A 120874-nucleotide genomic window follows, 5' to 3' on the forward strand; every position below is an offset into this window, starting at 1 on the left:
ACATTCCGCAGAAAACAACAGGATTTCTTGAAATATTTCAGGTAAATCTATGTAGTTTATGTTTTTAATGATTTCAAGAAGACCGGAAAATGACAACATAAAAACCTACTCAGCTTGAAAAAATTTTTGAAATAGGTTTTGAACCCGAAAGTTGGTACTTTATTCATGCAATAAAACATGTTCAGATAGGATGGTATTCTAATCAATCTATTAACATAAGAAATTGATTACTGGCTCTATCCATTTTGGTTATAAATCACTAAATAAAATTGGCCATAAAAATGACAGGTTTTCTTGTGACAGGAAAAAATTATTTTCAACAAAGTTTTTGTAAATAATACCCTCCGCATATATTCTAGAAATACTTACAACAGCTGGGATGAAAAAATTAGATATTGAAAAATTTATGGGATGTTTTGAAGTATTATTTAAATAATATGGTGACCTGATCAAAATTCCTAATCAAAAAAGGCAAACATCTATTTTGTAAGAAAACTATTCAAGATAGAATTATAATATTTGCTGGAAGTTTGAGGCTATACGAGATGAGTCCTAGGCTGCCTTGTTTTGTTTGAAAATCTAATTAGAATTTAAAATATTTTAAATTTTTAGTGATCAGGAATTACCCCTTCTCTTGATCCTTTCTGGGGTAATTCCTAATCACTTCTGGCGTAATTACTGATCACCAGTTTTAATCGTAAAGGGGCTGTTTAAAAATAATCATACAGTGGTAATTAATAAATAAAACATCAATATCAAACAAATAAACCAAAAATATATGTTTAAGCAGCTAATAAAACGATTTATTTAAAAAGCAAAAATAAAGGTTAGCACTATAAATTTTCCAAAAATCTTTGTATCGTGCCATACATTTTAGGCAAGCAACCAACTCATTTTCATGTTCTGCTGGAATATAAGAAAGAGTTCCCACATGGGTTACTTTTGCTGGATTTCGTAACTTCATTAAGGGAGAGTGTAAAGTTAAGTAAGGTATGTCAACAGCTCTGGCAGCAGCTCTCACACCGAAATTTTCATTTTCAATCATTAAACGAAATTTAGTAATTAAGAAATTTTAATTACTAGAACTAATTTTGCTTTCTAGAAGCTTAGTATCCTTTTTAGGCTTATAATTTTCCACCATATTTATATTACGCTAATTTATAAACTTAAAAATTATTCTAACAATGTACACACATAAAATTAAGATAGAAGCAAGGTAAGACAAATCGGAACACATTTGTCTAGCATATGGTTAAAAACAAATTTTGTGATTAAATTGAGTTAAAATATATTTTATAATCGTTCCACTTGATAAATATGAACTGTTACTTAAGAAAAGACAATTAGCTATTTATTAGCTTATTTTAATACTATTTATGAAAAGAAATGACAATGATCAGGAATTACCCCAGTAATCAATAATTACCCCATCTGTAGGGGGCAACATTTGATATAGTTTCCTATAATCAATTATAATGTTTACAGTAGATGTGAAACAATTAAGCAAGATCTTACACTATTTTCATATCAAAGAAAAAGAAAGTAACTCAAAATATTTATTATTAAGAGAAGGAGGGAGATCTTTTCAGAAATGTGCACTTTTTGAAACCCATCTTTGAAATGGAAAATACAGAAAGCAGTTTAAAACATACTTATTTTATTATATTAAACAAAAACTATTATTAAGTAAATGTAGTTATACCTTAGTAAAATGTACAAGCATTCTTGTCCATGTCTCAAATTTAGAAAAAAATTATTTTTTTTAAATAAAACTTAGGTGATCATTATTTACCCCAGAAACAGAGTGATCGTGAATTACTCCGGGTCACCCTACTTTCCAATAATAACAATATTTGTTAGTGGAAATATTGTTTGTAACATACCAGGAAAATGAGATTTTGAAATTCAATTAAATTTTTTAAATATGCAAATCAGCCAATGCTAGTACAAGGTCATTTTAAAATACTAACAATTGCAGCAATGCTATTTATTAAAACTTAAAAAAAAGTTCTTTTAGTAGTATAGGATTATATCTTGAAGCAAGAGACCGTAAATTGTCATATTTGGTGAGAATCACCCACCTACGTATTATCAGTAGCAGGTATTTAAATAACCAGAATCTGGCGTATTTCTCTATTGGCAAACGTGGCTTCGTGGTTTTTATAACCAATGTACGTTTTTGTACTGTCTAATTAGCCGGGTGTAAGTGAAAAACCGCAAAAAAATTTAGACCTCTACCAACTTTTTTTTTTTTTTTTTTTTTTTTTAAACACATAAAAATGAAATAAAATGTTAAAAAAATAGTTACATTTTCTTACGCCCTCCTAACCAAAAAGTACTATGAATTTTTTCAATTTTTTATTTTATAACCGTCGTTGAACAGCCGACCCGATTTCAGGTTTACAGCTACTAATGTTCAACTCCGTAGCCTTGTAATTTTGAACCCAATCCTGATGCCAAGGGAATTTCTGGATCAAGTATTGGGAAAAATTTGTCTTTGTGGAGGACTTTTTCCACTGTTCATCACAATATTTCCAAAAAATTTATGTTTTTCAGTTTTTATCACAATATTTGAGGAGGGAATACACATACAAGGGATAGAGCGTTCGCCTTCCAATGGGTGAACAGGATTCGAATCCTAACGATGGCTGGTCGATACGAATTCCACACCCAGCTAGGAACCAGGAGTTCCCTTGTCTTCTGGATTGGGTTCAAAATTACAAGGCTACGGAGTCGATTATTAGTAGTCGTAAACCCGAAATTGTCTCGGCTGCTCAACGGCGATTATAAAATAAAATATCTCAGAAAATTTTATGTTTTTCTCTTTTTATCACAATATCTGAAAAAAATTATAGTTTTTTGCTTTCCATCACAATACTTCTTGTTTATTAATATGTACAACTACCCAGGAATGCAGATGATGAAATAGTATTCATACTGTTTTTTTTTTTTTTTTTTTTTTTTTTTTTTTTTACTCTTTTTACTGTAGATTTTTTTAATATATTGGAATGCTAGACATCTGCTGAAGAAATTCTATAATTCATGCTCCTTGTCATTTTGTGATTTTGTTTGCTCTTTTCCTACACCATTGGAAATAAAATAAAAATAAAGTGCAATTCAGTAACTTAAGTAATAATTAATGTAAATTTATAATAATTTTAAACATTCAAATTCATTATTATCAGTTATTTTTAAATAAAAATTATTAATTAATGAAACTAATTAAAATTAGTATCCTAGTTAAGGTAAATAGCTATTCAAACTTTTTACCTAGAGAGCTAGAAGAGTCATTTGATAAGACAAAATGTCTGGGACAGTTTCCTCACTGTGCACTAGCAACGACACGATGTTTTATATACAAACTTGGAATGAAATTTATCCATGCAATTTTTCTACTTCTCAAACTGATTTTTTTAATTCATTTTCCCAATAAAACATTCTTTTACTATTACATTTTTTTAAAAAATAAATGTCATGAAATAAAAAATTAAAAAAATCAAACGAATATAAATATTTTTATTATTAAAATTGACTTATAATGACTAGTTCCAATGCGTCATTGCACTTATCTTACACTGTTTTAGATTTCATAACCTCATCTAATTCGATATATGGTTAACAAATGAGTATAATTTCAAATAAATATTTAGATAAATAATATATTTGTTTTAAATACATTGCAAAAAAAAATTATTGTCTAGATATACGATGAGCTGTTTCTTACCCTATAATTAAAAATCCCAATAAATATTTATAGTTATTGAAGTATAATAATATAATATAATAATTTTGTGCTTATGGTAGCCCGATTTTTAGAAAAATCATATGATTCGTTTGACCAATGAAAAAAATTGCAAAGTCACACCAATTGCTTTGACCAATCAAAATATTGGAAAGTCACCTCATGTGTCTTGCCGAATGAAAATGTTGGAAACTGATCACATGATTGAATTCTAATATTATAGATTCTTTCTTTTGAACTTGAGACACTGCCATTGAAACTTGACAAGTTTTATTGTGTGACTCAAAGTGATAAAAAAATCTGCTTTTTTCTATTCAAACTCTTTGTTTTCATATTTCAACGCTTTGTTTGATGGATTTCAAAGCTTTGTACTTTGTTTTCATGGTTTTTTACTCTCTTTTCAGTTTAATCTATTCATCCTTTTGGGTCGATGATTTATTCTGTCAGCTGAAATGCTTCTATGATCTCTTGTTTTGGATTCATGTTTTTACCAAGTACTCTTGGAAACTGAATGGTTTTAAAACTGAGATTGATTCATTTCAAAGGTTGAATTTGGTTTTTTACGAGTTGAAGGTTTTTTACTGGTTCCTTTACCTTGTTTACAGGGTCATCTCAGTTTCCAGTTTTTGGGACAGTTTAATGTCCTTTTATGAACTCTACACTGCTCTGGATTTTTATTCCTACTTTGTTCCTTAGATATTTTTGTTCATTGTTTAGTTGCACCATTAGTTCAATGTGAATTTATTACAATCAATTAATTTTTTGGTGGTTCGATATCATTTCTATTAATTCTTAAGAGATTCAGAATAGTATATTGGTTTTTGCCGATCTCAGATTTTCTTATTTGAAAGTTGGTAAACATTTAAGCAATTAAATTAATCGTAAATTTTTATTATCCTAATTTCTCCATCAGACATTTTCTTTCATTTAGTACAATACTATTCACAAATCATCGATTCAATTTTAATTCTTTTAAATCATAAATTCATTTCTCGCTAGGTGAATTTCATTATGTTTAAATTTTAAATTATTTGGAATCGCTTCTTGGTTTTGTCAATAAATTGGATTAGCTCATTTTAGCGCTGATAAACTTTCAAGCAATTAAATAAATCTTTCTTTTTCAAGATTTTGATAACTAGTGTTTTTTCTGACTATGTATGTTTAATAAGTATTTTTTTTCTAGGTAATAAACTAAAATGAGAATTATCACGAACTGGAATAGTAAAGTCACTCATATAGTAAAAATATTATTTATAAATTGGTACGTACCTTTAAAACTTTTCACTAATGGAATCATGAAACTTAAAACCAAACAAACTCAGAAAAAATAAATAATATTTGTAAGCAACTTTAATCTTAATTGAGGTAGATAAAATACGATTCCCTTTGATTTTCATTCTTATGCTAATATTAAAAATTTAGTTCTTATAATGAACTTATTAGAAAGATTAAATCTCAGTGTCTCGAGATTAATTTCACTCTAAACATGATTTCATATATTTGGAACAGCTAAATAGCAGTTAGATTAATTTTGATAGTGTTTTTCCTGTTGTAGTTTAATATTGTACATTTTTTAATTTTTACTATCCATTTCTTTAAAACTTTATACTTTATTTTATATTCCTTATTGTTGAAAAACGTATGGTAAGCCAATTCAGTTATCAAAAATTTCATAACCAAAAATAGTTATCGTTTCAAAACTTACTGAAAGTATTAAGTAGTAGTACCACATTAAAATTATTAATAGTGCATTTTAAGGCAAGCTTATTTAATAACCGAAAATTTATGTTTAGATTTGTCAAAAAGGATTTTATATCATAGTAGTACCACATTAAATTACAATCATTCAGTGTACCTTTTACGGCAATCTGATTTAGTACCCAAATATTTCACATCGTAGTTAAATTTGCCAAAAATATTGTATATCACATTAGTACCGCACATTTTCAATTAAAATCATTGCTAGCACACTTTACGTCAAGCGTTTTTGATACCAAATTGTTCATATTATCACTAAGCTCGCCAAAAAGTTCGTATTCCACAGTAGTACAACATTATTTTCAATAAAAAATATTGGCTTTTGTTGTTTGTACACTTTTCGGTAAGCCTATTTAGTAACCGAAATGTTCATATCTTAGCTAAAGTTGCCAAGAGTATTATATACTTAGTACCACATTATTTTCAATTAAAATTATTAACGGCACATTTTGTACTCTTATCTATCAACGCCTTATTAAAAGCTGGATAAAATATAATACCCCGTTTTAATTTTAGAGAGGTTTGTATTAGATGTTTACCTCACAAGCTTATGCCGTTTCTCAAAAAACAGACAAAAAATTTCGTCATCTTTTGAATTTATGCCTTCATCCTATTTTATGAGGAATTTATCGAATTTGTAAAGGAATTAAATGTTCAAGTCTTTTAATCAAATTCCACAAACATGTACATGGTTTTTATTTAAATTAAAGTGAAGTTAGAGATTTAATTCTTCGTAGATCAAATGTACATTCTGAAAAATAAATAAATAAGTTTAGAACAAATATTTAAATTAATAGGTATTAAATTAATATTTAGGTCAATTGCTTTACTATTCCACTTTTTCAAAAATATTTAGAGGAGTATGCGAAAAATTCGGCGATTCTGTCATTTCCATGTCTTTATGTCTCTTCGGAGTTTATTTATGCAATTCTTCCTTTTGGCACTCTTGAATTCAAAATTATTGTGAAGAACAACTTGCATACTTGCATGTGTAGTTTTAAGTATTCGATAAGTTTATCATTATAAGTTTAGTATGTAAGCAAAATTTACCCTGACATCATTTTGGCTTTTGTTTGATATTGTTTTGCATTAAATTATCTAAGTTTCATTTGGCATTCTGGTTATCAAAATTACTTGTTCAGTAGTTATTTATACTACTGTATTTATTTCGTTATTTTTATTTACATTGTTATTTGAATGTGGCAGAATTCATAGATCTACCCTGTAAGAATATATTTTCATGGAATGTACGGAATCAAAGATTCTTTTACTCCTCGGGGGGCTGTTGACTATGTTCTGGCTACTTATAAATATGTCTGACAGCCCTCTTGGGGAACTATTTTGATTGCTAAACACTAAAATAACAACTATTCTAAGACCCAGTGACTATGACAAAACTTCAAAAGTGGTAGATTTTACTGATAATGGTAGATGCTCATGATATAAAAAAAATCGACCTTTTGTACATCATCAAATATTGTTCCCGGTGTTTAAGCAGTTAGAATAAAATAACCTCGCCTCCTCGCTTGGCGTTCCCCGGGCAACATTGTGGTACAATAAAAGGAAGCAAAGATTCTTTTGTATCACAATGGCTAAGAGGTTACATGAAAAAGTGGACATTTGCTAAATTTAGTATTATTAAAACAATCCAAGAACCTAATAAGAATTTTTGTTGCAGCTGAAGCATTTTTAATAGAGTCATCACCATTTCAGAGTTATGTTTCTTCGGATCCCTGTGCCATCTATATGTAAGAAAAATTAGCAGATCGGCTGACTTATAACTGAAAAGACTGCTAACTATTGTTAGAAGAGCCATTTAAATGTATTAAGTCTCTTTAAAAGTACTGAAAAAGGTATCGGCAATGTATTTAAGAAAAAAGCAATTAACACTAAAGAATTGGCGATTATTTGAACTGGCATAAATCAAATATTAAAATTCTTTATTTATGAAACATCCAACTGTATTAATAACAGTTTTATTTTTATGTGCTAAGGGATTAAATTTGCTAGCCAATACTTATTTTAAATGAGCGGCTGGTTAAATATCTAGTGCCAATAACATTTGTACCCATTTGAATCCATTTCTCCTCTTTTTCAGTATTTGCAGGAAATCTAATTTTTTCTTTAAGCCATTGGATCAATTTTATTGCACAATATTTCAATCAGTTTTTTTTTTAGAGTTTGTTTAAGCAAATATACAAACCTTTGCCCTATGGGAACTTTTGCCTTATGGGAATAAAACTAACTCCATTTTGTTCAGAGGTTTTTTGTAATCGGTGGAAGTATGGTGCAAAATTGAATACAATAAATTTATTGAAATATCGAGAGAACGGTTTACGAACGGTTATATTTCGAGGTAAAAAAAGGTATGTATAATTTTGAATAGATTATTTTACATAGAAAAACAATGTAATAAAATATATTATTGAGATTGCTAATTTATTGATGGGGGGGTTGATTGCTTGTATGATTTTATTTTAATAATTCTAATTTAATTGTATTTAAAGCTTACGGTTAATCTCTCGCCAAGTGAAAGCAACACAAATCTAAGAGAAATGCACCAACGTAAATAAAATGGAAATGATTCGAACCTTGGGTGGCCCTGTAGCACTGTAGGAAACACTCACGCTTTAGGCACAGCTTGGCGCGGTAGAGAATAAACGCTTTGAAAACCGCAAATATGGTAATCCTATCTATTAATGCGTCACACCTTATCTTACAGCAGAGTGCAACCCTGTTTCGTTCGTCTTGGAAAAGAATGGTTGATGTGGATTGAGAAGCTATTTTATTTGTGTTAAACTTGTCCGAAAAGCAGTTAAAAATTTAATCGAACTTAAAATTTATCAGAATTCTAGATATAGAATCAGAAAACGTAGGTCGCCGAATTTTCTAGACTAGGACAAATTTTTTTACGATCGTAATGAATTTTTTATTTTGAAAGATGCAGAGCTGCTTATTGTGAAAGATGTATTAAAGACTTAGATATTTTTCTTTAATATCTGTACACGACTTCATAATAATACCAAAACAGTTTTGAAGATTTCTTAATTAATAAAGATTCTAGGTTAATTAAGTGATTAAATTTCCAAGATAGTATTTAATACGTCATTTATATATAAGAAAATATGAGAGAGTAAGAAACTAAAAATAAATCGTTTACTTCAGTGTTTCATGTAAAATAGCTAAGTAGAACTAATTTTTTTTTATATTTATGCAAAGAATTGCAAAAATATTGCTATTATATTTTACCGATACATTTAAATGGACAAATTACACATTAATCATAGTCTCAACTACAAAGGTCACATTACATTATATTCACAATGCATGTTACTTTTCAATTCTCTACTAAATACTTTTCAGTATGTATGTTCTAAGTAACTTTCAGGTAATATGGTGAAGATATTTCAAAATAAATATGTTTAATATAGATTTTATTTTTGCATACTATTTGTCAATTAACTTTATGAAGTGGACCTAAAAATTCACTAACTGCTGCACTTTTTTTCACTTATTACTGAGTCTTAATTTACAAGTTACAGTGTAATTATGAACAATTTAATAAATTGGTAAGCGGGGTTGGTTAATTACGAAACGATTGTGCGACTTATTTTTAGTTTCTTCCATTTCTGAAAGAAATACCTAGTAATTTTTGTGCTTTATGTATGTTTAATGTATGTTTTGTATGTAGAATGTATGTTCTACTCTCGTGTGCCCTTGCATAGGGCGGATCGAGATAAGAAAAAACAATAAGCAATAACTAGTGGGCTGCGCCCCCTGATCGCTAACGCTCACCAACCCCCAAAAATTGCTACGCGATCTTATATGGTTTGCTTCGCAAACCAAGCTCGCTACTAACTTAGGTACATTGCAAATGCACAAAATTCTAAAAATTCAAAACAATCATTCAAATCCTTATAACAACATTTTTTTTAAAAAAGTTACATCTTTTTAGTAAATACTAAGTCATTAAAATAAATTTGAATTCAAATAAATGACATGTAATTCGTTAAACCTATTAGAAATGTGCTACAGTATAAAATCTTAAGATAAAATTTTTAAAACTGATATCTCTTTAAAAAGGTTAAAATTTTGGCTATAATTAAGTCTATTAAAAATTGAAATAAGTGAATTGCAATGGAAAAACCTGCATAGACAAATAAATTCTAGTAAAACAAATAGATTCGTGATGCAAATCAAAAATCGTCAAATAAATTCGTAATATATAAATTCGTGAAAAAAAGCGCTTTCGACAAAATACTAAAATAGAGATCTATCGACAAAGACTACTCACTTTTGCCTAGCTTATGCTCTCTCTGGTTATTTCAGTTTCCGTTTTTAAAAGCGCTATATGTTGAGCTAGATTTGGCATGTGACATTTTTAGTGGCAATCATTGGTCGATTTTCTAGCGTTGCCCTTCGGGGAGTTGTAATGAGGCTTTTTTTTGTCGCCGTGTAAGAGAAATATATATATAGATGTATGCTTCAGCTTGTGATTTTTTTTTAATAATTTTTTAGCATAAAAATTTGTTTGAATATTTTCGCATCCCAGGTTCAACGAGATCCTTTATTATTTTTTTATATTACGTTTGACATTAATGCTTTGTCATAATTATAAATCATAAAATAATCTTAATATTCGATAATATTTATTACGTTAGACTACATTGTTTCTCGATGGAGTGTTATTTTAAGGTCTTAATGTTTCATCTTTCTCATTTCATATTTTAATCTAGAATTAGCACGAAATTGCTTACATCCATTTTTTGCTGCCTACAAAACACAAGTTATCTTTGTTGAGGAAGTTTAAGACCGGAACAGCTCGTCATTCGCGCCAAACATTTACGCGATAGTTGCTGATATTATGCATTCATTTTTTTAAGTAATTACTTAAGTTCTGAAGCTGAGTTCGTAATTAACATCATAAAATGACTCATATAAAATTTCATTCCTTCGGTTCAAGAACTTATAAATTATTTCTTAATTTAGATAGCTTATCTACATCTAATATTTCATGATAGTAAAATTATGAAATAAACAAACATTTCATGTGTATTTCATTACTTCTTGATAAGTTAAAAATAGTTGTTGAAATACTGGATGATTTTAATGTGAATAAATCAGGCACAGAAACTGTGAAATCCATTTAGGTATAGTTGTTTTTGCACTAAATTACTATCTATAAAATAATCAATAATAATTCTGAATAAAATCAGTTATGTATTTTTTAAAAACAGAATAATAATGTTGAATAAAAATAGACTTAATTAAGAAAGCTAAAATTTGAAAATACGACTTTTTTCAAAATATTATTACTCAAATGTTTCATTTGATTTTATTCGAATTTATACTTTGCCATTTAAATTTACATAGTTTTAAATTACTCAAAATTTTGAATATCCTATGATTCAAATTTATCTTGATTTTTATTAAAATATAGAATAATTATTAAAAACTACACTGGGACACTTTTTTCCGCTGCAAGGATATTTAAACGAACTCAGGATATTTTCATAATGCTGATTTGAAATCTGAAATCGGTATCTCTCTCAAAGCGACAGTTTTTTTTTCAAGTAATATTTTTAGTCTATTTTTTGTCGAAATGTAAAAGCTTAAAAACGTTATCTAAAACGAAGGATCATACAAACAAATAGGGAAATTAGGGCATGTTCTCGGGATTAAAACTACAAGGAAATCACGCGGAAATGTTGTCATACGCTGCTAGGAGCGTTTCCCTATTATAAATTGTTCCTTCGTTTGCTTCTGAACATGTCATAATAAGGAAGCTCCTCTAGCCGCACACAACGACATTTCCAGGTACGAGATCCTATGTAATTTTAATCCTGATGATGTGCCCTTATTCCCTAGAAGTTTGCCATAACATTTACGCGATTTCCTTTTATATATAATGTTTTTCAAATATGTACATTTTTACAAAAAAAATTTATTTTAAACAAAAAAAATCTGTAGCTTTATCAGTAAAACTAATTTTAGATTGGAAATCTCCACGTCCATATCAGGTAAGATCAAGTATTTTGTATTAATGCAATAAAAAAATTTTTCCCCAGTGTTATTGTAGTACCATTAGTCACAACTTTCCATAATAAACTATTGAGAGGAAAATAAAAAAAATAAATAAGGAATTTGCTAATTGTGGCCTATTTTGACAGTAAATAATTCGAAAGAAGATATGTTTATATTCATAGAAAATACGCTTTTATGCTGAGTTTCTTAAATTAATTAATAGTTAGCGTTGTAATTAATTAACATCTTTGACATCAAACACCTTCTAGATGGGCACTAGTACGAGGAAATCCGTCGATTAGAACAAAGGTTATTCAAGGGGATATCCTATTTTCTCCTCTCAGTTAACTGTACATGGAAATTTACCGTTCCTGTAAAAATAAAGCATAAATCTGGCAATAAAAATCGAAATATTTATTAACATTTAATTACTTAATATGAAAATAAACAATTCATTTGGTAATTTTTCCCTTCATGTGGTAACCGAAAACTCGAGTTTTCAAAATAATAGTTTTTATTTCCAAACATATAGTAAGAAATACAAAACAAAAAAAAAAATAAATTTAACCGATGATTTTTGTTTTCAAAAGAATAGTTCGTATTACCAAACATACCGTAAAAAATGCAAAACTAAAAGTATTTTTAAAAAAATTACATAAAATTCTGGTTTTCAAAGTAAAAGTTTGTATTACCAAACGTATAGTAAAAAATACAAAAGTAAAAAATAAATTTAACCGAAAAAAATGACTTATGCGCTATGCTCTAATATATCATCATACCCACTGCCCCACCACGGCTAAGCACCTAAGTCTTATTTTTAGGGCTCTATCCTTTAACAGCCTTGCCACGTAGTTTTGACACTGATCAGACGACGTGTACAGCATCTGAACTGGTACCAATTTCTACGTCACAGCCAATGAGTGGGCTTTCAGCTACAGCAGATTTTACCTACATCTTGCTGCGCATACATGCCGGTTGCTTTGTAGGCCCCCCTCCCTCTAAAGTATCATGATAAATATACCAAATTTTACCACGTTTACCAAATTTTATCACAGATTATAAAACCATATTTTATAGTTAATTTTACTAATATCATTACCAAACAGCTTCAGAAAAATTACTGAGGTTTTTCAAGGTTTGAGGTTTCTTAAGATCTTCTCACTTCTCATAGAGCCAGAAACATTGTAAATGTAACCATATTCTGGTAGTTTGAGATTACTTTTTTCTCAATATACTTGTACCAATTACAAAAAAATTCCACTTTCAAAAACTCCAAAACTTTTTTAACTGTGAAAGGATAAAAACAAGTATAAAATAATTATGCGAAATAATTTTGATTTTTAAGATATAGACACATAGTAAAAAACTCCGGATCATATTATGATATGAAGTACGGACATTTTTGCAGTTCCATCCGTTAAAATCCATTTTACCGTGAAATCCATTTTTACCGTAAATCTATTTTTATTGTAAAATATTAATGCATAATTTTTACAATTATATTTAATTAAGTGTTTAATTAGAGTGATGCAGTGATTACTGTAAAACTGACAGTACTGTAAAAATTACGGCGAATCTTTTTTTTTTTTTCGTTCCATAAGATGTCCCGATAAAAATAAATTTTACCAGAATTTGATCCAAAATTTTTGCAGTGCACAGAGAAAAATTACAATCAAAATTAAAAAGAATTTTGTAAAATTTACCGTCGTTTCTGTTTCTAAGGGAACACAAACAATCTCGGTAATTTTTACCGAAGTTCTGTGGTAATGAATGTTAAAGAAATTAGCAATAGAATATGATTTTGCAATGTGAGATAAAATTTGGTAATTTTATCACGATACTTAAGAGCAAGGCATAAAAGCCCCATTATTCAGTTAAATTTATTTTTCAGTTCTGTATTTTTTACTAAATGTGTGACAAGAATCATAAATTTGAAATCCAGAATTTCCGATAAACCGTTAACCATATTACAAGAACGGAAATATTACAATTGAATGGTTTGCTTTATATATATTTTGGATTTATAAACCAGAATTAGGTTTTCTTTTCTCTAAAAATGTCATTACAATTCAGTTTGATAATTATACCAAAAAAAATTTCTCTTAGCCGAAAGCTCACTCTCCTAAATGTTTATACAATGGATCATATCATTATTTCCATATTTTTACCTTGTAAGATTACTTGTGGGAACCATGCTCTAAGTTCGCTAGCCTGCCTCCTCATTTAACGGAAAAAATTTCTATGATATAATAAAAAATTCAAATTAGTTTAGCTAAACTAACCTTGAAATGGAATTATCTAAATCTGTTTCTGGATTCCTTATAATACAAAAATGCACACACATACAGATATTCATTTCCAAATTCAGTAAAAATGGTTTTTAAAAAAAACGATTTACCACTTACCCTTTTTCACTAGTTTATTTCTTATGGACGCAACAGAAAGCTGACAAGTTTGCTTTATTTTGCTAAAAAATATTGAGTTTAGAAATAAGTATATCGAAGAATCCTAAACAGTAAGATTTTAAAGAAAAATAAATGTGAGTTATATATATGAAACAAATGGAACATATCTGCGCGGAGACAGGCTTCCAAAACAAAAGACATATTCCACCTGCAAGTAAGAACTATAGTTAAAAAAATATTGGTGAAGCTTGCTGTTTCGGAATTTCGAAATACCTTCTTTTAAAAAAAGTTGGAACTATGTCTAGTTTTCCAAAAAGAGCTTTTTAAAAAAGTTGCTTTTAGTAAAAAGTTACCCATTTAAGATCTACAGAATAGTTCAAATAATATTTTCAAACTGTTAATTTAATATTCGCAAATTATTTCGCCTTTGCAAAACAGCAAACCATTAAAATATTTTACTAAAAATAATTTTATTTTTAAAATTCATCTTTAATATGAAAAGCATTTATACATATCATTACTTTTATAATTCAATAAATTATTTTTAAAAAAGTTTCACAAAAATTCATCAACATCTAAATTGAATAAATATGTAAGTTTAATAAACATCTGAGTTAAACAATCATTAAGTCTAATCAATACTTAATTGGTCAAATTTTCCATGTATCTGGCTATTTAATTTTGGTCGAATTTTCCATGTTTCTGCCTATATGAAAACACCAAAAAGCTCGGTAATTTAACCAAAACACTTTGGTACTGATTTTGGTAAAATTAAAAATATAATTTTGGAATACGTGATAAAATTTGGTAAATGTGGTAAAATTGGGTAATTTTTATCGTACACCATAGAGCACGGCATAAGAACAATTTGTTAGATTTAATATAAGTTTTGTATTTTTTACTAAATGTGTGGTAATAAGAACTATAACTCTGAAAACCATAATTTCTGATACACCATACTCTTTTGCATACGAACAGAAAAATTACCTTATGAATGGCTTAAACACAGTGTATATTGGCTTGATTAACCAGAATTATGGTTTCCTTTAACATAAATGTCATTACCATACAGTACGGTAATTTTAACGTAATTTTGTGGTAATAAGAACTATAACTCTGAAAACCATAATTTCTGGTACACCATACTCTTTTGCATATGAACGGAAAAATTGCCTTATGAATGGCTTAAACACAGTGTATATTGACTTGATTAACCAGAATTATAGTTTCCTTTAACATAAATGTCATTACCATACGGTACGGTAATTTTAACGTAATTTTCCTTCTCTGTGTAGTAAAATTTAAATCCCCTCATCTTGAAAAAACTTAGATAAATAAATTTAAATAGTTAAAAACTGTAAGAAAGAATTTTCAGACATTGACATACAGCAAAAACACATTCACTTAACAAAAGTGAATGTGAATAAATGAAAAGTGAATGTAATTTGGGACACATTTTTTTTCTGTCATCTGTTGAAAACTTTTTTTTTTTGTAGTCACAACCCACCTTTTTCAACTTGACATCAGACCTAGTAATTTTGAACCCATTTAAAAAGGAATTTCCATGTTCAACGATTTGACATATTAGCCTATTCGAGTGGGCTGAAAAAAGAATTTTTTTTTCTTTTACTATCACTATGATGTGGAAAAATTTATCTATGGAACACTGAGGAAGAAATTCCGATAAAATTACGAACTGTATTATAAATGCATTTCTGGTTTTAAAAAAAATCAAAATTCTAGTAATAAAACCAAAATACACGGCATTTAAAACATTCATATGGTAACGGTTTCAATTCGTTATGATGACGACTTATTGGTTAAATACACTCCATAACAAAAAAAATCGACGCACCAAGAAGGAGTTGTCCGATTGAAACGAAAATAGGTGGATAGGAAGACAATGTACAGAATAGTAAATGATTAAAATTTCAGAACAATTGAATAACTTATTGCAGAGTTACAGTAACAAGTTCAATAAGGTGTTGATCCGCCTCTAGCCTGGATACAAGCCATGCCACATGGCGTGGCATAGACCGATAAAGCTGCCGGATGGTCTCTTGCGGTATTTCCTGCCAAATTCGATCCAATTGTCGAACGAGGTCATCAACATTCTGTGCCAGATGGAATCGCCTTCCCATCATATCCCAGACATGCTTGATGGGAGAGAGATCTGGTGATCTGGCAGGCCAAGGAAGAGTTTGACAAGCTTGCAGACAGTTCATAGCAACAAGTGCCGTATGTGGTCTGGCATTGCCCTGCTAAAAAACCAGCCCAGGGCTCTGCAAAAGGAACGGTAGCAAAACAGGTCTTAGGATGTCGTCGACGTACCGCTGTGCAGTAAGTGTACCTCTAATGACGAGCAAAGGGGTCCGGCTGTCAAAGGAAATGGCACCCCAGACCATAATGCCTTGTTGAGGGCCGGTGTGGTGTGCAATAGTGAAGGCAGGATCCTCCCTCTGCCCTGTGCGTCTCCAAACACGTCTTCGATGATCGCCAGGACACAGTTGGAAGCGGGATTCGTCGCTAAAGACTATACGTCCCCAGTCGGCATCATTCCAGCCATATCTGCTCAAAACATTCATGCATACGAAATTTCAAAGCAATCGGATGATTGCTTCTTGGTGCGTCCATTTTTTTGTTATAGAGTGTAAGTTATATTAAAAAATACTTGCAATAAAAAGAATCAGTTGAATGAGTATACACTAACACACAAATTTAAAAAAAAAAAAAAAAAAAAAAAAAAAAAAGTTTTTGTTCATGCAATTTTTGTTCATTTTTGACAGAAACAATGTAATGTGGTACTGTGAGTGTCTTTCCTTTTTACCGGAATTTTTTTCAATATTATTCTCTGAAAAAAAATTCTTTAAAATATTATTTTCTCCTATATAATTCTTCTATATATTCTTATAAAAAACTTTTGCAATAATTTAAATATTCCTGTCAGTAGGCAGAATCATATTAAATTTACTCTAAAAAATTTTTTGTTTATGAATTTTAAACTCAATTTTAATCAGTTCTTAAAGTTTAGATCTGTGTAATGTCCTTACTTTTTGAGAACTGTCCACACGAAACATGATAAAATTGAATTTTTTTTGTGGCAAGTCGAAAGAACTAGTCACCGCTTAGTAAAGAGAACTAGTCACCATTTTGATTTTTCTCTTTTGCACTGTAAAAAAAAATCAGAAATGTTTCTGGATATATGGATCCGCTACGGTGCATGTCCTTTTCAAAAACGTGTCTTAATATTTCGGATTCCTCAAATGGGGCTAGGCTAAAAAAAATACCATTCGTCATCTATCAAAAGGTACCTTAGAATAAAATCAACATGCCTCATATACTAGTGAATTGGAATTTAATAGTTGTAGTGGTACCTACGCTGCATTATTCCCCCACCATAATTTTATCATCTGAATTCGTTGAATGTATACCACTAGTTGATTCACTACTGTTTTGCGAGAGGCCAGGAGAGTTGGATTAAGAACACCAAGATTTGAGTACTGGTCGTGAGAACTGTACTAGGATCACGGTTGTGGGCGTAGTCGCTCCAGTATTGCAATTAGTGGTCGAGTATGTACAAGCCCCCGTTGTGTGTCATCGAGACTGAATAGCAACAACGTGAGAAGGACAATGACGTAGTCACAAATAGCAAATAACCGTGAACCATCCCTTGAACTAGGCGGGTTTAAATCGAAGGAGGCGTTTCAGTTAAGGTAGGCATGTCAGTCGAGGCAGGCGCATTCACATCACATCCACAAGTCACCCATGTGAGGCTAGGCTACCGACAATGTCAGCAGTCAGAGCAGCGATGGCCCAGGGGATAGAGCGTACGCCTTCCAATGTGGCGAACCGGGTTCGAATCCCAGTCGATACGAATTCTGCATCCGGCTTGCACCGACCACAGTGCTGGCGTGAAATATCCTCAATGGTAGACGGATCGTGTTCTTCCTCTCCATGTAACGCAAATGCGGGTTAGCTCCATCAAAAAGTCCTCCACGAAGGCAAATTTCTCCCATTACTCGATACAGGAGTTCCCTTGTCTTCTGGATTTGGGTCAAAATTACAAGGCTAAGGAGTTGAACATTAGTAGTCGTAAACCCATGAAAATGGGTCGGCTGTACAACAACGGTTATAAAATATCAGCAGTCATCTATCAAAAGGTACCTTCTGATAAAATAGAGTTAACATGTCTTTTACATAGTTGCCATCTCTTCCCGTTTCCCCGGAAGATTATATTTTCATATTTAAAGTGGTAACGAAAATGTTATTCCATTAAGCTTTTTGAATTATAATAATAATTATAAATGAGTTTGACCATCACTGCATAAAAGTAATAACCATAAATATATAGAGCATATTGGTCTTTACAATAACGAATAACAACCTGGTCAAAATATAACTATATTTTTTAAGCAAAATTATTTTTCGGTATTTGTTTGACTTCCTCTTCGAAAATCTATTCACGGAAAGTGTGATAGTATCCTTCTATGCTGGTAAATGGGTTTTCATTACATGTAGCGATAGTTACATTGCATAACTTCGCCACAAGAATATTTGTGTAGACTATATTTGAGGGTGTCCCTTGATTCTCGCCAAGTTGTGATTGTGGTTGATCGCCAAGCTGGGCGATGTTGAAACCCAATTAGTTTAGATTTTAGCGTTATTTTTAAATGTTCAACATTATATATGTAATTTCAGAGATCCTTTAGTTCTACGTTGGATAATGGCTGGTAAGGTTACTTTTGCTTATTGACCGATACCACAGACGCCATTTTCGATTCGTATTTCGCCGAATTTATGTGGCGAGAGGTACATAGATTCTATTCATGATAAATTTAGACAGTATTTAACTGGCTATTAGAGAATTCTGTGCACCTAAATCTGAGGATATTCAAACTTAATGAAGAAGTGCGATGTTGTTTTTTTCTCCTTTTCTTTCCATGCTTACTCCATTAATTTTTGTTTCGATTCAAAATGCATTTTATTGGGTTTATTAATTTTACTTATATTGGGTTTATTAATTTTACTTATATTGGGTTCATTGCAATTTTATAAAGTTTTGGCCGATGTTTTGTTGAAATTTTCCAAAGTTTTATTGAAATATCATTATGATTTAGCCGCCATTCCTGCTACCACGGTATTCCGCGCAAACAGAAATGGCGCCAAACATAAGTCGCCAATTTCGCCAAGGGGTATCCTCAAGTATATTTTTACCGAATTAACATGATATTAAAAAAATTCTCTGAGATTTCCGAAAACATTTTTATCGATTCAAATTTAGTTTCTGAAATTTCTTACAGTGTATTTTGTAAGTTTTTTTTTTCGTTCTTGAAGACTAAACATTTAAAGAAATTAGATTTAAAAAATTTGAAAGCATACGATTTTAACAAAACAGTCGACATGCAATAAATTAATATCTCTTGACACTCCGAAGTAAACACAAACATTAATCTTTTGAACTCTTTACTAAAAAAAATGGTAAGAGTAGGTAGTAATGTATGAGTTCACTAAATAAATATTGAAGTTCTTTGAAGACTTACGCGAGCTTCACAATTTTTTTCAACCTAATAAAAAAAAGCTATAAAAACTGAACATTGAAAAATCTTTATTGCCTCATTAACCAGAAATCCTTTTTCGAACTTTCTTTATTTTATCTGTTTCTACAAATGAAAAAAAAATTATCTCAAGATTTAGCTTAAGCGAATTATCATTCTTTTTTTTCCCCTTTTTTTTAATAAAATGGAGGTGACTTTTCTAGCAACAATTTTTTAAAGGCACTACTGCAGTGACAAAATAAAATCATGGACTAACTAACATTATTAATTTTTAAAATGTAACTACATGCAATATAGAATTGATATCGTTATTATTTTTATTGGCCTACAAAAAAATACTATCTTGAACCTATAATTAAATTGTTTGGAATAGAATTGCAGAAACCGAAAACTATTGGTATAGTACAAGTATGTTGTGCTTACATACTGCAAAAAATTTCGGAACAAATTATGTTGTAAATTACCAGCACTCTAAGTGCATCATACGTAAAAACCATTTTACAGTAATAGCCATTTTTACCGTAAAATTTTACACCGTAATTTTCACAGTACTATTCATTTAATTTGAGTGATTCAGTTATTTTACCGTAATTATTACTGTAAAAATTAAGGTGTATCAAATTTTGTATTTGTTTTCCAAAATACCTATTGAATGCTTTAAAAAAGTAGTTATAAAATGCACAATGCAAATTGTTAGAATAGATAAGTGATTTGTAAAGAACACTTACTCGCCTATTGTGTAAGAACGGTTTGTAAATGCTGTAAATCCCCCTACTATGAGCTCTATTGCTTGTAAGCAGTATCCAAATGTGATTTTTTAAAAAGAAAAAAATGTCAAAAAAATAAGATTTTTTTTCTGTGTTAAAAATTAGCATTAAATCTATTACTATTCTACTTATTTATCTTCTGTTTTTCTGGAGTTAATTCTATTACTATTTCACTTATTAATTTTATATTTTACTTTACTAATTAAAATTATTACAAATTTAGCTAGAAATAATAAAATGGACATTATTTGTTCCTTTCGGTTTCTTCGCTCTTTTCTATCTTTCTTCTTTCAAAGCTTATTTTTCAGAAACACCTCCATCTTTATTGTTTACTAGAAAAATGAGATTCGAAAATAGAACAATTTCTCGAATGATACACTAAGCCAGATCATATATAAGTCTTATGTCGTAACCGAAAATTCTGGTTTTAAAAATAATAGTCCTCTTTATCAAGCATATAGTAAAAAATACAAAACTAAGAAATAAATTTAACAGATAATTTTTGTTTTCAAAATAATAGTTATTATTGCCAAACATATGATAAAAAATACAAAGCTAAAAAATAAATTTAACCGATAATTTTTGTTTTCAAAATAATAGTTCTTATTATCAAACACATTGTGAAAAATGCAAAACTAAAAAAACGTTTCCTTTCGGTTTCGTCGCTTTTTTTCTTTCTTTCTTCTTTGCAAGCTTATTTTTCAGAAACACCTCTCTCTTTATTGTTTATTCGAAAAATAAGATTCGGAAATAGCATTATAGCTCGAATAATGCATTATGCCAGATCACGTATAAGTCTTATGTGATAACCGAATATTATAGTTTTCAAAGTAATAGTTCTTATTACCAAACATACGGTAAAAATACAAAACTAAAAAATTAATTTAACCAATAACTTTTTTTCAAAATAATAGTTATTATTACCGAACATAAAGTAAAAAATACAAAACTGAAAAATAAATTTAACCGATAATTTTTGTTTTCAAAATAATAGATCTTATTACCAAAAATATGGTAAAAAATACAAAACTAAAGAAAAAACATTAAACCAATAATTTTTGCTTTCAAAATAATAGTTCTTATTACCAAACATATTGTGAAAAATGCAAAACTAAAAAAAAAATTCCTTTCGGTTTCTTCGCTTTTTTTCTCTCCTTCTTCTTTGCAAGCTTATTTTTCAGAAACACCTCTCTCTTTATTGTTTATTCGAAAAATAAGATTCGGAAATAGAACAATTTCTCGAATGATACATTATGCCAGATCACGTATAAGTCTTATCATTTATTTTCCATCAGTAAAAGCCTTGGAGTAAGGGCAAACGTTGGAAGCATCACCAAAGGAAACAGCGGGGTTTCGGTGACCTGACGTCATCCAATGCTTCCTTTCTTTTTTGTCCTACAACCAATAGCAACACCAACACAAATAGAGATCATAAGAGTAAAATATACAGGAAGCTTTAAAACTACTAGCTCAGTCAGGAAATTTGCTGTTCTCAAAACAGTTCAAAGAATTTATAGGGATGTGACAGCTATTAGCTGACTCGCGGTTTTTATTTTATCGTGTGGCGAGGTGTGATGTTTATTTGTTTGGGTCTTTTCCGCGAATTGTGTATTGAATAAAGTTTTTCAGCTCCCTGGATAATTTTATGCGGAATTTTTAGTGAATCAAATGTATTTATTGTGATATACTCGGCTCGAATTTATTACAAATATATATTGAAAAAAAATATGATAGGAATCGAATGCTATAATAAACTTCTACTATAACGTTAGAAGTATTTCATTAATTAAAATATTGTTATGAATCAATCATAAGAAAATTATTTTATCTACATTTGCTATATATTTTTTCTCTAATAAATACAGCAAACGATTTCGAAGATTTTAAGCGCGTACTTAGTGAATGCTGAAACAGAATATTTTGGTGATTATTATTAAGATAATTATTTTTACAATTACCTGCCCAAGAACTTGATCAAGAATATTAATGAGATAAATGGTTTCGTGGTATGAGCATATTTTCCATTAAGCTTTATTACGAAAAATAATTTCAAAATATCGTCCTTACATTATGGAAAAATTTGTCCCCAAAATTATTTATAAAACTTAATTCCAAAATATCGTCTGCACGTTATGAAAAAACTCGCCTGCAAAAAATATTGTTTAAACACTGATGATTAACATCATATTTTGTGATTTAATTAGAAAAAAATAATTTGACGAATTTTAATTTATTCTTATAAAAACAATATGTTGTGCTATAAAATCAATACATATCTACCAAACTAGTTTTGAATGAATCATAGTCGAATAAACAGGAAATAAATAGTTCGGTTTAGTATGTTGCACATTGCTTGTCAGTTTGAAAGCTTTACATGTTTTTGCACTTGAACTTTAAATCAGACGATCGTATTTAATTCCATTCACAATTTGGCAAACAATATTCTTTTGCGTACTTAATTTCAGCGTTTTTGTGGCAATATCTTGTTTGTGTTGGAATGAAATGAATTTTTGAGTAAACATCGGTTTGGAACACTTTCATGAGCCAAACGCAGAAGTGCCTCTGTGATAATAGAATGTTTAGATAAGGATTTTTCATTGTATTCTAAACGTAATCAAGAAGAATAGAAATATAATCGTCTTTTTTTAAAGATAGATACCGTGATAAATACGAAACTTGGAGAAAAAAAAGAATATTGCATTTATATTATTTCGAAAGGAATCACTGCGGGTGGATATCAATCACTGTTCAATGTTAAAGAAATAAACCAGTGTGAAAAACAAATGTTTTCAACGAAATGAATTCCTCTGGAATACAAATTACTGTTCTTCTGACAATTATTATGGTGAGTTCTTGTTCTTATTATTTTATTAATTATTTCAGAAACATCTTGTGCTGATTCTAGAATAGTCTTGCATACGTTTAATAAAATATTTTACAATTCTATAGGTTTTAAGTTTTTCTGAATAAATAAAATAAGAATAATGTAAACTGTATGCATACAGCTTATGTTCATTCTAATTTTCACATAAAATTAAATGTAATGTAAATTACAGGGAGTAAAAAAGCACTTTTTAACTTCACTATAAGGGGGAAAATAGTATATTCTAAGAAAACTGGCCGTCTTTGGTGACCAGTTTGGTCACTTCTCAAAATTATCTTACAACATATAAAATTTAATGATAACCAAGCCGAATACAGAGCACAAAAGTATTTAAATATTCTAACAATCTTTTCAAATCTTTTCTCCAATCCCAACACCTTAATTAGTTTCAAACAATTTATTAACCAAATTTTTCACAGCTATCGGTTGCCTACGGAAGTACTTCGAATTCAATTTTAACAAATTTCAAGAGATGCCCGCGATATTGTCAAAGTTCTTTGTGTATTAAATTTTAATAATAATTTAAAATCTGTCCAGCAGCCACTAAATCAATTAAACCACCATCTAAATATGTGTTGAACATTTCAGTATAGAAGGCAGCAGAAATATTAAAATTATTCTAACTCATCTAATTGCTCCATTACGTGATGTACTACTTCCTCACGCATGAGTATCGTATTATATTTGTATGTTATTGTTCGAAAAAGGCAAACTCTTTAACCAATATTTATGCCAATATGAGGTACCGTTTAAGTTTAAAATTTCTAGAGCCGTTTTAGAAAGGATCAAAAAATAAGCTAAATAATTACTTCCTAATTAAGTTTTTATTTCTCTAAAAATGCAAAATTATTATAAATAAATACTAAACGTATAACTAAGTATACTACTTAAATTATTACTTAAGACAACTTAACAAACTAAACTTAAATAAATGCTTAACCAGGGGTCTGTCCAGACATTTTGTGAAAGATCCTGTTTTTGTAAAATTGAGAAAAAACTTTATAATTTGTGAATATAAAATAAGCATTAAGTCACATTCTTTCAAACAGGATCCTACTTTTGTGAATTTGTGCAAATAGGGTCCTGTTATTTCAAAAATTGCTAAAAACCTTTTCACGAAGTCTTTAAATTGTAAATAGATACAAGATTCTGCTCAACAATTCCTGTTACTAAATTAGAAATGCAACATACAAATATTTGGTATTTAGCCTATGCTGCTCAACACAGAATATTCATTTCGGACGAATAATGGAAACAAAATCACTCACAATTTTTATAATTTTAATTGACGTATTTTAAGTAATACAACTTAGTAATGTATCGCTTTAAATGTGTTACGCATTAAATAAACTTAAACAATTCTTAAATTTATAATATTTCATTTAAAAATATGCCAGAAATTGATTTTTATTTACATAAAATTCTATTAATTAATTTTATGAATAAATATGAATTGATCAATTATTCATTTTCGAAAAAAAATTAGGATTTAATATTAATAAGAATGCGCGCACGATGTTCCTAAAAGTAGAAATATTTTCTTATTATACTGCATTTGGAATTTAAACTTAGGGAAACTTTGCCTCGAACCGTCTTTCTTCCCCCCCCCCCCCGAGAAGGGTTTATTCGATTAACAAAACAATAGTGAAGATCAGCAAATTTGTGAAAGGTCCGATTAAAAGATAAATTATTTTGTGAAGGGTCCGTTTTCACGAAAAAATATTTTGTGAAAGGTTCCTTAACGGACCCAAATTTCTTCTAAACAGACCCCTTGCTTAACATATATCATTTTTCACTCTACTCAAATTACTTGAGACAAAAAAATTATTAAACAAACTGACAAACATATGAACCTATAGAAATTATCAATAGAAACTGTTGCCAATCGATAGAAAAATACTCGATTTTATTTAACCACGTATTTAGAATACAAAAAAATATAAAAATGAAAAAGTGTTCATTTATCCACATTTTTTTGCCAAAAACTTAATGTCAATTTTTTTGTTTATCTAAGAATTGTATCAAATAATATCTTCCTTTCGAAACTGTTTTAAAATGAGTTCAAAACTCTTAAATACCATAAAACAAATTGAAAATTAATAACAGCGATATTTATAAGTCACGATGCTTTAAAACTTAATTTTAAAAAATCACTTATTTAATTTTTTTATATTTTTTCAACTCTGCAATATTTTATATTAGTTACTTATTATTTGTATAAATCGACACAATTGAAGAGTTCAGTGGGAGAACCAGGTAAGTGAAATTTATGGGATATTTGTGTAAGTGAAAATAACAGAAAGTTGCCTAACTATAAGTATATTTAATGTAGCAAAATTGTTTTTACTTTCACTTTAATCTTAAAGTAACTCATACACATAAGTTTTTAGTATGCATGCCTGATTTTATTATCAAATTAGATAGTGGTAAATAAAATAAGACAAAGAATTATTCCGCCTTTTAACAAATAGGTAATAAAATTTAGAGACCCACTTTCTTTTCCTCTCCATCTTACCTGATTATAGCTTTTCTGAAAATGTCACTTTACTGGTTTCTCTACGAAAATCATCAATTAATATAGCTAATATAAATTCATTTTCATCATTAATTTATTTTAATTTGTTGCCCTTCTCGGTGGCTTTACGCTATTATATTAAGCAAAACGTAGCTTCAAAATTTTTTGCATCATTTAATTTTCTCCAGTTCATATCCCTTTCAAGGGAACGTAAGACACTGGTTTCAACAGTATCGGTATTAAAACTGCTTAGTATTGGTGCAGTTTTAAGAAACACCAAATATATAGATATAATTCTTTATATAAGTATATTTGGTGCTTATTGCATAACCCTTCAACATTTGAGTTTTGTTCGAAATATATTTAGCAGTGGCAGCAAATTAAAGTCGAAATTTTAAAAACAAATAGATTTATTTGAAGACCTTGATAAGGAGGATGACCATGGAGTAGGACTTTGGAGGATGACCATTTATCTTACCTACATTCACTGTTTAAATACCTACATTCACAGCTTACCTACATTCACAGTTTAATTTGGAGGATGACCACAGTTAGAAGTGATGGATTCTAAATAATTCTTTTAATTCTAAATTATTAATACACTATCTTTGCGATCAATAGAAAAAAAAATTAAACTACGGAAAATCTGTTGTAGAATTCTTATTAAAATTGCACCAATAACCATAGTACCAGTAGTACATATTACCAAAATTAATTTAACACAATTTGCGTACGACGATTTTCTACGGTTTCCATTAACCTTTTAACCACGACCTTGGCTTTTTATCACGTAGCTTATTCTTTTATTTCAATTAATACAGATTAAAAATATTAATTAATCATAAATATCAGTAATAATATGGCGAATAATAATTTTCCTACGAATAAGTAACTTAACAATTAACTTAACTCCATTATCTTTGCTTTTAGATGGGTCATTTTTTTATTCGAATTACTACTTATTATCAACATTAATTTAGCATTGTAATCAATAATAGCATGGCAATTTTTTACGGTTCTTCTAAGCGAATAAATACACTTACTACTTTAAGTTTGCCTTTTAGTACATAGCTAATTACATCAATGTGCATATTTTAACTAAATTTGTTAAGAATAATTGGCGTCAATAATAGCATGGCGTTTTTTTACGTCTCTCCCAAGTAAATCAATACTACTTTCCTTTAAATGCATAACAATTTTTTTTTCATTTTAATACCGTTGATTTTATATTATTTACCCTTGATTTTATGTCGTTGATTTTACATTATTTACTTTTATAGAAACACGTTTTACAAGAATTACTATAAACAAAATAAACACGTGGTATTCGACAACTTTGAAAATATTAATCTGGTGACATAATATAAACGAATGTTACCACCTAAATGTTGATTAGACAATTTATCTGACATAAGCATTAAAATAAGTGCAATAATTTTTTAATTAAATAGAGCTCACTTGTCTTCTAGGTTAGGTTCAAAATTACAAGACTAAAGTGATGTACAGTCCGCAAAAAAAAAAAAGATATCACCCTGAATAACTTTCGTTCTAATGATCGGATTTTCACGAACTAAGTGTCAATCTTAATGGTTCCTGGGGGTGACCTCAAATATGCTAATTAATTAGTGCTAACAATTAATTAAGTTACGAAATCAGACACAAAAACGTACTTTCTCTGAATAAACATACATTTTTTTTTACATATTTGGATTTTTCATCTTCAAAATATAGGGGGTAGCCGCAATCTGGGAAATGTGGTCCCCATAGTTTGGTCAGGAGAGCGATTCAAAGTTCGGGCCCTTTAATGTTAATTTCGCTTTTTGCGTTTTCAGTCATATTTTAAAAACTAATGAAGCAATTCAAAAAAATTTGCACCCACTCATAAAACTCATTTACCCAAAGATAATTTCATGAAGAAAATAATTTTTAATAATTATTTATTATTTTTTATTATTTAATTAAAGTGAGGATGAAAAAAAGTTGAATTATAAGGTATGAATTTTTTTATACCATTTTAATCAACATATTTTTCAATTGAAAAATCTAAAGTTTCAACTGTTTTTATTTATTAGAAGATGAGAAAAATTAAAATTAATTATTTAAAAAAAAATAATTTGGCGACAATGAAGAAATGATTAAGTGGGGTGATAAATATTAAAATGTGATAAACTTACGAGGAACTTAACTTAGCGCGCGTAGCGAGAATTTCATTCATATTTTTTTCGCTAATAATCGTTTGCAAATCTTTTTATTTTTAAATCTATAATATAGGGTAAACCAACCAGTGAAGGAACACTACCCAGTGAAGGAACATTTCATATATATTGATTAAAAATAAGAATTTGAAAGTTTTTCTTTAGATTGATTGGTAACAATAGCTTACTGCCAAACAATAGGAAGTTATCTAGCAATATTTTGGATTACCTGGTCAAATAGATTTCTCTGAAAAAATTTTTGAATTTGTTATTATCTTTGCAACACCTTGTTTCGTTGAAAAAATTATAAGGTGAGTGTTTGTACTTATATGTTTGAAGTGGAATTAATTGCATGTAGTAGTCTTATTTTTCTCACTGTGAAAAAGAGAATTCAAAATATAGTTATTGAAGTTACGTTTTATTTTTTTTAAAGCACCATAGCATAATCAAGTACTGAGATAAGGGGGTGTTTATTCACTGGATCACCAAACGATGAAAAACCAGTGAAGGAACAAGTGTTCCTTTACTGGGTTTTTCTCCCAGTTAATGAAAATAAAAGAAATTTTTTAATTTTCTTGTACTTTTAGTCATATTATACATCAAAATTCTGTTTAAAAGACAAAAAACAACTTCCAACCAGTGAAGGAACAGGCATGTTCCTTCACTGGATCACCAAACGATGAAAAACCAGTGAAGGAACAAGTGTTTCTTTACTGGGTTCATTTCTCAGTTAATGAAAATAAAAGAAATTTCGTAATTTTCTTGTACTTTTAGTCATATTATGCATCAAAATTCTGTTTAAAAGACAAGAACCAGCTTCTAACCAGTGAAGAAATAGGCATATTCCTACACTGCGAATACTTCCAGTGAATGAACAGTAATGTGGGATATATGATTTTACATGACTCTAGGATAAGTAATTCTGCTATATAGAGGACAACCGAAATTTTGTTAAAAATTGTATGAATAATTCCTGAAATAATTTCAGTTCAAAATGTTAATTTAATAGCTTAATTTATGAAAAAATTATAATTTATATTTATTAACGGGGTGTGTAGTTACATCAAATGTTAGGCAACTTAATAAACTATGTTTAGAAATCGAAAACTAATTAAATATAATCATAAAAAGTTTAATTGAACATTTTTTCGCTGGCTTTTGCACCAAGCTATCATTATAGGATAGCAACGTGATTATATAATTTATAGAAACTACTTTACAATGTTAGAATTTAGAAGTAAGTTCCTCAACAAAAAACAAAGTTAAACAGAAACGATACTCAATTTCTTCAGAGGCTTGAGAGGGAAATCCCTCAAGATATGTTGTAAATTTTTAACACAGCATTGACGGAAGAGTCTAATATCGAAAATGTCCAAGAGCCTGTACTTTTTTCAATAAGGAAGAAGTGCGTATTAAAAGAAGCCCACTTGATTAAGTCAAACTTAGGAACTGAAGCTAGTATTGATAATGAATGCATATTAGATATCGAATTTGAAATGAGTCCTCATGCTGATTCTCTTAGTTGAAAAAAGAAATGATTCTGTAAGTAAAATCAGTACTTCTAAAGATCCTCTAGATATAAGTCAACAAGAGATGGATTCGCCTTAAACTTCAAGACACCTTTCCCCCGTCTATTTTCGAGAAAGGCATTCTAGAAATGTTGCTGAAAAATCAGAAGAAGTTTGGAAGAGCCACATTTACATTGGCCAAATATTGATGATAAAAAGAAAGGTCAAATAAGAAGAAAAGCGAATAAATTACCTTTTGCACTAACTTCAGAGAAATGGCAAAAATTTCAAGAGGCTGAAAGATCTAAAAAACATTAAAACAAGAGAACATGGAAAAGAAAAAGAAAGAAAAAATACTTAAAAAAGAAAAAAAGCTTCAAGAAATAAGAGAAAAAAGAGTGTACAAAAAGGTGATAAAATAATACTGATAATAAACAGCATCGGATGACACAATGATTTAGATTTGACTGTCAAATTATAAGAAAGAATGATTTATTTTTTATTTTTTTTGTATTTAACATCACTTTAATTTCTAGTTCATGATTACAGAAAAAAGTTAGCATTTTACAAATACTTGTATCTTATTATTTCACAAATAGTCTTGTTTTTAGTCGGACCTCTATTTAACAAAATCACTTAATACCAATAATAAGCTCGTTATATGGAAAATTCGTTAAATAGAAAATCACCTCTTAAAGTACTTAAACAACACAAAACAGGTTTTAAATTCTTAAACACTAGACATAATTAAAATAGCAATTGATACACTTTTATCTTGTAAACTAGTATCTACTATTTATCATATAAATCTTAACCGTAAAAGAAATCTGCATGGAAAGCAAGAATAGAGCAAAACATTATCCAGTGTTACACGATCATGCTATATACATTTTCAACTAAACAAAGTCTAAATTTATGTATAAAAATATAGTTGCATTTATTATAAAAGTAATTTTAAACATACATTACCACTTGCGTTAAGTTAAATTGCTACGGATGAAATCCGTTAATTTGAAGTGAGTTTTTCGTTTGAAGTGCAAACAAAAAGGGAAAGGGAATTTACTGCTTTCTCTAAGATAATTTTTAGACAAAACAGTAATACATTTCATAAAGCAGTGGCTTCGAAAATTAATTCAAGGTCATTTCCCCCATAAATTGCTTTAACAAGTTTAAAATGTTAAGAAATATTTTGGAAAATAGGGAAAGTGGATCTCAATGAAAAGTTCATTAAATAGAAAATTCACTTCGCTATATGGAAGTTATTTTACAGAAAAATTTCCAAAATGCTCATGGTTCCTCGAAAAAATTCGTAAAATAGGGAAATTCGTAGAATAGAAGTTAGTTAAATTGATGTCCGACTGTATTTGTATGGCTAAAAAATTCATAAAGAGCATTAAAAAATAACCAAAATTAAGTGTTCCTTCACTGGGCAATTTTGTGTTCCTTCACTGGTAAGAGCTGTTCCTTCACTGGGTCTTCTTACTACTTGTTATTTGATCCTCAAAAACTTTAAAACAATATTATGTAAGTTCTCGAATTTTTTTTTGCATAGTTTGCAATTAGTAACAAATATGTTGACACTGTCATTTAACTGAAATTATGAATTTTGAAATTAATATGATTTTTTAAAAGGCAAGCGAAGCTTAAGTGTTCCTTCACTGGTTAGTTTACCCTATAATGTTTCTTTTTTAATAGTCTAAAATTCTATTTGCAATTTAGTAAAGAAATTTGAATAAAACATCTTATTGAATAAAAAACATTTTATTCAACGAATGTCGAGTTTTATAAAAGCATGCTTCTGATAGAATATGATTATACACCAGATTGTGCTTATTTAATGTGATTATTTTTTAGTTTTTTCTTCTCAATAACTGATACAATTTCAATAATATACATACGTATGAATAGATTTGGAATAAAATATTTATCAATTTCTTGAATATATTTTTTATAAATATTAATAAAAATACGTAGTAAGCATATTTAAGCATACCTCACATCATCGCAAATTTCTCAACATTTTATATATCGTCTTAATGTTAGAAGTAATTTTTTAATCACCTGTCCGGAAGTGTTTCGCAGAACTATTTTACCAACTATTTAATTAAATTTTAACATTACAAAAATACGCAATTTTCTATCTTATTTTGATTAAAAATTAAAAAAAAAATTAAAATAAAAAAAACGTGGCAAGAAAGCTAACATACTTTTTTCAGAAATTGTGAAAAACAATTTTTCCTGTATTTCGTCAAAAGAGGATAAGAATGATATTGCTCCAAGGGACCTATTCAATAATTTCGCTATTTCCGGAATGAAATCTGTTTGATCGAAACATATTTCCTTGAAAATTAAAACGAGAAAACAATTAATTTTATTATTTATCTAAGCTTATTCCATTTATTTAATGATAGCGATATCAAGGTTAAGGATATGCGATGGAAGCCCCGTTTACTACTATACTATAAATGCATTAAATCAGGTAGCTTGAATATTTTATTTTAAGCAAATTATTTAATAATTTTAAGCAAATAAGGGTGCAAAAATAAACTCGATCAAAATACTCCGAAAATATACCCTAAAATATATGTAGAATAAACTTTGGAATCGATATATAAAAAATACCTTTACAAACAACTTCGAGTAGGACGGAAACGCAAACTTTTTTGAAATAGTTGTCCTTGAAACTATTTAATTTCAATTCCTAGTGCTAGGGGACATTCCATTTTCACATTCGACTTTTAAAATTTAAGGTTTGCAGCAAAAAAAGAAAAAAAAATGCATTGAATTTTTTTACAAAGTAGTGAATTATTATTTTTTTCAATCAAAGAATCTGTGCCTATAGCTTATGTTAAACTTATTTTAATATCGAGTGAAATAATTTAATATGTTGTGTAACTAAATAGATAATCCTAAGAAACTGAATCGAAAATATAAAAACTTCATTGATTTAAAAAATAATAGATGATAATAAAAATAGACATGTTTTGAGTGTCCAATAATAAAAGTCACAAGTTATTCAAGCTTGACAAGTTTTGAGAATGGGCGATTATATTTGAACGCTCGAAGCATGTCGACTTTTACTTCTCTTCATATTTTTTGAGCCAGGTGAGTTTTTATCATCAATTATACCGTTTTACATTTGAGTGTTGATCATTATTTTGATAAGGATTTTACACTCGTTAAAGTAAACATAAGCATTTCTATATTTTAACAGGATTTATGTGGTCTTTAAAAACGTAATAGCATCAATATTGTAAAAGTTATATTTAACTTAAAAATTAAAATTTTGAGACCAGATATTTTGAGTTAATGAAATTAAATATTTTATCTTTAAAATTTTTGTGCCCCCATTTCAGTATCTTAAGGATTTTACGAGCTCTGCTTAAAAAGAGAGTATCAGATATATATAAGAAAACAAAAATAATCATAGTGAGCAGTATTTGGGGGTAAATGTAGCTTATCGTAATTGAAGAATATGCTGTGCGACATTTTATGGTGAATTTGCGAACGTAAGTTTCAGAATGTATCGAAACATGAGGATGCTATTTGCTAATAATCTTTATCCAAAGAAAACTATGTAACCTAAATATCTAGCGGAATGAAGCGATTTTTTAAACAATGAATCATACAATATGCAACATATTATTTCAATATCTTATTCTTAAATATAACATGTTTCAACGTTTTTAAAATGCCACTAAACATTCAGAAATTCCTTGTTTTATAGAAAAACGAGATATCGTAAATTATAGAAAATCTTGTGAATGTGTATTAGAATTACTATACAATCTACATTTTATTTTTCAAGCATTTTTTGTTTATTCAAACTTTCTTGCCTTGAAGACTCGATTAAATCTGTAAAAATGATTATCCCTAAAATTTTGTATATAGCTATAATAAGTTATGTCAATTTGATTTTAGTAAGAAATCCTCGAATAAATATAGCAAAAACAACATATCTAAATAATATCAGATAAAAAGTTCATGTATTTAAATTCTAAAAACTTAAAAAATCATAAAAAATTTATAAATCAATTCAAATTTTCTTTTCAAAGGAGATTTTAAAAAAGTTTTTTTTTCTGCTTTTTGGACAGAAATCAGCTTAAAAATTGTCTATTGCCTAGAAACTTTGAGATATTTTCTATTAACAATTAATTAAAACTCTCCCAGCAATCACAGAACATTATTTCATTTTTTTTACATTCAAAGTTCCTTTACTATGTTGCCTAGCAACCTAGTAAAATTAAGCATTAAGTTTTTGAATTAGTCAATGGGTTATCTTAAAATATTTATTTGCGCAGGCGACTTTTTTTGGCGGTTTTCTGGACTATCGCCAAATATATAAACTTTTATTGCGGCCCAATTTACCACCCAATTTTTTAAAAATTTTGTCTACCCCCCCTAATTCAAGTGTCTAGATTCCAAATATGTAAAAAAAAATTTATGTTTATTCAGAGAAAGTACGTTTTTGTGTCTGATTTCGTAACTTAATTAATAGTTAGCACTAATTAATTAGCATATTTGAGGTCACCCCCGGGAACCATTAAGATTGACTTTTAGTTCGTGAAAATCCGATCATTAGAACGAAAGTTATTCAGGGTGATATCTTTTTTTTTTTTGCGGACTGTACATCGGTAGTTATAAAATATAAACACCTTCAGAAAAATCGATATACGGTTGAAAAATACTGTCAGTACTTTGAACCAATCTATCATGCAAGTTTTCTAGAATGCTTCGATGAACCTTGTTTTTTTTAAAGTTGAACTGTAGTAATGCCTCTTTAAAGTGTGGTATAACGTGTATTGAAAATTGGTTCAACTTAATATACCTTTATTGTAAAAGACTGTATCAATAAATTTGAGCAATGGGGTTTCAGTAATTACTATAATTCGGTAAAAATTTTGATCCGATTTTACTGAGATTATTAAACACACTGTAAAGAATTCAGAATTGAATTACGGTAAAAAGACCCGGCACTCAGGGTGGTAGTACTTTTTACAGTGAAATCCTTTTTCGCAGTAAAATTTTATGCAACAAAAAAACAGATGTACCGTAATTTTTACAGTAATATTAACTTTAAAATCGCAGATCAATTGTAGGTAAATAAATATTACTGTAATAATTACGATAAAAAAAGGATAAAATTTTAAGGTAAAAATGAAATTTACGGATGCTCCACGCAGGGTGCCAGTACTTTTTACCGGAAATTTAAAAGTGCATAATCGCATTTCCTCAAATCCATCATCCCAATTCATTCACGCTCTTTATTTGTTTTCAGGCTTTTCTGTGAGTCTTTGAATATAATCCAAACAATGAATAAAATATCATGCCCCACTGTTAACCATGTTATTACAGAAACGGAAAAAAATCTCTTTAGCTTTTTTAAAAGCATTAGAAGTGGAAAACGCAGCATCACGTGAACATTCCGTCATACTCTCAAATAAGGCGAAAATATTTGATTAACGAAAAGCCGAAAGAGTAATATAGCATAACTTGAAAGCCTATTTGTTGTATCATCCATTCAAGAAACAATTACCATGCGAAACTACTTATATTAAGATGTAATTATGATAATATTGAATATATTTTAATAGTGTAATCTTTTGCCGATGCAAAATTTTGCCCTTCTTTTTGTTTTAAAGAGATATTTCGAGCATGCAATATTTACCCATGTTACACTGAAAAAAATATCGAATCAAATTGTAGTAAAAAGTACCGGCAGTCAGAGTGCCAGTATTTTTTACCGTAAAATTCATGCTACGGAACGAAAAATCAAATAAACCGTAATTTTTACAGTTACTCTAAAATACTTAAAACATTGTAATTAAATATTTGACATACCGTAATTTTTACAGTCATATTTACCGTAAAATCACTGAATCACTCTAATTACATAGCTAATTACTGCAATAATTATGGTATAAATTTTTACTGCAAAAATGAATTTTACGAATGCTGAACTCACGGTGTCGGTAATTTACACCATAATTTGATCCGGAATTTTATACTGTGTACTTTACTATGTGAGGTAAGATGCAATGAAAGTTAAATTCTATCTTCATGCTCGATGAGTTATCCCTACAGCTCCGTTCCATTAAAATTCCATTTTAATAAATTTTCCTTTTTTATTCCAAATTCGATCCCTCGAACACTCCTACAATTAACTCAGGGTTTCCATGTAGTAGGTTATAATTGAAGTTGCTTTGCACAATAAAGAACTATAGTTATTGAACCTACCGAAGATAACCTAAGGTTTAGGTCACAATAAGCTAAAGAGCAACAATAAGATCGTGATTGATATATAAGGAGACAATGAGTCATACACAAATATAAAAACAAAAAGAAACCTAATCTATGTTTTCAGCTTTTTAATTTCTTTTAAATCTTGCAGTGGAAGCGATACTTATTGAAAGATCGAAAAATCGATGAAAATACCTGTCTTAAAAGAAAAGAAAAAAATTTGTTAAGTTGTCCAGTGATTAAAAATTGTGAAAATAATTCAGAAAACTGGGTTTATCTTGAAAAAATATCTTTATGGACTTTATTAAGCAAAGAAAATAGACGGGAAAATATGTTTCAAGATTATAAAAAAGTTAAATCTGAATTTATTTTGATGAACTGTTGTCAATTTGTCAGTTTTTAAACGAAAAAATTATTTACAGAGAATTTGAAGATATATAGAGGCGAGAAAAATATGATGATTTTAAAAATTAGAATAAGAACATTCCAGTATAAGAACATTCTAGAACAGATGCTCTGAAAAAAACGGGAAAAAGTGATGCTTCGAAAATGATGATCTCTAAAGTTCTTAACAAGCAATATATATACAGATACATTGAAATATGAATTTTAATAATTCAATTTCTCTTGTTATATTGTATACATTGCTTTCCTATTTTCTATAAAAAGAATATGATGGCATAAACTTTTGAGTTTCAAACATGCAACTTACAAATTTAATCAGGTATAGAATATTTTAGCACTAAAATTGCCTTAATACATATTATTTTATTCAATCACTAAATTTTAAAATTGAAAATTAGTAAACAAGTCAGGAAACTAGCAATTTGCAAAATCATTGAATTATACTAATTGTGCTTTTTACTAAAGTATTATTATTTAATGAAATAGAGAGCATAAAGACATCTTCTAGGTAATAAATTATGCTACTGCAATGAGTATAATTAATTATTCCACAATCATAGTTACCTGTAATCGAAATTACAATTATAATTAAAATTAGAAGCAACCGTTATGACATGTTATCAAAAATCATTATTACTCCTAATTATAGTTCAACATTATAGTAGTAATTGTGATTGTGGCTGTAATCGCAAATTATCTTCGATAATTGTCATTAAGAATGAAATAAAACTTAGCATCGAGCATGGAGTGATTTTCAAGCCCTTATTTTGGAACAAACCAAATTTCGGAACAGACTGTATAATCTCGATTGAAGTAGTAACATTTAATGATAATTATTTTCAGCCGCAGTTGCATATCATTGATTACTTATTTTCAAATACATTTTGTCTTAAATACATCTGTTTTTTACAGAAAACGTGAACGGAGAAAAAAATTCTTAAGAAATTACCCCTTACCGTATTATAATAGTATTTCTAGTTAAAAGAAATAGTAATTCTAGTTAATAAAACCAATAATACGGTATTTAAACCATTCATTTGGTAATTTGTCTGTTCATATGGTAACGCTTAACAGTAAATTTCATTTTCACAAACAGTTCTCATTACATCACATTTAGAAAAATATACAAAACTGAAAATTAAATTTGACTGAATAAATAGTTTTTATGCCATCCTCTAATCTATCATCACTACCCAACCATGGTCAAAAGCTCCTATTCCCATTTTTAGGGCTCTATCTTTTAACGAACAAGGTTTGGGACTTAGTTTTGACTATGGACAGACGACGTGGACAGCACTCGAGCTAGTACCCATCTCTCCAAATTTTCACACCACAACCGTGCTCTATGGTATCATGATAAAACTAACAAATTTTACCACATTTACCAAATTTTATCATGTATCCTAAAATCAGTTTTATTTATTAATTTCCCCAAAAATCATTTCCAAAGCGCTTCGGTAAAAATTATCAAGCTTTTTGGCCTTTCCGTAAAGCTTTAAATAAAGTAAATTTAACCATATTCTAATAGTGTTAACCATATTTTTGTTTTCTTAGTGGGAATGCAAAGTGCTTTTATTCATTGAAACTAGGCAAAACATTTAAAATACGCGTTCTTTAATAATGAAGTGGTCTCCCATTAAAGATGATTAGTAAATACCCCTACAATAATTGAAGATAGCCGATAATTGAAAGATAATTCCAGTTCACCATACGAATGAAGATCGTCAACAATTGAAAGATAAGGTTATCCATTATCCAACTGAAACATAATTGTGAAATACTATAATCTTGATCATAACTTTAAGGATGAGTCATTCGTGCCTACTCTTATCTTGTGTAACTTTTGAAGAGTAGTTTTACTCCCACACTGATGAAAATGCATTTAGCTTTCCAACTGTTATGAGTTTAATTAATATTTCCCTCTATCAGATAGAAGCTTTTATGAGTAAAATTTTCTTTATTGCTAAAGCGCTTGATTCTTAATCATTGCGTCGCAGTTGCATGGGATTGGAGTCATGAGAGAAAAAACTACAAAAAGATAAAATAGTAATAAAAAAAAGGGGGGAAGAAAAATAATAATAAAAAAAAATAATAACAAACAACTGGGACGAAAGAAGAAGAAAAAAGGATAAAAAAAAATTTAAAAATCTGGAAAATAAGAAATTAAATTTTTAACTTTTAATTCTTTTAAATTTTTTTATTTTAATTATATTTTAATTACTTTTTTCTTTTCATTAATCCTTAATTTTTGCATATTCTCTCCATGTAAATTCTATGAACTTGTAGCTTATGCGCAGTATATAGATAAATAGATAGATAGTTAGATAGATAGATAGATAGATAGATAAATATAGATATATAGATGTAGAAAATCAGTCTCTGGAAGTCAACTGCATCATCTCGCTTTGCCTCCCAATATCGATTGTAAAGGGTTTTTTTTCTTCAAAGAAGGACACTCTTCTAAATTATTTTTGTCCGTTTCAAAATTCTATTCGAAATTCGTCTCGCAGAAATTCAAAGTGCATGAGTGTCTAGTATAAATGTTAATGCGGTATAGTTGTTTGGCGAGAAAATCATGTCTGGTCTCCAGACGAAATGCAATAATTACGGAGGATCTAGGAAAATCTGTAATATCACGGATCGAATATCTAAACATTTTATTCTTAATCTCTAAAGTTAATTTGGCGTCAAATTTTTCTTAGTTTTATTTTCAATACTTCTCTTTTTTAATGTAAATAGTACGTTACTATTATTTAACTGTAAAATTTCTGCACCATTTGTATGAGCAAAATAGTACTCTCAAAGCGTTTTGTCGCTCCTGTATTTTGTTATCTCCTAAACAATTTTGTTGTTCGGAAATCTAGTGCCGATTTAGAGGGAAAATTGAAACGCATGAATTTAAATTTTTGTACAAATTTATTAAATATGTAAGGTTATCCTATGTAAGGTTATGAAACTATTTAAGGTTTTTAAACTATGTAAGGTACTGTTCATTCACTAAGTGGGAGAAACATTTCTACGTCTTTCATGCAACTTTTTTCTATGTGAGTTTTTTGTTCCGGCGAAAAAAGAGAAGTTTTTTTTCCGTAAAGAGAATTTTTTTGATGAAAGAATTGGAAGGATTAGTAATCAGATTAGTAATCTGATTAGTATCGCTTTGTGTTAATAGTGGATGTCTAAAAACATCCCAGTCCGAGCTGTAGCAACTTTAGTCGAGTTATCAAAACTACATACTAGATATCAATTACAAGACTCCTTCGACCTAGAATTTTTTTTTATTCAAAAGTTTTTAATTCGTATAGTTCAGAGCAAAACTTTTCAAACTCTCGTCTTTTACAGTGCCTTTCATTTATTACTAATCATTCTAATGCACTCAGCTTTTTTGTTCAGTTTTATTTATTTTTTTTTTGCTTCATTTTACAATGCTTTTTCAATGCATGCACATTATAGCTCGTAATATATTGCTGCAAAGTAGCACATAATAGAAAAATGTTTAAATTGAAAAAATCCCAAAACGTACGTGTATGAATCAATATTTTTCTTTTTAAAATTGTACTTAAACATAAAAATATTAAGTTGGCTGTAAAAAAATTTTATTTTTAAATACACTGGATCAAAATTCCGGATCAAATTATGATAAGAAGTACCTGCAGTCAGTGTGCCGGTAATTAATCCATTTACCGTAAAATTCCTTTTTGCCGGAACATTTTAAGGAGCAAAAATCTGATGTACCATAATTTTTACTGTAATAATTACAGTAAAATCGTAGATTCACTCTAATTAAATATTACGTCAAAATGGATTTTACGGATGATGCATCTAATGTTACGGTACTTTATACCGTAATTTGATCCGGAATTTTTCACAGTAAACGATATCAAGTGAGAAATTCTCAGTTAAATAAAAGCGTGTTGCTGATTCAATTATGTTAATTACTCTAATGAATTTATATTATTTATTTTCTATTTATTGGCAACTAGCTCAGAGGGAGAAAAACAGTATTTTGTCTAATTAAGCTGGTTAATTTATAATGCAGATCATTTGACAAATTTGCATGTATGTAAAGCAATTCGTTCTATGATGACTCATTAAAGTTATAATTTTTTTTAAAAAATTTGTACCAATATTAGGAATTTCGGTATTCAACGCTTCTATTTTTGAATCGAACTCTATGAAAAAGTAACTAGAATGCAAAAAAATATGCCGCAATTAAAGAAATGCATTTTTTTTTAATTTAGAATAATAATAACTCCCTTTACTTTATAATCTTGATGATTCAATCTCTTGACTTGAACAAGAAAAAAAAATTTCTCACTGTCCTGAAATCATTCTATTTCTAGTATGAGCTTCTGTAAAATATGACAACGATGACGGCCGTCGTTTCTTAACTAGAATATAAAAATAATCCAGTGGCTTGGCATCAGATATCTTAAAAACAAATGAATAAAAGGAAGCATGCAGTAACATTTTCAAGAAAATTTTAAATCTTAGATAAGATCGTTTAGACCTGGCACGCCCTTATTTTTTTTATTTTTAACCTTCTGCATGATTTTTTTAACACTGAGCAATTACATTTAAAAATTGGAGAATACAATAACTCTTATATATGTACACTGAAAAATATTCCGGATCAAATTACTGTATCAAATTACTAGAAAATCTGGATGTATCATATGTTAAATCTAAATTTACTTTAAAATATTATACCATAATTTTTAAAGTATTTATTTAATTAAAGTTATTCAAAAATTTTATGATAATTAATGTAAAATTTACGGTATATCCGTGATTTTATCAAGAATTTTTTACAGCGTAAACTATTTGGCAGAACTATATCTTATTTTAATATTTATAATCTATCAGCTTATTTATTATGATATATCTATTTTGTTTTAAAAATATTAAATGATGACAAATGTTAAGAAGATAACTAGATTAAATTAACAATACAATTAAGAAAATAGTTATGTTAAATTATCAAAATTATTAAAGAGATAATTAAATTATTAAGGTTATAAAAAGATTATTTAATAAAATTATAAAAATATTAGGAACATGAGAATTTAAATTATTAAAATTATTAACAAAATAAGTAGACTAAATTAAGACTAAATGGACTAGACTAAATAAAGATTAGTTAAAAAAGGTAATTCATCAAGATTGGGAACGAAATAATTGGATTAAATCATAAAAGTTATTAACAAGATCCTTTGATTAAAATTGCGAAATTATTAATTAAATAATTAGATTTAATACAAATGAATAAGATCGACAACAATGTAACTAGACAAAAACATCAAGATTAATGAAATTAAAAAAATATTAGTTATCAGTATTATTAACTTGACAATTGAATTAAATAATTGCTTAGATAAATGGATAAAACAATCAAAATTTTTAGGAAGATGCTTAGATTATTAACGAGATAATTACGTTAAATTATTCACCTCAATAGCTTTTTTCTTATACTTTGCTTTAAAGCGTATTCTTCGCTTTATTCACCTCACAACTTCTTTTTAATCGTATTTGCAATCTTCAGATTTACTTAATCTTATTTTCTGTTTTTACCTTCGGCGTGTTTTTAAGAGATTAAACCTGTTTTTCAATATACTACATTATTCAATACAGTACATTGTTTTCAACATGTGTATTTGGTTCAAAATGTACCAGTTTATTTCATTGGTTGCAATATTTGGATGTTCGTAAAAATATAATTCAAAAAATTTTTTTCGAAAATTTTTTATCATGTACTTAATACTGAGTTTAGATATTTACTGAAATGATATAATAATATGTAACGGATATCCTTTCGGTTATGGATTACGTTATTTCAGCATATATAAAAAATTTTATTCGTGCAGAAAAACAAGTAAAAAATTACTCATAATAGAATAATATTTTTATTATTGTACCTATTTTTTTCAAAGAAAAGCAAACCAGAAAACATCTAACAGTATTAAGAATTTTATGTTTTTCTATACATAAAACTCTTTTTAGATGGTTTTCCTCTTTTCATAAAGCTAAATACAACTTCACTCTTTTAAAGACATTATTAATATCAGTCACATGATTTTTGTAAAATATACACAGAGAAAAAAATTCTGGTAGAATTACCGCACTGAATGGTAGTGAGCTTATTGGTAAAAAAAATAATAATAATAATTCCAAAACTAAAATATACGGTATTTAAACAATTCGTATGGTAATTTTTCTATTTCTATGGTAACGGTTTACCGTAAATTCTTGTTAAAATGTTTATAGTTCCTATAACATTTCAAACCACTCTTTTAGTTACTTTAGTAACCACTCTTTAGTTTTAATGCACAACTGAAAAGTAAATTTAACCGAATAAATGGTTTTTATGTCATGCTCTAAAATGGTAAAATTATCAAATATTACCCTATTTTATTATTAATTTTACCAAAATCATTATCAAAGTGCTTTGTTGAAAATTACTGTGCTTCTTGACGTTCCTATAGAGTTAAAGTAAATTTTACCATATTCTAGTAGCTCCGACCAAACTTTTTTCTCGGTGCGATAAGTGCTAGATACAAAACTTATTTATTCCCTTATTAAAACGGGTAAAATTAAACTTGCAGAGCTAAGTTCTTCTATATATATTTAATAGTGCAATGATGATAATACTGATAAGAAAAAACTGCAACCTTGCTCTAATGCATCCAGTGAATAACTGTCACTTCTAAACCATTATTAAATACTAATTATTTCCTCTTCTCAGATTTGTCTCATCCTTTTGACTACTCAGCAAATCTAATTACAAAATAATGATAGTTGTGTGCAATATTTCCATTTTCGTCTTTTTCATCTTTGTTGTTTATGTTTCTTTTCTTCTTCTTTTCGTTTCTGTTTTGTTTTGTTTTTTTCCTTCTTTTTCTTTGAGATTTTTGCTTTATTTACTATTATTATAAGGTAACTCACTAGTCTATTTTTCCTTAATAAACTATGAAGAAGAACTTCGCTATAGTATAAGAATACGTATGCAAGGCATCATGCAACTTTTTTAATTGATTTTTAATAAATAATTTATACAAGCTACAGTTTTGTTAAAAATAATATGTAATCCAGATACAGTTCTAAGCTCAGCTCAGTATAATAATATTAAGCTGTTCTATCTTTTGAATGTTTTTTATTACTAGCGTTTTTATAGTTCGCTTTTGCTCAAAAATAGTATAATTATAATTTAGAATTTATCTTTGAATAATTTATTTCATTGCTTTTTATTAAAACGTGAATCATGTAGTTAGTTTTCAGCTTCTTGCCTGTTTTTGTTTAAAATATTATAATTATTATTTAAAATTATCTTTGCATAATTTATTTTACTGTTACGTGCATTACGTTGTCAGTTTATAGTTTGTTTTTGCTTAAAAATAATATGATTATAATTTAAAACTAATCTCAGAATAATTTAAAACTAATCTTAGTATAATTTATTTTATTGCAAGGTGAAAACAATTCTAGAAAAATTCTGGTAAAGAAATTTGTTTAATAAAACCATATTTAAACCATTCATTGAAACTTTTTCCTTTCATATGGTAGCAGTTTACCAGAAGTTCTGGTTTTCAAAATTATAGTTCTTATTACCACAAATTTAGTAAAAAATACAAGATTGAAAAGTCAACTTATCTGAATATGCCATTCAGCTAAGGTATCATAATAAAATTATTAAATTTTATTGCATATTATAATACCATATTTATTGTTAATTTTACCGAAATCATTACCAAAGTCCATCGGTAAAAATTACCAAGCTTTTTGGTGTTCCCATGGAGCCAGGAATATGTTTGACATATTCTGGTAGTTTTGACCATACTTTTTTCTCAGTGTGAAAAGTGCTAGAAACAAAATTTATTTATATCATTTTTAAAATGAGTAAAATTAAAACTGTATATCTAAAATCTTCTATTTATATTTAATAATGTAACAATGATAATATTAATAAGAAGATCTATAACCTTGCCCTATCACATCCAGTGAATAACTGTCACTTTTAAAGTATTATTAATTAACACTTTTAAAGTATTTTAAAGTATTATATCAGATTTTAAATTTTTCTCATCCTTTTGACCACCCAACTAGTCTAATTGCAAAATAATGATAGTTGAGAATAATATTTCTATTTTAGGGTTTTCTTTATCTTTGTAGTTTACATTTCTTTTCCTTTTTTTCTTTTTTGAGATTTTTCTTTTATTTACTACCACCGTAAGATAATGAGCTAGTCTATTTTTTTAAATAAACTATGAGAAAGATCTTTGTTATTGTATAAAAAATATGTATGAAAGGCATCTTGCTATTTTTAATTGTTTTTTAATAAATAATCTACACATTCAACAGTCTTTTTAGCAATAATATACAGATACAGTATAAAAGTTGCGCTTATTAAAATAATATTAAGCTGTTCTACATTTTGTTCTTTTTTGATTTCAAGCGTTTTCATAGTTCATTTTTGCTTAAAAATAGTGCAATTAAAATTTAAAGTTAATCTTTATACAATTTATTTTATAGTATTTTATTGTTACGTGCATCATGTTGTTAATTTACAGTTAATAGTTTGTTTAGCTTAAAAATATTATGATTATAATTTAAAATTAATCTTCGTATAGTTTATTTTATTGCTACGTGCATCATGTAGTAAATTTATACTTAGTTTTTGTTTTAAAATATTATGATTACAAATCAAAATAACATTATGTCATGAAGATTAAAAAACATGTTTTAAAACTTCATAAACTGATCTTTTTACGCAATGTGAGGATTTAAGGGCATGTTAATACGGTTCGCAAAGTTGAAGTCGTGGTCTGTAGATTTATTCCGAAATCCTAACAACTGTATATAACTGTGAAGGTATAGAACTTTCAAACGTTTTAACATCTATAGACTGAACACATATGCTTAATTTAAAAAAAACAGACAGTAGTATCATGTTTTCATAAAATTATTGCTTTGAAACATGAATAAACACTTATGCATAATTCAAAGAAATCGAACTATCATATCAGGTTCCAATAAGATTATCACTATTACAAATATTGTTAAATCAGAACCTCTAGATAACCTAACAGTCAATGAGGATTTAATTTTATTTACAAAAGATATTTTATCAAATAAACCATTTTTTATCAACGAGTATGAATGTTATCGCCTCAAAAAAATCAAAACTCTCAAAAAGAATTCTAGGTTCTTGACTTCTGGTCTTGTAAAGTAGATTTTTATGCTATTGAATTGTCGAATTCTAATGCTATATTTTATATCTATAAAAAGCTATCTTTTCAAGCATGAAAAATACATAAAATTAAGAAATATTTAATTTTAGTTAGCAATTAAATCAATCGATTATTAGAAATTTTAACATTATACATATTAATTTCTAAAATGTTACGGCAATCACGTTTTTGGATAAGTGTCATTAAAGCTACTAGCATAGTTTTATAAAGTTTAAGTATTTACAAATACTTACGGCACATTTCTTACAGGAAAAGTTTCAGATAAACTATTTTTTCCAACAATATTTTAATTTTAAATAATTCTTGGCATATATGTATGCATTTTCTAAAAAGTTTACGATCACTTTTTAACATAAACAAGTTTCAGATGACTTCCGAAATGCAAAGAATTAAATGAAAATAGCAAAATGTTCACAATATTGTACTGATATATGATATATACATTCGAAATTTAAACAGCTTTGGGCTGAAGTTTTTTAGAAAACTTTTCTATAAATATTTCGTGACGTATATGGATATTTTCTTACAAATTGACGCTTTTTAAATTTAAAACAAGTCTTATCTGATTTCTGCATTGCTAAAAATTGTAAAATATTTACAAAAGTATTCTTCCTTTTGTTAGCAGTATATCTAACAGTCAACGAGGATTTCAGTTCCTCTGAGCTTTTGAATATTCTGGACTATACTGTGAAAAATTCCGGATCAAATAACTGTAAAAGTCTGAGTGCAGGATCCGAAAAATCACTTTTACTGCAAAATTCATTTGAACCTTAAAATTTTATAATGTAATTTTTACAGTAATATTTAATAATTACAGTCATTCAGAGATTTTATTACAGAAAATACTGTAAAAACTACTGTATGATAGCCTTTTTTGTTTCATAAAATATTACAGCAAAACTGGATTTTATGGTAAAAAGTACTGGCACTCTGAGGGTCGGTACTTTTTACCTTAATTTTTTTACAGTGTAAAGAAGCTTTTTATAATTTTCCTATACATATTTCTTGACATATACGGATATTTTCTAACAAATTTAACTATTCTTTTTAATATAAAACAAAGATTAAATGAATAGTGCATTGCAAAAAATTATAAAAATTTGCAAAATGTCCTTCCGTAATATTACTGATATACACTGTAAGAAATTCCGGATCAAATAACGGTAAAACGTACTGGCACTCAGGGTGCCGGTGCATTTTACCATTAAATCTATTTTCACTGGAGTATGTTACGGAACTAAAAATTTGATATACCGTAATTTTTACAGTAATATTTACCGTAAAATCACTGAATCACTCTAATTAAATAAATATTACTGTAATAATTATAATATAAAATTTTACGGTAAAAATGAATTTTTAGAATGCTAAACTCAGGGTGCCAGTACTTTATACCACAATTTGATTCGGAATTTTATGCAGTATACTTTGCTAACGAGGTAAAATGCTATGAAAGTTAAATTCTATTTTCATACTCGATCCCTACATTTCCATTCCATTAGAATTCCATTTCGATGAATTTTCCTTTTTTATTCCAAATTCGATTCCTCAAACATATCTAAAATTAACTCAGGGTTTCCATGTAGTGTGTTATAATTGAAGTTGCTTTTCACAATAGAAAGCTATAGTTATTGAACACCGAAGATAACCTAAGTTTTAGACAACAATAAGCTAAAGAACAACAATAAGATTGTGATTGATACATAAGGAGACAATGAGTCATACCAAAATATAAGAACAAAAAGAAACCTTATCTATGTTTTTAGTTTTTTTAATTTCTTTTTAATCTTGCCGTGGAAGCGATGCTTATTGAAAGATCGAAAATTCGATGAAAATACCTGTCTTAAAAAAATATATTTGTTAAGTTGTTAAGTGATTAAAAATTGTGAACATAACTCAGAAAACTTGGTTTATCTTGAAAAAATATCTTTATAGACTTCATTGAACAACGTAAAAAGACGGGGAAATATGTTTCAAATTATAAAAAAGTTCAATCTGAATTTATTTTGATGAACTGTTGTCAATTTTTAAACTAAAAAATATATTCACTCCTACAATTTACTCAGGGTTTCCACGTTAGGTTTTTTAGGTTTAGAATCACTCTAAGTAAATATTACTCTAAAAATTGCGGTATAATATTTTACGGTAAAAATGGATTTTACGAAAATAGATGTTACGGATGATGCTCCCAAAATGCCAGTAATGCACACGGTAATTTTATACAGTGTATAAGTTTATAATTTGACATGCTTTAAACGAAACTTGCTAACTTCGAAAAAGTTTTATGTACATATAAGTATAAATATATAAGTATTCTCTAGCAAATTCTTGCTCTTTTGCAATTCCGCCTAGTGTTAACTCTATATAGTTCAGAGCCTTAGCATATTCTGATCGAAACAAGCTTTTTTTTTTAAAAAAAAAAATTCGGTTGATATTTTTAAAAGGTATGGACATTTTCTAATTAAATGTTATTGACTTTTTAATATAAAAGAAGTTTCAAATTATTTTTGAGTAATTAAATTATAAAAAATTCGCAAAATGCCCTCCGTTATGCTAGCAATATACCTGCTCTGAATTTAGTGTATTTCTGACTGTACAAGGTTCCTCTGAAAACTTTTTATAAATATTTCATTACGTATAAAGGTATTTTCTAAAAACTCCACTCACATTTTTAATACAATCCGAGTTTAAAACAATCTCTGCATTACAAAAGATTATAAAAGAATTGTCAATGTGTCCTCCTTGATGTTAGCCACCTAGGTGTTCTTAATTAAATGTTTTGGACTAAACAAGCCTTTTTCTTGACGTATTTTGACGCATATGGATAATTTCTAATAAATGGATGCACTCGTTTTTACATAAAATAAGTTTCAAATGAATTCTGCTAAGCAAAAATTATAAAAATTTCGCAATATATTCTTTTAATTTTATTGATATGTATGCTTTGAATTCAGGTATACGAGCTTTTAGCTATATAGTTTTGAACTGTACAAAGCTTATTTAAAAAAATTCTGAAAGTCTTCTTCTTTCAAATCCCCATTTCTAGCCTAGCTAGACAAGGTCCATGAGATTGTTCACCTTCAAAAAGTCTAAAACAAGTAAGGGTCTTTCAATTAGGTCTTGTTTTAAAAGACCGAGGCAGTGCAGTAGATGTTCAGGGGATGCCTGGGCCGAAGAGCACTTGGTACAGAGGGCAAAGCACTTTTCTCCTCCAGAGTACCTCAGTGATATCAGGTGTCCACAGCGGAGACGTGTGATGGCGGTTTGAGACTGACGGTCTTTGTCAGCTGTCAAACAGCTACCCGGTCTAGTACCCTGGTACCAATTGTGACTGGGTGGAGTGAGCCTTGCTGATTTATTTTTGGCTTTAGCAATGGAGAAGAGCTCTGAGGAGGTAAGAGACACTGAAGGTGCAGTGGCCTCAGCTGCACCTGCCTTGGCAAGACTATCTGCCATTTCATTGCCTGTTATATCTACGTGTGAGGGTATCCATTGTACATGAATTCGACAATATTTGACGAGGTGTAAAAGTTTACAAAGGATGTTCGTGCTAGTATTGTCCCTAACTCTGTGCCAGCTAGCCAAGTGCTGGACAGCGCGCCTACTGTCGGTAAGGATCCAAATCTCTTTCGGAATTGAAAGAGACAGTATTGAGGCAAGTCCATCATCGATGGCGATAAGCTCGCTCCTAAAAACGGAACAGTGGTCGGGATTCCTTTTCTGGATCTTAATTTCGCTCATCTGCGTTTTTATGAAGATCCCACTCCCGTTGTGATTGTCTTCGTCCTTGCTTCCATCCGTATATATTTGAGCAGCCTCCGTTGGGATAGTGTAGATTCTCTCAAGTGCTGCTTGTCTAAGAACTGCAGGGTGATCATTTTGCTGGTTGACAGCCACCGGGAGATCGGTGTTGAAAGACACCTCCGAAAGACCTTCCGCAGGGTCCATAATCTTTTTTTTTTTGAGAAAGTGCTGTTCCACGTTTCCAAAATTTATGTTGGACGAAAATACTTGGGCTGTAATATTTTACCATGCACGCCCTTCTTCGGAGGCTCAAAGGTTGCAGGTCAGCCTCAATCAGTACAATATCACCAGGACAGGAATTTCGAAGGCCAGTGATGATCCGCACAGCTCTGAGTTGGATTCTCTCTAGTTTTTGCAGATTTGTATGGAAGCACAACTGTAGATAGGGAATCCATATTCCAGAATAGGCCGTAAAAGAGTGATGTAGGTGCTTCTAAGGGTCGAGGCATCAGCACCCCAGTCTCTCCCTGATAAGACGTTTCCTTGCCTTTAGTACAAGATGGTCGATGTGTTTATTACTTAGAATCTCTGGATCTAAGACAAATCCTAGATATTTCGGGTGTTTTTCAACTGCAAGTGGTTGATGGTCCAACCTGATATGAGGTTGATAATTATAGAGTTTCCTGTTGGTAGTGAAAAACTCCATTGTGGACTCTGAAGGGCTAAAGCACATTTTGTGACTGGTGGCAAAAGCACTGATGTTAGTGAGTACTCTGTTAATAGTGTCCTCAATTTGTTGTAGGTCAGGGCCTGAATTCCAGAGGACAATATCGTCTCCAAAAATGCCAATGTCGTAGTCTTTAGGTATGATGCTCTCGATTCCTTTCAAAAAGAGTGAGAACAGGGTAGGACTTAACACTGACCCCTGAGGGACTCCTTGGTGTAGTTTAAAGCTTCTAGATTTAGTACCATTGAACTTGACTTTGATAACTCTATTCCTTAAAAAATCATAGATCCAATTCAGTGCTCTTCCGTTGATTCCGAAAACATCAAAAAGTTTGATAATTAATTTTTGATTCCACACTCTGTCGAAAGCCTTGGAGAGACCTAAGAAAGCTGCAATGGTATGGTGAGTGGGTTTCTGTTGTGGGCGTCCCTAATCTTTTGGCAGAAGTAGAGCACCTGGTCTGTGGTGCAATGTCCCTCTCTGAAACCGTATTGTTCAGGAGGTAAGAGGTTGCTCGCATCCAGATGGTAAGTAAGCCGTTTGAGGATCATTTTTTCTATGATTTTGCAAATAATACTGGTAAGAGCTATTGGCCTATAGCTCCCTGGAGAGGTACTTTCTTTGTTGGGGGTTTGTATTAAGTATATTATAAATATTTTTTGACATATATGGTTGTTTTCTAACGAATTGTCGTTTACTTTGTAATATAAAACATGTTCCAAATAATTCCCGCAAAGTTATAAAGAATGTGCAAAATGTTTCCTCGTATGTCATTGATTTTCACATTCTGAATTTAGAGCTTTCTTTAAAAGATCTTGTGAGTATATCTCTTGACATATGTGGAGAGAGACTTTCTAACAAATTTGCGTTCATTTTTTACCATAAAATAAATTTCAAAAGATTTTTACTTATCAAAAATATTATATGAAATTCTCAAACTTTCTACGCTCCGTTTTGGGAGACCGTAAAAAACATGTCACTACAGTACCGTCATATTAGGTTCCATAGTACTAAAATTAAATGTCTTTCTTAGTACATTTGGTACCTATTAAAACAGAACCTATAGCCACAATAGAAGTTATAATAATTAATTTTAGTAATACCTTTAAATAAAATTAATTATTCAATTGGGTCAATAATATTATGTGTTTTTCTTATAGTTAACAGAAACAATTAAGTATCTTTTCTCCATTAAATTTGCCTCTTCAAACCTAACTTGCAATTCAATTGCCCTTGATTTAAAATTACTTAGTTTCATAGAAACACGTTTCAAAAGCATAACTATAAATAAATTTATCACATGGTTTCAGATAACTATAGTAATGCTAATTTGGTGACTAAACCACGTCCACGTTAATTATTGAGCTTAGGTGATGAAATGAATAAAATTAAATTAAATATAAAACAACGTTCAATACACTCCTTTTTTGATTAAACATAGCTGCAAGTTAGCAAACATTACTAATTTTAGCGTAAAAAATTTTGAATAAACAGAATCGTCCGTAATTTAATTTAAAACAAAGGCTAATGATAAATCAGTAAAAAAAATTAAAGACATTTTCAGACCTGTCTCCCGAACGATCTTATTGAAATTTTTAAATTCGCTCTTTTATTTTCTATATTCTTAAAAACTTTTTCTTTTGTTAATATTGATGTAGTGTTTGTTATATGTAGAATATTAACAATTAACTATGTGTTAGTTTTTAAAGACATTCTTCATTTAAAATAAAAATATTTTACTAAAATTAATTTTTTTGTCTCTACGACGTAATAAAGAAATTACGTCTCTAGCAAATAGTTTTAACAAATGGTTTTAATAGTCCTACGTCACCATTTCCATTCAAGCATTTAGTTTCCCATTACTTCCTTTATTGACATTAGCTATTTTGAATTCAGTTCAAACTCTGCAAAATAATTTTAAAAAATATATTTGTTTTTATTTATGATGTTATCAGTAAAATAACAAACCTAAAAAGATAACAATGACAACAGTGTTATCTCTTACATTTTTTTAGTTTCACAGATATAGTTTTAGTAAAGTACGGTGTATTTTATTTAAACACAAACGTATGACACTAATGATAAAACTATTACAAAATTACTTTATTTAAATTTAATTACACAGGAAAATGCAAAATATACCATTTCTTACACTTTCAATTAGTTTTTAATGATTTTTTTATTTAAAAAAAAACAAGACTCACTTCCTGTGCATCAAACAATCATAAATATGCCTATTTAAAAGTAATTCTATCAAATGTTTGATTCAAAACATGAATATGTAGTTCAGTTATTTATTTTGAAAATTTAGACCTCTTAAAATGAGAATGGAAAATGAAAAGCTGAAAAATATTATTTACAACAGGCTTTCTATTGCAGATTTTTCTAATAAAATACGTGGAAAGCAGCCGAGGAAAAATGAGAAATCAGCATTTTTGTCGAGTGTCTGGCGGTACTTTATTAAATCCGGACAAATTCGCCCTATTTTCATGTGCAAGCTGTTATAGACACATGGATGAACTTCTTTTTGATAATGGGTAAGCATTTCTTTAACTATTTTAAACTGTTTGTCTTTATAACTTAAAAATATTTATGGTGGTTTTTAAAATAATTGAGTCAACAAAATACTCACTACACTCAATTACTTCATAGCATTGTATTATATTTTGTTACGGTTATTTTTTTTTTATATATTTTTATATAAATATTTACATTACGGTAAAATATTTCAAAATATTGTTTTATATGTTGTTTGTAATTATTATTTTTAAATTTCTAAATAAATATTTACATTATTGCAGGATAATTTAAGATATTGTATCTTTTTTTATATATATTCCAATATAAATATTTAGTTGATACATTTTTGTATATATCAATGTATGCTATAGAAATTCAAACAACACTGGGGAATATTTTTGTTTAATTTTATTTTTAATTGAAGTGGATTTTTTAACAGGTCTTAAATACTTTCGTAACATTGGTTTAAAAACTGCATCGGTTTCTCCTTCTAATCTGCAGTTTTTTAAACAACATTTTTAGTATGTTTTTAATCCAAATGAAAAACGTTATACATTGCAGGGGATTAACATAGTTAGGGCACATTACCAGGATTGAAATTGCATAGCAACCCATGTCCGGAAATGACGTCATACGCCGCTAGGGTCGCTTCCCTGATGTGAACTGTTTCATCTTGTACTTTTGAATAGATAATAAAGTGAGATAGGGAAGCACCCCCAGCCACGTACGAAGATATTCTCGGGCATAAGTTTGCATGTAATTTTAATGCTGATAATGTACTCTATAACTCCCCAAGAAGTTTGTATCAACGTTTACGTGACCCCTAATATATAAAACGTTCTTATACTGAAACATTTCGAAACTAAAAATTTAATCTTAAAAGAAATCCGTAGCTTTAGGAACAAAATTTCATATTTGAAATCTCCACACCTGATTTAGGCAAAGATCAAGTGTTTGTATAAATGCAACAAAAAATTTGTTCCCCATTGTATTCTATGTTGTGGACGTATAAATAAATGTGATTAATTGATTAATTTAATGAATAAAATTAAAAATCATTATTATTTTCTTTAAAAAAATTACTAGTTTTAAAATTGTGATAGTGTTTTGTTCTGCGTATTAAATTGCAAATATTTGTCGCTGAAGTATAACTTCTTAGAATCCGAGAAACTATGATCCAAAATTCCAAGTAGTTCTTTTTCTAAACTTAAAATGCAAAAAATCTACATTTTTGACAAAGTTAACTTCAAAATTTGTTTTTAATATAGTTTTGTGTTCAATAAAGTGTAAATAACGATTCTTCAGAGTAAAGCCTATTTTTTGAACACGTTCAAAAAACAGGCTTTTAGCTGAAAAATCGTTAAATTATTTCTTTATGAAAGTTGAAATCATAAAATTAGAAAGTTAATATCAAATATAATTTAAATTTCATTTATAAGTAGTGATTATTTTGCATTAAAACCACCCTTTTTTCCATAGTTCTTCCTTTCTTTTACAAACTCACATTTTTATAGTACCTTCCTAACACTTGGCTACTATTATATCATAGTTTCTGGTACAAACGTCTTCGAACATCTCATATTTTTAATCATTCCACATCTCTAAAATTTTAAAAATAGAAATGAAATGTCAGATTTTGTCTCAGGAAATGAAAATAGGTGCTTTGTTTCTTCAAAACGCCTACTCTTGGTGCAACCTTCTACTGATATTTGGTGCAACCTTCTACTGATATTTGATGCAACCTTCTTCGGATATTTAGTGCAACCTTCTTCTGATATTTGGTGCAACCTTCTACTGATATTTGATGCAACCTTCTTCTGATATTTGGTGCAACCTTCTAATGATATTTGGTGCAACCTTCTACTGATACTTGGTGCAACCTTCTACTGATATTTGGAGCTAGTGAAAATACCAAAATGTGGTAAAATTTAGCTCCATTCCTTGTAACCAGCAAATGAATACCAATTTTTGGTGCAATGTGGCTCAGAATTTTTAACAGTGTAGATGGCAGCACTATATAGCTGCTAAACTATCTCCATTGTCCAGTTAAATTTCATTTTTAAGGTTTTGAAACCATTTTAGTTAGAAATGGTTAAAAAAAAACAGTATAGTTTTACATTCAAAGTTTTTTAACCATACTAGTTATAATCAGTTTCAAAACCGTAAAGGTCAGAAAAGTGTTCTTTACCGTAAACTTTACGGTTAATTGGATGGACGGATTGCTGGCGGCTATTTTACATTAATTTTAGAATAAAAGTTCTAACAGTGATTTATAACCATTATTATCTTTTTTTCGTTCCGGTGAACATCTTACTTCCCTTATTATGTTTAACCTTGGGCACCTAAAATACTGACACTTTGTTTCTTCCCTCGCATGCTTACAAAAATAACGAGTAATTTTAAATTATTCTGAACATCCTTCCAATCTGTTCCAGAACAAAACTTGTGCTAGATGGCACGGGAACGGGTCTGAGAAACGTCAAAACAAACGAAGTTTATGAAGCCACCTACACAGACCCATCAAGTCCCATCTTCAAAACATTTAAAACGACAAAATTGAAAAATTTATGGATCAAATGCTGCAAAGCAGCGGTAGAATGCTGCGACATGATGACAAGCACCCCTCCCTCACAAGGTGAGAATTTCACTTAAACTGGTTTTATTACTTCTTGTTTCCTTTTTCTTTTTTTTTTATCAAAAGCATGCAAAGTATGGTACATTCATGCAGTTATTGCTTATAAAAGTGTTTTTATATTTTTGTACATATATTCTTTTATATTTTTAATAGGTCATTAAAAATAAATATCTCTTTTTAGAACATTGAAAAATTAGAATTTTAGTACAAAGTTCTGATCATTAAATCATATTATGCAAATTTCACACACATAATGTTTGGTTAACTCATGTGCACAAGTGTAGCATTCAGTACAATTAAAATAGCATTAAATTCAAAATTCCGGACCAAACTGATCAATAAAAGACCCGAATAAGTGAGACAATGAGTTACTGCACTGAGAAAAAAAAAGGTCAAACCTACCTACATGGTAAAATTTACCGCATTTCCGGTTCTATGGAAATACCAAAAAAGCTCGAGAATTTTTACCGCAGTGGTGATAATTTTAGTAAAATTAACAATAAAATATATTTTATTGAAATAAGATAAAATTTGATCAATATGGTAAATTTTTTTAATTTCATCATGATACTTTAGAACATGGCATGAAGTCCATTTATTCCCATTATTAACCATTCAGTTTTTCATTTTTGACTAAATGTCTAGTTATAAGAACTGTAATTTTGAGAATCAGATTTTCCGGTATCATTACCATACAAACACAAAAATTACGAAATGAATGGTTTAAATGCAGTATATTTTGTTCGTAATACCGAAATTTCGATTTTTTTTTAAAAGAAATTTCATTGCCGTCCAGTATGGTAATTTTACCAGAATTTTTTCCTCCGTGTGATATTTAGTAAAGATTTAAGAGAAAAACCTGTATTATTTACTGAATTGTTGTAAGCATTTTTTAATATGATAACTTATTTAAAGCTAGTAAGAAGCACTATCGATCTTATCGTTATCATCACTGTGCAACAAATTTAAACTTTTTTTTCTGTCCCCTGAATAAAGCTATGTTATTCTATATAAACAAATAATACTTGATTCATATGTCAAAACCCAAATAATCCATCACGTACTGCTTTTACAGGGGGAAAGTAGACCAGCGTTTATTATTTTATTTTATAACAGTCGATTTTTTTTACTCGTACCGTTATTTTATAACAATTTTTTTAACACTCGACCCAATTCTGAGATACTACTATCAATATTCAACTCCGTAGCCTTGTTATTTTAAACCAAAGAAAGAATAACAAGACCAAATATTCAGAATCAAGCATTGAAACAAACAAACCTTCGTAGAGAACATTTTGTAAGAACTAACCAGCATTTACGTTAGGAGGAGAGAAAAACCAGGTAAACCTCTCACGGTTAGCCCGATAGCAAGGGGGTACTCTAACTCATTATTCGTCTACCACTGAGGATATTTTACATCAGCTCTATGGTTGGTGCGAGCCGGGTTCAGAATTCGTATAAACTAGCTACCACTGGAATTCGAACCTGAGGTATCTCATTGGGAAGCGAACGTTCTATCCCCTCAGCCAGCGTTTTTTTTCCCTTAATAATTGGCGTTAAACCGCGGACCCAATTCTGAGTTTACGGATATCAATGTTCAACTCCGAAACCTTGTAATTTTGAACCCAACCCGGAAGACAAGGGAGCTTCTGTATTAAGTATTACGAGAAACTAACCATGTTGGAGGACGTTCTGATATTCTGACTAACAAGTATTTGCTTTACACGGGAAAAAAACCGCGAAAACTACCCCGGTGAGCCCAAAAGCAAAGAGACTCTAATCTATGATCCATCAACCACTGATTTTACGTCAGCACTGTGGTCGGTGCGAGCAGGGAGTATAATTTGTATCAACACGCCACCGCTGGAACTAGAACCTGGGGAACCTCATTGGGAGGCGAACGCTCTATCCCCAGAGCCACCGCGACTCCTTCACCAAGCATTTTGTGAATTCCTTGAGATCTCACACACACATTTCTTAATGCATCTAGGAGCTCAAAACTTCGAGAGGGTAGATGAAGTTATTGTCGCCAAGATCGCCAAGTTAGTGATGGTCCTACTGTTCATGAGGTCCCCTTCCCTTTTCCTTTACGGTGTTATTGTGTGCCATTGAAATACATAAAGTCACCAAACTAGGTAGAAAAGTATGTAATTGTTACACAAATTTCAGTGAATAGTAATTATTAAGGTGTTATTACGTGAATTACACAAATCATAATTACTGATTAAACAACTACTGTTAAAAATTTACTTGAAACGCATAATTTCATCGAAAAGGCATTGTTATAGACAAGAGAAGATATATTGATTAAAAAAAGTTATAAAATAGATGTATTAATTAAAAAATTAACCTTAAAATTTCTTTTTAAAAAATTATCCGGAAATCAGAATTATTTTTTTAATTATCTTATAGATCCATATGTTTGTCCTCGTACTTGGGATGGTTGGAAATGTTGGCGAGATTCTCCACCGGGCTCCGTCCAGATGGAAAGATGTCCATCTTACATTTACTTTCACAGTGATGAACCCCAATGCTCACGTAAGTTATTAAAAAAATTTATTATACTTTAATTAAAAAGTCTCAAATGTTGTCAAAAGTAGCATAGTCATTGAAAAGAAATCCATACGCATTTTCCATTTATGGTACGCATAAAAATTCACAATAACTTAGAAGTAGAGTTCTATTATAACATAATGTATAGCTTAAAGTGTAAGGCTTACACTTCCCTCTCTGAAAAATCATTTGATTCGAGATGAAAATTTTATTAGGTAAAGAGGCACTACACGAAAAGTTGTATAGTTTAATCTACTTCAAATAAAAAAAAATTATCTGTATTTAATGGTTAAATGTAAGTTTTAACGGATAAAAAGCTCCAAATTAATAGATTGCATAATTGCATCTTCTTCAAGTAATTGAATTGTATTTGATTTGATTTAAATAATTAAATCTAAATTTTAATGGATAAAAAACAGAAACTTGAAATGATTGCATCTTTAAGTATTTAAAAAATCAGATCTGAATTTTAAAAGATGAAAAGACCCCAACTTAAAAAATTTTGTTATTTAATCTATTTCAATTAAATTTACATTTGATTTGGTCTGAAATATCAAATTTAATTTTATTGTATAAAGAGCTACAATTCAAAAAAATCGCTTAATTAGTTGTATCCCCGTCAAATAAAATTATTCAACGAAAATAATGAATAATAATTTGAAAACGCATTCGTAATTAATAAACCCTTTTTAGCTTATATCTTAAGTAAACAAGTTTTCAACAAAAAAATTAAGATAAAAATTTGTTTTTATTTCTTCTATTTAATTGTGCCGATCACTAATTTAGTGGTTACAGTGTTGGACTACGGAGATCAGTGATTGTGGGTTCGAATCCCACCGTTGGCATGTATGTAACTTTCTCTCTCTCTCTCTCTCTCTCTCTCTCTGTTCTGTGTCCTTTCTTCTGTGCGAATGTAACTCGCCCTATAAACGGGTTTGAATGACGTGGCGACGCTACTCCACTGCCATGGCATAGCCACAAGTGCTCGCTGGGTAACGGTAAGAAAGTAGCAATTCTGGTATTTCTGAGGCCAATGGGTGTGTAGATCATTTAACTTTTAGCTCATTTGTGTTGCAGATTTTGGCTTACATAGCTCAAGGTGCTACATCAAATACTGGGAAACTACAACACAACATGATATATCAATACTTATTTTCGTAGTTACTTTTCCACCAATTACAAGAATACGATAATAAACTATTGTTATCCTACTAAGGTGGGCTACAATGATAATATGCAATATGAGATATTCAGTAAATTTTTTAATGTAATTAATTAAAATTTATAATTTTTAGCGCAATAAAAAAAAGTTCTGGATCAAATTACGGTAAAAAGTACCGGCATAATTTACCGTAAAATCCATTTTTAGCGGAACATATTACAGAACAAAATATCTGATATAGCGTAATTTTTACAGTAATAATTACCATAAAATCACTAAATCACTCTAATTGAAAAATATTTTTGTAAAAATTAAAAATTACGGTATAATATTTTACGATAAAAATTGATTTCACGGTAAAAATGACTTTTGCGGACTTTTATAATGACTTTTTATAATGGTATATATAATGTATAACGAATAATGTATAACGAATGTATATATATAATGGTATATATAATGTTATAATGTATAACAAAGTGCAGATACTTCATATCCTAATTTGATTCAAAATTTTTCACAGTGTACATGTATGAAGGCTATTGTGTTCTTTACTTGTTTAAATATAATTGCTGTGAGCAAAGAAAAATCATGCACACTCTCAGGCATAAAATTCTCCCTTTTGACGATTCAGCGATCTTCCGTTAATTTTGAGAATCATTTCATCACGAAGTCACGTAATTTGAGACGAAACTCGAACTCTCAAGTATATGACGAAAATGTTTTCGCATCATTTAAATGTGCGAGATAGTTAACTAGAATGAAGACTAGACGATTGAAAATATAGTGACAGAACAAGCCAATCGACTTGCATGGTGGTCATGTAGTTGAACTCGAACCAGGATGATCATGGGTTAGAATCCAGCTTCGGGCATGAGTCTATGTCTCTCTGTTCTATTTATATATTTTCTCTCTGTTCTATGTGACCTTCTTGTGAAGTATAGGCGATATTGTTCCACCTATACTGTGCCCACGAAATGATTATTAGAAAAGGGAGATACATAAGGCGCGACGATGCCCTTTTTAGAAGAAAAAAATAGAACGTCGAAATATTTCTTTAATTTTGAAGAAATTTATTTCCTTTTTGAAATGACGACAGTTATTTTGTCAAATTTTTGCTCGGAGCATAAATCAGGTAACGGTTTCGTTAGAGACGAAGAAAGTTTCGTGAAATTTAAGTATCCATTTTTCAACTTGTAGAGAAGGTTAAAATAAAAAAAAATGCGGGTGAGTTTGGTCTAAACGGAATTTTTTACAGTGAATTTCTATTTCTAATGTTATAAACGTTTACTAAAACAGTTGAAATGAACTCATTTATATTAAATCATTTACTCTCTCAAAAGTTGTAAACATTTCATTTAGTAGTGACTGCAATACCGATGGTACTCTATTTCAAAGCAAAATGTCTCTAATTTCAACAATCATACAACACATCGAAAATTTTAAATGCACCAGATTTTTCGACAATTCTGAATTTAAATTATTTTATATAAAATATTAAATCATTTTAAATCTTTTTTAAAATTAGTAAATTCCCAACATTATTTTTTCGCATGCGTAAATAGCAATCATTAGTTTCACTTTTTCTTACAATAACATATCGTAGCGTAGCAGTCATTTATTAAAATTGGCTGCAGTAAGTTTCCTTCAGCCAATAGTTCACAAGATCGATAGTTAAACCCTTTCATCTGTTGTCCGATTAAATTGAATCTATAGTATTGCAGACACAGGAATACGTAAACAATCCTTTATTGGAGAGCAAAGCACATTCCACAAATAACTGCCTAATCAATATCATATATATACGTTTATAACAGACCATGGATATTAAAAGATAAGATTAATCTCAACAAATTTATAACCTTTATACTACGAATTATTTTAGATTACGTTATATTTATTTAATACCTGCTGTTAATATGTTAAAACATAGATAAACTTTGAACCATTGTGTTTTTGTTTTTTTCGATTTTTCTAACATTTTAATAGAGTTTCAAGCATACAATCTACTGATCTAATCTACTGATATCTATCTATTGATATCTACTGAAGTTAATCTACTGATATCTATAAACTAAAATTTCTTTTATTTAATATTCTATATTTACGTATTATAAACAGAATATCTAACTGTTAAAAAAGCGGCTAATTTTTGAAACATAATATTGTTTAAAATTGCTGCAAATTTATTGCTGTTGTTGTTGTAGTTAATTTACGTCGCACTAGAGCTACACTATGTGCTATAGGCGACGATCTGGGAAACACCCCTGAGGATGATCCGAAGACATGCCATCACAATTTTGATCCTCTGCAGAGGGGATGGCACCCCCGCTTCGGTAGCCCGACGACCTGCACGCAAAGTCGAGCACTTTGCGGTAGAACAGTTTAACGAGGACCAATACCGCACACCCTCGATCTCTACTCAGACTGATCCAAGTGGTCACCCACCCGCACACTGACCGTAGCCAGTGATGCTTGACTTCGGATATCTGCTGGGAACCGTGTCTTAACGATCAGTCCACTGCGGGACGCTGCAAATTTATTAAAACGGAAAAATTGTAACGTATTTGCTATAGTTTTAATAAGGTTATGAATTGAGCCATAGTTTCAAATATCTTTACAAATATAGAAAGTAAATATGCATGAATTTTTGCAATAAAAGCTTCAAATAATAAATTCAGGATATGTCGATAATGCAAGATTTGGGCAATGTTGCCAAATAATAAACACAGATGCACATTTGCGCATTTATAATTAATATATGTGCACATTCTGCATGTGTTTTTCCTAGCTTTGTAGTGATTAAATATAAATTTCGAAATTCACACTAGGAATTACAATATTTAAGTAGTCAAAATTTGCATGGATTACGATTCAAACTTTTCCGATCATTATTAAAATATTAACAATAATAAGAGATAATTCCATGCAAAATACGAATTTTAGTAAATATTCAGTAAATATTTAGTAAATATTTAGTAAATATTTAGTAATTTATTCAAAAGTAGTCAAAAAAATTTAATTGAAACGTATACACTTTTACATAATTTTAAAGAATGTAGTTTTAAATGGCCAAATACAAAATTTGAGTGAAATTGGTCAAATAGTTCCTGAGAAATCAAATTTTGAAAAGGTCGTATGTCGTTCGTCGGGGGGGGGGATGCTTATTCAGAGATCTTACGTTTTTGTGTCTGATATCGTAACTTAAAATATCGTCTTCTCTAGTTAATTAACATAAAAATATATTTGAGATCATCACCTTCAGTGGGTCGATAAATGAGTACCAAGCATGCTTGGGAACTAAACCTGGGGGTTCCGCGTTCGGCTGACCACCTGACCGGAACATCTGCTTCTGCACCCCAGAGCCCAAGGTCAAGAAAACTGAGATGGGCACAGTAGGCCTTGGCCCTCTAGGGCTGTCGCGCCGCTGAGTTTAGTTTTTTGATTTTCAATATATTTTAAGGTGCCCGACTAATTTCGATACAATTTTGTTTAAAAAAAAGCTCAATTGAAATTTTAATTTTAATTTTGGTAAGCAGGGGTCCAAAAATTATAAATTTAAAGAAAAATTTAAAATGCATAAATTATTTTTTTAAAATAAGGGCAAATTTGAGCTCATAAACTATGATTTTTTTTCTGCTTAGATACAACTCTACCACAAAATGTAATGCATAAATTTCGAAATGTTTTTTTTTCGAGATAAATAATATTAACCTGTGTTTTAAACAAAATTCTTAAAAAAAATTTCGAGAAAACAGTAAAATATAACTAAAAGTATTGTTTAATACTTAATTTTTAAGGAAAAATTCTAAATATTCTCAGGTAAAGCTTAATAAAAGTAAAAAATTCATACTTAGTTCAAAAAGTCGCTAATATTATATAAAATCTAGATACAAAATATCAAAAAAAATTTATATTGAACTTTTATTGTAATGTGTGTTAGCATTAGGAAATTTTCTCAAAATCAACCTTCTGCATTTTAAATGCAAGATGCAATTAACCAATGCAATTTAAATGCAAGATGCATTTAACCAATGCATTTAAAATGCAAGATGCATTTAACCAGTGCATTTAAAATGCAGGAGAATTCTGAAATGTAGGAAAATTTTGAGAACAGAAAAATTAGCTTCTGAAAATGAATTCAATTTCTCTTAAAAATATAATTTATTCAAATAAAAAAAGGTTAAAATACTCAAAGCATAACAAAAAAATTTAATTTCGTTTTCGGAAGTTTACTCGGTGGCTATGGTTTACTTCCGTTATCGGCGTCGTCTACCAGCGTACGAAAATGACTTCATTTCTAAAAATCGGAGATTAAAATATAAAGGGTTCTGGGAAGCTAATGAAGTTCAAATGTAGATAGTAAAAAAATCGAAATTTTCGTCGAAATAGTCGATTTTCACCCAGACATCTGTCAGTCCCTCATAATGGGCCCCAAGCAAACACTTATTTCACTTCCTGGTACGACCACAGCTGACCCTTACTATGCCCTTCGAATACTAAATCGAATTGCAATGCTGTTTTCCCCTCAAGATGCAATCTTAATAAATGATGAATGCCACAGTTATTACATCATTGTATTTTTAAGAGAAAAAAGCCTGTCATTTATGGGGCCTTTTTGGGGCAAATTTTTTTGATGAAAACAGTTTTTGACCCTTTATTTGGTCATCAGATCCTTCTCTCATTAACAACGATCAAATTTGGGTCGTGTCTAAACTTCTAAGCATTCTACAATAAGTATATATAACACCAAACTGCATAACTTATACTATATATCTTTCCTAATTTTAAATTACCTCCTTAATTACAAATATCATTCGCAGCTGAGTTGAAATTGATAATTAAGAGATGACAGCTACTGCGGATTTTCCGCAATTCCTACAGATTTTAATTAAAATTACAGTATTGTACAAATAGAAATTTAGCAGTGTGCACGATATAAAAAAATAGCCTCTCAAAATTGGACAAAAATGTATCAAAATAGCTCCAACAGTCGAATTTGAAAGCTCCATGTATTCAAAATTAAAACAGCATAAGCCCATATTTTAACAAAATGCATAGTCTCAAAAGTGATGGAGAGGAAAAATGTGTGCGAAAAATGATCGTTGTCTGTAGGCAGGATTCGGACCAATGAACTACGGGTTTGCAGTATGATGCTCTGACCTAAAGGAGAAGTTCGGCTCGCCAAATACGTAACGAGGAACTTCTCGGTATGGCATGCTGTACCAGAAAAGTAACTTACAGGAAAAACAACCTACTCAGATTTCGAAGGGTATCATATGTACTAAGAATTAGCACATGCACATATGAAGTAAATTGACAGTCAAGATCTATGCTACCTAAACCGATTGTTTGTCGGGTGCGCTGCATTCTGGTTTCCGTTCCTGATTGATTCCTTCTTTTTACCTCAAAACGTGCTGGCAGATATTTATCGATATGGCTGATATAAATGAATTCTCAAACAAAGATCTTAATAAGTCGTGCAAAAATGCTGCAACAGTCAAACCATAAATAAAAAGAGAAAACGTATCCTCTCCTCCCCAACCCTAGCAGTGGTTGAAGGAGAGGTGGATGTAAACCTGTCTTAAGAAGAGCCTCTACTGCTATGCCCCTGAATGTTGCTTTTTACTTTATACTTAGGAACCGTACCAACCCTAGGAGACACGTTTACTATGTGTCTATGGAAGCTAACCTTCTTTTCCTCTACATATTCTTCGCTCTAACTACCATATACATCCCAATCTAGAGACATTTCGGAAACTCTATATTGTGGCCACCGCTATGATATGTCATAACATACTAATTTCTAATTTCAGTGGTACAAAGGGTTGCAATCTGTTAGATATGGTTCCAATAGCTTAGTCAGGAGATTAGTAATTTTAATTTCACAATTTTTTGCTTATTTCGCTAAATCTTTGAAACTTTTAAGCAAATTGAATGTATGTCATGAATGTATGCAGCTAAAGTAAATTTTTATTTTGTAGACTATGCAACTAAAACTTGTTGGGAAAATGCCACTTGGTTTAGAAACTACAAAGGAAATGAATACAGCGATTTCTCTACTTGTGGTCGAGGTGAGGTAAGAAAAGGTTAAAGAAACAAAATTCTGTCCACAATATGTTGTTGTAGTTGTCACTTATGCCACGTGCCAATACCAGTAAGCCTGTTTGAAATCAAGCGAACTTTAAGGCAGATGGTGCTTTTCTTGTTTTTTCAGTGACGTCATCTATGGCCAAAAATATCTCCTTGGCCATTTACACGTCACAGCCCATTTAACCTTAATCCATTAATTCATTCACAGATCGTAATTTTGATCTGCAACCAGAGAACGATCAATCTCCAATTTAATACCCCCAGAGGTATTGATTTGCAATGGAAATTTGGAGTACTTTGTGACCCCGACAGATTTAACGTGCACCAGTCACCATTTAACACAGAAGGTTCTTAGGTCGGTGGAATTTGAACTCACGTTCTCACGAACACGACCCCAACATCATACCAGTCAAGATATCTAGGCCTTATTCACAATATTGATAAAGCGTTTAAAATATTTTATTAAAAAGTAAATCAATGGTTTCAATTTAAATTACTTTGCAAAATTTTCAGTTTGTAAGAAGAAACTTGCAAAAAGTTTTGATTTAAAAAATGCTTCGAACTATGACAGAAACATTAATAGGTTTAGTGATAATGATATAAGTTCAGTAATATAGTTCAATGTTTATTGAAAGTATGCGTCTTTTAAAAAATCAATGCTGCTGATTAATTGGGTACTTGCAACTTGAGAAGAAATAAAGTAATTATTTCTAACCATGAAACTTAAATCAGATTTAATTGGATACTGAAAGCGACGTCACGCGCGTGCGTCGTACTTGATTGGCTTCTAAATCGACAAATGCCACGATTTACCCTATGATGACGTCACTTGTAGGTATCTAATAACAGTATTAAACAATTTTTTTAATTTCATTTTATAATAATACCTTACAAAATGTTACGGAAAGATTTAAAGTTCGAAAAGTTACAAAAGTAAGAGAATTTCCAACAATCTCAACCGTGATATTCATCTTCAAATAAAGTAAATAAACATTCAAACATTTGTTTCTAATTCCCGAATTCATAGAAACATAAGAAATTTTAACAAGCTAATTTACTTACAAATAAAATCGTAATGTTCATTTTTGTGTAAAATAAATATTCAATTCTACGTATTCAATATAATTTTTAAGAAAATAAAAGCGTTGCCACAAGTTTTAAGTATTACTATAATTTTATGGTTTACTTTTTTAAAACATGATAATTTTCAGAAATGCAAAACTTGTATTTAATCATATACTTTGTAGACTTTAAATAGATTCTGAGTCTTACAAAAAATTTTACAAAAAATCGTTTGAAACGGCTAAAAGAAAATTCTTTTATGGATAATTGATTTTCTAATGTAGAGACAACGCTACACTATTTTTCTTTTTTTTTACGCTATTTGTTATCGCTAAGAATTATTCTCCAATTTCATTCCGCTTGAACTTCTTGTTTTTGTAATGACTGGAGGCACTCTTCAAAGTGCTAGAGAAACCCCAATAGTTCTCGAGAACACCTTTGAAGAACATCTGTCTTTGAAAAAATAAAAGTTGTTTTATTTCGAGCTTATGCTTTAAAAATAGGCACTGAGTTAAAAAGTATCGTCAAGATGGTACCAGAATATGGAATATTTTACCGTGCTTCTGGCTCTATGGAAACACCAAAATCTCGGTAATTTTTACCGAGATGTTTTGATTATGTTTTTGGTAAAACTGACAATACAATATCTTTTTTATAATATATGTGATAAAATTTGGTAAATGTGGTAAAATTTGGTAATTTTATCATGAACCAATTTTTTTGGGTACGGAGCCCTAAATAATCCACCTTTTTTTAGCGAAACCCCATCTTTATAAAGATAGTTTAAGGCTCATTATGCTCATTATTATGCTCATTATTATCTATGAAAGACTATATTTAAAATACTTAATTAGAATAATGAATATTTTTCATTGTTTTATCATTAATGATCTTAAATTAAGTTTTATGCCTGAAGTGAAATTTGCAGTCCTTGTGCTATATTTAGTCTAGTTATAAATTTGTTTCTGGTGTATATACACCATAAACAACATAATATCTAGACTAGATGGTTAACTTTACATGGAACTTTTCAGATTTGTTCTACTAGATGTGAGGTAATAAGAACTATAATTTTAAAAACCAGAATTTTCGGTAAATCGTTAGCATATAAACGAAAAAATTACCAAATTAATGGTTTGAATACCATCTATTCAAATATCAACCAGAATTGCGTTTTCTTTACCAGAAATGTTTTTACCATACAATACGGTAATTTTACCAGATTTTCTGTCTCCGCGTGGGCTTATTTAAGATTAATTAATAAAATGAAATTTTTATTTATTACTATAATCATATTATGTATACATTTCATGTAAATAAGAAAATTTATAAAATAGACTGATAACAAGTTACAAAAAAAAAATACTTTGTAATTTGCATCTGTGAGAATCATTTCCTTGCTCGTATTGAAAACAATATTGCCAAAATCAACACCTTTTTTTTATTCATTTTAGGACATTAAAATATTATTGAAAACTCATGTTATTACTTTTGGAATATCTATAGTACTTTTGTTGCCTGCTTTAGGAATATTCTTTTACTACCGGTGAGTACTTTTTTCAACAGTTTTAAAAAATAGAATTTTGTTATTTTTGTCGAAATTATTCTAATTTTTGTGAATGAATAATTTGCATCAGGTTTTTTTCTTTTTTTTTCTTTTTACATTCATAAAGAGGCTACAAGAAGTAACACTTGCAAAACATTGTTATTTTTTCGTCAACAGGGTGTTCTGTATTTACCACCATTGATACTTATTTTAGAAATAAGTTCAGAAAGGAAACTCAAAGAACTACGCACAATAGGGGTCGCAAATTAGTATTTTGATGAGAAAGAATAGAAATGTATTCATACTTTGACTTATCATTACTGAGGTCAATAGGAACAAAGGAGGACTAAAATCATCTAAAACTAGTTCCTCTAGATATGAAGTTTAGGAGTTGTTTCCCCGCTGTAAGAAAACTAACTCAAATTGCAGTGGAAAGTACTGGAACCCAGAGTGCAGTATCCTTAAATTTATATATTCATCCATTAATATTTATTTAATTGATGTGATTCAGAGATTTTATAGTAAATATTACTGTACATAAAAATTGCGGTATATTAGATTTTTGTTCCGTAAAACTTTACTGTAAAAAGCTCCGGCCTCCTGAGTGCGGGTTCGTTTTACGGTAATTTGATCTATAATTTTTGGCAGTGTAGAAAGAGACGAATGCATTCCTGTCTTAGCAGATAAACAATTTGATTTTATTTGATTTAAATTACCTTATGAAATGAATATTATATGTTTTAAATATATAAGAGTTTAGGAACGTTTATTCTATTTTGATATTTTCAAAGCTTTTAGACATTATGAAATTGCTGTATCAATGCTTCTTAGCATAGAATATTGAATTGTAAAAATTTCATTATTGTGAAATTTTATCGATTTTGCTCTGAATTTCAAAATGTTTATATCTATAAACTCCCAACAGCTTTTGGTCTGATTTCTAGACAACTGCTCTGGTGTGATCCCTCTTCACCAATACACTGTAAAAAAATCCGGATAAAATTACGGTAAAAAGCACCAGCACTCAGAGTAAAAGTACTTTTTAATCTACAAAAATCTGATATACCGTGAGTTATATAATGAGTTTTATAGTAATATTTACGGCAAAATCTCTGAATCACTGTAAATAAATAAATATTACTGGAAAGTTGCGTTATAAAACTGCACAGTAAAAATCGATTCGTAAATTGGATTCTATAAATGCTGAACTCAAGGTTCCAGTACTTTCTGCCTTTATTTGATCCGAAATATTTTACAGTGTAAACAATATAGTGATTCCAATTATTAAAAAAAAACGCAATTTTTAATTGTAGAATTTACGTGCCAGCAATTACGTAATAATATATACCCTCAGCAGTTAGAGCTTAGGTGAGTGTTCGAAATCGTCTCCAACATAATGTAAATATTTTACAGTGTAGACAGATTTAGCACCGGTCTCCGCACCACACTTCCCAACCATAACATTACGTGGTGATGCGACTGTAGTATGTGACTATGAGGAATTTTTGATGATTTTTGTGCTTCTAACTATTTATTTTCATTCTTTTTTTTTCTTACTTCAGACAACTTCGCGTGTACCGAATATTCATGCACAAGAATCTCTTTATCTCCCTTCTACTTTCCTCCACATGTGTGGTAGTATTCGAAAGTTACTTTCTTGTCGACTCACTCCAGAGCCCAGATGACAGTATTCTCGAATCGAACGAGGTAAGAGCATTTATTTTTCATTTTCTAATATTAGTATAACCTCTGTTTAAACTTGATTATAGTTAAATATTTGCGTTAGTGATACGGTGGACAGCTCATCATATTTGTTTTTAGAATCATTGTCAAAAATGAAGTAAAAAGATCCATCCACATTAGGAGGTCTCAAATTAAGATTTGAGAAGAAGAAAAAGTAGCAAAAACGCTATCAAAACTTAACAAATAGCTTGTGAGATAGGTAGGACCGAAAACATTAAAAATCTATTCAATTTGCGGATGAAACAGATCGGACTTGAATATTAAAAACATCTCCCTGCTCCATCAGAAAATCAAACAGATTAATTTTATTTTTTTCATCCCACTTTCCTCATTAGTGATTCGATTGATTTGGATAGTGATTTTATTCCTTCTTCACTCTTATATTTGTTTAAGACAGCAATATGCATATTTTTTAACTAAATTTTTTCACAAGAACTCTTAAACTATAACTATACTATACAAATTAGAACATTGAATCCATTTGAGGCTAATAAATCGTGATTGATACTGTTTCTTTAATATATATATATATATATATATATATATAAATGAAAAAAACTTTAAGGACTAATCTCACATAAACAAAATACTTTTTCAATAAAATATTTTAGTGATGCAATTTTTTTATGATTAATAAATTCTTAGGTTACTAAATTAAAAAGATAGGATAAAATAATTTCTCATTTTTAGGTTGGATGTAAAATATTTTACACAGTGACAAAATATTTCAGATTAACGACTTATATGTGGATGTTTTGTGAAGGATTCTATCTTCACAAACTGATTGCAGCAGCTTTTGCCGAGCAAAAAAGCACACTAATTTTCCACGCTATTGGATGGGGTATGTATTTACTAATATTTGAATGTCTAATTATTTTAAGAATATTTAGTTCTTCTAAAAATTATCTGGTTCTTCCGAGAGAATGTAATTTTCAGATAATATATAGTCCTTCTAAAATTATATAGTTTTAAGAATACCCATTTATTAGTCTAGTTCTGTTAAAAATATTTAGTTATTTTCAGAAAAATATCTAATTTTTTTATGAGTATCAAGTTCTTCTGAGAATTCCCAGATCTTCAAAAAGAATATCTAGTCCTCCCAAAAATGTGTTGCTTAAAAATACATATTTATTAGCCTTTTCCTTTCTTTGTTCTTTTAGAGTTTTTGTTCTTTGTTCTTTTATCCAGTTTCTTTTTTCAAAAAAAAATAATAATAATAGTCGAATTTTTTAGAAAATTCTCATTCTTTTAAAGGAATATCTAGCTTTTTTTTAAATTATTTAATTTAAAAATTAAGTATTTTTTATGTTTTTATGTCTACAGTTCTTTAAAAATAATTAGTTTTTTTTAAATAAAATAAAAATAATCAGCTCTTTTTAGTATATTAAGTTTTAAGATACATTTACCCAGATAGCACCGTTACCAGATTGCAGCAAAAATGCGACAATCACAGAAACTCATTTGGAAAGTCACATGTGACCTCTGCGACGCCGATGCGTAAATTATCGAAGGTTACTATGTCCGCCTTTGGAGACGTCACATTTTGACGTCATTCAGACGTCAACACGAGACACAATGAGACATATTACTGTCGCCGTCTGACAAGAATATGACATGCTCATGTTTCAACGTAGTCCCACAGTGACTATTGAGACGTAATTATCACAATTTCTCCACATCGTGACTCTGTTGAGACGTGAATAAGTCTCATCTTTGACACATCGTGATCCAGCTGAAACGTGAATATGGCACACTTTCGTCCTTCGGTGATCCTGTTAAAACGTAAATATGACACAATCTCGTCACACTGTGACCATTTTGAGACGTAAATAGGTCACATCTACGTCTCATGGTGAGATAACGTCACGTATCGTCACATGTGAATTCAGTAATGAGTTTCCATGACTGTCGCAATAATTGTAACTTGTTAATATATATAGTTCAAAATGAAGATAAAACAAAGGAAAATTACAGACATAGGAAAAAGGAGTGGAGGGAAAGAAAAATAATAATAAAAAAAAATAACAAGCAACTGAGGGGAAAAAAAGGATGAAATTCTTTTAAAAAATCCGGAAAGTAAAACATTTAATCTTTTCATCAGCCCACACGATTATATCCGCAAAAAAGAGTGCTATCTGATATTGTATCAATATGGCCAAAGCAAAATATATTAATACAATAGTGTGAGGAGTACTCAAAAAAAAAATTTCAAAAATTACAACAAATAAAATAGAACACATTAAGTAAAAATAACACGTAAAAACAGAAAATAAAATAAAAGAAAAGGAAAAAACAGAATAACGAGTAGCGAATTCAAATGTACTTACATGAACGGGAAATTTTTCAGGAATGATTTAAAAATATATTTTCGTAACAAGTGTTACCAGATTGCAAAATATGAAAACAAAAGCGCAAATTGAGCGTAACAAGAGGATTTTTGTTTTAAAGTGCTGTTCTTACTGCATTGCTGAAGTGCGTTTGATTTGTTAGTTACCAAGGATGGGCCCGAAATGGATGTGCGCAAGGTAATATTATGCTGGATAATTTAAAGAAGTTGACTATAAACAATTTTAGAAAATGAATATTTATTTAAGAAAGAAATATGAAATAGAGAAAAGAAACATGAATTGCCTGTTTTGCACATAATTTTAGCCACGGATTTGCCCGAAATGGATTTGCACATGGAAAAATTGTATAAATTAATAAGGAAATTTTTAGTAAATAATTTTAGCCACGGATTGGTCCGAAATGGATTTGCGCATGGGAAAATTATATAAATTAACAAAGAAAATTTTTAGTAAATATATCCACAAAAATATACGATTAATTCAATGATTTTATATAAAATTTTATTACTTTAGTTGGATATCCATTGTTTTTTATCAAATTTTGAAAGAGTTTATCAATTTGTTTTTTGGATAAATAAATATTACTACATATTCTTTTAATTCTATTCATTTCATTAAAAGTGGTATTTAAATAGATGCTCCTAGAAACATTAGAATTCCAAGTAATTAGCTTATTTATATTAAATTAAAATCATTTCTTTTATCGTATAAATCAAAAAGACAGATATTTTCATCTTTTATAATACCCAAATCCAAAAAATTGGTAACGATAAAAGAAATGATAAAAGAAATACGATAAAAGAAATTATTTTATTTTTAATATTTTGTCAATATTTTACCGTGGTAGCTTGAATGCTCACATTTATTTAGAGCTCAGTGCCTAGTGACAATAAGAGTTCAAATCGCCTCCTTCACGATACAAGCTATAATAATTTATTGACAATCCATCTTTTCTGACGTTAATGAACTAACTTATACAAAACTGAAAAATAAATAAGTAAATAATAATATGAATAAAGCATTTTAAACAATTATCTCCTTTTTTACTATGTGTCATCAAGCTATTTTTTCTTGTTTAATATTCCTGAAAAACTTAGTTCATAAACTTTTTACTCTATTTCATTATTTTATTTAATTTACTACTTTTACTTACTCATTTAGGAAGTCCCATTATTCCTGTAATAATTTGGGCTGTCGTTCGACACTTAAAGGCAGATGAAATGTGAGTAACGCATTAATTTATAAGGATACACTGTAAAAAATTCCGGATCAAATTGTGGTATAAAGTACCTTCACTTTTTGCGGCGCATCATTTGTAAAATCCTTTTTTATAGTAAAATATTATTTTTGTAGTAATATTTATAGTATTACAGTATATTTATAGTAATATTTATAGTATTATAGTATAGTATTTATAGTATTATACTATAGTATTTATAGCATTATAGTATAGTATTTATAGTAATATTTATAGTATTATAGTATAGTATTTATAGTAATTTTATAGTACTATTTAATTAGAGTGATTCAGTGATTTTATGGTAATTATTACTATAAAAATTACGGTATATCAGATTTTCTGTTCCGATAAAAATGGATTTTACAGTAAAAAGCAAAAAATTTAAATAAAAAATAGGACCATGAGTGCCGGTACTCTTTACCGTTATTTTATTCGGAATTTTTTTACCATGTATTTGATTTCTTTTTTTTTAAGAAATAACTTATTTTACAGTTATGTTACAGGTGCTGGATTGTACCAACAGATCAGTATGAGTGGATTTTACTGACTCCGAAGCTGATAGCTTTAGTGGTATGCATTTTAATTTCAATCCGATAAATCACAACGAATAAATAGTCAATCAATTAAAATCTAAAAATGATTAATCAATTAAATAACTGTTTAATTAAATAAAACGGAAAGAGATAAAAATGCACGGCTAGCTGCATTCTGGTTGGGAAACCAAAGAATTTATTCTAGCAAAAATTCAAAATTAGTTACAAATTTCGCCAACATGTAGCGCTGCTGAGTAGAAAACTGTAAGATAATGCTTTCAAAGTCTTTCACTATCTTGCAACCATCCTGTCATTATCTATGTAACTACAACATGGTGTAGTCTGAGAACAGACGTGAGACTGCAGAATAATGACAAAGATTTTTAAACTCATAAATGTAATTAAAAAAAGTGAAAATTTTCAATTAATTCAACTAAGCTAATTTTTTTAGTTATTTTTATTATCACACAAAAAATAAATACATTTTATTTTTTCGCCCTCTTTAAATTTTACGCATTGTAGAACATTCATATAAGTGTATTTCTGTGAGCAAGATTTGCTGGAGACAAATAATAACAATTTAGATTCCATAACATTTTCTGAAAAGTAAGTGATACTTTTCTTAGGACTTTGTAAAGTTATGCAAACAGAGAAAAAATATATAAAAAATATTATTTTTTTAAGGGAGAAAATTATTGCTAATGCTATCCAATAGATCGGCCACTGTGTCTTAGGTTAAACAGACATCCCTGAAAATATTCAGTTGGAATCATCATAAAAGACAATGTTTTATAGTTTCTCTAGTCTGTAGCGCTACCTGTTGCAAACCTTTATAACTAATTTTAAAAATTTATGAGAATAAACTTTCCAGTTTCGTAAGCAATACGCAGTTCACGATACATTCTTATGTCTTTTCGTTTTACTCTAATTGATTTTTAACTGTTGGTTAACCTGTTGGTATTTCGGTAGGAATGACGAATGATCCATATAAATAATCAACCAAAAAATAAACATCTTTTTATTGAAAACTTTAAATCATATTTTCTTCATATTTTTTAAGCGATTTGCCAGCGATTTGTGTTTGCTTCAAACAAATTGTGTACGCTCATTTTTTTTTCTGATAATATTATGAAATGCAACGAAAAAATGCGTTATCTACCTTATAGTACACTAATTATTTCAGTTTTTTAAAAGCCAAAACCCGCTGAATCTCTTTTATTTCAAAATATATCTACATCATCGTTGCTGCCTAAAACATTGCATACTTTAACAGATCGGAGATTTTAAACTATTTTTAATTCTTATGTAAGTTAAAATTCATTTTTTAAATTTTTTCCATAAGATCCGGCATTTTTCGTAGAATATATGCCACTAATTTGGAGCAAAAGGTTCAAAAAAATAGAGGCTTAAAACTTGTATTTTTATACTCTATTCAGTCAGTCTGTATGGGAAAAGCAATAATATCACAAAATATACAACACGACCTCACTATTATAAGGAAGAAATTATAAGCGCTTTCAAAAACAAGCTTATTTATCATTTTAGCTGTTTTATAATTGCAATTTCCCTTAAAATGCGTGCCGTTGGCACTATATAAAAATTAATTCTTTTATCATTTAAAAAAAAACTTCTTTTAAAATATGTTGTTTTCGACTTTTTGTTTACAATTTTAAAAAGTCATTATATTAATGACTTTTTTAAATTGTAAACAAAAAGTTTCCTCCTTAAAAAAATTCAGAAATGAGAAGATATAACTGAAAAGGTTTTATTCTTGACTTCAATCAGGAGTCTAAAGAGACAAAACACTATTTTTTTTTCACTTTTTTTCATAGCTAAGATTGAAATGAGAAAACGAAAACATTGTGCTCAACAGTAAAACTTCATAAATTTCCAAAGTATGGGAAGAAATTTTAAAATAATTTTTCAACTTTTATTTATAGTTAAGTCGCTATTGTATGTTTCATATGATTTTCAACACGTTGTATCATGTCTTACTGAAGTACTCATTTCCATATCTTAAAATGCAGGATCAAATCGCCCAAAGTTGTATGAATATGTTTGCAAAAAGTGTATTTCAGTGTGCCATTTTTTATTCATTCTCAGAATAATCGTTCAAATGTTTAATTCTAATATCCACATATTAAACTTCAGTATCATGAGAGTTTGTTCCTTAATTTAAAAAGCACTAAATTGAACTATTAATGCGTAATGAAGCGTTGGAAAGTCGTCAGATTGAACTACTATTATGAAATGAAATGTAGGAGCGGCATAAAGTTGACGAATAATCATGTAATGAAATAAAAGAAAATCATTAGGTTGAACCCATATCATGTAATGAAATGTAGGATAGGCATTAAGTTGAAAAATAATCGTGCAATTAAACGTCAGAAAATTATTAGGTTGAACCACTATCATGTAATGAAATGACTATATTAATTCCTTGATTATGCATGACATTAAGAATCTATAAAATGAACTTTAAATCAAAATATATTTCATTGGAAAGTTTATTTACTCTTTTCTTAAGAATAAAACTGCTTGTTAGGCTTCCAATTATTTCCCTTTCCTACTTTTTAATAGGTACCATATTTCAACATATTTTATTTAAAATGCTCTAAAATTTTCTATTTTAGGTAAATTTTGGGTTTTTGGTTCACATTGTTCAAATAATAATTACAAAACTACGATCCAGTAAAGTTGATGAGCCTGCTCAGTTTAGGTAAAATGAATTTTTGTTTTAAATAAAATAAAGCCTAATTATAGTGTGTAAATATATGAAATATAAATATAAAAAAAAACTATATCCTGCACTAGACTTCATTATACTTTTCTTGTCCGTTGTCTCTCCTTAAACATTTATTTTTATTTATTTATTTATTTTTAATTTTACTGCAAATCACGCATTTGAAGTATATACCTAAATTCAGATTCAAATATTCCTCTTCTATATAATAATAATAAATAAACCACTCCTTTTTCCTAGTCATCATGTTTTTATCAAACTGTTACTATTTACTCTGACACTTAACTAGTTTCTAGAATTAACACAAGAGGGCAAGCATAATATATTAATACATCTTATTGTCTAAGTAAAAATCGTAGTGTGTTTCATCAAAAACTCTCTTTTGAGCAATTTTATAGATGTGGCATGTGATTATATTGTCTCAAATCTTTTCAATTGGAATTGAAAAAGCGTTGATATTTCAAAATAAAAAGAAATCGCATTGCAGTAATTTTTAACTAAATTATTTAATACAAACTAAAAAAAAGTGTATTACGCATTGAAGCGATTTAAAAGCCACACATTTTTATTTTAATATTCTTCGCAGTCAATCATCGTTAAGTCAAACCTCAGTCTTGCGAAGTTTTCAACAAAAAAAATTCTATTTCGAATCTTCTTTGCATACAATGTAAAAAAAATCTATTTTTATTTATTTATTTTTTTATATATTTATTATTTATCGGTTGTTGCTTTTTTCGATAACTTTAATTTTTTGCACAAATAGAATTAAAAAATTTTTAAAAAAAATAGTTCATGCAAATAGAAAAGTTATTTTAAGATTTACTGTGATATTTACTTCACTTTAAATTCATTTGCTTTTTTCCCTTTCTTCTTTCATTTTAAAATACAAAGACATGTACCTTAAAATGAAGGGGTGTAATGAAAACACATTGACAACAAAGTCTCGATTTATAACCGATAATTTTATAACCGATGATTATCCTGTAACGGTATGCATTCAGTAATACGCTTTATCCTAGCGTTTCAACGGCAGATGACAAACATTTTCTTGTACAAAAGAAAACAGATCCGTAATGTTGGGCATATCGCCTTTTCACCCGATCTACTTAAAAGTAATTCTATCGCTGTGCAATAAGCTGCATACCAGAGAGCGGTTCGTAAAAATAATGAGCCTAATTATTTGACAGTAAATGAGCTCATTAACTGCTTTCTTCATTTCTCATCAAATTTGATGAATATGAAAGAAGCATTTCAGACTCTCCGTAGGGAAAATGAGGAAATAACGCCATTCATATTCATGAACTTTATTTTTTAATAAAAACAAATGAAGAAAGCAGACTTCACAGCGAAAAATTCCAGATCAAATTATGGTGAAAAGTATTGGCACCCTGAGTCCCGAAAATCAATTTTTACCGTAAAATTTTTACCAGAAATTTTACAATAATATTTATATAATTTCGGTAATTTTATTGTGAATATTTCTATAAAAAATGACGGTATATCAGATTTTATGTTTCTAAAATTTTACGGTAAAAAGTTCCTCCACCCTGAGTGCGGGTACTTTTTACCGTATTTTACGGTCTTGTTTTACTCGTGTAAAATTGAAAAATATTTTTTTTTAATCATTATTAAGGTATCTGGCAAAAAATAATTAATAATATCGTTAATAATATTTTTTCTCAAATTCAGTTGTAATTGTAGTACATTTACGTCGCACTAGAGCTGCAAAATGGGCTATTGGCGATGGTTTGGGAAACATCCCTGAGGATGATCCGAAGACATGCCATCACAATTTTGATCCTCTGCAGAGGGGATGCCAACCCCGCTTCGGTAGCCCGACGACCTGCACACGAAGTCGAGCACTTTACGGTAGAACAGTTTAATAAGGACCAATACCGCACTCCCTCGGTCCATACGCAAACTGATCCAAGTGGTCACCCTCCCGCACACTGACCGCAGCCAGTGATGCTTAACTTCGGTGATCTGCTGGGAATCGTGTCCTAACCATCAGTCCACTGCGGGACAAAATGGTATAGCCTTCTCAAATTCAGACAAATGCTTGAATATATCCCCATCTCCCCAAAATCGAATCTTTTTTTATCTGGTGTCTTCTTGAGATACTTAACCATTTCCTCATTTTTCAGACACCCTGTGTAATTAATAAATTAATTAATAATTTAGTAGTAATTATCCACTATCCATTACCACTAGAAATAAATTGGTAATTTTTTGGAATTGTTAAAAAAATGCGAATTGTTCCATTTCCGTTCCATCCTAATCGCATTGTTCTATTTTTTTAATCGATCCAGAAAATTAATTTTGTTTTAAATTTAAAAACCTTCTAAGCACTGTGAGGGAGATATTGTTTAATATTCACTAACATAATAATATACAGAAATAAGTAAACCCCCTACTTTTTTTTAATTCTATTACAGAAGAGCGGTTAAGGCAACAATGGTTCTCATACCTCTGTTCGGTTTGCATTTCCTTTTCCTCAGTTACCACCCAATCAAAGGTGATTGCCACATATTGTTAATTTACAGTATAGCTCTTTACTCGTTAGATGGTCTACAGGTAACAGTTATTATCCATTTCTCTCATTATAACTCATCCTATTTAGTTTCTCTCTTACACTGAATTTTTCCCTTCCATTTCAGGGGGGCATTGTGTCTCTCTTATTTTGCTATCTAAACAACGAGGTAAGTCAAACATCTTATTTTCAGTCATAAATTCTTAATTAACTCTTACTGGAAATTCTTAACTTAAATTGATTCTCAATTCACACCTTAGCTGATTTCATTAGCCCTTTGACGCAGAATTTTTAATAAAAATATTTTTCATACTTTTTTTTCTCATTATTTTGTATTGATTAAGGTCAAAATAAGTAAAAAAAATATTGCACTTAGTATTTTTATAATTTATAGTTATGAAATACAGCATAAAACACCAGTGTCTTTTTTTTCTTCCTTTTTTTTTTTTTTTTTTTTTTTTTTGCATTTAGGGCAAAATCTCCTAAACACGGCTCATTTTCAAACAATAATTTCTTAAATTTGCACCGATTTAGATCTAAAAGAAACATTTTTTCATCATTGAAATTTCATTGATTTACTAAATCAATTATTGATAAATTTTTGAATATTAATGAAAAAGATTTTTTTAAACTACTTTTTTTTTATTTTAGTACATAATTTCCATATTTTAGCGGATTCTTCTTAAATTACTATTAGACTGATTTTTTATGAATTAAAAAAATATCAAAATATATTTTTGCTTGTAATTAGAGCGTCAGAAAAAGAAATATATATAAACGAAACATTAGTGTCCCATCTGCGTCAAAGGGTTAAACCGTGCCAATTTGCGTACTTAAAACAACTTTTAAGGTTTCGATGATACCAATTCTTGAAAAATGTCTGAGCGAACCTTTTATCAAATTGAGGAAATTGCTATCTTTACTTAATTGAGGATGCGAGTTTCGCATTAGGCTTTGTGCAACTTATCAATGAATACAACTGTTAGGAATATCAACATAAAGTAAAAAGAGTATGAACTTAGAGACAGCCAAGAAATAAACCCAGGAAGCCTTCTTACCAAATGAGTGCGCAAAGCCCTTTACCATCCCGCCATACAAAGTGATTTTAAAAGAATGTTTGTAACTTGCCTGATTATGTCACCACGAGTATACGTTGTCCTCGTTTAATTTTTTATCCAACTTACTTTATTGAAGTGATATTTTGTGAAAGCAAGACTATGTCCTCACTCCTCGACAGGTTTTGTTGCTGAGAGATACCCCTGTCTAATTTTACCACCACTAGATTATGTCCCGGCCTATTTATATCAATACGAGTATAAGTTGTCCCCTATTAATTTTCTATCTATGATATTTTGCTAAAGCGATAATTTATTAACGCAAGATTATGTTCTCGCTCTTGGACAAATTTTGCTGATAATATTCCTATCAAACTTTGGCTCCACGAGATTATGTCTCAACCTGATTATGTCACTACGAGTATTTGTCGTTCCCCATTCATTTTGGCACCTCAATTATGGATGGTGTTTTCTACACTAGGGAACGCTGCAAGCTCGGGACTGCCTAAATTTACGGGTTACTGTTCCAGTTGCATTTTAAAGCCATTTGGCATCATTGTGTTTTGAGATTCTTGCAAACAATGTGTTTGATTACTTGTTACTTATGTTTACAATGCTAACAATACTTGTGTTTACAATACTAAAAGCGTTAACACTAACGTAAGATGGTGCACAGCTTGCAACACGAACAAACAGTAATAAACAAATGGAAAGAGGCGAAATCAAGACTGCCAAAAAAGCGAGTTATTCAAAATCTAGCAACCATGTCACTTTTTTCAATAATAAATAACAAAATAACTAAAACAAATTTTCACTCCCAACTCCCCAGAATTACATATTAACATTAATATCTTATAAAATACGGCAGATTTGAGCTCAGAAATTATCTAATTTATCTCTTTTATTGAAAACAAAATTATCCGTTTAAAAACATCGCCCATCAGAATAACATGTAGTAAGCAGCTGCAAACTTTTTAACCGGAACAAGAGTAGGTGCCGAGCTCGAGATTGTTATTGCTTACATTTCTATTGAAAATACCATCCATACAGGGTTATTCATAATTCCCTCCGGGGTTTCGAAGCGTAACTCCGGGGTTTCGAAGTAAAAAAACAAAGACGAATATGGCAAAAAAGAACATATGAAATTATTCCGAAAGTATTCAAGTCTTAATTTAAGCAGTTGCCGGTAGATGGCAGTTACATGTACCACTGTAGCCAGTTGTATTTTTAAAAAAATGGCGTTTACAAGCGGAGGGAATTATGAATAACCTTGTACATCAAAGCGATATTTTGTCAGAATGAGATAATTTCTCATCGGCATTTTGAAATCAAATACATGAAAATTATTTCTCTTTTTTTTTCTATTCTAGGTTATATATTTAATAAAGCGCTCTTACAGACAAAAGAAACTGGAGAGAGACATAGCAAATAACGCGAACAGTCGCAGAACACGTGAATCTCGGACTTCTCTGTCAACAAACATCGTATCTGTTCATCAGGAGGGACCTCTGTCAAAATCACTGAGGAAGAAATGACAAAAACTGAGAAGGTGCGAAGAGCACCTTCGACGAAAATACAAGCCTGTACTCGTCACAGCTCTTTGATCGATTTTTGCTCGGACTTCGCATATTGTGATTGAACTAAACGAGGGCAAAAACTGCATTATAAACGAGATATATGACTTGATATGTCTGATATATTTGCCAACAGAGTAATAGGATGACCTCAAATAAATACGTCGTATTAATTATTTAACACCGTCTAATTGAAATGTGATGATGCCATCCCATTGAAGACATCTTCATATGAATTAAGATTACTTCATATATATGTCTGATATATGTATTTACCAACAGAATAATAGGATGACCTCAAATAAATACGTTTTAATTATTTAAAACTCTCTAATTGAAATGTGATGACGACATCTTCATGTGAATTAAGATATATATGACTTCATATACATGACTTGATATGTCTGATATACTTACCAACAGAATAATAGGATGACCTCAAATAAATACGCATTAATTATTTAACAGCGTCTAATTGAAATGTGATGATGCCATCTCATTGAAGACATCTTCATATGAATTAAGATTACTTCATATATGTGACTTCATATATATATATATATATATATATATATATATATATATATATATATATATATATATATATATATATATATATATATGACTTGATATGTCTGATATACTTACCACAGCCCATTGACCACATCTTCATATGAATTAAGATATATATATGACTTGATATGTCTGATATACTTATTAACAGAGTAATAGGATGACCTCAAATAAATACGTATTAATTATTTAACGCCGTCTAATTGAAATGTGATGCCATCCCATTGAAGACATCTTCATATGAATTAAGATTACTTCATACGAAAGTAGCAGTAACTTTGCTCTTATACTTCGACTGATTACCATGGTGTCGTCGAAAATACGAACACTTGTCACACGTCTTTGATCTTGATTGAATCTTTTTCGGACAACGCACATTGTGATTGTTTAACTCCCTGGACTGAACAGAGGCTAAAAAAAATCAGCACAAACAAAATACATGACTTGATATGTATTCTTATACAATTATCAACAGCGAAACAGGACGACCTCAAATTGAATACGTATTAATCATTTAACATTGTCTTATTACTACGACACATAATTAAAATGTTGTTATTATACCATCCTATTGATATAGCATAATGACTTCTGTACATCATCTCATCTGTACTTTGCTCTTCTGTACATCATCTAATTATAGTGGTATCGTCGAAAAAACAAACCTGTAATCGTAACGATTCTTTTTCGAACTAAACACATTGTAATGTTTTAACTCTCTGAATCAGACAGAAGGAAAAACAACATTACAGACAAGAAGTGCCAAAATACATGACTTATTTATATATATGTTTATTTTGTTAGAATCATTAACACTATAATAGGATGACCTCAAACAAATACGTATTTATTATTTAACATGGTCTTAATACGATATTTCAGTGAATTCATCTTATTTAAAATTATAATGATGTTATACCACTGATGTTACCATAATATAGAAAGATTACTTAAACTAATAATCATCTAAATACATTAAGGTAATGTGATTTCATTAAGGCATACTAGTACATACTAATAAAGTAATCACACAATTTAAAAGTATTGCTCATCATACAAATTACAAACTGGCACATCTGCCGAGTTCACTGTGTTTTATTTTTATCAAACAACATTTAAGAATGAATTTTCAGCTAAAAATTGCAACATTTCAGTAAATTTCAAAATTCTCCCATTTTTCTTCCTTCTAGCAGGAAAAAATTACTCTTTTCTCAAATATAATAGTCTCTAATAAAAAGAGTTTGCAATCAGAATAGTCACAAATTAGTAAAAACTTACTTGAATTTTGGCCAATATGCTTATTTGGTATTTAAAATCTAATGCAAATAGAAGATTTTTGTTAATTTGTGCTCAGGTTTCAGAAAAATTCTAATGGCTTTTACATACTAATAATAAAAAATTATAAGTTTTGATTTGAACGGTGTTCCTTAAAAGCTGCCCTTTAATAAGTATTTTTATATTCAAAATCTGATCGATCAGTATAGATCTCACATATGATAGATGGTATAAAAATCAAAACCGAGTTTATCAATTATTGGTTCGTTAGATGGTTCTTTCACTTAAATATAAGTTTCTTTTTGTCTTTAAAAAAGCAAACAAACAAATAGGAGAAAAATGTTAAGACTTTTTTAATACATCACTGAATTGATAGAACACTGCAAAGAACAAAAAATAATAATTTTTTTTTTCATTTCTTAATTACAGGCTTAACTGAATTATAATTATTTGTTCCATTTTTTTTGCATCGTTGTATAAAATTTAAATAACTTAAAAGTTTTTATGTATTCGTACCTTGTATTTGCAAATTCTGCAACATGCATGATCGATTAAACAGAATTTTTTTCTGTCTTCACCTATAAATTTGGATTTATGAGAATAGCTCTGCAGATTCACAGTGTAAATTCTACTATCGAGTAAATGTGAATTTCAAATGCCTTAATTTTTGATGGAAAATCTAAAAAAGTATGTCATAGTCAGAATCTAATGAAGAAACACATGTATGGTTGTATGGTTTTTTTGTTATTTAACTGCATTCCATAACTTTTAAATTAAGTGTATGGTTTTTTTGTTTTTTAACTGCATTCCATAACTTTTAAATTAAACTATATAGGCAGCACATACGTAATTAATATAAATGTTTAATATCTTGCATGCTAAAAAACCATACAATGTTTTATGCATGCTTCGATATTGATCAATATTGCCAAATATGTAAATACCACAGAAAATTGTAAATAAGTAATGTTTTTGTATAAACGTTGACAATTTGTACAAATGTAAAATATATTTGACGCATTGTATAGTAAAATTTTATTTTCAATAAATAAAATTGATTTATATGTTTTTTTACAGTTGTTCTTTTAATATCAGTTTCAACAATGTGAATGCCTATCATCTTTCTTTCTATCTTTTTCTTTTAGCCTGTAATAGTATATCACTATTTTTATTTATTTATTTATTTTTTATAGAGTAACAAAAATCTAATGCTCTTTTATTATTTTTCCATTTAATAAAACATAAATCTTACTCCCTTGAAATGTTTTATGCTGATATTTAATACATCAATCTTTTTTACTAAAATGGTGCAACTAAAGATTTAAAAAATTGTACCTATTGTATATTTTTTATTATTATTATTTTCTATAAAGCCATAAAGTTTCACTTTGTAGCGACACATTTAAAAATAGTTATTAATAACAAAAAACAACCCATCTTTATGCATGCTAATAAATTTATTTTAAATTTTTTTTGTAATACATCAGCTAAATTCGATTAACTCCTTTGAATCTTTTCTTTCTTAATGATAGGATATTTTTTAAAATGAACGTTTTGTTATAGCGATACTTATTATACATTAAAAAATTATTATTTTGTTAGCATGATGTAATATTTATATTTCATAGTGTCATTTACATAGGGAAGAGTTTAGTGTTTTTTATTAAACAGATGTTAAAAAAAAATTTAAAACTCACTTCCAAATTCACCACTAAATAGCACAGATTACATAAAAAAAGTTTATTGAAAACTCACTTGAAAATTGACTGCTAAAGAGCACAGAATACATGAATTTTTTTTTATGAAAAACTTGCTTCGAAATTAACCGCTAAAGAGAACAAAATACATTTTTAAAAAATTATTAAAAAGGCACTACTGTGGTTGTCTAGAAAGAAGATTGTTTTAAGTGTTAATAACATTAAAAAAAAGAGTTCTATAATGCATCTAAAAATGAACGAGTCATTCTATTAGAAATAACAGAAAAATTGGAAATCCCATTTAAATGTTAAGATAGTGCCTGAAATATATATTTAATACTAAAAAAAGGCTTATTCTATGATGGTTTAAATTAAAAATTTAAACAATGGTCAAAGGCATAGCATGAAATTTTTAAAAAAGCATGTGTTATCTCCTTAAACTGTAAATCTTCTAATATCACAATTCTTCATACAATGAAACAAAAACATAAATAAATATTATTTTATTTAGCCTAGCCCTCTACTAATTAAACACAAACATATGTACAAAATGATGAAATTTTAATACATAATAAATGATGATTACATTAGCTAAATGGAGAACCCTTTTTATCGTCCTCCATAACAGGAGGCTTAGATAATACAGCATCAATAAGTCCAAATTCTTTAGCTTCTTCAGGATTCATGAAACTATCTCTCTCCATGCTTTTTTCTGTAATAAAAATAGCAGAAATAATATGACTTTAAGGACATTATAAGCGAAAGTAAAATATGTTATTTTTACTAGGTTGATTTTTCTTTGGTTATTGAGGTTGATTCTTTTGTTTATCTCAAAGCTCCTGTTAATAAACAGAAGAGAAGAAGCAATGATATTTCTCAAAGTATCACAAAAGCTAAATCATGCTATACAGTTTTTAGAAAGTCTCAAAGATGTAAATTGATGCAAAACATGACAAAGGAGCATAAAGAAAGATCTTAACCCTTCGAAGCAGATGGGACACCGGTATCCGTTTTTCATATTTTTTTACACTCTAATTACAAGTAAAAATATTTTTTAGTATATTTTTATCATAAAAAAATCTAATAATTACTAAAAAATTCTGTTAGATTATTGGAATAATATTTGTATTAAAATATAAAATCCAAAAAAAGTAGTTTGAATTTTTTTTTTCATTCAGATTAAAATATTTCTCAATAATTGAGTTTACAAATTAGCTAAATTTCAATGATGAATAACAGTTTTTCTTAGATCAACATAACTGCAAATTTGAAAAATCGTTGTTTGAAAGCGAGTTATGTTTGGAAGATTTTACTTTTAACATGGAAAAAGACACCAGAAGCATTTGATGTAGTATTTCATTACTATAATTATTAAAGTGCTAAATATAAAATTTTTCACTTATTTTAACCAAGGTGCGTAACCAAATCTTTCAACAAAAAATAAGCAACTTTTAAGTACTTTTTAAACACTCATAATATATTTTTAAGCACTATATATATTAACAAAATACACAATAACTTTCTAAGACTTTACATGATCATGATAAAATGACTAGTATCTGACAAAGAATTCTTTGCTTAATTATATTAACCACCATAAAAAGATCAAGAGACTTTTCGGTTTGATTTTAGAGGGTGGAAAATGAAGCCTGAAATTGAGAATATCTTGCAAAATGCAGCAGAGTTGCTCATGAGAGTGCTAGAATTTCACCAAACTCAGCTCAGTAGACGCACATGCGGACTCGCAAGTATTTCATCAAATATGGAAAATTATTAGCGTCTTTATACGCTGTGGATCAACGGTAGGCCGAAAAGGATTGTGGTTGAATGAATTATGAAAACGTTGAATAGAACAATGTGAAAAACACGCTTTTGCATGCTGGTGAAAATCGACAAGGTAAAGAAAAAAAATCTCGTTTTCGAAAAGGGAAAATAAAGTATTTTTTAAAAAGACCCAATGAAAAAAGCATCTTTAAGGGCTTTTAAAAAACGAAAAGCGAAAGCAAGCACCTTAAAGCACGTTTTAAAAACGCTACGCACCATGTTAACTTAAATTAAAACAAAATAATGAAATGAAGATAATGTTTAATAAAAATTCCGCATCAACAGAACCATAATAGACAGAATGGGACAAAGTAAGTTTCCTGACGAAAAATAAAAGTGACTAGTGAAAAATAAAACAATGGAACAAGGATTATGTAACAAGGAAATTTTCTTCTAATAATTTCTTTGCATTTTAATATTTTGAAGTATTTTCACAGCAATTAAAACTTCATGATTTACTCTAGGTTTGCCTAAACTTACTTTTTCTTTCTTTTAAAATTTAAATTAGTTATGAAGGAGAGAAAGTTTACAAAGGAAATTTTCTTCCGCGATATGGCGTCCTCTTAACTTCTCTAGCACCTGAGTTCATATTAGTAAAGCAAATTTAACTTCAATTCTGTTTACTCTGACAATACTGCATTCACTTTTCATTAAAGAAATTTGAGTTTAATTGCATGAATAGTTTCTTTATATCATCTACCTATAATTTTATCCTTGGGAGGAAAATTCAAGGCATCAAAAACATGCAGAGGTGCTAAAACATCTGATGAGATGGATTTCAGTTTTTTTTAAGACGTATATCTTTGCACACATTTTATTTAAATCCTAATTAAAGAGCCGTGATGGCTCAGGGGATAAAGCGTTCGCCTTAGAATTAGGCAAACCAGGTTCGAATCCCAGTCGATACGAATTCCGCATCCAGCTTGCACTGACCACAATGTTCTTGTGATCTTCTTCTCCATGTAACGCAAATGCGGGTTAGCTCCATCAGAAAGTCCTCCGTGAAGACAAATTTCTCCCAATACTTGATCCAGGAATTTCCTTGTCTTCTGGATTGGGTTCAAAATTACAAGGCTACAGAGTTGAACATTAGTAGTCGTAAACCCATAAAATTGGGTTGGCTGCTCAACGACGATTATAAAAAATCCTAATTAATGACTAAAATTCTTGCTTACCAATTTTAATATTTGTTTACAGCAAACTGTGGGGTAGTATGGTAGTTTGATGCACAATATTTTTCAAGTATAAACTTACTTGCCAACCCTAAATATAAGCTTGCTAATAGCAAGAGAGTGGAAATTTCATGTCCTGATTTAAAATATTATAAGTTTTTTCATCAAACTTTTCCTGGGAAGAGAAAATTTCAATTAATACTTACCAATAACTTCTAATGGCTGTTTTGTATGGTCGGCGTACAATTGATTGAGTCGTTTCTTCAATAATACAATTTCTTTTGCCTGTATCTGAATGTCAGTTGCTTGACCCTATAAAGAGTAATTGGCTATTTAAAAAAAAAAAAGCAATTTTCAAAACATTTCAATTTTTGTGTTTTAATTATGAAAATTAAATATTTAATAAAAATAGGGAGAAATCTTGAGTTTTATAATATATTTGATAAGGATCTATCATATTATAAACGAGAGCAAAACTAAATATTTGCCCTGTACTAAAACAAGCTTCAATAACACTCATTGAAAAATATAAATGTGAGGTTGTTGACAATATCGTTTACTTGGTTTCTGTAATCAACAACAGGAACAATATTACAATGGAAATACAAAGAAGAATTACTATAGCCAATAAATGTTTTAATGGAATTCGAAAATACATAAAATCTAATGTAATTCATAGAAAAACAAAGTTTTATCATATAAATCTCTTTTAAGATCAATTTTAACATATGCTTGTGAAACCTGGACCATATCTTGTACAGATGAGGCTATGTTAGGTACCTTTGTGAGAAAGGTCTTAAGAAGTATTTTTGGAGGAATTCAAAAAAATAGTGTGTGGCTTAGAAGATCAAATCTAGTGTTTTATCACTTATATGTTATCAATTTTTTATGGATAATGGTAGTTCTGGAAGAAGTTTCTCCAGTTATTCCCTAGCTTTCCAGTGAATAGCATTAAAAAAAAGCACATTTTTGAGAATAAAAAGCTTAGAGAGAAACTAAAACTAGAAAGTTAAAAAAAACTAAAAGTTAAAGCAAAAAATAAAACAACTAAAACCAATGCAAAGTATTAATTTAAAAAAAAAATTTGCTTCTAATAGCAGAAAGATAGACCATATGAAGAACAAATTAAAAAAGAATGAAGTAAAATACGTTAAAAACTTATTTTAATGATAATTACCAAACCGACACAAAAAAATGACAAATAAATAACTCAATTTATGTTATTCATTTAATTGAAGTTAAGCAGAATTATAATAAACTAAATAAAAACCAAATAATAATAAACTGAAGATTTTTTTTTTAAATCACCAAACTAACTAATATAAAACCATACCGAATTATAAAGAAAAAAAGAAAATGATAAAATACACGGAAAACTTATTCATCAAATTAAATAAAAATTATTAAAAATTACCGAACAAAAATGATGGTTAAAAGAAGTTCTAACACAAATATTAAAACCCTGGACTAGGCAAGATAAAATGAGAACAACTAAATTAAAAAAAAAAAGTCTTTATCTTAAACCTCATGAATAAGAAGAACTAATTTATTAATAGGAAATTCATTGCAAACAAAGAAGAAAGAAAACTCACAATGTAGTGAAATCAGAAGTGCATCACTTGTAAAAACAAAAAGCTGTAATCTGATTCATAAAATGCATTGCCTTTGAAGTTTATGCCCATAAATAAAATTTTTAAAAAAATTATATTCTATCCTCATCTTAAACTGTGTAACATGTACTTTTAATTATATGGGAGACAGGGTATCTGCTACATTTTAGATTTTCAAATGCATGACTTTTCATGACTTTCCACGACTAATTCCAAGAATTTTTCACGACTTATCGAAGTTGCTATTGCCTCCAACAAAAACGCAACAATAAATTAAAAAATGCATTATAATAACATTATTTGAAATAGGTATAACCAAAACTATTATACTCTTCATATTTATAGATTTTAAACTTAAAAAACAGAGTAAGGAAAGAAATACTCCTGATTTTTCCGTTCATTTCGGAATTAAAAAAAATCGGCAATAACTGGCTTGCTTCAACTAGAATTTTAAATTGATAAAATTAAAAAAATAATAATAATAAAAATTCTTAAATCACAGAAGAGAGTTTAAAGGATAATTCGCTCTAGAAATTAAATTTTTTCTTTCATTTTTTGAAAGAACAACATAATTTTCAAAGAACATGATAAAATCATTTTATATTCAAATAAAATATGACTGGGTGGTGATTTTGTTAGAAATTCAGATATTTGGAACAGGATGAAATTGGGTGACTTTCCATGGTTTTCATTGGGTCCTAAATCCATGACTTTCCATGATTTTTTTTAAAAAATAGTAAAAATCATGACATTTTATGACAAATTTTGCTCAATACCGAAATTCATGACTTTCCATGATTTTTCATGACTTTCCAGGTGCAGGATACCCTGGGGAGAGTAGGTAGGAAGTACAGCTTTGTCCTATGCAGCTATTTTTTTTTTTTTTGTTATCCAATCCAGCCTACCCTTCCACCACATTTGACTAGATAGTCCAGAACTTACTACAGTGAACTCTCAGTACCACAATATCCGAAACAACAATAACTCCTCTATTACGATAATGTTTCTTGGTCCAGACAAACTTTCATATGAATTAATGTTATCCTCCTCTCAATATTATGATATAATAGTCGTTTTACACCTGTAAAACGACTTTTTTCCCAAATTTCAACCTTATTTTCTCCATTTATTATTGGTTTTCAAATAATGTAAAAAAAATCGTATTTTATCATCTTTTGCGATTTTTCCATTTTTTTTTCTGACAAGACTCACTGCTGACCACCCCAAGAGCTTCCATTCTTAGAATTGCCTCCCTTATCTCTTAAGAAGTCATAGATGTAACATTTCTATCTGATTTCATTTCCTTCATGTTAAAAACTGATCATGAGTCACAAATGATCACAAGCATCACATCAACACCTGAAAGATAATTTTTTCTGTAGAGGGTGGATGGAGCACCATTCACAAACGAAAATCATTTTTGTACTCAAAACTCAATGCATACTTTGTTGGTTGACTTAACAGTCAGAAAAATGAAAAAACAAACAAAAATATCGGATTATTTTCAATAAAAACGGTTTTCAGGCATGCTTGAGTTCTTATTTTAATTGTTTTTAATATTTAACCATAATTAACACTCTGCAAATTAATTTTTTATATAATACCGTCAAACAATAGTGAACATGGTTTATAATGAACTCCCGAAAATAGTGAGCGAAATGTTCGTTCTCGTGCCTTGATATACACATATAACCAAGGATATAGTGAAGGGATATGGATATAGTGAACCAAACGAAAAGAGGAAATTGGTTATTGTGAACTTTTTTCTGTCTTGGACTGATTTTTTTTTCTTCATTTTTTACAATTTTGAAATTTCTACATAAAATACATCCCATGCCTTGATATACACATATAACCAAGGATATAGTGAAGGGATATGGATATAGTGAACCAAACGAAAAGAGGAAATTGGTTATTGTGAACTTTTTTCTGTCTTGGACTGATTTTTTTTTCTTCATTTTTTACAATTTTGAAATTTCTACATAAAATACATCCCATGCCTTGATATACACATATAACCAAGAATATAGTGAAAGGATATGGATATAGTGAACCAAACGAAAAGAGGAAATTGGTTATTGTGAACTTTTTTCTGTCTTCGACTGATTTTTTTTTTCTTCATTTTTTACAATTTCGAAATTTCTACATAAAATACATCCCGTGCCTTGATATACACATATAACCAAGAATATAGTGAACCAAACGAAAAGAGGAAATAGGTTATTGTGAACTTTTTTCTGTCTTCGACTGATTTTTTTTTTTTCATTTTTTACAATTTCGAAATTTCTACATAAAATACATCCCGTGCCTTGATATACACATATAACCAAGAATATAGTGAAAGGATATGAATATGGATATAGTGAACCAAGGGAAAAGAGGAAATTGGTTATTGTGAACTTTTTTCTGTCTTGGACTGATTTTTTTTTCTTCATTTTTTACAATTTTGAAATTTCTACATAAAATACATCCCATGCCTTGATATACACATATAACCAAGGATATAGTGAAGGGATATGGATATAGTGAACCAAACGAAAAGAGGAAATTGGTTATTGTGAACTTTTTTCTGTCTTGGACTGATTTTTTTTTCTTCATTTTTTACAATTTTGAAATTTCTACATAAAATACATCCCATGCCTTGATATACACATATAACCAAGAATATAGTGAAAGGATATGGATATAGTGAACCAAACGAAAAGAGGAAATTGGTTATTGTGAACTTTTTTCTGTCTTCGACTGATTTTTTTTTTTCTTCATTTTTTACAATTTCGAAATTTCTACATAAAATACATCCCGTGCCTTGATATACACATATAACCAAGAATATAGTGAAAGGATATGGATATAGTGAACCAAACGAAAAGAGGAAATAGGTTATTGTGAACTTTTTTCTGTCTTCGACTGATTTTTTTTTTTTCATTTTTTACAATTTCGAAATTTCTACATAAAATACATCCCGTGCCTTGATATACACATATAACCAAGAATATAGTGAAAGGATATGAATATGGATATAGTGAACCAAGGGAAAAGAGGAAATTGGTTATTGTGAACTTTTTTCTGTCTTTGACTGATTTTTTTTCCTTCATTTTTTACAATTTTGAAATTTCTACATAAAATACATCCCGTGCCTTGATATACACATATAACCAAGAATATAGTGAAGGGATATGAATATGGATATAGTGAACCAAGGGAAGAGAGGAAATTGGTCATTGTGAACTTTTTTCTGTCTTCGACTGATTTTTTTTTCATTTTTTGCTATTTTTAAATTTCTACATAAAATACATATACAGTAGAGAACCAATTATCCGGGATGCTTGGGACCATCGCTATCCCGGATATCTGAATTTCCCGGTTTTCTGGATCGACCAAAAAGTGTCGTTAATCGATGTTTTATCGAACCCGAAGTACAAGGAAAAAGTGTAATGCATAAAGTAAGAGAAAAAAGAAAGGTACTACTAACTTTAAAAAGAAAAAAAAAATGGTAGAAGTATAACATTTAAAAGAATAAAAAAAATTGCAAGTTTAGACAAGAAAATCAAGTTTAAAAAATACAAAATTCTCATATTTATTTTTTAAAAATAATTACAATTCCTAAATTAAATAATATAAACAAAACCAATGATTAAATAACGCAATATATTTCATACCTAATTATACGGGGCGAAACGATAAAATAAAAGGAAAACTTATTAATCTAAATAAAAACACTTGAAAATTATCGAACCGAAACGATAGTTAAAAAAGGCACTAGAATAAATATTAAAACCCAGAACAAGGCAAGATCAACGGAATTCAAAAAAAAAAAAAAAAAAAAACCTAATGATAAAATTTATGAATAAAAAGAATTAATTTATTGAGTGTGAAATTTATCGCGAAAAGAAAAAAAATCAAACGTAGTAGAATCAGAAAAACACAACTGTAATCTGCTTCATAAAATAATCCTATGTTTAAATTAATAAACAATTCTCTTTTTATTTTATTTTTTTTTTGTTGATAAAAACAAGATTTTTAATTACAGCAGATGTGATTCCACACCAAGAAAAACTTGCAATTGATACCGCACTTCCAAAGAATGAGAATTTATTCAAAAGAAAATTATTTTTATTAGTCGATGTCAAATAAATATATTTTTCTCTTTTCTTTTTCTGTTCACTGATATGCTTGCAATGCATTTTTCCCACCCCCCTCGTAAATCAGGCAGAAAACGAAATCAGCATGCCACACCCTTGAGTTTGATTGACGGCCTAAAGAAAAAAATAAAACATTCCTCCCTTCCCTGCCTTCAAGGTCATGGAGGAAATGACGTTTCTCTGGGAAAACGGGGGGGAAAATTTCCCCTTCCTTACATTTTTCCTCTACTCAACTTCAAGGATGAGTCCAATTTCCGCTTTTTTCGTTCTAGATTAAAATGGCGGGAAAATCGAGCAAAATTTTTCCCGGTTTTCTGGTTTCTCGGTTATCTGGATACCGGATAAATGGTTCTTTACTGTACCGATTTTTAAAACCATCTACGTAAAATGTAGCCATAAGCATTTTTTGCATATTCTATATCAGTTTCCCATCCCTAAATTTTTGTACGCAAGGTAATAAAAAATAAAAGTTAACACATATTTTGTTACAACATATTGTTTCATCATTTTTGTATTTCTTTGCATTGGTCATTCATTTTAATAATGTGTAATAAAAGAGAGAAATTCGGAGAAATTAGTTAAAACTGTTTGAAGTAAGGATATAGTGAACTCCTGGTTATAGGGAACTGAAATTTCGGTCCCTTGACGGTTCACTATATATAATTCGACTGTATATACATTTATAGTTAATACATATATAACATTAAAATTTTTTAAAAAAGTATATAAGCCCTCGATATAACGACAATACAACGATATAACAACAATCTTAATTCCTCTACAACAATATATTTACTTGGTCCCAAAAATATCGTCGTAGCCAGGTTATACTGTATATTTAAAATGTGCATGCTTACAGCTGCTTGACCAGAAGGCTGGTGAATCATAATTCTTGAGTTTGGTAAGGAATGCCTCATTCCAGGCTCTCCAGCACAAAGCAAAAGGCTGGCCATGCTACATGCTTGACCAACACACCAAGTTGAAATAGGAGGCAAAATGTACTGCATTGTATCATAAATTCCCATGCCAGCAGAGACTATCCCACCTAAAAATGTGAATGAAAAATTTCAGTAAAAATCCGAAATGAAATCAACATTTATACTAAACTCATAAAATAAAATGTTTTGCAATTCATAAGACAAATATCAGGAACTGAAAAAATATATAATCAAGGGAACCCACAAAGAAGATCAAGACAGAGCAGTTGCAACCTCCATACCAGAAATCCAATAAATAAAAAATTCCATTTTGTTTTTGTATGTTATCATTTTTTATTTTAAATAGTTAAAAATGATACATATAATATTGATTATAATATGATTCATAAACAAAACTTAAAGGTTATATTTTCATTTACTACTGCAATTACTTATAAAACAACTGTACTTAATTGGCTAATTTGAAAATACGTGAAGAAAAAAAAAATTTAACAGAAAATTAAAATTTCAAGAATTCACATTTTTATGCATTCATAACATATTTAAATTAAAGAATATAAATAAAGCATGATTTTCGTTAGTTTTTGTTTTAAAAATTAAATAACATTAAAAAATTTAAATTTTTGTAAAATTTAGTTGGTTTAAGTGTTAATTAAATTTATCATAAATTAGGGAAAATTTTTAAAAAGAGTTTTAATTAAATTATCAAAATTGCTAAAATGTCTAATGTGCACATGTAAAGATATTAATTATGAATAAAATATATAAATAATAATATATAAATAAAAATATATAAATATATATTTATAAGGTTTTTTTAAAGATTACAATGAATATTTTCCCTGATTACACTCTTGAGAAAATTTCTATAGGTGCCCTTGCGCATAATACATATTTCTTGTCCTAGAATTCAAAGCTAAAACTTAATCAGAAACCTGCTAAGCCAAAATTTCTAATTTAATGTAAAGAAATAATTTCCTTAAAATTACCAGTTACATTTCTTTTTCTGCAAATTAAACAAAAGAGTTTACTTATTAAGAAAGCTAGCAAGAAAAATATAGCAAGATTTAATTTCTTCATTCTGCGGTCCTCGCCACTCTCACCGCCAGCTTGGCGATTTAAGATCTTCAGATAAAAGCAACCCAGTTATCCTAGTGATATATATTCTGTCCTTCAGAGGAAGAACAGCCACTTACATTTTAAACTTCTTCACTAGCTAGCTTGGTCGCAGGACGACCCATAATGTTTAATTTAGTTTATGTTATATTAATGTTTGTGTTTATGAAATAAATATGTTTTAAGAGAAACTCGCATTTCGTACTCACTTCAATTCATTTAATTTCTATGTTAATCAATGTCTTATTTTTTGCTCCTGATAACATCTAGCAAAGCACTTCACATTTCCGATCAATAAAATACTATTTTTAAATAAAAATAAAAAAATTTACAAGATATTACACAATAGTTATGAATGCTTCAATATTTACTCTAAGTAAATCCTTATATTTCAATATTGAAAGAAAATATTTTAATATTAATAAAAGATATATTAAAAATTTTATGGCTTTACAATAAATGTTGGTTTTAAAAGCAAAGTTAAACATATTTTAAGTATTGTATCCTAGAGTAACTTAAAAAATTACCAGGACTGTTGATATACATATGAATCGGCTTTTTGCTGCTTTCAGATTGAAGAAACAAACATATATTAAGTATAACATATATATATTAAACATAATATATATATATATATATATATATATATATATATATATATATATATATATATATATATATATATATATATATATATATATATATATATATATATATATTAAACATATATATGTATATTAAACATAAACATATATACATATTAAACATATTTTAAGTATTGTATCCTAGAGTAACTTAAAAAATTATCAGGATTGTTGATATACATATGAATCGGCTTTTTGCTGCTTTCAGATAGAAGAAAGAAACATATATTAAGTATAACATATATATATATATTAAACATAATATATATATATTAAACATATATATGTATATTAAACATAAACATATATATATATTAAACATATTTTAAGTATTGTATCCTAGAGTAACTTAAAAAATTACCAGGACTGTTGATATACATATGAATCGGCTTTTTGCTGCTCTCAGATTGAAGAAACAAAAGTTGAGCAACTACTAAACTAGACATCTCATCTGTGACCTTTAAATAAGGAAATAAATATGCAAACATACACTTAAAGAGTAACTATCAATAACTTAAATATAAATGTTTAATATAAAATAAAATGAGATTATTTAATTAAAATATTAACAAAAAAAGATAAATTTCTAAATATTAGAGATACATTTTTAGGGTCAACACTTGATGACACTTAAAGAAAGTGGTTAAAATACTGCCCTGCTAAAATATTTTTGTAGATAGCATGAAATATATATTTTAATTTACAACCGTCGTAGAACTGTCAACCCAATTTTGGGCTTATGACAACTAATGTTCAATTTCATAGCATTGTAATTTTACCCCATTCCAGAAAACAAAGGAGAACTCTTAGAACAAGTATTGGAAGAAATTTGCCTTAGTGCAGGACTTTTTGATGTAACTTACCAACTACATGGAGAAGTACAACAGCATTACATGAAGAAGAAAACCATGAAAACATGCCACAGCAAGGGGACTCTAACCCATGATCCGTCTACCACTGAGGATATTTTACGTCAGCACTGTGGTTGGTGCAAGGAGGGTACGGAATTCGTAACGACCAGCCGCGACTGGGATTTGAATCCGGAAATTAAATAGCGAATGCTCTATCCCCTGGGCCACCACAGCTCCATGAAATCTATAGGTGGTAAGCTAGTTATAAATATCAATTTGCAATGCACCTACAAGGCTCCCTGTTAAATAATGTTGGCAGCTTGAAAAAAAAGCATAGCACAATTTTCAATAAGCATACCACAGGGACAGCAGAACTGTGAGGTAAAGTATGATAAATGAAGGGACACAAAAATTTTAAACTAAGAGGGGGCTTTTAAAATTGCAATTTTTCACTCAATATTTGAGTGGTTAAATTTACAATTTAAAGAAAAATAGATAATTTGCTTGCGTCTGAATTCTAAAAAGAAAGTTTCAAGAGAGCTTTAACAATATCTGTGGTCAAAATTATTACTAGATCATCCCTTACTCATTCTCCGCAGAGGAAATATACGCCTCTTTTGCTAACCGAAGGGGAAAATTTTGATTTCAAATGTCGTTGAGAACAGAATAAAAATGGTAGCGAAACAGAACAAAAAGAAAATACTGTTAAATGAAAAATAACTAATTTACAGGTACACAATTTCTGTTATAAATTTTATTTTAATTTCAAAACAATTTGAAACATTAAGTTAAAATTGCAAGCTTGAATTCTTGATAGCCATCTTCTGAAGTTAAGATCATACGGACACTGTTCATATATATATATAAGGCCAGACTTACTCACACAAGGAGGAAAAGAGCCCACCCCTACTCATGAAATACTTCTGTGGTCACTGGCATATCACGTATTTTTTTTAATTCACATATTTTTTTTAATTTTCAACTAAATAATTCTACATTAAAAAGTTGAACAGGCGAAAATTTCTAAATTTCAATTGTGTAGTTACACAGACACTTCATAGCCTTGTTAAGAAGTAGTTAAAATACTAAAAAGTTAAGCACTATTAGCAGATATTTAAACAATATGTATACCTTTCACATAGGCAAGTATAGTTGCTAATTAACGTAACTGTTATGAAGAAAAAAAGTGTCTTAAATGTGAGAGTAAAAAACTTTACATCAGAATTAATGTTTGAAAAATACTTAAACCTAATATTTTTCTTTACCTAAAATGTTTAAAAAAATTATTCAAAATCATACTTACTGGACCCATTAAACAAATAATTCTTTCTTTTAGAAGCCTAGAATAAATATCATATGCTCTTTCTCCTCTTCCTGTTTGTTCTATTACCATGGGAATCAATGGTAAAAAATTTTGAGAACTTCTGTGGAAGCATCTTGGAACATTTTCAATAACTGGAGCAGGTATTCTTGAAAACTTAAAATTAATATCATAATCAACAAATTATAGATACAACAAAAAGTTAAAACGAGAGAGGATTTCTGTATCGTGATCTGTGACAGAATAATCACAAAGTCTTGGCAATTTCCGGGTGTTGGAACATCACAGAAAGGGATCAACTTGCAATTGGTTACAACTCATAGTCACCTCTGGGCAAACCTTTACATGATAGTTTTTTAAAACATTTCCCGCTTAAAATCAATTTGTTATCTTGACGATTGTAGTTGGTGCGGCAGATCACGATACCAAAATATCTAACTAAACAAACAACAACTAAAAAACTAAACTAAATAAACAATAAAAGTTTCGTACATTGATACAAAACTAAAACTAAGCAAACAACAAAAACATTGTAAACACATATAGTAAACAAAAGTTTAAAACAAATTTTATAAAATAATTCAAATTAGATTGTTTAACAAATACATTTTACACAAAGTTAACATTTATTATTTGTTCTGAAAATCAAATCAAAGGACTACATTCTTAGAGCATTAGAAGTCAACACTTTAAAAAAATTACACTTTTCTAGCTCATTCAAACTCTTATATAAACTCTTAAGATATTTTCAAATATCAACAAACATTGAATGATAAAATAACAAAGAAGAAGAAATATTTTAAACAAACATTACTTTTTTTGCAATCGTTTTAAGAGATGCGAGCATGTTTAATTATAGCACTTGCTTTATAGGAAAATTAGAAACGTTTTCTAAGCGGCAGGTCCAGGTCATAGGTTAAAAAAGCCAGACGAAAAAACGAGAAAAGCTAAATAATTTGCATTAAATGAAGTGATTGATAAAATCATTGATTGATTGTTTGAAAACACTTTAAACTGTCTATTTCTGTAACATTTTAGATTCAATTAGGGTTAGGCTCAGCTTTATCTACATGCGTAATTGACTCATGCATAAGGTTAAGAGTAATTTTCACTGGAGAAAAAATCGCCTGCAAAAGAGATCCTAAGTGGTAAATATTTTCCACCAATCTAATTTTCATTCGCGTGCGATTTTTTGCGTGTGTAAAAACCTCAGGTAAAATGAATAGTCCCTTAGGATATTATAAATCGGATATAATCGGTTTGTTTGTTTGTTTTGTTTGTTTTATTCATTTACGTCGCACTAGAGCTGCGCTATTACGTATGGGCTATTGGCGACGGTCTGGGAAACATCCTTGAGGATGATCCGAAGACATGCCATCACAATGGATATAATCGGTAGAGTGGTATGTACTTTATTTACATCGCTCTAGAACTGCACATTAAGTTATTGACGACAATCTGGGAAACATCCCTGAGGATGATTAGAAGACATAGCATCGCAATTTTGATCCTCCGCAGAGGGGATAGCTCCCCTGCTCTGGTTCCCCGATGACCTGAGCGTTATGGTAGAACAGTGTAATGAGGACTGATACCGCGCACCCTCGGTTCCTACGTAGGCTGATCAAAGTGATCACCCACCCGCTTACTGATCGCAACCAGTGATGAAAATATTTACCCCGACCTGCCCCAATTGAGGGCATACGGGTAAATGTTTATTAAAAACCAAGTAAAAAAACATTAAGGAACATAAAATACAAAAAATGCATAAAATACATAAGATGCAAAAGTCAAATGGCAACAGCCCGTAAACTTTGCGGGCGAACAATACTCTTGAACAAAATTAGTTATCTACAATTAGTCAGAATATTAAAGGCACAAAATTTAAAAACTAATCATAGGGCAAATTGCCTATTAAGGAAACAATTAATCGAGTTACAAATAGTAAAATCAAAATAGTGTTGAAATAGTAAAAGTGGATTAAAATGGTATGAATGACGAGGACAGTTCAAATCCAACCTAAGAACACCATGAGATTTAAAAAAAAAATTTTTAAAGTCACTAAAAGTCCAGTTTCAAGGATAGTCATCCCGGCTAAAAATCAAAATCGCCGAACCAGAGTCTCCAGTGATGAGGTAATTAAAGCGAGAGAATTAGAGTTGACTCAGGGGATATGGAAACGCTGATCCATACGGTAGTTGGACGGCTAGAGTTAGTAAAAATTTACAGTGGGTTTAATGTATCTTCCAAAGTTGTTTTGATAATGTCTTTGATGATTGATCTGCAGGTCAGGTTAGAGTAAATCTGGTGTTCTGTTTTGTTGTGAAAATTGTTGCCTCGTCGTGTTTGAAATTTAGGACATTGAAAAATTAGGTGATGGATGTCTTGTTGTGAGTTGCAATAAGTACATGGGGAAGATTTCCCGAAAAATCTTGCTTGGTGTGTGCCAAACACGCCGTGGCCGGTTAAGAACTGATTAATATAAAAGTTTGCCTTTATTCTTGTAGTTTTTGGATCCTTAAAAAATTTGTAAGTCTGCCGTCCTTTTGTACTGTTGGTCCAGTCCAATTTCCACTGAGCCATAATATGGTTGTTGATTATAGATTTGATCTGAATGGGGGTCAGCCAGATAGTATTTTCTATGGTGTCAAGTCTGATGGCTTCTTTGGCTAGTTTGTCCACCTCCTCATTGCCGGCATGCCCCGCGTGTGCTTTAATCCAATTCAGTGAGATACTCTGTCTCCAAGCATGTTTTATGTCATGAACAATCGTATTTTTATGTGTGGGGTCAGCCAGTGCATGCAATGAGGAGAGTGAATCTGTATAAATTGTAGTTTGTTCTTCCTATCGCAACCAGTGATGCTTGACTTCAGTGTGCAGCTGGGAACCACGTATTTATTATCAGCTCACTGCGGGACTGGTATCCACAGGAAATCACAAGCCAAGCTATATAAGGGAAAAACCACAAGCCACAAGTTATCTTTTATTTCCTCTAAAAATCTGACTCTATTTACAAAAACCGATTTTAAGTGAAGTGTAACGTAAAGACCTTCTAATTAAATGGAATTCACGCAAAGCGACCTCCAAGGTATTCTAGTCCCCTCCTGGTAAAAAAATAAATAAATAATAATAATAATAGTAAATTTGAGTAATGCTAGAGATTGTTGATCAAATAATATAAAATTCAAGTATCAATAAAAAAGAGTGAGTTCGCATACTGATTAAATGATAGCGAGTTCGAACACCGATAAAAAGATAGTGGGCTCGAGTAAGTATAAAAAAAGTGAGTTCGTAAAATTTTCAAATGATAGCGTGTTGGAGTACCGATAAAAAGATTGTGGGTCGAGTATTGGTCAAAAGAGAGTGAATTACAGGAGTACCGGCGTGTCGATGATATTGGGTTCGAGTACCTATAAAAAGAGAATGGTATCAAATGATTATTGAATTATATTAAATTCGAGAACTGATCAAATGAAAGTGTGTTCGAGGAGGACCGATAAAAGATGGTGAATTCGATTATTATTCAAATGACAGTAGGTTTGAGTACTCTGAAAAGAAGAGAGTCGGATTCGAATACTGAAAAAAAGATAGTGATTTTAAGAAATGATTAAATGATAGTAGTCTCGAATATCAATCAAGTGACAATGCGTTCCAGTACCGATAAAAAATAGCGAGATCTAACTGACAATTGATTGAAGTGCAGATAAAAAAGATTTATTTTTTATCCATATCCATTTCATTTTATCATTCCGAATATAATGCAATGGATAGCAGGTTTTATTAGCATTGATCAAAAGAGAGTGGGTTGGGAAACTGATTGAACGGTAGTAGATTTTAATACTGATCAAATGAAATCGGGTTTGAGTACTAATAAAAAATAGTGGATTCAAGTGCCTCTTAGAAGAGGGTGGGTTCGGATACTGATCAAATGTTTGCGAGTGCGAGCACCGAATAAAAAAATAGTGGGGACGAGCATTGGTCAAAAAAGAATGTAATCGAGTATTTATCAAATCATAATAGATTTAAAAACTTAACGAATGAAGCCAGTTCAAGTACCCAAAAAATAATTGATTTGAGCACTGATCAAAAGAGAGTTTGAGTCCCGATAAAAAAGAGAGTGGGTTTGAATTTCGAACAAAAAAAAAAGTTTTTTGGAAATTGATTAAATGATAGTGGATTCGAGTACCGATTACAAGGTAATGGGTTCGAGTAATGATCAAATAATAGTAGATTCGAGTACCGATAAAAAGGCAAGTGGCTCCGAGTACAAGGGCGCCGGCAGCGGGGTGCAAGGGGGTGCACTTGCAACCCCTGGCTTTTTTTAAACAATTAAAGAGTATAAAATTTTTTTTATTAAAAATACTTTTATTCAAAAGCAAATAGTTAAGCAATTATTTATACATAACACTTAAAAATTGTTTAATCAAACAAGAATTGTAATAGTCTTGTTAGCTGTCCAAATCTGTTTATAACATTTTCAATGAATTCTGAGTCATCTTTGATTCTTTTCTTATGCACACTGAGCATGCACAAACTACTTAATCTCTAACTACTTAATTGTAGTACCGATCCCATGTTTTCATGCGTCGCATTGTACTAAAAGTGCGTTCAATAGTGCACGTAGTAGCTTGAAGAGTTAGGCCAATTTTGATTGCCTCCGCTACAGCTGGATAAAAAGGTGTGGCTTCAATATCTAAATCGATGTATTCGAGGGATTCATAAGAATTTTCTCTATTCTAACACATTTCGGATCACGTAAATTCGTAATTTTTTAAAAATATCTTGTTAACAATGAAGAAATGTACAGGCATAGGAAAACATAATAGGAACATCTTCTGTGAAAGAATGGAGTCGTTCTCGACCGTCCAATAAGCGGTGGGCACGTGTCGCAAGAATGTGCCACCTAGTGGTGATGAAAGGCAAGGTATCTGTCTAGCATTTGGCAGTGTGAGATTTGCAAGAGAAAAACCTATTTCTAGCAAAACGAGATTATGTCTGACCTCTCTGGCTTTAAAAGAGGCATGATAATCGGAGCTCGCCTGACAGGAGCGTCCGTGTCCAGAACAGCGAACCTTGTAGGTGTTTCAATGACCACTGAATCAAGGAGTCTGTCGGCATACACAAAGTTCTGTAAGGTGTCTTCGGTGAGGCACAACAGCGGCAAGAAGTCGAAGTTGTCAGACCGTGATAGACGGGTGTTGAAGAGGATAGTCGCTCGAAAACGCAAGACAACACTGCCGGTGATAACATCCGAGATGAATACCCACCTTCAGAACCCTGTATCCATGAAAACTATTCAACAGGAGTTGCATGCTGCTAACATCCATGGCAGAGTAGCTATTCAAAAACCGTTAGTTTCAGCGCGGAATGCTTTGAAGAGACTACGGTGGGGCCATTCTTGCAGATCATCTTCACCCTATGCTTCATACTCTCTTTCCAGGAGAGCGTCCTGTGTTCCAAGATGACAATGCCCCTGTTCACACGTCTCACTGTGTTCAAACATGGTTAAATGAGCATAATTATGAAGTGGACCATCTAACGTGGTGTCCTCAGTCCCCTGATCTCAATATCATTGAGCCTTTGTGGGGTTTTTTGGAGAAAAAAGTCCGTGCTCGGTTTCCTCCTCCACGCACACTCTCTCAACTCGAGACAGCCCTGCGAGGAATGGCTGCAAATTCCAATGAACTTTTGTTCAAGACCTTTATTTGTCAATCCCACGTCGAATGCAAGCTGTCATTCAGGCCAAAGGTGGCCAAACTCCTTATTAATAAAATATTTTCATTTTTTCACAGGTGTTCCTATTATTTTGTTCTATACCTGAATCTTGAAAAAAATTAATAGATGAAAGTATATATAATAACAAAAAAAAAAACGTAATAACAGAATATTTAAAAAAAAGAAAAATTGGGGGGGGGGGTTAGTTTGTTAGACGGTTGCACCCCCTTTTATATTATTCTGCCGGCGCCCTTGTCCGAGTACCTACAAAAAGATAGTGGATTTGAGAACTGAACAATGATAGTAAGCACGAGTACGGATAAAAACATCGTTAGTTCTAGTATGGATCAAAAAAGTATATGGTTTCGAAATTGGTCAAATAATACTGGGTTCGAGTACCGAGGAAAAGACAGTGGGTTTTAGAACTTATAGTAAATGATAGCGGGTTTGAGTGCCCATGAAATGATTGGACAATAAGCTTCCAAGTCATTTCCACGGATTAGCATAGGGTGCATAATGAGACCTAATCATGCCGAAATACGTGGCCCTTAATTCGTCGATAATTTTGTGGTTTGGAGAGGCAGTGTAATTCGTTTTAAGAATACGTATATCTCACAAAGTAGCAATTTGAATTGAATTGAACGTGAGGTTTAATGTCACCAAGTTGCAAACTAAGAAGTTGATATCAAGAAAAAATATGGGACATTATGTATATTTAGAGCATGAGTTATCTTGACTATTATGCCCAACTGTGACAATTACAATTATGCCCAACTGTGCTCAACTATTCCTTCGATAATTTCTCGACTTGTTTTCATGGTCAAGCATATTGTAATAATAAATAAGGACAAATTTGAAATTTGTTGGGTAATATTTAGGGAAAATATAGGCTTTCATGTCTATGCAAAGAATACAAAAAGAAAAACAAACTTTAACAGAATATAATAATTTTATAATAAAAAGAAAGAATGAGGTTCCATCCCAGCGGTGGCTGGTTGATGCGAATTCTGCTCCAGGCTCGCACCAACCACATCGCTAACATGAAATATTCTATCCTCATTGGTGGATGGATCATGGATTAGAATCTCTTTGCAGTCGGGCTAACCGCTAGAAGCTTTCGCGGTTTTCCTCCCCACGTAACGGGGGTTAGTTCCAGCAAAAAGCCTCAATTCTTGATCCACTTTCGTTTTTCTAATTCTACGCAGTATAAAGACAGAATTCTTGTTTTTTCCTAGCTTAAATATTAATTTCAGGCCAATTGTTTGTCCATTTTATAACTTTATTATTTTTTTACAAGTATTCTATAAGTGTTGTGGGCGGTAATTACGGAACACCTTGCATTTGTACAGTCATCTTTCGTTATATCATGTTTGTCGAGAAAGGATAAGAAAAGCGCGGTACACACGGATTCGAAAATAAAAATGCTCCCAAAAAACTATTGAAACTATTACCGTTAAATATCACATCAAGAGATAATAAAAAAATTAAAATCCATTTGCTAATAAAATTCGAACCAAAATTCGAACAGAATCGATGGAATATTTCCTGAGAAATCGAATTTTAAAGAAGTCGTACATTTAAAATTCGATTTCTCAGGAACTATTAGATAGATTTCCTTCAAATTTTATATTCTAGCATGTAAAATTACATTCTTTAAAAATTAATGTAAAAAAAAATTGTGCACTTTTGCTGCTCAAAACTTTTTTTGACGGTTATAAAATAAAACAGTGAAAAATGATGAATAATTATAAAAAAAAGTTTTAGAATGGAATTAGTTATGGAAAAACGAATTTTATAATTGTGTGCGAACATTCCTCGAAATACTTTTCATTTCAATCTAATTTATTTTGTTCATTCAATAAAACTTTTAAACGCTTTGAACTAAAGAATTTCTTAAAAACATGTTAACATTCTTCTTTATTTGTATTTTTTTATAAGTGTTTGAGATAAAAACAGATGTCAAATATCACAAACTTTATAGCTGAACAAAAAAAAAGAAAAAAAAAAGAAAAAAAAAGAAGTAACAAAGAAGGAAATTTAATGACAACATAAATCACCTGCGTCGCAGCGATAATCAAATCAATATTACATAACTATTGTTTTATTTTCGAAATAAAAAGGTGTTCATGAAGACATATGTATAAATATTTCTAGAAATCGCGTGGCCAGCCGCGTTTCCTGTAATATTTATACCCGCAAGCGTTATTACAAACTGTTAGCAAAACAATCGAGGTCTGAAACTAGCTTAGTCCACTTTTAGTCAAAATGGTCGTTTAGATTTTTTTTCAGAACTTCTATAGATATACTTTTTAACCTCATAGGAAGTTTTTATGAAGTAAAATCAGAATTTTTTAAACAATAATTCAAAAACCAAATAAATATAAATATTAAAAACAAGAGCTTAAATTTTTGTTACTATTTTTTTTTTAAATTTCTTTTCTTAATTTCCTTTTTTTTCTTTAAATAAATAAACCTCAGAAAGAATCAGTGCAATTGGTTTTCTTCCAACCAAAATATAAATAAAAAAACGTTCTTAAAAATAATTCAAAAGAACTGAGACGTTATTTAATGAATACAGTTTTAAAATAATTATGCACATGTGTTTTTCTTAACACTAAAACCATTTCCCCCCTATTCTTATTGTCATGAAGTATTTTTCTGTTAAGTTAATGTTAAAATTAATTGAACCTACGTTTTAATATCACGTGAATTAAATGGAATATTGAAAAAAAAATATTTTAAAAAAAGAAAGAAACAATTGAAGCGGGAAAAAAGAACTAAAATGTTTTTCAGGATGAAGAAATAATCATGGAATCCCGAAATCCCGATTTTTCCGGAAACAAAAACATTAACCCAAATTTTAATAACCTGGAAAAGATGTGTTTTTTTCCTTCTGTGAAAATTCGAAAATTATTTGAACTAGCTTTGAGACATAAGAATTTATAACTTAATTAAAAAAAACTTGCTAATGCAACTAGACATTTACTGCATTTACAATTATACATTTACTAATTAAGATACAATGTCCATAATAAAATACATTAATAAGAACAATGTGAGAAATATAGTAATTGAGACATAATTCTTTAGCATTTAATGCAAGGTTGTTTATTCTTGGCTCTATTTTATGGAATTCATAAAAAATTAAATCTAATATGTAATCAGCTGGAAGAAGAAGAAAAAAAATTATGGGGATATTAAGAGCTTTGTTCAAAGGATTAGCATCTACCTTTTATATCGCAATAAATCTAAAGTATTTGAACAGATGATATTACTAGCATTATTTTAAAAACAATAAAAGTGCCAATAATAGAGCATACGAAGAACTGGAACAATGTCAGTCGGAAGTTTCAATTTTCAGATAGATGATTTAATATCATAGGTTTTTCGGGTTTCGAAGTTCTTAAAATAGTCTTGCCTTTTTACACTAAGAACGATACTTTACAAAATCTAAAAAATCGTTTTCGTTAATTTGAATGAAAAAAATAAAAGAATACATATTTTGAAAGCAAAAAGGTTTGCACTATTAAGATACCTTTCTAAAAATAATACCTTTATTATTATTTTTTTCAATCATGTAAGGGAAATTAAGTAAATTAATCTAAAATCGACTTTCTATTAACATCAAAAAAAAATCTCGTTTTTTTTTTTTTTTTTTTTTTTTTTTTTCTTAAAGCTTTATAATGTGTCGAGTACATAAATGTTATTTTTTGAAAATATTTATTTTAAGAGTTCACATACAGTTATAAGTATATGAAGAGGACAAATCGCATTCACATTTCTAGCGAATATAGAATGTTATAAAAATATGGTTTTCAAGTAAACCATATTTTTTTAAATACCATTAAAACCTCAGAAACTATACATCCGATTTTATTTTTATATTTTCGTCTAATAGTTGAGACTAGAGAATTCAGTATATTATAATAATTCTGACCTTCATTCTAAAGAATTCGAATGAATTATTTCTTATCTCAAAAGTCTGATATGGATATCAGATTAATAGTTTTTAAGACACCGATGGAACAAGAAAAGTTAAAAAAATTTAAAACTATAATTATTTATAGCTCCATTTATGAATGAAGCTATAAATCGTGTAATAATTGAGACTAGAGAACTCATTATATTATAATAATTCTGAGCTTCATTCTAAAGAATTCGAATGAATTATTTCTTATCTCAAAAGTCTGAAATGGATATCAGATTAATAGTTTTTAAGACACCGATGGAACAAGAAAAGTTAAAAAATTTTAAAACTATAATTATTTATAGCTCCATTTATAAATGGAGCTATAAATCGTGTAATATATTATTACACGAAAATATAATAAATGGAGCTATAATTATTTATAGCTTCATTTATGATATTTTCGTGTAATAATTGAGACTTGAGAAATCAGTATATTATAATAATTCTGAGCTTCATTCTAAAGAATTCGAATGAATTATTTCTTATCTCAAAAGTCTGAAATGGATTTTAGATTAATAGTTTTTAAGGCACGGATGGAACAAGGAAAAATAAAAATTTTTAAAACTTTTCGCTTAATAAGTAAATAAATAAAACATAGAATTGGAAATTTTAAGAGGATTCTCCCCAACCTTCAAGCAAACGGCTCTCTCAACTATTCACATAATATTTACGGCTTAAATTTAAACATAATAAGTATTATATAGCTTAAAAATTACGATTAAATTTAGATTTCATTTCAATTATTGTGATTGACCCATGTGATCTCTTGGACACCTATATTGCATCACAATTTTAAGATCTAAAGAATTTGGCGTAGGTTTCAAACAATCATTTACAGATTAAAATCGTTATTTTCCAAAAAATTTTCATTTAGAGGCATTTTAAAATTATTTGAAGAAATGATTAATACATTTATGACAAATTTAACAAAGCGTAGATTTCAGATTACGCGAGTTCTTAAATAAATTTAAATCTGTCGAAATAATTTCATTCGTTTTCCCTGTCTTTCCGTGAATTTATTCCATTTATCACTATGATTGCGCGTTAATCCTTTTGTTCTTTTTCATCCTAAACGATTAGATAATGATCTCGTATTACATTTAGCGACCTTGACATGCTCAGTAGGAGGGGGGGGGGGACAATGTTTAAATTGTCGTTCTCGCTGTCATGTCTATTTTCAACCGGATTCATACTTAATCCAAATTAACCGCCTCATTTTTTTTTTTTTTACAAATAGGGTATTTATGCAGATATTTATTACAATGCTTTGTATTTATCAATTAGAACGCTTTGCTCTCTTTTTTTTTAAATGTTTCTTTTTATTTCACCGATTTGTTCCTTTTCAGTTACATGCGTCGTCTTTTATAAATAACGTCTGCATCTGCACATACATATCACTACTAAGTTTGAAAGTAAGTAGTGCGTAAACTATAGTTAAAGGTGTTGATCAACTGAGTCATTGCCAATCAGTTAACTGGCGAAAATTGCTTCATTCTCATTTCAGTCATTTAATATGCAAATAAGTTTAATAATGCTTTGTTAGGTCATGTGTTTTGAGCTATTTATTTGCAGATGGTAGGCTTTTATTTTATTTGAGGGAAAATTCTTAAAAAGAATTTTTGGAGGAATAAAATGTGGTGAAATTCAATGTAGAAAAAGGATATGCATGGAACTTTATACATGATTTGAAGATCCCAACATAATAAAGTGCTATGTTATTCTAAGGATAAAATGAACGAGACATTTGACAAAAATGAATTTATTCGAGCCACTAAAAGGAATAGCTAATCGCCACTAGAAAAACAGTAAGACCAAGACTTTATTGGTTTGAAAGCATAGAAAATGACTTTAAAACTCTTTATTACTTCAGTAATAAATAGTTTTAAAGTCATTTCAGTCTTTTATTACTTCAGTAACAAATTGGAAATCTTCGCCAAAAACTGGACGGTTTGGGATAAAATTCTGCAAAAGGCCAGGACCCACCCGGGGCTGTCGCACTAGTGAAAAGGAAAGGAAGGCATTTACTTTAGATTTCAAGGAAAACCGAGAAATCTCGGACTTTTTTAAAGCAATTTTTTATAAATATTTATTGACATATATGGGTATTTTCGGAAAGTAAGATACCCATATTTCAAAATGAAACCAATTACAAATGAATCTCGTCTTGTAAAAAAAAAAAATTTAAAAAATGCTCCCCCTAAAGTTAAAATTTGGTATGCTCTGGACTCTGCATGCTTTGGACTAAATAAGAAATTTTTAAAAAACTTTCGCAATGCTTAAATAAATTTGTGGATGCGGTTACAATGGTGAAAGGAGCAAAATGTCTAGGTTCAGATTTCATCCTAATAGAATAGGATTGGAAAGTTAACACGTGGAACCATCTTGCATTAACTCAATAAAAAATTTGACATCTTTTAATCGAATATAACTTTGAGGTAACACTCAGCTTATCGATAGTAAACAAACATTATTGAGTAGCAATTATGAGGATCGGAGGACGAAACGAACAGGGTGACAACGTTAGAAATTTCTCGGAAAAAATGGTTAAATAGCCAACTTATTTAATTGTTATTTTACTATATTCAAACAAAACAGTCAAATAACCGTAAAAAAGAATTTATTCGAACTGTCAACTGTGAGAAAAACCGTTTATTAACTGCTTTCACCTAATACGGCTAAATAACTAGAATTTTATCACAACAACTAGGTCTACGTAAAGAAACCTTTTCGCTCTCTGCAGCTGAGTACGTATTGCAGTTGAGAGGGCAAATCTGTCAATCTCATAACCAACAGAACGGGGGTTCGAATGCCGACTTTGACACCTCAGTATTTCCTCCATTCCCTTCACCTGAAGAGTTTCCAGTGCCCTGCACTTCCCTTTTTGTGACCCTGTTTTATTAGAATAAGATAACCTGATACACGTATAGATAGCAGCACCAAAAAGCTGCTTAACACAAAAAAGTGCAGTATTTCTCATTTACTTAAAATCAGGCCCGGACTGGGATCTAAAATCGGCCCGGGCATTTCAGAGATATCGGCCCTCTACTTCACATTCGCTCACGCGGCTCCTAATGTATCATTTTTAGGCATTTTTTACTTAGAAATTCTCATGAACGTAAGTTACTTTATCGAAGTAAGAAAGTAGATAAAAATTGCTGAATAATCCTTTATAAAATAATTTCAGTTTAAAATACATGATTCTTATGAGGAAACATAGGTTGATAAAATCAAAAAGAAGGTGAAAGATGAAGAGTAAATAAAAATATTTATTATACTACACATACATGAATGAGTTATATAAACATTTTTTTAAAAATATATTTAATGCTTCTTCAAAAGTCATTAAATTAAAATTTAATTTAACTTTTGAAGAGGCTCACTATTTTCTGCCACTTTATCGATTATGTCGTCGCTATCTAATTTCATTAATAGATCTTTTTCTATTGCCATTACCATGAGAGCATTCAAATTATTCGAAGATAAAGTACTCCTCATTCGATTTTTAATTACTTTTAATGTGGAGAATGATCTTTCACAAGCCACCTGACTTTTTGACAATGTTAGTAAAAATTTTAATGCTAGACTAATTAAATTGTGAGAATTGGTCAATAAATTGAATCTGTTTAACATCTTGTAGCAACAAATAACACAATTTTTGCAATCACTGCGTGTCTCACATTTTAGAGTTACTTCTTCTTTTGTTTCTAAAGTAAAGTCGTTATTATCTTCATTTGAATGATCTTCTGTGATTATTTTATAATCTTCTAAGTCTGAACTTTTCAGTTTTTCCCAACGTAAAGCTAAATTTCTTAGTTCAATCCGCAAATTTTCACCTATAGCTGTTTCGTCAAATTTTAGCAAGTGTTTGCTTAACTCATTTAGTTCGCCAGATTGAAGCTTGTTAAGACGTTTTTCAGGGAAACGTTTCGCATCTAGATAGGAAAAATCGGCGTACAATTTTCCATTTGCCGGAAATCGGCGTTCTATTGACGCTACAACTGTGCTGAAAATAATGTTATGGACGTTTATCTTAAATGCAGTGGTTTCATCATCAAAAACTGTTTCATTCTACGCTGTCTCACCCGGCATCAATTTTCTTTTCTTCAATCTTTTTTATGGAAACTTGGGTTTGAATTTCAGTTTCTTCAAGTTCCTTATTTGCGCGAATAAGGAAATCATCTGTAACTTTTTGTACACCTTCAAAATCTCTCACTATTTTTTTTAGTTCTGAACACGTGTGTAATACCATTCCAAAAGCTTTTAAGAGGTCTAAACCAGAGGTTTGCAAAGATCGGTGTAGTTATTTCAACTATTCTTGAGAATATTTTGGCGGTGATTACTGTTTCATATTTGCAAAATGATTCTAAGAATATTTTTGCCTTTGCACGGATATCTGGTTTGAAATTTGAATTTTGTTGTATGCAAGGAGTGATCAAGTGAAAAGGTACGAAACGACGTAAAATCGTAACATTTAAATATTTGCATATTCCGCCATGGGAGAACGTAGCGAGACATCTCGGGATGCGATTGGAGTCTCTGACTGAGATCGGAGCATGCCCGGGAGCCAGCATGCACAGGAGCAGAGGCTCTTATCAAAAGCGGCGTCCAAATGATGCAGCAGTCCGTATGAGGAAAGGATGCCGTTCGCGTTGCAAAATTCGACGACGTTGCAAAATTCGAGGAACAGCGAGGTGTTATCCGATTTCTGATAGCGGAACACTCCAACACCTACGCAGGTCCATGAAGAGCAAAAGACGGAGACTGCTCACGGAAGGTGTGGTTCTGCTCCATGATAACGCTCGTCCACACGTCTCCAGAGTCACACGCATGGAACTGGTCAAGTTCAAGTGGGAGACGTTGGACCATCCTCCCTACAGTCCGGACATGTCGCATTGCGATTTCCATGTGTTTGCTCCACTGATGAAACACCTGAAAGGGAAACGCTTCAACTCGGACGACGTACTCAAGGACGCTGTGAAGGACTGGTTCTCGTCACGGTCACAGGAATTTTGGGAACAAGGAATCCTGCGGCTTGTTCATCAGTTCGATCGTTGTGTTTAGGCCTATGGTGAATATTTTGAATAAAGTCTACATTTGTACCCACCCTGTCGTTTTGTACCTCTTCATTTGATCACCCCTTGTAGTTTCTAAACTTGTAATCAATGTGACGTATAACGGTTTAGTAGTTGAATCTGAGTTTGAAAATTAACCAAAATTTTTCTTTAATGCAGAATCTTTGGACCACCAACGTGTTTCTCCAATAGTTGCGATCCCTTTTTTATTTCCGTGCTCGTTACTTTGTTCCCAGATGTTCATGCGTTGGTATGATTCACGAAAAAATATTGCGACGCTATTTAGTAGGCTGAAAAACGATGCTCTTTCAATTAGTGCCTTCGTGGTATCTCCTAAAACTAAATTTAAGACATGTGCATAACACCAAACATGAATTTGACCAGGGGACTCTTTGGAAAGCCATGACGAAAATCCTTTATATTCACCTTGCATATTTGTAGCCCCGTCAGTTGAATTACCGATGCACTTTGTTATATCTATATTACAAGACTTTAAAACTGAATCCACTAAGGAAAACACATTCTGTCCGGTTGAAGATTTACACTCTACAACAGCGAGAAGTCTTTCATAGACACGATATTTCATATCTTTTTTAAATAGAAACCTATATCTTATTTGGCATTGTTGGAGAGTTTTTGAAAAGAAATAACTTTTACTTAAAATAATTTTTAATATCTCCTACTATTTTTAAGATAATAGATGAGAAAAAATACATATTAAATAGATTATGACATATTCACTAAAAAAATTTTTTCCCGTCATAATGTCTTTTACTTTCATTAGAACACATTTGTGCTTTTCTTTCCATGTTTTATAAGAAATGAAGCGATTTTGACAATTTAAGTGAATTATTTTTGATAAAAATGATAAATTGGAGTAATTAATCAGAATTTTTTCGTATCTATTATCTTGAGAACAGTAAGAGATATAAAAAAAAATTCAAGTAAAAGTTACTTTTTTTCGAAAACCCTTTCCAATGATGCAAAATAAGATATAGGTTTCCATTTAAAAAATCAAAACTGTGTTCAAATTCCGGTACTTCCGGCTACTTCTGGGAATTAACAATATCACTATTGAATTCCTTGGGATCGATTTAGTTATTAGATTTTTTATTTCAAATCGACTTATACTTCAATATTTCAAATCGACTAATACTTCAAATTTGCTCCATTCTCGAAAAAAATGGGTGGCACGCATGATCTGTATATTAAAACATTATTATTACTACAAATATCATATATATGTTATTGAATATTATTATTTGCGCAATATTATTTGAAATTCATGCAATGTATAAAAAAAAATTTGCACTGCTAGATCGGTCCAACCGGCCCTCAGGCCAGACCGGCCCACCGGGCATTTGCCCGGTCTGCCTACTGGCCAGTCCGGGCCTGCTTAAAATAGGTGAAACAACTAGATAAATTAATTAAATCACACTCCACGATTCATTTGATAAAACACAACCTAACTCCGATGCCCATTACCTAACTAAGAGCTTATCTCCAGTGTCCGGTTAAATGTCTTTTCTACGGTTTTGAAACCATATGTTAATGGTTAAAATTCTGTAAAATTTTGTATTCATGGTTTTTGTCCACACTAGTTTAAAATGGTTTCAGAACCGTAAAGATAAAAAATGTTCTTAACCTTTTTTAATTGGGTTGGGCGGACAGCTGCCGGTTATTTTATTGCTATTTTATAATGAAAATTCTAACAGTGTATAAAATGATAGTAAAACGCGTGTTTCAGTTGGTGACTTTTGCGTTTTATACAATACAGAGATTTGTATTAAGGAGCTTAAAGTACAAATAAAACGTGTTCTCAATAAAGGTTAAATTATTTATTTGCACTTTTAAAAATTATGAATCAAGAACTTTTTTAATAAAATTTTGATTATTAATTTTTAGTAACACATATTTTTATAAGGATCCGACTTCTTTAAAAATAGTCACATCAATCATTATGGTTCGCTATTTTTCCAGACAGTTTTATAATTTTAACAGTCAGAAACAAAAACATCCCCTTCCTTTTCTTCCTTTTTTGCCTTTCTTTTTCTTCTATTTATCTTTTCGTCTTCTTCTCTTTTCCTCTCTCACTGAAAGTAAGATCAGGGGCCGTTCTTAAATGATGTAACATTTTTTTTCCCTCACTATTTTTGACCCCCTGACCCTTTCACACAGAATGTTGCACTTCCCCCGAGCCGCTACCCCTTTGTTACTTGTCACGGTATTACATAAACACATACCAGCAGTTCAGAAACAAAGCACATGTTGTTATAGATTACATTTCAACTTTTATTTTTGAAGTTCAATGTTTTAAAGACATTTGTAAGTAACGGCATTAAAGGTTAGATGCGTATTTATTTTAATAAAAAATATAAAACAAATAGAAAACTAAATTTATAAGACTATTTAATCTATCACCCCCTTGTCACAAACTATCCTTAATCAAACTATGTATCAAACTATCCTAACAGTAATTTCATTTATGGACGGCCCCTAAAATTATTCATTCGTGTCTTAAGCATCGTACTACACGTTCCAAATTCCACGTCACAATGTATTTCGTTTCGGTGATATAATTCAGTCTTCCGATCGATGACGAAAAGGATAAATCAGATAGCAAAGTCCAGAAAATATTTATACCAGGAAAAAAAATAATGATTAATGAAAAAATATAAAAAAGAAAATAAAGTAAAAATGTAAAAAGACATTTGATGGGCACGTTTGAAAATGAGTCAGAAGTAAACAAAGTATATTTTAAAATCGAATTATACATTCATTAGTATTCATTATCATAAATGTATTCGCAATGATAAACTACTAAAGAAATAGAGGAAAATTATGTTTTTGTTGCATATTAGTTCATTGAATACCTCACTTGACTGCATAAAACAGAGTACAGAAACAATGAAACAATATCTAATAAATATTTGCTTCTGAAAAAAAAAATGCTTATTCAATCGCTTGAAAAAATAAATAGTCATTCGATAGTTATTTCTGAGTGTTTTGAAATTATGTAGCAAGAAGTGTATCATAATTCCTTTGACGCTAAAATCTAAAGAAAAAAAAAATCGCAGAAAGTGGATTCAGTTGATTTCTAAGTGAAACATTAATTTAAGTCTAAATATTATAAAAAGTAATTAGTCACAAGTTGAAGTGTAGAACACTAGGCGTGGAATCTTAATAAAAAAAGAGAGAAAAAGAAAAGAATAAGCAAGTTAATATAAATTGAATAGTTTTCTAAGGGCACAATTTCAATTTTTTGAAGTAATTGTGCCAAAACTCTCAAACGCTACAAACTTCACTATTCATACATAAAACAATGTATATATTTGTATAAGAGCTATGTGAATAATAGATAAAAATTAAAAAATCGTTTTCATTTTTTAAAGAATAAATAAGTTATGCATAAAACACTGACAAAAAACAACTTTTTCTACGATTTTAATTTTCAAATAATCAATATTCATTGATATTCATTTCCTTTTTTTTTTCAGAAAAAAAAATAGAAATTCGTATTAATAATATATACATTAATTCAATTTGGAAATTGTGGAGGAGTTTAAATTCAGGGATATCAAAAAATTAAAATGAAAACGATTCTTGTCAGTGCAAGTTAACTTGGAAAACAATAAAATATTTTCAATGATTAAATTTCTAAAGTTTTCAACAAAACAACAGCCGGAAACAAATTATTATGCGAGTAATTCTTAACGACAATGATAAAAATGCAATTATTTTATTGTTCATCCAAGGTTTAACGTCATCGATTGTAAATAAAAGTATATAAGACTTGGAATTCATACTGATATCTACAATTAATGTAATTTTTGTAAAAATTTTAAAGGCCTGCTAATGGATTGCTAATTTCTGTTCTTTACTTTCTTCTCTTTTTAAAATTTTCATTGTTCATGGGACTTTTAAAGACAAATTAAAAAATAGTTTCATTATTTGATATACCTTCAGCATTTAATATGATACGATAAAAACACATAAGCAATTGAATGTATTCAATAGAAAACTTTTGTTTGTTTGTTTATTTATTTGCAGTGACGTGCAAAGCGGGATCGGCAGGGCCTGATTATCGCCTAGGCCCCACAATTTCTGAGGGGTCCCAAAAATTAGTTCAAACTCCTCAATATTACTGGAAGAAAGTTTTTCTCAAAAAGTGCATTTTTTATTTCAAATCTTCTTTGTATCGTGATGCAACTAAACTCACATGAACATTGCACTAATCAAATTCGAAAGTAATGCACTAATCAAGTTCGAATAAAAATAATTCAGCTAATCACTGGCTTTAAGCAAAAATCACCGATTTCAATTCTTTGTGGTCACCGAACTATTTCTATTTTGACATACAATTGTTTTGTTGATTTATATTTTGCTTTAATTTATAGATACGTAAACTTCATCTTAGAAAAATAATCTTCAATTGTCTGCTTTCAAAATTTCTCAGAATGTTTCTCTTAAATCTTGCAAGTTCAATAGATTCTTTTTTATTCTTAGGACTGCTCTTCAGTAATTTAATTTCAAAATAATTTGTACGAGGCCCAGAAAAAAAAATTGGGGGTGGGGGGGGGAGCCTTGGGCCGGAATTCATCTTGATCGGTCCCTGGGGATTGGTGAAAAGGACAATGGCCCCAGGTACTCAGTCAGAAGAGATATCCAATTGACCGCTAAGGTCATTAAAATTTGTAGTCATTAAGAGAATTTTACGGAATTTTTTATTTATTTATTAATTTTCTTTTTACCTCAGTCGAATTTTCGCGTACAGTTTCGCAAAAATGAGTTTAAAATATGAATATACATTTTTATAAATATGTTTTTTTTCTTCTTAAATTAAATTGACTTTTATTTTTGTTCTTTTCAATGATAACACTATTCATTTCAGAGTCACTCAAGCAAAGAGTTGGGGAAGCACCCCGGGCATACCTACACCCCTGCACGCCACTGTGATGAGTATTACTCAACAACATCATACAATTTAAAAGAGAAACAAAAATTTTAAGGTCTTTAAGAAGACTTTAGATGATGCTGAATTTAGATTAGATAAAAATTCTCGAAACATAAATTTCGCTAAAAATTAAATATTTATATAAATCCAAAATTTGATAAATGAATCCGTAGTACTTAACTATATTTAAGAAAAATAATTTCTTTAAAAATCTGGATGCCAAATTATATAGGCATTATTTTGTCAGAAAAATGCAATTAAAATTCTAATATAACGTGAGCTATATTTTCCCCTTTCGAATTAACTTACAACCTTGTATTGCCGAGTAGATAATGCTGCGGGATATTGCGGATAGATATTGCCGTAGAGTAAATATCGATAATCAGTTTTTATTATTACAACTATTATAATTTTATTATTAAATCAATGTGTTTAAAAGCATCTTTGGAATCCCTTTCGTTTCCTTTCACTTGATACCTCACTTGGGAGTAAATGACTTCATAATTTCAAAAGGAAAAAAAAAAAATTATTTTATTTAAAAGGCGTTAAACATTACGAACGTTAAACATTTGAAGAGCATTATTTACTCTCTGCTTATTAAAAATTTTATCATTTTAGAAGAATAATTTGACATTTTATGTTTCATTTATGAAACTTAAAATATATTTCCTATTTTTCGATAGCAGATGAAGGCAAAGAATAAAAAATACATTCGCTTAAAAAATTTACTATCGTCGAGATAACGCTTTGAAGTGCAGTTTGAATGGAACTATTTACTTTCCATATGTATACATAGTCACTTTTTCCCACATCCTATCATCTACGGCGAAACTATTATCTTTATTTTGTTTATTTAAGAGTAATTCATAGAGGGAAGAAATTTAGCGGCAAAAACAATGTTATTCAACTCACATGCTCTCGGAATTCAAACGTAGTAACGACCCCAAAAAAATTCACATGAGAAAAATTAATTAGCGTTAAGTAAGGAATCGAGAATAATTTACGAGAATATTTTACTACAATTGAGAATATTTTACCACAATCGAGAATATTTTACTATACTATTGAGAATATTTTACTACTATATGAAGCTTTACATTTTATAAAGCTAACTAAAAAAAATGCTTTGTGATTTGTAATTCTTGAGGTCACGTGAACGGTAGCTAACGCAAATATATGATTTAGAAAATAATAATATTCTATTAAAATAACTAAATAGCATACATTAACACAGAAGTATGTACTAAAATTAGAAAAAATAGGAAAAAAAAGAAAAGAAACATTTAACGCAAATATAGGCGTAGCACCAAGGAGACACATGACCACTCAATAATTTTCTAAAACATGAGATATTTTTTAAAACCATTTCTTTTTTAAATGCCAATAAGCTATTCGTCATTAAAAGTAAAAATTTTAAAAAAATTCCAAATTTTAGATAGTTTGCACATTATTTAGTAAAATAATTTTATGGTTATGACTTATATAATTAAATTTTCATGATTAGAATTAAATTTTAAAGATGCTTTTCCTTACTGTCAGAAGTTCTTTAATAGTGTTTTAATTTATTTATTTTTTTCATAGCAGGAAACTATTTAATGCATGTTTTGAACTCACGAACTTCTGATTTGTTTCAAGCATACATTTGTAGGTTAAATTTGAGAGAATATAAATGTTAAATACTCTTACTATTAACGAATAAATTTCGTTCCATACGAAACATTGTTTTCATTATTAATTAATTTTAAATGTAGCATAAACGATTTTTTTTTTTTTTTTGCACGTTTAAATAGAGTAATCGAAACAATTTTTCTTGATAAGCAAATTTTTAATGTCTTGACTTTACTGATTTATGTTTCTTTTTTCTTCCTTAAATTGTTATTGACTATAGATAACAGCAGAGGCTACTATTCAGAAATATTTGCCCATGTAGGCCAAATTAATTTTAAAAATTTGTTGTCATAAAGTTTTACAATGTTTTACTTAATGATACTACCTGTATCATGTTTCATTTGAAATGATCCTTGACGCTAAATTGCATTATATGTATGTTTTTTACATGCATCGAAAAAATGTAAAAAATAAATAAATAAATAAAAATGTTTGCCAGCAAATTATACTAAAACGAAAGTGGGAGTCAGAAGAAAAAAAAATCAATCTTACATACATAACTTTTGGACTTAACATAACTTTCGCAATTACATGCATTGAAATGAAATCTTAATGGTTCGATTTTGTAACTGATCAAATCATTGTTATAAGACCTCAGTGTTAAGAAAAAAATGTCGAATAATTTTTGAAATCGCTAATTTTTTATTTTTTTTCACATCAACTGATTTCGCTCAAATTTCCGGCTCTTATCTTTTTAATTTGCCGACCAGTCTGTGTAGGGGGCAGGGAACTGTCCTTGCATCAGAAAGGTTCTGGGTTCGAATCCCGGGCAAGGCATGGATGTTTCTTTCCCTCTATCTGTGTTCTATGTCCTTTCTCCTTTGTGTGTGAATGTGTGAATGTGACCCGCCCTATAAACGGGTTGTGGTAGTGTGACGTGGGCGACGCTGTTCCACCGCCGTGGCTTCGCCACAGGTACCCACTGGGTAACGAAAAGAGAATTAGCAGTTCTGGCACTTTCTGTGGCCAATGGACAATAGCTCCAAGTGCCCGCCATTAAAAAAAAAAAAAAAAAAAAAAATCTTTTTAATTTCCTTTTACGCCTTCAAAATTAACACTTTTCATCGTTATTAAATTAATTTATTCTTCGCATGAAATTGATTTTTGATAATCATTTTTTATAAATAGCTAAGGATTTGTTTCCCCTACTTTTTTGTGTCCTCAGTGTTTTTTCCCGACAGTGCAGTTTAGATTTGAGACGATTATTAATTTGACGATTATTGATTATTTAGATTTGAAAAATTATTAATTAATCTCAAGCACTAATTAATCTCATTATTAATTAAT

At 29.6% G+C, this 120874-nt stretch overlaps 2 protein-coding genes across 2 annotated transcripts; one reads left to right on the plus strand and one right to left on the minus strand.

Annotated features, from left to right (window-relative positions):
• Positions 1 to 21722: 21722 nt before the first annotated feature.
• On the plus strand, positions 21723 to 83957 carry LOC107439434 (calcitonin receptor). The gene is made up of 14 exons (XM_087161547.1): positions 21723 to 23096; positions 52091 to 52248; positions 54667 to 54866; positions 57279 to 57404; positions 64566 to 64660; positions 67191 to 67282; positions 68845 to 68989; positions 69716 to 69866; positions 72535 to 72595; positions 73117 to 73183; positions 75780 to 75865; positions 78325 to 78463; positions 78547 to 78588; positions 80845 to 83957. The coding sequence occupies exons 1-14, from the start codon at positions 23049 to 23051 to the stop codon at positions 81007 to 81009; spliced, it is 1575 nt and encodes a 524-aa protein (XP_087017673.1). The 5' UTR covers positions 21723 to 23048; the 3' UTR covers positions 81010 to 83957.
• Positions 83958 to 85081: 1124 nt separating this feature from the next.
• ClpP (Caseinolytic protease proteolytic subunit) lies at positions 85082 to 99314 on the minus strand. The gene is made up of 6 exons (XM_043039959.3): positions 99026 to 99314; positions 98194 to 98367; positions 96401 to 96497; positions 94199 to 94386; positions 87796 to 87901; positions 85082 to 85305 (listed from the first exon to the last, which is right to left on the minus strand). Exons 1-6 carry the CDS (start codon positions 99056 to 99058, stop codon positions 85181 to 85183), a joined length of 723 nt encoding a protein of 240 aa, XP_042895893.1. The 5' UTR covers positions 99059 to 99314; the 3' UTR covers positions 85082 to 85180.
• Between the last annotated feature and the right edge of the window lie 21560 nt (positions 99315 to 120874).

The sequence above is a fragment of the Parasteatoda tepidariorum genome, chromosome 4 (genome assembly GCF_982258835.1).
Source record: "Parasteatoda tepidariorum strain Cologne lab strain chromosome 4, Ptep-v5.0, whole genome shotgun sequence".
In the NCBI taxonomy this organism is placed as follows: domain Eukaryota; kingdom Metazoa; phylum Arthropoda; class Arachnida; order Araneae; family Theridiidae; genus Parasteatoda; species Parasteatoda tepidariorum.

What these genes read in the sequence shown, in the direction of transcription:
- LOC107439434 (XM_087161547.1), top strand. Translation starts at nt 23,049, where the DNA reads ATGAATTCCTCTGGAATACAAATTACTGTTCTTCTGACAATTATTATG. An exon ending in GTATTCTCGAATCGAACGAG is followed by an intron (nt 68,990 to 69,715) that starts GTAAGAGCATTT and finishes TCTCATTTTTAG; the next exon opens with GTTGGATGTAAAATATTTTA. An exon ending in CGAAGCTGATAGCTTTAGTG is followed by an intron (nt 73,184 to 75,779) that starts GTATGCATTTTA and finishes TTTCTATTTTAG; the next exon opens with GTAAATTTTGGGTTTTTGGT.
- ClpP (XM_043039959.3), bottom strand. Translation starts at nt 99,058, where the DNA reads ATGCTCGCATCTCTTAAAACGATTGCAAAAAAA. An exon ending in TTAAAACGATTGCAAAAAAA is followed by an intron (nt 98,368 to 99,025) that starts GTAATGTTTGTT and finishes ATTAATTTTAAG; the next exon opens with TTTTCAAGAATACCTGCTCC. An exon ending in TATGTATATCAACAGTCCTG is followed by an intron (nt 94,387 to 96,400) that starts GTAATTTTTTAA and finishes TCACATTTTTAG; the next exon opens with GTGGGATAGTCTCTGCTGGC.